The sequence below is a fragment of the Xiphophorus couchianus genome, chromosome 5, assembly GCF_001444195.1.
Source record: "Xiphophorus couchianus chromosome 5, X_couchianus-1.0, whole genome shotgun sequence".
Taxonomy (NCBI): Eukaryota; Metazoa; Chordata; class Actinopteri; order Cyprinodontiformes; family Poeciliidae; genus Xiphophorus; species Xiphophorus couchianus.
Genome location: NC_040232.1, coordinates 38,086,237 through 38,204,155, shown reverse-complemented (window position 1 = coordinate 38,204,155; position 117,919 = coordinate 38,086,237). Strand labels below are relative to the sequence as shown.

General features: G+C 40.4%; 1 protein-coding gene across 9 annotated transcripts; it reads right to left on the bottom strand.

Moving 5' to 3' along the window:
- Positions 1-1,332: 1,332 nt before the first annotated feature.
- fat1a (FAT atypical cadherin 1a) lies at positions 1,333-97,114 on the bottom strand. Of its 9 annotated transcripts, none has more exons than XR_003595571.1 (31): positions 94,895-95,059; positions 89,500-92,789; positions 70,989-71,303; positions 57,680-57,741; positions 51,297-51,626; positions 50,331-50,547; positions 48,778-48,846; positions 48,242-48,381; positions 39,290-39,565; positions 38,831-39,041; positions 33,482-37,555; positions 32,275-32,471; positions 32,016-32,169; positions 29,083-29,316; positions 22,411-22,797; positions 21,962-22,176; positions 19,090-19,227; positions 18,755-18,898; positions 16,990-17,187; positions 15,285-15,878; positions 14,651-14,873; positions 14,438-14,569; positions 13,417-13,574; positions 12,322-12,790; positions 11,892-12,045; positions 10,451-10,561; positions 9,718-10,361; positions 8,759-8,896; positions 8,462-8,524; positions 5,795-5,830; positions 4,033-4,109 (listed from the first exon to the last, which is right to left on the bottom strand). XR_003595571.1 is itself a non-coding variant. In XM_028018083.1 (30 exons), exons 2-30 carry the CDS (start codon positions 92,762-92,764, stop codon positions 3,448-3,450), a joined length of 13,947 nt encoding a protein of 4,648 aa, XP_027873884.1. In that variant the 5' UTR covers positions 92,765-92,789; positions 96,953-97,114; the 3' UTR covers positions 1,333-3,447. The 9 variants fall into 9 exon arrangements, 7 of the variants coding, with proteins under 7 accessions (XP_027873884.1, XP_027873883.1, XP_027873885.1 ...); XR_003595572.1 differs by lacking the exon at positions 4,033-4,109 and adding an exon at positions 6,963-7,022; XM_028018083.1 differs by lacking the exons at positions 8,462-8,524; positions 94,895-95,059 and adding an exon at positions 96,953-97,114 and having other exon boundaries at positions 1,333-4,109.
- Between the last annotated feature and the right edge of the window lie 20,805 nt (positions 97,115-117,919).

The window sequence follows — 117,919 nt, the reverse complement described above, 5'->3', positions numbered from 1 at the left end:
ACCAGGCCCATGTCTTATTGATACAAGCGGCTGCAGGCAGACAAATGGAAAGAGGACAGAGTTTATTTCTACCCAACATGTTCACTCAGTGACTGAAGAGCATTTTTCTCTCATCCACTTTGGTTCTGGAGGGATTTTCCGTTAATGTCGAAAAAAAAACAACACAATTTCGCATTAAGCCAGAAACACAATTAGAATCACGCATTAATGTGAAAGACCAAAACAAAATGGTTTCCTTTTGTGAAGTGGAAAGAAAATTATTTATGACTCAAAATATCTTTATCTTGAAACTTTTAACTTCAGATATCCGAACTGATCAACTGGACTACATTTTGTTTCTTTAAAACCCAAAGAGAAATCAACTTCTTTAATGTTCATTTCAAAATGGGAATTTTCTCCTAACTTTGAAATATTAAATTGCAGAATAAGTGTTAGTGTCACTTTGCTAAGTCATTTCAATCTGGAGAGACTCACACAGAGAAGAAAATAGCAGTTAAAAAGATTTAATGGTACAATTTCTTTGGCGCTCGGACCCGGCAGAAGACCGTGAGCCGAGGATCGCCGTGAGCAGGCGGTCTGCTCGGCGAGCTCGGGATAGTCTTCCCCCCGGGACCGAAACTGGTGGTGGAGCGGAGCTTGGAGAGCACAAGGGATCCTGGAGGACGACCCTCATGGTGAAGGTGGAGAAGGGGAGGAGGTGGGTCGAAGCACGGCTGACGAGCAGGAAGACCCCAGGGTAGCTCGGATTTTTGAAGGTGTCTTTGGACGACGATTGGCTGGAGCGGCGTGAAGCTCCGGTCCGGATTGGCTGCGGTCGGGTGTAGTGATTAGATGATGTGGTGAAGCTGGTCGAGTCTCCCAGTTTGAATTTTCGCCAAGGCTCCATTTTAAAAATTGGTGTGTAAATAATAATACATTTATTATTTTATGATGTGTATCTAATTCGACTGAAATAAATATACTGTATATTTCTGTTAAGAAGAATCCCTTTGCTTCTTTAAATTTAGAATAAAAATAGTTTCTTGGAGTTTTGGTGGAGGTATTTCACAGATTATTTATCTAAAATAATATCATTTAAAGTAAAAATTAAATCTGCTCCATGTGTCATCTACTGCAGATAGGATTTTAACTTCCTTTGACCTTCTGACAGAGCCTCAAATAAAAACTAAAATCTGAACTGTCACATTAAGATAATGTCATTAAAGTGTCTACAATAAATCTATTTTGAACAAAAACCCTGCAGCAGACTTATTACAGCGTTATTACTTCACAAACGCATCAAAAAGCCGGTTATGAAAACATCCCAACAATAAAAAGCACACCAGAGAATCATTTGCATTTTTAGGAATAATTTATTGCCAGTAGGAAAGCGTGAGCTTGTGGCAGTACTCAATAAAAACCTTAACAAGACCATAGCGTTGCTCAGACACACAGACACATGAAAAACGCCCCCGGTGCCCATGAATAACTCTGCACTATAAATATATCGGGTCCCATTATCTCGGTGGAAAAATAAACAAGTTTCAGAATCAAAATGTACAAACAGAAGAAGGAGAAAAAAAAGATTATGCAGTCGCTCACTGAAGACCCATTTCTGCAAAGAGCATTTAGACGATAAACTTTGTTACGAGTACACTGTGATCAGAAAAGCCTCGCTTCTCCTTTTTTTTTGTTTTGTGAATGAAAGCACAGAATGGCTGATTTCACACCATTTAATCACTTTTTTTTCATTGAAAATAAAAGCATAGAATATCTACAAAACCTAGTAAATCTTGAAATCAAAACTGTACACATAGATTTACACTGAAAATGAGGATTCGTATAAAAACATCTCGCTTGTCTTTTTTTTTGTCTTATTGAAACAAAAATATTGTTGCGATTTTTATTTTCTAGGATGATTTTCTGTCCTACACTGAAATGTTGATCCTTCAGAAAACTCACCTTATTAGCAAGATAAAGGTTAAACTTAAACGAGACATATTATGCTCCATTTCAGCCTTTTCTTTCTTTTCCACTTTGCTCCATTCTAATTTTTTTTACACAATTTACAAAAAAAATCCAGTCTTTTTTCCACCCATTAACATTGAGATTTGCTCTTAGTTTCATGTATTTCGGTTTTGTTTTAGTGATTTAATCAGTTAAATCTGTTTTGTAAATGAGCTCCAGCTAAAGCGACAACATCCCCGGAAATGTAAAAGAATAAAACTGCAACAACATGGACTGTAACAGTGACAGTGCAGCAAGATGAAACTTCCAATCGAAATCCTGCAGCTACTCTTCAGAAATGCCCAAGTTCGCAGGTGTTTGTGAGGAAACCGAAGAGCCACCAGCTCCCTGTAACACCAGAGGTTTTCCAGGCAGCAACGCTCCACGGTGTGCCTCTCAGTAGTTTTAGTGCATAGAAGGTCATAACATCACTCTGCTCAAATGTTTCTCCAGGCTGGTTAGATGTTGATGCACCGGAGCTGCTAACAGATTCAGACTGAACTGATTTTGCTCACATTAACTGTTTTCATTCTTTTCTTTTTTTTTTTTATTATTTAAACTTTGATTTACATGAAAGTCCAAGCTGGGGGATTCTATTTTTAGAACAGGAAAGAAAAGCATAATAGGTCTCCTTTAAAGTATTGGTGATGTCATCTTAAAGGGGCAGAGGGAGAAGCAACAAAACGGCTCCTTTTACCTCCTGATATTTTCTCTGGCCTCTCATTCCTCCTCCTGCTCATTCCTGCCTCTGTTTCGTACCAAACAGTTGTCATTTCGGCCCTTTCTGTCCGGCCAACATTCACAGGGCTCTAAATGAAGAGAAACGTGTGACATAGCGACCTGCTGTTAACTGTGTGTGTAGGTTTGATGTAGGACAACCTCAGGTAAATGAGGGGCCTTGATGAACCATAACATTTCCATGAATTTTCGGAAATAACTTTGAGAATCAGCTAGCAACTTCAATTCAATTCAATTCAAAAATACTTTATTGATCCCAAAGAGAAATTAAATAAGATAAGCTATATCGCTTTGGCCCATCGTCAGCTTCGTACCAATCAAAAGCAAACGGCTTCGTACCGACGCTCAAACTACCAGCTTTGTAAGAAAGATGACATCCTAGAATCATCGATCACAAGGAAATCATTTCAAACAATCTCTCTGTTATTTACTGAAATTAAATAATCATTTTATTGTTGCAGACTATCAGTAGCTTATGGAGATGAACTTTGAATCATTTGTTGTCAAAGTGGGCCCATAGCGTTCTAAGAAACAACCAAATCCAGAAAGATACAAAACGACGAAGCAGTGAATGAGCAGAACCTCCCAGAATCCCCCAGCCGCCCCTTCCAACTACGGTCAGCTCTCTGGTGTGTGTGGTGTTCTCTGGTGTCCACATACTGTGTGTTATTAGTGTGTAGTATGTGTAGCTGTGGGTTCAGGCACTTTTGTTTGGATCCAGTGTCAGACTTCAGTGTGCTGTTGGGGGTTCAGCATCGGGATGGTCAGCTGTTCAAAGTGGCCTTCCTCGCCGCTCTCGTAGTCGCTCATCATGGCCTCCGACTCCTCACAGCACGCCGACATGTCTGAGCAGGAGGCTGTGGAGGCGTACAGAGACATGGACATGTCGTCCAGAGCGGAAGAGTCAAAGTCCCGGCCGCAGCCTAAGGCGTACTCCCCTCTGTAGCCACCATTGCCCACAGTGGAGGCCGGGGTGACGGTGGCGGAAGCGGAGGATGCGCCCTGGCCCTCGGTGTCGCAGCCGCCGCTGCTTGGGTAGGAGTGATGCGGCAGGTACTGGTTAAGGCTGTAAAGCTGTGGCCGGGCCGGGCGCCGGCGTCCGGAGCTTCCCGAGCCGGGCTTCTCCAGCTCTCTGTTCAGGGAGCGCAGCGTGTCGCCGTACTCCGGCAGAGGCGGCGGCGGGAGGTCGTCGTTTACGGGGAAGTCCTCCGGCGGTGGAGGGAAGTCGCTCTCGATGTCAAAGCCGCCGGGGTAGTAGTCGGTGTCCATGGCGCTCGGATCGTTGTACTGAGGAGCGGGAGACTCCACCACCTCGTAATGCGGAAACTCCTGGATTCCAGGAAGCTGAACACTTGGCATCCAATCAGATGTGTCCCAGTGATATCCTGTCGGACAAAGAGAGGCCGCAGCACAAACACAGAGATTAGGCCTCTGCAGTGGAGACGTCAGACATGTTCATGTTAAAAATCAAAGTCATGCTGGAGCTGCCACTGTGTGAAGACAAAGAGGTTCTACATCCTGCAGACATTTGTCACATTCTGCCATGTTCAGGTTATAAAAAGCTGGTTTTAGTAGAACATGGAGCTTCTGGGTCACACCGGTTATTAACGTGTTACAGAGGCAAATAAATAGCATAGATGCACCAACCCAATATCAATATCCTATCTAACAAAAATTCTACATTGAGTATCAGTGGCAGATCTATTCAGTCTAATTCTAATCTTTGCGTTCTGAATGACATCATGCTTTATAATTTATTCGACATCGTATTTAGAATTCCTAATTGCACTTTCTGAACCATTTGAAATAAGTTTGCTGCAGTTTAATTTTGCATGTTTGACCAACGTACTCAACCTGTTGGGTTTTTTTTTCCGTTTTAGTTTCTCTATTATTTATTTCCCATTGGTTGTTTTACTCCTAATGGAACTGACTGAACAAATTAAAGTTATATTTACATGTTTGACCAAACTTGTGAAGCCGTTGGTGTATTTAAATGTGATGTAATGGTGCAGAGTTAGAAAATATCGTTTTAATTCTGTACATTTATGAACTGACAGGTTTTAAGTCAGTTCAGTGTCGTTTTTCTGTATCAGATCGGTATCAGCCGATATTAAACCTCAGATATCTGTATCGGTATCGGACGTTAAAAAGTTGCTTGGTGCATCCCTCATAAATAGCAATATTTTTAAAAATTTTACAACAAATGAGTTTAGATTATATTTATTTACAGCTATTTATCAGTTCATTCATGAGATTAGAGTCTCTGGATTTTTTTTTTGAGTGCAAATCAATGACATATTGTGATACAGTTAGAAGTTAGACAGACAAACAGTGGGTTTTATAAAACAGTGCTAATGTTCTCTCAAAGGTTCAATTGGAGCATTTGAAAACATTTCTATTATGACTACATTATACGAGGAAAATGTGATCATGTTAGGCATTTATTGATTGATGAATATCTGTGTTGAAGAAATTGGCCAGTTTTTTTTAATAAAGTAAATGTCCAAATCAGGATTCATAAAAGAAGCTGTTTTATGAATTACAATCCTGAGTGGGAGTCGATATGATTATGATTAAGACTTTTTTTGTTTTTGTCATGTTTGTCAACATGACTACAGCATTTCAAACTTTTACTATCTATTCCAAAATTGGAATCTTGAAACAAAAATATTACAATACGTGTGGCAATAAACCCACAGTAGATTAAAATCACACTTTGGAATGATATGATAAGCTAAGATTACTGCTTCTGCTAGATTATCTGTTTAATGCAAATCTGTTTGTTTTAACATAATAATCCCTTTAATACTAGTAGTAGAATATAAAAATTTAAGATTTTGGAAATATTAAAAAAAATGAAAACAGACACAAGTGGGAATACATCCGGTTAGGCGCTGAGTAATCAACACATCACGGCCTCAAACCATGCGAGGTGGCGCTTTAGAAGATGTCACCTTCACCTCACAGCGAACACCTTCTCACTTCAGATTTGAGAGTTAGTGGTAAAGCGTTTCAGGATGGGATCAGGAGCAACAGAGACCACCAGACAAACAAACGTGTAAAAAGTCACCTCTCGGGTTCTTGAGATCATGAGCCAAAAAAGACTCTTTATGCGAGGCAGGAGGGGGAGAGAGAGAAACAACAGGTCACGTTAAAACCTCAACAATATGCTGAGAATAACAACAAAACAGAGGAGGGGACGGAATGAGACGCAAATAAAAAAATGCATAGCAGCTTTGTCATTTTCTTACACATCAGGGGGTTTGTTATATTCCTTTTGTAATTTCTACACACACAGTTTTGGTCAGAAGATTTTATATTCAGCCATCACTGCCATAAATATCTGATTCATTTTGGGCTCAGAATGATTCACCTAAATGATTCGTCTAGTAGTTCATTTCTAATAACACAGCAAACAAGAAAAAAAAAACAAGAATTGGGAAAACAACTTTCAATTCTTTGTTGATTTTCTTTGATTCAGCTTATACGTTATGGGCTCAAATATATACATACAGCCTCCTAATATCATGATGAGTCACAGACACCACACAGGTTTAGAAACACCAGCTGAGTTTTTTCAGCACAAGATGCTAAACATTGAGTTTTTATCTAAGTTTGGGTTAAATGGTGGAAACCTGGAGACAACATGGAGTTTCAACAGGAGAATAATAACAAAAATAATGTGTAAGAATGTATTTTACTTTATGGTTAGAGATACAGTTTTTATCGCCCCATCGCCCCACCTACCCAGTCATCCAGTAATGATGCCCATAAAACGTTTTATGAAGGCTACAAAAGTTTTCGTTTGACAATTTAGACAAACTTTGACCATCCTGCTAAGAACCCTGGTCAGTTAACCAACAGCCTTGTGGATAGCTAAAAAAATGTGTGTGGTTGATGTACAAGTTGCTAAGCAACCATTAACCATTAAAAATATCATGTTTTGAATTTGAGTCTGTATGTATAGATTTGACTCCGTACGGATTAGAAAAAAAACCCTTTAAAAATTCACTTTTCTTCCAACGGCTGTTTTTGAAAAGCGACTGAAGAATTTAAGTGAATCACCAAATTCCACAAATTACCATCACATTCCTGCCCAAAACGATCTCAATCCAAACACCAGGAGGTCAGAGTTTGACGAGGGCCGTTTGTGTAAGACAATGACAGAGTCTCAACCTGCACTGGACACCAAAACACAGAGGGACAAAAGCACTGGTGGACACAGGCCAGAAGAGTACCTTCTCCTTCCACAGTGTCAACAACAGAATTGACAAGGTGGATTACTGTCACAATGGAGGCTTGTGAGAGGCAGAGTGGGGTTGGGGGGGAGAGTGGATCAAAGAGACCTGACATTAGTAAAAATGAAAGCCTTGTTCATTTATCAAAAAAGCAAAAAACCAAGCAAGCACAGATGGAATGTGGTCGGAGTGATGGCAGCACACACCGGGGTCCTGGTCGCTCTTCACACACGTTTAGTCTTTGGAGCATCAGCACTGAGTCTGAGGGGGTTATGGCTGGGGATGAGACCGTGTAAGAGGGGAACACTGTAGCGAGGGTGATGAGGGGGTTTCGGCGGGGGAGGTCAGGTTCTGTTTGTGCAACATAACACACAGCTACTATATACTGAGAACCAGAGGGAGCCACTCACAATACAGATGGAAGAATCAGGGAAATTCCCCAGAGATCTGAACATAAACTGTTTTTTCTGTCAGATTTGGATATGTTCTGATTTTTGAAGGTGTGGATGAACGATATGATGATGGACTGACCTTCATCATCTACAGGTGCATCTCAGCAAATAAAATACCATCAAAAAATTAATTTATTCAGTAATTTCATTGGAAAAACTGAAACTTGTGTTAAGTATAGCAAAGAAATATAGTTCAAGCCTTTTACTTTGTCCTGCTAGTTGTGATGATAACTGTGTTTCCATTACTAACCTGTTCAAAACTGTAAAAAAAAAAAAATAATAATTTCACAATCCTCTGAACACTACAGCTATTCCTGTGCTACATTTTATCCTTCCACTAAACTTTCCATTCATATGTTTGCCAACTTCTGTTGGGAAAGGCTTTTGGGGCTTTGTCACTGCTGAATCACTGTCAAGTCAGCCATTTTCCCATTGATTATGTAGGACAAAATATGGACTCAAAATATCAATTCTGTTTAAAAGTATGTATTTTTTAGATGTTTTCCGTAATATTGAAATTGTAGAGGAGAAAATTAATTTGTGGGTTTTACTCGTCAGCAAAGAAAATCAAAAGTACATGCTTAAAATATACCACTATGTGATAAATAGAGATAAGTTTGACAATTTGAATGGTATTATTTAAAAACAAATACTATTAGATGATATTCTGATTGACTGAGATGAACCTGTAGGTGAAAACGAGAAAAATTAAATGAAAAGATGGGAGAACATAAGAGAAATAAGAGTACCCTGGTAAAATACTCTTTGATGTTAAACATCCACTTGTCTCTAAATTCACCAAAAAAGAAGAACAGAAAGAAACAGAAAAAGACAAAATAAAGTATATGTAGGAAGAAATGTCAAATCAAAGGAAGCGATGAGCGACTTTGAAACAACCGTCTTCTTTCTGAGATAAAGTCACAAAGTGAGAACAAAGAGCCGGGTTCTAAATGGTTTCTATGTTTTCCAATCAGTAATCTCAGCAGAACTGATCAGACGGGGGACTTGTGATTCTTCCGTCTGTACGGACAGTGACTGAGGACTTACAGGCCGGACCCCCTGCTTAAAACCTGGTTCTGGATCTGTGGACCGATTTGATCCATATGGGAGCTGAAGCCCCGCAGCGAAAAGGAACAGAAAAAAAACAAAAGTCATGTGACCCCACAGCCACTACCGGGTCATTTATTCAGCACATGCAAAAAAAAGAAAATTAAAAATTCTCTAAGTGTTAGCTGTAAATTTACCAGGCATCACACAAAACAGGAATAAACTCGCTGCAGAACGCCTGAATGTTAAAAATGTAGAGCTGTCAGGTTAGCGAGTGCTGAACTGACGGCGGCGTACCGTTGTCGTCACATGACTCTGACTGGAAGGAGCTGAGTGAGTGGACCTCAGACATGCTGCCTCTGGTGTTGTACAGATGACAGGCGCTCTCCTCCACTGGCTTCTTGGTCAGGCAGGGATCCAAGTCCACCACTTTAGCTGCAGAGAAGCAAATCAACCAATCATTGGAATACACAAGGCATGTTTTTACTCAAATAGATAAATATAATAAATACTCAATTCAGGTTGGGCATCACCGCTTTCCTCTAAGGCTGTCAAACGATGAATACATTTAATCTGATGAACAACAGGGTTGCTGTGAATTAATTCCGATTAAATACTTGCTAACATGAATAAACTTAGTTTATTTATTTACAAATCATTTTATTAGGGCTGTCAGTTGTTTTCTCATGACTTTGATGCTTTGTTTGTACGATTGTTCATGTTTTTTATTTGTTCGTAACAGTTTAGTGTTGCTTAAGTTGTGAACAGCTGAATGTAAAAAGATATTTTGCTACACTGTTTTGTCTACAACAGTAAAATAATTTTGGGTTTCTTCCTGTATTCAGCGCTGTCAATGAAAATATCAAATGTGGCGCTGCTCATTCCCCCTCTTCCTATCCAGCAGCTAAAATGATCTGTTGTGAATGCTAGGCTAGTCAGAATTGCCGCTGATGACGGCGAATAAAACAGTTTTCCTGTAAAGGTCGTTTCTCATTAGCACAATTAGCAGTGCATGCACATGGTTGATTGGCTGTTTCCAACTGGGAGCTGTGCATTTCTCCATACAGTAAAGATAGCTGAAGGAGGAGATTGATCTTTTCACAAATAACATACTGTCAAAACATACTGACAGCTTTAACAAATATGTGAAAAATATATTTTTTTATTAAAGTTACAATGTGTTAATTTTGACAGCCCTACTTTCCACACAATGTAATAAGTTAGATTTAACAGCAGCCAGAGGGAAGTGGACTTACTGTCGTAGTCATAGTCCCAGTTGGGTTTCTGTATGGAGTCGCTGTCTGACACAGAGTTGGATGGAGGAGGCGGGGGCAGGTTGGGCGCCACGCTGCACACCGCCACGGTTTTCCGGTGTCCGTGAACAGAATCCGGGTTGAAAGTGGTGAACTCCGGGTGCTCTGGGATGGTGGAGCCTTCGAACGAGTTCCTGTCCAAGTTGTTCCGCGAGTCGCTGGGAATGCTGGGAGTGTAGGAGATGGGGCGCACGGGGACCTGAGGGGGGATGTCAGAGTAGATGTTCTTGTTGAGCTTGGAGTCGAAGTACGGCCTCTGGAGGAAGGAGTGAGGCACGCCGGAGCCGCCGGGGTGCTTGTCGGCGCCGCCCGTCTTCGACTTGCTGCGGCATGCTCTCTTGCGGATGATGATGAAGAGGAGGACCAGAATGAAGATGCTGAACACGAAGACCACGATGCCGATCACCTCCTCCAGGCCGATGTTCCAGGGGGTGGAGACGAACTGATTCTGAACCTCCTCCAGGAGATCACACTTCTGCCCGCGGAAACCCAGAGAGCAGTTGCACTTAAAGGAGCCGTACGTGTTCTGGCACTGGCCTCCGTTGGCACACGGATTCTTGATGCACTCATCGACGTCGCTCAGGCACCTTGGACAGAACGAAGAGGGACTCAGTGAGGTTCTGATGCAAAGCGTCGAGCTGATCCAGATGGAGAATTTGAGTCCAAACAGACATACCTGTCTCCCTGGAAACCAGCTACACATTCGCACACCGGACCATCCAGGCTGTCGATACACGTCCCGCTGTTTTTACAGGGGTTGTCTCTGCAGTACGGCCCCAACTGGCACCTGGAAAATGAGGATGGAGAGGAGCTTCACTTCTGAGATGTGTTGACAGAAATCATTTTGTGATCTACAACTCTGAAGAACGCATTAATGTGCTTTGTTGTTGACTTTCTAACATCACAACAAAAAACTTTTGTATTGTATTTTATTTGAATTAGATGTGATAGATCAACATAAGGAAGTAGGTTATTGTGAAATGGAGAAACAAATAACATGTCCTTTTAATTTTCAAATATGAAAAATGTGTATTTGTCAAACTTTTTTACTCTGACTCTCCTAAATAAAACCTAGTACAATCAGCTACCTTTAAATAATCACATCCAGTCTGACTGAGCTTGAACTATTTGGCAAAGCAGAAGGGATTAAAGATCTCTAGATGATCTTAACCCCATAAGACCCGGTGTCGTAATATTACATCTCTATTTAAAAAATAGACAAGTTGACTTTTCTTCTTGCTTTTTTATTCAAAATTAAGAGATTGAACCCTATTGTTGAGTCTTGGAATGCTATTGGATAGGAAATGCACATAAGGTCAAAAAAACATACCACAACTGGAGAAACCCTGACTGAGCAGGATCTCTGTGATTACTGAACCAGAATAACCAACAAGTAGAAATTTTGGGGTGATCATTATAATGTCTAAAATATGTATGTGTATATAATTTATGTGCAACACTTTCACAAAATGCTAAATATTTAATATTACATTTTTAATGTTATATTTTTGGAAAGCCTTACTCAAACAAAAACAAAACAAAAATCTCAAAGCCGAAAAGTTTCATCTCCAGGGGACTTGCACAAAACCATCTAAAAAGTGGAATTTTTTTTCAGGTTTTTCTATGTCCAGATTTTGCAACGATAAAAGAGTTTAAAATAATAAAAAACTACATTTTTCAGAAAATTATTTGCAAAGAATCTTGACCTATATGTGTTTATCCTCCTGTTTTATAATGAAATACTATTTCTATTAAACCGACACATCAAATCCCAGTACGTGTAAAGTAACAAATGTAACCAACATGCTTATGGAAGGGTATAGTGGATGGTTCCTAAGCAACCATTAATCATTAGTAGTGGACCTTCATGTTTTGAATTTGAGACTATATGTATAGACATGGCTGTTTTTGGATAAGAAAAATAAACAAATTCACTTTTGCATCTAGTGGCTGTTTTTCAAAAGTTACTGTAGTATTTCAATCAAATGAATCACTGAAATCCTCAAATTAACACAACATTCCTTCCCCCAAAACATTTATCTACACATGAGAGAAACAGTTTTTGTACATTAGAAATCACACATGGAAGCTGGGCTGATTTATTAGCAACACATTACCTCTGTCCGGAGTACTGGCCTCGGCACTGGCAGTAGAAGTCGTCAGCGCGGGGAACGCAGGTGCCGCCGTACAGGCAGGGGTTGGAGGTGCAAGGGCTTATTGCAAGCTCACACTGGGAGCCCATGAAGGAGGAAGGACACTTGCAGAAGTATCCTGTGGAGTTCAGGCAGAAGAAGGCTAATGAGGACGAGGCACTGAGCGTAACACTCTTGCAATCAGAATTCTGATGAGGAATGGGATTTTTGTCCTTTAATTATGCAGATGTTTCGTGTAAATCTGAACAAATTTAGCATATTTCTTAAAAAAAAGAAAAAAAACCTGCAGATGAGACTGCCTTGATATATCTCTTCTGTATATAATTTATGATTCTTCTGGTTTAGGGTCGATATGAATCGGTGCAAATGATCAAAGGAGCAGAGAAAGACTCACCTCCGTTGGCCAAAGAGACGCAGCTTCCTCCGTTGGTGCAGGGGTTGCTGGAGCAACTCTCCTCAGGTGCGAGGGCGCAGCCCGGGGCCACGTCCACCATGTCCTCCAGCACAGCCTGCACCCGCCGCGCCCTGCTGTTGAGCGGCAGCTCCAGGCCGTTCAGCGCCATGGCCTCCATGCAGCCGCGCAGCCCGTTAGTGACGGGCAGGCTGCGGCCCAGACGCTGCGAGGAGTGCTGACGGACATGTCCGCCGAAGTAAATATTGTTGTCGAGGTTGAGCGTGCGCAGGGTGCCTGGAGCCGTGCCCGAGGCGGCGTGCACCTGGTCCAGTACCAGCTTGGCGTAATTGCCGTCCACCTCCAGGGAGACAGAGTGCCACTCCCCGTCGTTAACCTGGGCGCTGAGGACCGACACCAGGCCGGGGCCGCTGCCGCAGTCAAATTTGTACTGCAGGCGTCCGTTTACGATCTGTTCCAAGAGACGAAACGCTGCTGAGTTCCAGAGTTGGAACAAAGTCTGAATGTGCAGGAAATGTTAGCAGGCCAATCATGTAACCTGGCCTCAGCTCGCAAAACTGTTGTTCGCAGTTTTGAGGAAAACACTCATTTTCATACAGCCGGAAAACTGTCTAATCCTAGCGTCTAAATGAATAAAGCTTCCTTTAGCGTAAAGGAATGAATGAATAAAGGAAGCTTTATTCATTGATAAACTTTGACTTTTGTACAAACATCTAAAATATGAAAACAATTGGTGTTAAAATCCTTAGATGGCAGCCTGAAACTTGAACGCCTCTTTGTCTGGTATGCAGAGCGCTCCTCCAGACAGACTGAAAAGGAATGTGTGTAATACTCCTGTCTGCTTCCCTTCAGTACTAAAATAGCTTGCGTTAGTTTTTTTTCCTACCAGCTAGCCACATTCCCATAGTCAGGCGTGTGAATGGAGCTTTTAAATGCCCTTTTGAACCCTTCAGCCGTTGTACACAGACAGAATGGGCTCAGAGAAAGGGTGAGGTCTGTTTCCTTATGCGGCTCTTTAAATGTGGAGGACAAAGGTTCAAATCCGAAGATGCAGCTACATAATGAGTTTGAACACACCTCAAGGATGCTGTAGTCTGTCCCTTTCGCGTACATGACAGTGGCGTGGCTGGAGAAGGTCCGGAGCCTCAGAGACAACTTCATCAGCTCCTTGTTGTCGTTCTCCATCAGACGGTACTTCACATAACCATTTCCACTGAAGGTCAGTGAGTGGCCATCTGAGACAAAAACAAAAAATAAAATAATTTACTGAGAACAGCAAGAGCAGCAAAGCACTACAAAACCAACACATGCAGCTCAGGAGACGAGATAAAACGGCACGGGGTTCAGGAGTGAAGACCTGACCAACAGCTATCAAAAAGAAACCTCTTTTTGAGTTTTGCACAGAAAAAAATTCAGAAAGCCAAATAGCCTTGTACTTTAGCATCAATAGTAACCATGGAGCCGATAGTTTACTTTAGCACTGTTAGCATCTAACATTTAGCTTGTCATGATATTTTTAGTGTTGACGACATGTTTATATTTTGTCTCTCAGCATCTACTGAGTACCTAAAATGTTCTCACACAAACAATTACAAACAAGTACAGACATTTTTTTTCTAGATGCAGAGAGAAATCAGCCGGCCAATGAAATGGGACAATTTTCAGCCTATAGGCGAGTGGCACCACCGGCTCATACTGTCTACTAAATCTAATTCCATTACAAATGTGTGCGCAATTTTGCAATTATGGTGTTTTCATAAGAAATGCAATTAAAATTGCACATGAAAAAAATTGTTCACACAATAAGTCATTAAAAACATGCCGTGCCATCATCCTCCTACCACTTCTTGTCGTCTTCCTCCTCTTTCCTCCTCTGCCTGACAGTAGTAACATCTGTTGTTGATCAAGTGAATTGTGTGATGCGAAAAAATTAAATAAAATTTCCATTGCATGATTGCAATTAGCTAATTTATTTTTGTAAACGCTATTTGCACAGTTATCAGGTCAGCTAATGCACTGCAACTTTATAATGGTTTTAACTCCAGAGACGGTGGTTCATGTAGAAAAGGTTTTAATATAAAAAAAGAAAAGTTCCTACCGGAACATTTGCCCTTTTTGGCCTCCGGACACACACAGCTGTAGACGGTATCTCTGGGGTCAGCCACGCAGTCCATCCCCTCTGGACAGGGGCCGTTCTCACACAGGTTGTTCAGGACAGGACACTTTCCGCCTAAATGCCACGACACATCAAGGTTATCAACAAGAGAGTTAATGGAAACACCCAATGTGTGTGTTTATGTGATCAAAGTACCGTCACACTGGCACGTGGCCGTCCTCACGTGCCGCGGCGTGACAAAGCTGAGGCGGGCGGTGCTGTATGTGGACATGGCGGTTTTATCCAGGGAGATGACCTCGTCGCAAAAGTGCAGTGGGCAATCCAGACCCACACACAGCTTCTGAACCACACGCACGATGCGGACCCCGATCATGTCCTCGATCATAGCCGCAGAGGAGTTAAGCTTGCGGAAGACAACCTGATGAAAATTCAGCAGGAAATGACTCCGTCAAAGGGATTAGTGTGACCGGAGTGTCCAAAGTCAGTCCTCAATGGCCGGTGTTCTGCATGTTTCAGTTCTCTCCCTGACTCACCACACATGACTCAAATGATGGTTCATTTGACAGACTTCTGCTAAAGGCTTTATATACTGAGGTTGTAGTTGGAGCATTTGAATCAGCCGTGTTGGAGGAGAGACACATTGAAAACTGTCAGGACACCGGCCCTCCAGGATATACAAAAAAGTCGATTTTACATAATAGTAAAAACATAGGTTGCCTAAAAATCATAATTTAGGCCGCTGATTTTAAAATGATGCAAAGTTAATAAAACCTCATGAGTGAAAAATAACAAACACCCTTTTGAAACTTCCTATTCCGGCTGGTCTTACCTCCTGGGACTGGTAGGGGCTCCCAGATCTCTCCAGAGTCAGCAAGACGTCCAGATCCCCTTGCTCCGGCTGAAGGCTCACCAACTGGACCTCGCTCCTGCGGACCCCGGCGATGTTCCTGAGGGCCCGCTGAAAATTCCTCCAGTAGTCCCCGATGAACTCCTCTGGGGCGATGCTTCCGAAGCGCACCGCGATGGAGTTGTCCAAGGCCTGACGAGTCGCTTGGCGAATTTGCACATTGACGTCCGCCGGCGTTGTGAAGCGTCCATCGGTCACCGTCACATTCAGAGGGTACTGGCCCACGTCGAGCGGCCGCAGGGCAATGATTTTGCCGTCCGAGGCCGACACCGAAAACAAGGCTCCGCTCTCGTCTGCTGGCGTGGAAGCGGGAGCAGCGAGGCTGTAGGTGAGGGTGTCGTAGATGTCCTGGTCAGTGGCGTGGATCTTTCCCAACACGCCCCCGGGGTACTCATCGCCAGCAACAGAGACAAAAATGTCCAGCGGGAGTACGGCAGGGGGATAAACGCTCTCTTCGATGATTCGCACGCTGATGAAGGCGGTGGAGGACAGCTGGGGCTTGCCACTGTCGGACACCTGCACAGGAGAGGAGGACAGTGAGGCGTTACCTGCCTTCCAACACCAGAGGGCAATCAAACTCTTCCACTGCTGCCTCAGTCCCTCGGCTAACAGCATCCACACATTGCAAATGCACCAGATACAGAGAGCCAACAAAACATTAACGAGATCAAACATCTTAACAACCACACTTTCACAGGATTTAGCTGTTGGTTCTGCAGGAAAACAACCAACAGCAATGACTCAAATCAGAGCTTGAGTCTTGTGTGCACAACGACATCACACTTTTCATGTCCCATCTGCCCACACATTTCTCCTCTGTTCCCTTCCACCGAGGTGACACGCGACAGAGCCAATCAAAGCTGCTCTCTGTCCTATTTAGTCATCTATAAGGTGCTCTGCAGCAGCTGTGGACTTTCATAGACTTTTAAAATACTTCTGTTAGTCTATAAATCACTCAACATTTTAGCACCACAATGCATTAAAGATCTGCTGTTGTTGTATCAACCTTCCAGACCTCTCAGGTCTTTTTTTTCTGGTGATGCAGCATTCAGCTTCTATGCACCAAAGATCTGGAACAAACTTCCAGAAAACTGCAAAACAGCCGAAATGCTGCGTTCCTTTAAATCAAGACTAAAAATCCACCTATTTAGTATTGTTTTGGAGTCATAATTAATAAAACATTGACCAACATATTAGCAGTGCAATGATAATTTTAACAATAACTCGTGACAAAATGCAATATTGGTTATTGGCTTTCACAACTGTTGATATGTTTTTGATGTTTTTATGTTTTAATGTAAGTGATGTAAAGCACTTTGAACTGCCTTGTTGCTGAAATATTCTATAAAAAGAAACTTGATTAATTGATTGATGTCTACTTCTATGCAAATCACATCACATCAAATTTGATTTTACTTCTATTCAGCTTCTCCGGTAAAGTTACTCTCGGTGCAGCAAGCTCTCAGTAAAATACTTCAGGGGGTTTTAGGTGAGTGAGCAGACTGCTTGGAGAAGCGATTGAAGGCAGGAGGGAAAAGAATGTGGATAAACCGAAATCTGCTGAAGCTCGAAAGTTTAAGTCGATGCAAACCGCCGACCCTCGTCTCACCACGGCTCTGCGACTCACCTGCGCTTGAAGTAAGTAGTGCTCTTTAGTTTTCCTGCTCAGCACCCCTGTGGTCACCAGCGCTCCCTGCTGGTTGATGTGGAAAACGCCGCCCTCGTTCCCCTTCACGATGGCGAAGGTGAAAGGTGGGCCGTTGTGTGAAGCGTCTCGATCGCTCACGGCTAGCTGAAGAATGCTTGTGCCTTTTGGTCGATTCTCCTGAGAGTCACAAGACGTGTGATGAGAAGACGTGCTTTGCTTGAAGTCACTGACTTCTGAAATGCATCAATGCTGCTTTGTGGACTGAAGGAGCGTCGCTGAGCTGGACAAAAGGCCATTTGAAACTGATCCCACCTCCACGGAATATAGGTGCATCTCAGTCAATCGGAATGATAATGGAAATCAAGACCAGATCAATGAAAACTCTGTGTTCTTTTAAAAATAGTTTGTGAGTAATGGAAATGACATGTGAATAACAGAACTTAGCTTGAAGCATCCGGCTTCTGAAAGGCTCTGCTTTAATGCTGACCTTTTTATAGTTTTTCCAACTGGACAAAAGAAGAGCTACCCCCATGATTATTTATGTTTCTAAAGTTTCTGTTGGCTCTGACTGATCAGACAGTAAAAGTTAAAAGAACAGCATGAGTTTGAAAAGAAAGTGTTCTCCTTTTTGTGCCTGAATAATGTTCACATCTGACATCTATTGAATCTTTGGCAACCCATTACATTCATTCTGCAGAGCTAAAAAAAAAAAAGCTATCGATCTTCCTGTGGGCGTGTACAGTATGTGTAGCTTCGGATTTTCCCCCTCACAGTTGATTTAAGAAAATTTACTGCAATGCTTTGATCAAACCCTAATGGGCCATAAAACGCAGGCAGCAAAGAGGTGAAGCAATGTTCAGATCTGATGCTCTGCAGCAAGCTGGCATGTGTTTTGTCCACTGATTACATAAATAAAAGAGTTACAAATTCAATCCAGTATAAAGTAAATATCATACAATTCTTTGGAAACCCTGACAGTCAAAAATCTTCTCATTTATATTAAATTAGCTGATAATTAATTTTTGTGTCATACCTGATGTTCCTCATTCCACCACCAGGGGTTCAAACACATTTTTGGAAGAAATTCTGGGCTAGACTTTTAGGGTGTTCTAGTCGTTTTCATGATGTGTGTTTGGCCAAAGGCTGCATGGATTTATGGATGTAGGATTGACATGTAGGAGCTTTGGATGTTCACTTTCATAATTATAGATATAGTTATCAGTTAATGGCATGCTCCACTAGTTTAGCGTTTTCATCCTTCTCACAAAGGTCTAAACTTGCTGAGTTCATTCATCAGTTAACTTTAGTGCATCAGTCGCTTTACTATCCTTCCTAAATGCTGAGGGAAGAAAGCATTCTCTCTTCTACTGAGCTTCCGCCAATCTATTGATGCAGCTCCCTTTAATCCCCCCCCTTCCTCTAATAAGCCATCCCCTCTCATCTTTCCACCTTGTAGATTTCCTTCTCCTTCACTCCCTCCATCCCTGATCTGTGTTCCTGTGCTTTAAGATTCAACCTCTGTCTTTCAATCCCCCTGCTTCTCCCTTCTTCCTACCTTTGTTCTTCCTCCATCCTCCTCCTCCTTGATATTCTGCTCGCAAAGCCTTCCGTTATTTCTTTCTCCTAATCTCTCTCCGTGTCCGCTGCGATCCCTCCTGCAGCCCCTCGTCTCTTTCTCCCTCTCCATCTATCTTTTTCACTCTAATCAGCAATCTGCACTGACCCCCCCCTCACCCCTTCTCACCTGGATGATGAGGCTGTAGTTGCCCTGGGAGAAAAGGGGTGGGTTATCATTGACGTCTGAGATGTCAATGTTGATTATGGCGCTGCTGGAGAGAGGGGGCACCCCGTTGTCCACGGCGACCACCTTCAGAGTGTACCCAGACATCTGGGAGAAACACAGAGCAGGAGTTGCTGTACATGAACAAAAACGCTCTTCTAAGCAATAATGCAAATCACTAAACAAGCCTCCCTATTAAGTCGGCATGAGTCTGATTGGATTTCGCATTCACTGCAATTAGTTCCTCAATGGATTACATTGCATGAGAACAGCCAGGACGTATCAGCTGCTCCACTTACTCTCTCTCTGTCCAGCTGGCGAGCGACTTTAAGCTCCCCCCGCAGCGGCTCCATGGTGAACGGGCTACCTTGGTTGCCATCCACAATGGAGTAGCGGATGTGATTGTGGGACGGTCCATCAGAATCCTCGGCCATCACCTTTCAGTCAAAGAGAATTCCACAAAGAATCAATTAACAACATATATACGTGTATATATATATATATATATATATATATATATATATATATATATATATATATATATATAAAACGCTGCAAAAAATAAAGAAATCTGCAACTGAAAATTCTCATTTCTTAGCAGACCGTTTTTCATTTACCATAGTACTTTAAAGCTGCAGTTTGTAACTTTAAGAGAAAATATGTTTTTTATATACTTTTTAATCTGTCACTATGTCCCGACAATATAATATAAGACAGATAATCTGTGAAACGATCAATCTCCTCCTCTTCCCTGATCTACTGTTGCCTTCTGAAGAAATGCACCACTTCCAGTCAAAAACAACCAGTCAGAGCAAGGAGGAGGGCCTTAGCGCTGTCAATAATCTCATGTACTCGCTGCATTCTCTAATGGCAGAGAAAAAACTCACAGCTACAGCAATACCATTAATCCACCGTGATCGGTCAGCATGCTAGCTAGCCTTAGCATTCATGATTGGCTGTGATATCATCAAGAAGCTGGAGCATAGCAGAGAGAAAAGGGGATGAACAGCGCCACCTATAGGGTGACTGACAGCGCTAAGACCCTCCTCCTGCCTCTGATCGGTTGCTTCTTGAGTTTTTTCACAGATTATCTCTCATATCACATTGTCAGCACATACTAAGAGTTTTGACAAAAGTGCAAATAAATATTTTTTTGTAAAAGCTCCATACTGCAGCTTTAATGAGGGGAAAATATTTGTTCTCTGATGTAAAAAATCTGCAACAGGCTGGCGACCTGTCCAGGGCGTACCCTGCTTCTCGCCCGAAACGTTTGCTGGAGATAGGCACCATCCCCCGTCTTGATCCCAGTTGGGACAAGGGTGTTAGAAAATGGATGGATGGATCATGTAAAACATGTAGTTTTAAAATAACAGGACCTTATTTGATTATTAAAGTACTTTGAGATATTTGTCTCAAACTGATGTTAGCATCAATAGTTAGTAGTAGTAGAATCAGTATTCACCTGTTGTTTCTAACACGGTTTATTTATGGCCGTAAAATACCAAAAATACGTTTGTTTTTTTTTGCTTTCACTTGAGTTGTGCAAGATAAATGGCTCATCATATCGTATGTGGAAAACGTTGCAAAATTATTCATCAAGCTGTCTCTCTATCAAGCTGCCATTATTTTTTCTTACATCAAAAATCATTGCATTTTAACAGGGGTATATTTTTGAGAGCCAATACAAAATTTATTTAGCTATGCAGCTTTACACCCCCACCCACACACACACACCCACACAACAAATCCTACAGCAGTGAAAACCTCAGTAAATGTCAAATACAAAAAAAAGGATCCCTGGGGAAATTAGCACACAGAGGATTTACAGGTATGAGACAATGGCTTGCATTAAAATCTAATTTTCTGACGTTTCATTTATATTCAGGTACCTTATATGTACAGATAAAGGGCTGGGAGTGGGGATCATTTTCAAACAGAGGGAAGACAGAAATCAATAGGGAGTTAAAATGAGACGGACTAAAGGTTACAAATACCTTGAGTTGAATAGCAGGCCTAATGAGTCACATGCGTTCACGTTCTCCGGCTTTAGTATGTGTGTGAGATATTGAATCAGAATGTGGCGTTGCAGTGAGCATGAAGAGCAGTGGTCCTAATTTAGCTGCTCCACCAGATGGTGGTTTGCCACAGGTGCAGATATGTGATAGTGCATTCAGCGAATAATGGACGGAGAGGAGACGGGCCGTGAGCGAGGAAATGAAGCACAGAGGGAGAAGGTGAATGAACTGACACATCTGGCTGGAGGGAAATCAGGAGTGATGAAAAATGTCAAACCCTTCACATGGTTTTGGAGTGATTATGGGTAACCACAGCAAAAAAAATAAAATAAAAAAAGTCATCTGCTCTGTACAAGCTAAGCATATCTCAGGAAGAACATGTATCCTTACTAGTGCTGTCAGTCGATTAAAGAATTTAATCAATTAATCACACTCTGCTGCTGTGATTAATCACAATTAATCACCATACCTAACTTTATTAGCATGAAATGTAAATATAGGAAACTTGCTCTACTACACATGCATTGAAGCATAGCAAACTTGTTCAGGGGACAATTGACAGACAAGATTATATATTAATTTCCAGTACTTGAGTTCACCACCCCTTTCTGATGCGGCCCTGAGCAAATGCCCATATCGAAAATTTTTTGCATGTTTTTTTTTTTAAAGTTTGCATGCTTGGTTTCATTGTCTCAAACCAAGCATGTCTGAAGATTCTCAGCTTTTCAGGTTTTTATATGAAGGAAGGTTAAAATGATGTCATGTTGTTTTAAACATGAATTTATTAAAGTCGCTTTTCTGTTCATTTTCTATGAAATTAAAACAATGAGGCGACAGATGATTATCATCTGGCATAATTCAAGCATGTGAAACTTCAAGCTCGTACATGTAGATGTGAACACGAGGGCTAGAGACGAAACATAAGAAAGTCAAAAAATGTTGAACTTTTGTAGCTGTCAGTTATCGCAGAAAACCTTCGCCTTTCGATCCACGTGTGTCGAATGCATAATGAACTGCTGTTAATTAGTCAACCCTCTTTCGGAGAGAAGCTTTTAGGTCTAAATAGGTAGTTTCACTAATCTACATTATGTAATATCAGCGAGTTAATATCTTCAGATTAATTGCATTCGTTAACGTTGACACCTCTAGTCCTTACTGTTAATACGGCCTTCCCGAGCTCGGCGTCCTCGCTGATGACTGTAGTGTAGACGTCCTGGCTGAAGATGGGTTTGTTGTCGTTGACATCGGTAAGGTTGATGTTTACAGTAGCAATGTCGCTGAGGGGAGGGGAGCCTCCATCTGTGGCCTCCACGGTGATATAGTATTCATGAGATGCCTCATAGTCCAAAGCTTCAATCACAAATACATCGCCTGCAAGGCAAGAGGAAGTGGAACTTAAATAACAGAATAAAAGTTTACAAATCAAGAATTTTTAAAAATCCATGGCTAGAAAGCACTACAATCAAAATAACATTTGGAAAGTCAACTAACTTTGGAAACTAAAAAAAAAACCCAGTAAATTTAATAAAATTTCACCTGATAAAACACAAAAATCAAGCAGAAAACTTCAGATTACATAAAAGTAAAACCAGCTTGGTCACGTACCAGCATGAGGGTCCACACTGAACCTGCCATGTTCGTTCCCGCTGATGATGCTGTAGGAAATCTCCCCGTTAGCGTCGGCGTCGCGGCTAGCCGCCTGCACTCGGACCACCTGGGTGCCCACCGCCACGTCCTCGGACAGGTTGGCCGTGTACTCCCGGTGCTCGAACACCGGCGGGTTGTCGTTGATGTCCAGCACCGAGACCACCACCTCGCACAGCGAGGAGTGACGTGGAGAGCCCCGGTCGCTGGCACGGGCCTTCAGCTCGTACACCGACTGCACTTCGCGGTCCAGGGGGCGCTCCAGGGTGATCACGCCGCTTTGCTCGTCAATGGAGAAGAAACCATCAGCAGAGTCGGCCAGGGAGTAGACGATATCACCGTTATGACCTAGAATGACCAAAAAAACCAGAATTGTTCATGACACTTCAACAATCACTCTTTTAATTCATCAAATGACAAAGTTCAGTTTACAGTTAGTTTGAGAGTCTGGTTGTTTAATTATACCCCCCACCCGGTGTAGCAATTGTCATTTAACTCAGGTAAGTGGCACATCAGTTTTTCTTCGTCACATTATAAATACAGATATAAATGTATATTATTGTGATTTTCATATATTTAAAAAAAATTTAAACTGCAAAGTGTGGCAAGTAGAACCACAATTTTATGCAATTGCAGCTGTAATTTCAAGTCTTTTGCCTCTACATGCCTGGTAAAAACCAGCCCCTTGTTCTACGCTTCGCCTTGTGCGGAGGGTTTGAACGCTCGGCTGCTGAGAAGAGATTCAACAAATGTGGACTCGGTTAAAAGTTTTATATGACTGGATCTGATTTCACCCAATTGCTTTCACTCGGACGTGACATATGTGATGCGCCAGCTCGGCAGTGAAGGAAGCTACGCTATGAGGCTTACTGGAAATTGATTGCGTTGTTGACAACCATCCCTCACCAAAAAGAGAGAAGGGCCCAGTCGAACGACATCTTGGCAAACAAATGAATGTCCTAAGAATTCATCTTGATCCGACTTTAACTGCTCAATGTTTAGAAGAGTGGCCGACACAAACCGAATGTCTTCATTCACTTCCTCCACTGTCATTATCAAACTACAAGTACAGGCAGAATACAATTCCAAAAGTTGTGTAATCGTTCACAACTCCTTCTGTTTGCTGATTGGCCCAGTTGAAAATCACCATAAGAAATCAAGGTCAGTGGGAAAAATCCCAGATGGAGCACTGAAGAGAGATTAGAATCGAATAGAATTGCGGAGGAAGGAAATGGCCAGGCTAGCTTCACACATTCATAGATAGAAATTTGTGCCAAATCTATAATGACAAAGTTTATCCTTAGTCAGATTAGATAAAGATTATCTGTGAGTTTTTTTTTTAGTTCTGGCATGTATTTTCTGTCGTAAATTTTTTTTTGGGGGGGGGTTGTTTCTTTACCTTCACAGAATGCAGGTCTGTCACATCAAATCCCATATAAAATACATTCCACCATGTGGTTGTAAAATGCCAAAATGTGCAACTTTCAAACAGCACAAATACTTTGGTGTAAATGATCCATGGTTCACTGTGAGCGCTGGTGCTAACCGCCTGATCTGCCACGTCCTCATAACTCATGTCCTCCCACAAGTGTGATGTACCCAGAAACAAGACAGAGACTGATCACGATAATAATCATAATGCTTTCCTGCAGGTGGTCCCCATTTGGAATCCGCTATTATAGTCCCATTTATCAGGTGAGTGCCCTCCATCCTGTCTAGATCTCATTATCACGCTGGAGAGATGACCGTAGGGAACCCCGCTTATATAGATCCTCATCACTTTCATCCGGTCGGAACGTTTAGAAGACAATTGCTTGATGATACTTAGGAGAATTGTTTAGAGTTATATCTGCCTATATTGTCTTATATGGTTACTTGTAATGACGCTCGTCTTGGTCCCTTGGCAGAAATGCTGAAAATGAATCTGAGCTGGAAACATTTGGTTAATTAAGCTGTTACTTTATACGCAGGAAATGAAAAGGCTGCTGTCTCTTCACTTTTAATGAATTAAGAATAAAATAGTTTATTATATGAAATCTTATTGATATCGAGCTGGGTTTGTTCTCTAAGGGTGTTTTAACACACGACAGTTCAGTAGACTCGGTTCGATTCAGTACCAAAATTGCAACATTTGTTCCATTTTCAGTCGGTGTGGTTCTCTTTCACACTGCACTGTCAAATGAACCAAACCCATTGAGCAAGCTGTTCCCACCTTCACCTGTGGAGGCACTGCACCAAGAACTACTGAGGGAAACGACACAAAAACCTCTGAAGAAGATATAAGGTCAGATTTGAGCAGTTTTAGGATTTTTGTTTTTCTGTCTTTGGTAAAAGACCATGAGCTATTTCTCCCACAGCACCAGACACACATGTTTATTTTGGTTGTATTTACCCAGAATGCCCGGCGCTATGGTTCTCTCACTGCTATTGGAGCAGTCTCCGGTCACTGCATAGCATAACATTCTGGGCGATGTAGGCAGAGGAAAAACTCTGCCTACTGAGCTGTTTAGCTCAGCTTGAAAGCTGAGCTAAACAAGGTGAGTGGGATTAACTAACTCACTCTTCGGTTACCTAGCAACAATTTAACTTGCCAAGCGGCAGTTTCAGGTTTGCTGCCGTGCCTCATAACTTCTTGAAAAAAAAACAGATTGGAGGGAAAACAGTGGATAAAAGAGGAGAGATATTTAAAACAAAGAAAACAAATCTATAATCAACGATAATTATTGACATGAAACGCTTATATCATGATACGTTTTTCAGCCATGTTATTCATTCATTTTAGGGAGGGCCAGCACTTTGAAGACATCTTAAAGTTTGACTGCAGTGAGCTTCTGAAGATCTCTGACAAAGTAACAAAGGGGGATGAAGCACAAAACGTTCAAATTCCTCCAAAACGGTGAAATTCTAGAAGCGGAATGAGCGAAATAAGATTGCAGAGCAGCGCCGGGGGCCAAGAGATACACTCAGACCCAGGTGGTGAGATAAAGGACAAAGCAGAATCAGAGGGGGAATTTAGAAGTTTATCACGGATCAAGGGCACCAGTCTGCTTCTGTGTCTCTGTCTGGTTCATAATCATTCTGCACTGATAAGTGCTGCCTCTCAGAGATTGTAACGGGAGGCTGAACTGGGGGAGCAAACTATGTGGGCGAGGAACCGACATCATAGAGAGATCACAGAGGCTGTGGCACACAGCGAGCAGCGCCAAGAATGAATCCACTCTAAAATATGCAGAAAGTATGGAGGATAATGCAATATTTTCCTCTGAGGAGGAGGGTTACATTAGATTTTAAATTTTGATGCTTGGCTGGAAAGACAACTGATTGAAGGCTGTGGTAACTGGGTCAAACCTACTGATTTTCTTTGGCTCTGAAAGTGGATCTGAGTCAAATATGCAATGCTTCATGCTCGCAGCTAAATATGAAACACTGCAGACAAAAACAAAAAAACAAAACCATTCCTTTAAATATACAAGCATCTACGAGCTGCTGAAACCCATCCACGCCTGCACCAAGTAACTAATAATTACTGCTACTGGCTAACTGTCGGGGTGCATGTCGCTCTCGCCGCCCTTTCGAAAACTGCTCTCGCCCTTTATACGTAAAATCCAAAACACATTTCTGCAAGCCAAGCCTGCGCAACAAGAAGTCTTAATGCCAGCTTTGTGTACACCATTTATCATTTGTCTCTAAGGGGCCCCATTTGAGGCGTGTTATTCACTCTGTCAGCAGCGCCGCTCCCCCCAAAAAACGGGGGGAAAGAAAATAGAACAAGGCAGACAGAGTTGATTCTCTGTCAGTCAACAATCTGAAACGGTCCTTGGAGCTCGGGTGTCCTGCTTCAGTAAACTCCGAAAGCAATCTGGAATGGCAGGTCCACCAGTCTCCGAGAAAGAAAATCTCAAAGTAATTCCAACGGCTGTTAAATTGGAAGGTTTTAAGCTCTCGGAGCCATCCATGTGTGAGCCTCTTAGTGATTGGCAATGTTTGCTGAAAGGAGGAGACGGTTGAGATAAATATGTGGCCCCCATGGTGATGCGCTAGGTAAATGGAAAATTGCAATCCTGCCTTTTGAGAATTTAGCCTGAAGAGAGAGAAATTTCATTAGAGTGTAATGGAGCTTTTAATTTCAGGGGTTGATCATTCATAAAATTCCACATTTGTTATCCTTTCCCCCCGTGCCATTTAACCTAACGCAGCTCTACAGAAAAAAAACAAAAAAAAAACATAATAGGAGCCCAGTGAGTCAGTAGAGAGCCCAAATGAACGCATAAACGCCTTAATGGTACAGAATGATTTTCAGAGTACATTCACCTCAGGTTAGTGTTTCTTTGTGAACTGTATTAATACACAGGCTGGCTGCTAATTTGCTGCATTTGTGACTTTATTTCCTGCCACTTAACTTTTATGGCCACAGCAGGAAACAAAGTCAGTGTACACTGGTTTCTCTGGCAATTTCAGGCTCCAACAATTAGCTTGGAGCCATACTGAACTGTGGACTTTATGACAGATGCACCAGGTTTTCTAAATACAACTTTAAGGCCAGTCATTGTGAAGCAGCAGGACTTGTTTGATTTGAACTTGGACTCGGTTTCTGTTTCCATTTTGTTCCTTTAAAATTCCGTTTCATTATTTTTTAAACTTGGTTTAGACCATTTTTTATCAGTGTATTTACCCTGCAGAACGTTATGGAACATAAAATGCTCAGACTTAATGTATATTAGTGCTATTTTTTGTTGCAGTTAATTCACTCTTATGAAATATGACAGATTATTACTGAATACAAAATTAGGGATGCGCTGATCCACTTTATTCCCTTTCGATACAATACAGATATTTGAGGTTTAGTATCGGCTGATGCTGATTCGATACAGAAAAACAGTGCTGAGTTGACTTCCTCTTTTTTCGACACAAATGTAAATGTAATGAAGCCTAGGCGCAAATTCAAACTGGAAGACTCTTTTATCCCCACCGGGACCCGTTAATTGAAGCGACCTGCCCACAATTGTCGACCTATCAACGCCGGACCAAGCCACGTCACGTCCAATCATCGACCAAGTCCCAGCTGATAAGGACCTTCATTCATGGTGTCCTTCGCTCTGCAGCCGAGCTCAACCCACCACCACCCCTTCTCCTCCATTCGCCCGGTCCTGAGGCCCGCACCCTTCTTCAACCTCCACCACCAGTGCCGGGCCTTGGGGGATGACGTTCCTAACAGCATCGGGAATGCTCATCTGAAGCCTATCGCTAACGCTGCGATAACCGTTATCCCCAGCCGGGGCCCAAGCGCCAAAGACTTTAAATTCTGTTTGTCAATAAACTCTTCTAATTGTCTTCTTATCTCCGTCTGAGTCTCTCGAGATTGAAATGATGTTTTGGTTCTAGGAGGAAGTGTTTTTGGTAGCATCGAAATTAGCAACATTTTCAAAACTGCAATGGAAACACTTTTTTGCATCACACGAGTCACATGACCAACAACCAAACGTTACTACTGGGGCAAACTACGAAGAAAACTACAGGAAGAAGATGGAGGAGGATGTTGCGATAAGTTTTTCAATGACTTCTCATGTGAACAATTTTATCCATGTGTGATTTTAACTGCATTTCTTATTTAATGGAAACAGCAAAAATTTATTTTTTTCGATATTAGAAGAATATTGACATAGTTTTGCTTTATTTGCCACTGAGTAGTGGTTGATGTAGTTTATTCATGCATAACATCTTTATTCTGATATTTGAGTTTCTAATTTCCAAGTTGGAAATAAATATTAACAGGAAATTCTGACAGAGTTTCAGGTAGGAAAACTGTATTTTGCCTTCAACGAAAACTTTGTTTCAACTTTGTTGCCAATCCCACTAATTTGGTTGGATGGATCTAAAACTCTAAAATAGTTTGAATCAAACATTTTTCCAGACTCGCCCACACCTGGAAAATACTCTACCTAAATTCTATAAATTTCCAGACTGTATGGGAACACTTAAGTCATCTAGTTATTAGCTTAAGGTATTGATTGTGAATCATTTCTCGACTTATGCCAGTCAGCCAGTTTTTTCCCTTTTCTTTCAGGCTTGGTTAAGGCTGAAGTCCTCTTAAATCTTTTAAAAATGTGAGCTGCAGGTGCTGATCCTGGTCTCCTTCACGGATCAATGGAGATAGAGGAAGAAAATAGGGTTCTCTTATCCGTGACAAGTTTTCATTCTTACTTAAGAACCTTTCCACATGGTTTTCTGTTTAAAACGAGTCAGCCGTGAAAATGGGGGAAAAAAACAGACAACTGACAATTTTCAACTGATTCATAAAACTAAAGCACGTCTTATCGTCTCATTTCTGCGTTCTAATCTGTTGACCAGTGGCATCAATCTGAGAAAATGAGAGGGCTTGTTTTGTCTTCTGGGAAACCATGGCCATAATCACCATGCGTTGCATCATAAATTTGACCTGTTGCGTGAGAATGTAAACCTCTATGCTATAGCAGGAAAGTAGATTCAAAAGTCAGGCCTAACTAGCCAAACTGTGCATTTGCAATCACATCTTAAAAAGGGAAGCAAAAGCAATGCAGAGGAGCTTAAACTCACTCCCAGCGGAACATGATGGATTCAGTTTCTATTTGAAGCACAAAGAGGAATAAAGCTGACCTGCATCGATGTCATTCGCCAAAAGTCTTCCAACCAGTGTGCCGGTCTCTGTGTTTTCGAACACCGTGATGGAGTAAGACTCGGATGAGAACTGTGGCGGGTTGTCGTTGACGTCCTCCACGGTGATGCGGATTTCGGCTTCACAGTATCGCCCTCCTCCGTCCACTGCTCTCATTCTGAACCTGTGCTCATCTTGCTCCTCTCTGTCAAGTGGCTGCAAGGTCTTCAACTCTCCTAGAGGTTAGAAATGCAGACATGCGGGTCAGATTTGAGCTTGAAACCAGGGGTGGGCATTTATCGTATCGTTTATGATTTATCGTGCTAAATTTCTTGTCATGATGAGAATTAATTTAATTTTAGTCAACAGGCTAGGGTTAACCCTCATCCTATTAGTAGTCTTTACATGCTAGTTACTGTGTATGCTAGTGACAACCCTGATGCTAACGGTAACCTTTAGCTAATTTTGGATCTATTAGCCACATTTAGCATACTAAATGGAGTAGGTCAATTTAAGTCCATGTATGCTACTGACAGCATTTAAGCTAATCTTAGAATTGTAGTTAATTTTAGTTTATACACTAATGTTTGCATATTGTGTACAGTATGTCACAAGAAGTCATCAAGCTAGTGATACCCTACATGCTACTGACTACATTTAAGCTAACCTTAGCATTTTAGCTAATTTTAGTTCTTACACTAATGTATACTGAGTCAAGTAAGTCACTGGTAGTCAACATGCTAGTAATTCCCCACATGCTACTGGCTACATTTAAGCTAACTTAGTATTTTAGCTAATTTGTGTGTATACACCAATGTGTACTGAGTCGAGTAAGTCACTGGTAGTCAACATGCTAGTAATTTCCCACATGCTACTGGTTACATTTAAGATAACTATGGCATTGCTGCTAATTTTCAGCATCAGATCACCTGATTAGGGTCAGACTAAAGCACACTTTGGCAGTTTCCTTCAGAAATATTTTTGCTACTATTTTCTCCACGGTTTGTTCTACTTTGAGTACATTTGAAAACATGATTAAAGGCGCTTACAGTGCGCAGTTTAGTGAGGCAAACATACTTTTTATGTGACTGGTGTCCTAAAGAAACGTAGTACAAATGAGAATGTTTTCCTAGAGCAGTAATTGTGTTTATGGGGCTGTGATTGCTGTGCCATGTAGTCACAGGCACATACTTACCTGAAAAGAGAGACATAATAACTAGTTCTTATTATAAGAATAGCATCACAAAATATTGTGATAAAACTACAAGTTAATATCGCCCACCCCTACTTGAAACTAATATACAAGTGAAATACTGAGCTTCACAGTAGAACTTTTTATCTGCTCCTCAGCAGGTGAAGACAAAGCTTTCAAAAACTAATGGCTTTCAAGAGATAAGAGAGCAAAGTGAATAAGTCACTGAAGTGCAGTAGGTGGTAGAGGAAGGCAGGGCAAGGAGGGTAGGGGGTAAACATCAGAGTTGGCAGCGGAGAGCAACCTGGAAGTGTCTTGGGAAGCAGAGCAGCCAGCTTCACCACAAGCAGGGTGGAAAACTCCAGAGCCTCTTAGCGATCATAATCAGCAATTCTCCTACTTGTCTGAGTTGTGAAAAAAAAGAAAAAGAAATCCTTCTCCACAGCAGCAGCATTGAGTCCTGCCAGAAGACAGCTGGATGGCGTTTTCCTCTCATTCTGTCTGCGCGACAGCAGATGTGAGGAAAAGCTGCTCAAATCTACTGGCTTACTTCGTTATGCTTCCCCTTGCCTTTACTCCACACAGAATCTAAAATCACAGGTTGCTTTTGATTAACTGCTATTCTTTTTGGGGCTTTCTTATTTCTTCAGTTTGCTTTTCCACCCTAACCAGCCAGATGGAACGTCTAATTTATCATGGTTCCCAGAGGAAATAATTTGCAAGTAAGGCAGACATTAATTCAACCTAAGTGTGCTTCGCCTGTGTTTTTGTGCCACCGAAAGCCTCAAAGAAGCACAGCAGGGAAATGTTCTGGGCCCTTTTTAAAAATGTATAAATAAAAAGTAAATAAAAACCGGGTAAAACTTCCCAACCTCTTCTGGGGCTGACACTATCAGAGACGTGCACTCACAAAAACAAAAGACTTTCCAAAAGAATGACAATTCTCACGTGGAGCATCAACCTGCTGAGCTGCTAAGGCTGAATAATGACAGACTTTAACACGAGTGTCTGAAAAACTGCTCCCCGACAACCCAAAAACCTCCAGGAGAGGGAGAAAGTCCCAAGAAAAACCCCAAATTTAATGTACATAAACATAATTGTAAACTAGAAGGATGTTTTTCTTTTTTGCAAATAAAAAATTAAAATGTGTGTTTGTGTTCAGCCATCTTTAGTCTAACACCTCTAAGCTGAATGCAGTACAACCAGTTATCTTTATCTAATCCCTAAGTGGAATCCACCTGAAAGTAATTTCACCTCAGAGGAAACTGTCTCAACAGTCTGATACAGGGATAGAGGTTCACACTAACTCACTGGATGTGTGTTTGTGATGATGATCGCAAACACACATCCAGAGCTACAGTGGAATGAAAAGTTTAATTAAATGCATAATGGTGTCTTAGAATTGGATTTAAGTCCAGACTTAAATTCAAAAGAGAATCTGTAGCAAGAATTCACAGATGCTCCGTCCGATCTGTCTGAGTCTCAGTTATTCTGCAAAGCTTTGTTCTTTACCGCATAAATAGATGGGCAGAGCTAGTAAAGGCAGCAAAAATTGGTAGTGTCTGAAAACTATGTACACTTTCACTTTACATTACAAAGATGTGCTCTGCTGTGTTGGTACCACTGCCTCATAAAATCAGTAACATTTCTTAGTTGTAATGTGACAAACTGTGAAGAAGAGATACAATACATTCATTCTTTTTCTTCTTCTTCTTTGGTATTTCTCACTGCATGGATACACACCTGTGTCTGAGTCAATGATGAAATATTCCGATCCAGCTCCCTGGAGCTCGTAAGAGATTTGGGCGTTTGAGCGGATGTCGGCGTCTGTGGCAGAGGCCTGCAGGATGAGCCTGCCAGCCGGGGAGTCCTCTGGGACGCTCTCGCTGTAGATGGACTGGAGGACACAAAGAGGAAAGAGACATGGAATGTTAAAGAGGGAAAGAAGCTCACGTCGACAGCAGGAAGTAACAAGCAACAACAAAGGGAAATCACTTTTTACCTTCTCACACACTGGGTTGTTATCATTGGCATCCAACACCTTGACTTCTATGACGGCTTTAGCGGTGAAGATGCCGTCGCTGGCGGTGATGTTTAGGAGATAATTGTCTGTCACTTCTCTGTCCAATGGCTTCCTGACAGAAACCTTCCACTCATTTTGCAGGTGCTCAATGGCAAATTGGCCAAGTGGGTCCCCTCCTGTTATATGATATGACACATATCTCAGTGAAGCATGACCAACAACGTAGAAGGACGTAGACTCACTTCTGAAGGAAATATTTCTAAACTAAACACAAGAAACCTAGAAACAATTTGTGTCTTTGGCTTTTACTAGGTATAGCCCCAGTAACAGAGTAAGAAAAACTGTAGTTTTAGCTTCTGCAGTAGTGCTAAGTCGGTTTCCATTGTATGGATGAGACATTAAGCTGATTTTTGTTGCGCGAATGATAGGCAATTATAAGTGTTTTTAGAGCAGGTCTTCTGTAATTAGCAGGTCAGTATCTTCTACCTGCTCTGTAGAACATTATTGTGCACATCTGTACTATAAAGGATTTAATATTTGCAAAGAGGCTTGTAGAATCTGGAGATAAGGCACCTTCTACCCATAATGGAACCTCATTACGAGAAGGGTAAGACCACTGGAAATAGATGTTGACTTAGTCACATCCAAGGTGCTTCTCTTTGCTGCATTTCCCAAACCAAGAGCTTTGCTTAACCTTCCTTACCATCCTGCTCAATGTGCATGATTGAAAGATGGGCTTAGGTTCTGATCCAGTGTTGTTTATGTTAGTTTCTGATTTTTCTAACTTTGTAATTAGTGTGCTGACCATCTTCTAACTTATGAAAATCAATCTACAGGGTTAGCACTCTTTAAAAGCCTTCCCATTTTAAAGAGTGCATAAGAGAAATCAGTTTCGGTATCACTTCATATCAGATTAATATACCTCTCTTTTGTTGCCTGTAAAATCAGGTATTACTTATCTTGGGACTTGTTTCCTTTGGCAAATAAATGAATTCAAATTGGAATTTGAATCAATTGCTTTAAGTGTGACAATATTACTATAAAAAATCTAATTTCTTTTTACACTTCTTTACCACGGGTGACAATAGTTGTGAATTGCAAACGACTTTTACACCATGTCATGTCATTATTTTAAATGTTTCATTCGAGAAACACCGTTACACTAAGAGGGAGGAAAAAAACCCACCTGTGATGAAGTAGTTCACTTGTTTGTTCATGTCTTCTGAATCCTCATCAGTGGTGCTGAGGATGGCGATCACCCCACTGGGTGGGGGGTCATCCTCGCTGACCGTGCCTTTATAGATTTCTGCGGTGAATCGAGGTGGATTGTCGTTCACGTCGGCCACAGTCACCTCCACACTGGTGCTGGTAACGTGCTGAACTGCGTCGCCTTGGTCAGTGGCGAGAACAGAGATGACGTATTTTTCTGTTTTTTCACGGTCGAGCTCCTTTAAGGTGGTCACCCATCCTGTCTCACTGCTAACAGCGAACAGCTCAAAGATCTCCTGTGAGGTCTGTGTGGGGTCCAGGCTGTAGACGACGTGGCCGTTGGTTCCGGAGTCGAGGTCGGTGGCTTTGACTTGAATAACTTGGGTCCCACTTGGAAGGTTTTCAACAGTGATAGCCTCATAAGGGTCAGCCTCAAAGATTGGTTTGTTGTCGTTGACATCTTTCACTTGGATATTTACATTTACTGAAGCAACTATTTCAGAAGTTTCATGCTTAGTTTGAGCGAGCAGAGTTAGTTGGTACCACTTGGCCGTCTCATGGTCCAATCTTTTCTCAAGCTTCAAGGCTCCAGTATCTCTGTCAACAACAAACACTTCATCCTCATTGCTCTCTGGAGTGCTGCCTCTCACGAGGCTGTAAACGACTGGCTGTTCGCTCTCTGCCTGAATTATATCTATTCCTGTTCCAATAGGAAGATCCTCAGCAACAGTATGCCGATAATACAGTTCTGCAAACTTGGGAAGTGGCAACTCTGGTGAGACAATCCTGATGTAAACCTGGACAACTGAATGTCTGGGTGGATTCCCAGTGTCCTTTGCCTTTACAAAGAATGCATAGAGCTCATCTTCAAGTCCAATCAGGCTTTCTTTGGTAACGATGACCCCAGAGGTTTTGTGGATTTCAAAGTTCTCCCCCACATTTCCAACATCTGCTTCAATGGAGTACTCTATGTCAGCATTACTTCCCTCGTCTGTGTCTGAAGCGGCAATTTTGAGCACAGTTGTTCCTCTTGGGGCATCTGATGCAATGGTGGCTTTGTACTCAGCTGCTCTGAACTGTGGAGAGTTGTCATTTGCATCTGTGACAATTACATTGACAACACAAAAGCCTACTTTCCCACCGCCGTCTTTCGCTATCAGAGATATGGAAATTACCTTCTCAACTGGGTTTTCACGATCAAGACTTTGAAGGGTGAAAATCTCTCCTTTTCCATTGATAGAAAACTTGTCTTTAGCTAATTTGTTGACAATGTGGTATGTGATCTGGCCGTAGATCCCTTCATCGTCATCTGTTGCCTCTGCCTCTGCTACTAGGGTGCCAACAGGTGAGTTCTCAATGACCTCTACCATGTACTCAGTCTGGGAAAAGGTGGGGTTGTGGAAGTTGGCCCCAATAACTGTCACCATAACAACAGCTGAGTTTCTAAATACACCATCTGACACTGCTACGGTAAGATTGTAAAAAGGCTGCATGTGTGGCTGGCGATGGTTTGAAATGACGATGGCACCGGTCTGCTTGTTGATAGCAAAGTTCTGCTCTTCATTTCCAGCTATAATCGAGAAAACCAGCTTTTTTACATCTGAGCTGTCAGCATCGGAAGCTTGGACCTGGCTGACGAAGTGCCCACGTGGGGCTAATTCACTGATGGTGGTTTGGTAAGTGTGTTGAGTAAAAACAGGAGCGTTGTCATTCAGGTCTGTAACGTCTACCGTCACAGTGATGTCACTTATCAGAGCTGGGACGCCGCCGTCTACAGCCCGGACTCTCAACTTGTGTTGCTGGACTTCTTCATGATCGAGAACTTGACTTGTGGAGATTATTCCAGACTCACGGTCAATAGTAAAATAGTCTGAGCTCTTCCCTCTCTCCTCAACCAGCTGATAAAATACTTCCTTGTTGTTGCCGGTGTCAGAATCTCTGGCAACCACCTGCAACACCGATGTGCCAATAACAGCAGCCTCGGAAATATTGGCATAGTAGGAATTTGACAGGAACACCGGGGCATTATCATTTACATCTTCCAGAATGATATCAACAAACAACTCAGAGTGAGCTCCGGTCAGAGAGTCTGTGGCCCTTATGTTTAGCTTATAAGCAGGATGTCTCTCAAAGTCTAAAGGCTGGATTATGTGAATGACCCCAGTGTTAAAATCAATCGAGAACTGTTTGAGAGGGTCTCCTTCAGTAATGGTGTACACGATGCGAGGCCCCTCTGAGTCATTAGCTTGCACATGGAGCACAGGGGAGTGCAGCTGAATATTTTCAGGGATTTCAATGCTGTAAAAAGGCCTCTCAAACACAGGCATTGCTTTGCTCACCACTGTTACAGGCACTTCAACTTCAGCTGAAAGAGGAGGTTTCCCATTATCCCTCGCCACAACAACCAGAACAAACTTTGTGTCGAGTGAGTCTTTCTCAAACTTCTTTTTGAGCAAAATTTCACCAGATGGGTGGATTTCAAAGTGATCCTCAGGCTCTTTTAGAGAGTAATGGATGCCTGCATTTGGGCCTATATCTTTGTCCACTGCTGTGACCTGTCTAATGATATGACCTTTCTCAGCGTCAAATTGCACCAGGGCATGATAGGGCAGGTTGACAAACATCGGCTTGTTGTCATTTACATCTTCCACAGTAACAGTAACTAAAATATGAGCAGTTTCTTCTGATTTCTTCTCTTCGGTGACCTCAACGATGATGTCATAGGAGTCCTGAGCTTCTCGATCAAAAGGAATCCCAGTGGTTGAGACGACTCCTGAGGTGCTGCTGACTTTAAACCTGTTGTCCGGGTTTAATATTCTATAAAACAAAGGCTCATTCACTTGGTTCCCAACAGCAGTGATAACTGCAAGCGTTTTCTTCTCAGAGGAGTTCTCTTGAATGTAGGCTTGGTATGACTCCTGAGTGAACTTCCTTTTGTTCTCCTTGTTTTCCTTTACAGTGACCTTCGCTGTAGCTGCGCTGGCAAATCTACCATCAGAAACTCTGACCTTTAACTCGTATCTGCTCCTGAGCTGTGTGACGTTCTGGATGGAGATGATGCCCGTGACCGGATCAATTTTAAACTTGTCGCCTATGTTTCCCTCGGAGATGGAGAACAGCAGTTTGGAGTTCGGCCCAGAGTCTGGGTCTGTGGCATTCACTTGAACTACCTCTACTCCTTTGTAGGTCGGCATGATGACGGCCGCCTCATACAGTTCTTGGCTGAAAAGGGGTGGACAGTCATTAACGTCAATTACTTCGATGGTCACATTGGCCGCCGTTTCTGCAAACAGGCGAGGCATTCCCAGATCATGAACCTGAACTGTGAAGCGGAAAACGCGTCTCTGTTCGTAATCCAAAGCCGCTGTGCTTCTGATGGCTCCGGTGCTTGAGTCAATGGCAAAATAGTTATGAGCAAAAGGCTCAACGATTTGATAAATTAGTCTGGCATTCTGGTCACAGTCTGCATCAGAGGCATGGATGACAAACGGGGTGTTTTCATGAGTCAGCACAACGCTGTTGATGGAGGCCAGCTCACTGATTACTCCCTTGAATTCCCTCTGACTGAAGACCGGCGCATTGTCGTTTTCATCCTTCAGATGGACCAGAAGGGTGGTGTTAGTGCCAAGTCCGGCCATGTTGGTACCCTGGATGATGAGCTTGTATTCAGACATGGTCTCGTAATCTAAAGGCTGCTGTGTTACGACCACTCCTGAGTTTGGGTTGATGTCAAACACGTTGTGGACGTTTCCTCCTTTAATCTGGTAGAAAACGGAAGACTGGCTGATGGCTGTGACCATGTTCACAAAGCTTCCGGGAGGGGCCAACTCGCTGACCTCGGCAGAAAACTCCTTTTCAGTGAATCTGGGGGCTGCATTGTCAGAGACTGTAACAGCGATGTTTACGGTGACAGTGGAGAATAATGGCGGCGCTCCATTATCAGAGGCTTTTACAACCAGTTCAAATGCTGATTTGCTGCTGCAATCAAGCTCTTTGGCCACTGTGATTGTTCCAAGAACAGGATCGATAGCAAAAGAGTTCCCAACGTTTCCTGCAAGAGAAAGAAGAAATGAAACACTCAGCATGTTGTACCAGAAATTTAGATAACTGTCGGACCTAATTGTTTCAGATCATCAAACAAATATTAATATCTACAAGGACGAAATTGAATAACGACAAAAAACACGTTTCAAACAGTGATTTCATCCATTCAGTAAAAAATAAGGTTCTAGAAACAACATGGTCTCATGAGAAATAGTAATGGCCTCCTTAAGTTTTTAACTGATTGTCCTTCAACAACAGACATCTGTGCGAGAATTTAGACATTGCTTTAGTAAGAATGTGTCTCTTATTTGCAGAATAATGTTAATTAAGTCACACTATAGGGTTTTCAGTCATAATCAGTTTATTTAAGGTCATACTTTGGATTCTCAGTTGGCCATGGAACTCATCTGGATGCTTTTTTTGCCCCGTTTCTTTCTTACTGTTGAATTATAAGTCTTAGGATGATGACCACTTCTGGGAATGCTGTCTGCTGTTTCCTGTGGATGATGACTCTCATTGTGGTGCACTGGAGTCCCAAAGCCTCAGAAATGGTTTTGTAAAGTTTTAAAAACTGATGGGTCTCAATGATTTTATTTCTCATCTGTTCTTGAATTTCTCCAGATCAGACCATGATGCATTGCTTTTTGAGATCTAAATAGGGTTCCATTTGAGTCATTTGTTGATTAAGGTCTGGGAGCAAATCCATCCCTGATGTGGTGAGTGAAATTTGACAAAACGTTTTGGATGATCACCATTAATTCAGCAACAAGAGACAATTACTTTTTACACAGGGCTAGCTTTGCTTGAATAGTAGTTTTTCTTTCATTCTAAAATCCTGATTTAAACAGTTTTTTGTCCTGTTTAAATCAGGATTCAAACAGAGAAATATTTAACTGTGACAAAAATGCAGCAGCATTGAATCTCTAAGGGGGCGAATAGTCTGTCACGACTAAAATCATCTCAGCTATCTCAAACATGCATGTCTGCAAACAGAAGACAAACAGCAGCATGCTTCTTGAAGCTTAATGTAGGAGAAACACACACTCTGGAGAGTCTTTGTCATTTACAAAATGACAAAGACTTTGTCAAAAACTTTCCTGCTCTGTGCACAGTGTTTCATTCATGATCACGGTCCAGAAGGCTCCAAGACTGATGACTCATGCATGTTTAATGAGCTGATTTCATTTGCTTTGTAAAACAAAGGAAGCTTTCTACTATCCAACATCAAATAAAATAAAAACTTGGAGAAAGTGTGGCTCATTAGGATGCCGTGGCAACATACCAGACTCGATGCTGTAGATGACTTCTGCGTTATAGCCCTTGTCTTTGTCGAGAGCAGTGACCTGCAGCACAGCTGAGCCGATGGCAGCTGATTCAAACACCTGACCAGAGTAAGGCGTCCCTATAAACCAAGGTGCATTGTCATTGGTGTCATCCACGTCAACAATGACACGGACAAGATTCCTTTTGACTGGAATGTCCTGATCCCGAACCTGAAAATAGATGTTGTTTTTTTTTAAATCATAATAAAAAGGAAAAAGAATGGAAGAAAAATAGAGTATGAGATTATCTGGGTGGAAACACTAGGCACAAACATACGTATCATAATTAAACTTTTTTTCATTTTTGGCATAAACTGAGTTATTTTCAGCCTCAAAATAACTCTGACCAACCAGATGTAACAAGATTATTTTCTTCTCAGCGAAGAAGTGCTCTTGTTAGTGTTCCAACTGACTCCTACCATCACAGTGAGGATGTGGCGATGCATGGTCTCGTGGTCCAGCCGCTCTGTGGTGAACAGGACGCCTGTTCCTGGGTCCAGCCGGAATTTGCGCAGGCTGAATGGATCGGTGCTGCTCAGGAGCGTGTAGGTCAGTTTGTTTTTCTCGTCTCTGTCCACTGCGCTGATCTGCAGGACCTCGGTGCCCGCTGGCTCGTCTTCAGGGACGTTCACAACGTACACCTGCTGGGTGAACTGTGGCCGGTGGTTGTTGGTGTCGATGACCCGGATGAGCACCTGAAGGAGTAAAGCAATTGCATTATAAATTAGATGGTCCATAAAAAAATCTGAGTTGACTGATAAATAGCTTGCACTTGTACTTGTATAGTGTTTTATCAAGTCCAGAGTACCCCAAAGAGCTTCACACTTCAGCCAGTCACTCAGCGTGTGATCATAATCACACGCTGAGTGATTATGATCTTATGTTCACACTTAAACATAAGAGTTAAAGTTAAAGTTTCTGCTACATTTATTAATGAAAGGCCATGGTATGATAGTGGTAACTGAAATGAAGAAAGCATTTGCACGAGGCTTGAAAGCGTTTTCATAGACCTTGATGTTTTTCACAAGGTCTTGAAGTTTAATGTAGGAGAAACACACAAAGTTACATAGTTTTCACAAACTGTCACAAATCAAAATTTAGGGTGTGGCACGCATTTGTATTCACCCCTCTTAATTCTTGAAAGCATATATGTGGTGGAAAACAAACATAGCAGAGATATGTTTGTTTGGTGGTCACATCAAGACATGGTGGTCACATCAAGACCACCATGAAACATCATGGTGATAACATCAAGCTGTGGAAAAATGTTATTATTGTAGCAAGAAAGGGAAGATAGACAGAGACCCTGAGATACTTGGACTCCTCCACTTGGGGCAGTATCTCTTCTCAGAACTGGAGAAGGAACTCTACCCTTTGCAATGCAAGACCAGGGCCTTGGATGAGGATCACCTCATCCTGGCTGCTTCACACTGGAGCAACCCGCTCCAGTGAAAGCTATAAATCATGACCTGATGAAGCCAGTAGGACCACATCACCTGCAAAAAGCAGAGACTTGACTCTGAGATCACTAAAGCAGATCCCTTCATAAAGGTTATGAACACATTGCAACTTTGACGGAGTCCAACCCTCAGTTCGACTTACACACCGTATTGTGGAGCAAGCTCTGGCACCGATGTGGGTCAAAGGGTCTGGTACCCTATCTCACACAGGACTCCCCAAGGGACTCAGTGAAATGCTTTCTCCAAGTCTGCAAAGCACATGTAGACTGGTTGGGAGAACTCCAGTGTTCCACGGCCAGGACAAAACCCACACTGTTCCTTCTGAACCGGAGGTTTGACTATCCATTAGACCCTCCTCCTCAAAACCCCGGACTAGACCTTACCAGTGTGTGGAGTGTGATTCCCCTGTAGTTGGACCACACCCTGCAGACGCCTTTTTTAAATAGGGAAGCCAAAACCCCAATATGCCAATCCAGGGGGCACTGCCCCTGATGTAAGCATAATGCTGCGAAGGCACACCGACCAACCAACACAACCCCACAATATCCAGAGTTATAAGAAACCCAGGTTGAATAACAATTTATGGAAGTTTATTTTTATAGTTGTTCTGTATCTTCATTTCTCAAGTTTCTGCACAGTCACTTTATTCTTTCTTTCCTCACATAAATACATTCTAACTTTTTTTTATTATAATGGCCCAGCTATCTGCATTAATACCTAAGACAGAAAAGCTTTTAGTGAACACCACTTGATGCTAAACAACAAAATCAATGCACCAATAAAATGTCTTGATGAGTTGCAAGCTTTGTGCAGAAGCGTTTATTTGAGAAAAGAATTTATGAATCAGACTAAAGAACTGAGGTTCAGTGAAAAGGAAACCAATAGTTGCACAAAAAGATTTATTTCATTATGTTGTGATGATTAAAGGAGTCAAAACATGCTTATATGTCTTTGTTAAGGAGAAATTGATGAAACAGCACATACACAGAATCTTGTGAAAACCTATGCCATACAGCAGCCTGCAAGTTTTCTAACACATTTGGGTATATCCAAACTTAATATCAATTATGAACAAAAAAATAGAGGCTTTAAACACAGGAAGCCCTCAAATGTCTCAAAACTTAATGTGAGGGGTGGGCCAGATATTTCACACACGGATGTCAACGACTGGTAGATTATGCCAACCAACAGATTTTAATCTCAGCAAGACATCTATGAAGTTCAAGGGTCAGTCTTATTATTTCAGAGTACGTGGTCCTAACTTTTTAACCCAACTTGGAAACAAATAATTATTGATAATTTGATTGTTAGTGAGTACAACAAGAGTGATTTTTATTTAAGTTAAATAAAACCGCATTCTATTCAGACAGAAATTGAGATTATGTGAACTTTTCTTCACAAAAAAAGAAGTTTTTTTCACATCTGTACTAACTAGCTTTTTTGTGTTGGAAAAATGCGTTACTGTTCGAGCAATTCATCTTTTCCTCATTGTAAACTAAAAATCTTCCGCCTAAAAACTGTAAAATTCCTCTGAGAGCATGTTTTATCAACACCAGCCACTCGTCTACTGAACTTCCGACAGAGGATTACAGAGAGCTGCCGGAATGCCATCTTTGCTTCCCAGAGCAGCGAGGGGCTTCCACCCTTGCCAAACATGGGGAACAAAGGGATCAGCCGAGATTAAACACCTGCATACCAGACACCAGGGGGTGATGCCATGTAGGAAAACCGTTGAAGCCGAGCTACAAGGTGCCGGCTCGGTGGAAGCAGGGGTGTCCAGGACACAAAAGCCTTGAACAGGTGGCCGCTCACTAGCTAACCAGGGTTTGTCAGATCTCTGGTCTAAACAATTGGCCGCTTGGTTTATGCCGCTAAGAGTGTTTGTTAGTCATTGTGAGCTGATACAAGAGACAAATATAGCCTCAACCTGACAGGACTGATAACATTTACAATCTGCTGTGTGCTGTGATGTTGGCATTGCTACTGAGGCCCACAGATGTCATCTTGCAGGGGGCGTGCCGGGATGCAAGAGCCGCGTTCTGGCTGCGCTCCACGGCTCCTCTGTTGTGAGCAACCCCATATCATGCTGCTAATCGGGACGTGAAAAGTTAAAACAAGTGCGTTTATTCTGAATCAATGTTCAACCATGAATCAACCGTGAGTATTACCTGCCATCCACCACCTGTGTTTCCTGTATGTGACATTAGCGTGACGTCACACACTTCAGGTCTAATGACAAGTTGTGACAAAAAGGAACTGCAGACTGACTCAGTTTTAGTAGCTTGACAGACAGTGTCTGTGGAATAACATTTTAACAGACAGGTACTACATGTTTTTAGTGAAGTACAACATGAACTAGTGTTGTACTTCACTAAAGAAAAGTGAGACTTACAAACTGAAGCCTGGTTTAGACAATATAATGTAGGTTATCACGATAGCATGGCTGGAAAGGTGGGAGTGCTGATCCTAACTGGTCCTGATATTGGAAAAAGTTCTAAATCAGTTCTTGGTGATAATGCGCCCTATACATATGTCATATCTATTCAGTCTAATTCTATGCTTTGTTCTCTGAGTGACGTTATGTTTTATTATTTATTTTATTTCACCTTTAAAACTCTGACTTTCACTTTATGAACTATTTGAAAAAAAAGGTTGTCGCAGTTTATCTTTACATGAATTTTTGTCAGTTTCAGTTTCTTCATTATTTTCCATTGCCTGTTTTACTACTAATTGCCCTGACTGAACAAATTAATGTTTTACATGTTTGACCAAGCTTGTGAAGCTATTGGTGTATTTAAGTGTACTGTTCTGATGCATAGTTAGCAAACACATTTATAATTCGGTACACTTATGTGTGTTTAAAAAAGAAACATCTCAAGTCAATTCAGCATGTTTTTCTGTATCAGATCAGCATCGACTGATATAAAACCTCAGATATCGGTATTGGAAGTGAAAAAAGTGAATCAGTGTAAATCGGTTGATCCCTACAAACTACTGCTGACAAAGAACAATTTTCCTGACTTCTTCCTCCAGATACGTCAACATATAAATCTTCACTTTATGAAGTCAAATTTAAGCTACCCTCATTTTGGTCGAGTGGACTTTGTGTTATGCGTTGATGCCATCATGCAACAGTAACATCATCAGTTTGCTGCAGGTTTCAGTTACATTCTTGGCTGCCTTGCATTCCCTGCAACAAGCCCAAGCATTACTGAAAAATAACAGAATATAAGAAAAATATGTCCTCTAAAATCAACACTAAGGCATTAGCTGTAGCTGGGAATGAACTGCAAATGAGCACTGAGGAACAATAATCACCTTTGATGCTCACGGCAGCAAAATATGTAATTATAGCAAACCTTCAAGTGAGATATATAGAAAGGCTTTGTAATGTGGGCTAAGATAACAAGAGAAACAGGAGATCAGGAACAGATTGTGAGCAGAACAGCTTGAGGTACTTCTCAACAGCCAAGGGAGGATGTTGTATAGCTTGAGAAGTGGGAGGGTAGTGGAGGGGAGGGGAGGCTGGGCCGCATGCCGAGGCTGCCTTGTTGGCGCGGCTCCTGGCTATGAGGTGCCCGAGCTGGAATGTGGCTCCCCTCGTCTTCATCAGCTGATTCTTTAGAGACGCCTTCATAGAAATACGATGGCCAAATGAGAAGTACACAGAATCGTGGCAAACTGCTTCCAGTAGACTTCCCACAGGCCAGAATTAATTCTACTGTTATTACCAATGGATCCCTGGAGCCTTAGATCTGAAATCTTCTACATTTTTTCAGAACAGTTTGCTACTATAATTTGAAATTATTCCCAAATACTACAAGGGAAGAAATTTAAAACGGAGCCTTATAAAGCAGGAAACTTCCTTTGTGCAATATCCAGAACAGGGCATGAGGGAACGTTCATTGTCCTTGTTGTGCAGAAAGCCAAGCCCCCTGCCAGGTGGTAGGTTCCGGGCAAAGCCAGGCCACTGGCACACAGCGATCAACAATGTTCCCAAAACAGGACTACCATCGCCCACAACCCACCAAGGTCTGGCACTCCTGTTTGCTCTTGAAGCTGATCATCGGTCTTTCACATCTGGCCTATAAATGCAGAGCAGCTCGAAGAGGCTCAGAGGGAGCGCAGCAGAAAGAAACACAAAGAGGACTAGAGAGCAAAAGAGAACAAAAAGACAGGAAACATTCCTAAGAGAGAGAAAATAGGCCAGCCTGTCTGACAGCACAGCCTCCTCATGACTTTGATTTGAGGAATAGATAAGTCTAACTTTCAGCTTCATGAGGTACAATGTGTATGACAGTCTAGATCCAATTTGCAGGGGGGGGGGGGGGGGGGGGGGAATCTGTGTTTCTGTCAAAACAAATCCCATGCTGCACCCAAACAGAGTAAGTCCAGAGTTAACAAACCAACTATTGTTTGATTTTTTTACTGTCCTTTTCAGTTGCACCATATTGTCCAAAAAAAGACAAACAACCTGATACAATCTTCATTGTAATGTGACAAGTCAATTAACCTGCCGTTTCATCTTGTTGTAGCAGGTAAGTAACTTACAGTTGTGGATTAACAACATGAAAGAATCTCTATTGTGTGTTATATGTGAACCTTTCTCTGTGTGACTTGCAAAAAAAACAACGTGAAACTAAATACATACATGTTCCTTCACCATTTGCTTTCCAGGAATTACTTCAAGAATCATTTTATCCATATCTTTAGGTCTGCGTTTAAAACATCCAATAGCAAGAAATAGCCTGATTATCGGAACCCCTCATTGGTGCCTGGGCTGTCCCAGTCTATAATTTTTTGGAAGTTGAAAGTATTTTCCAGATAGGTGGACATGTCCTATTTAACGTCCACCAGATCATGCTAACAAAACGCTTTCTTCAGAGTAGCAGTTGTTATTGAGTGACAAAGAGTATCAGTAGCTGCGTTTCCACTGACCATATAAAAATGCAATTTGAGATTTCAAAAATAAATACGCATTATGGAAACCACGGCGATATTGAGAAGCCTCTCCTTTTTTGATAGAAAGTTTTGCTGCTAGAATGAGGTGATTTTAGGCCATATCGAAATGAGATTATTTTGCAAAACTCCAATAAAAACATATTTTTGGCATCACACAAGTCACATGATCTACAACAGGAGGTAGTTGTAGGATGACGGCGTGGCATGTTTTTAATGACATGTGAATTTAATTGCGCTTCTTATTTAACGGAAACACCACAATAACAACTTTTTTTTTTGTTTCTGCTATCACCACAGCAACTAACCTTTTCCTGTTTTGACATAGGAACAACTGTTACTTTTCCAAGATTCTTGCAGAAAATAATATCATCTGGTTTGTGAACTGGCACGTTACTTACCTGGTCTGGTTTATATTTGTTGTGTCAATTGCAGCAACTTATTTTGCAATAAGTGGTGTGTGTAGAGCAGAAATTCAGTATGTCCTCTCCCAAACAGCTGACCCACAGTAATCTGGGTTTATATTGTCACACATGAGCATTCATCAGCAGAGGAGCGGATCAGTTGCCGCTCTGACAATACACATGTTTAAACCTGAGCTGTGAGGGAAAAGCTGCCTGCTGCTGTCAGTTACTTCATTTGTTCTGCAACATCTGGTTCGAAGGCACGATTTAGACCAAAGCAATTTATTTTATTTGCCAGTTTTGTGTCATAAAGAAGAAATTTGACTTTGGTCCTCCTTTGTTCTCCATAAAGCCATTTCAAATAAAAAATACGTACAAATATTTTCCTTATTTTCATTTAAAGGGAAATAAAAATAAGAGGTTTTTTTTTCAATCAAACTATTTAAATTCAAGTCAATTCAAAGCAATTCAGTAGTGTGCAGTTGAAATTAGCTGAGACCAGTTCAAACTGTCATTTCAGTTCAGTTCAACTCAGTCTCATTGAACTCAATTGGTTCAATTTATTTTCATTCATTTCAAATCCAAACTTAATATATGTTCTAACCCAATTCATTTAAGTTCAACACAGTTCAGTTAATTCCAATAAGTTTCAGATACATTCAGTTTGACTCAATTCAGTTCAGTTCAATTAAATTCAGCCCAATTCAGCTCACTCAATCTAACTGATTTGATTTTTTAATCCATTTGAATGCATTTATTTCAGCTCAGTTAAACTCAATCTGGTTTAAATAAGTTCAGTTCATTTAGTTGATTCTAAGTACAGTTCATTTCAATTTCAGTTTTCCTCTTCCATTTAATTCATTTCAGTAACATGTAAAATCATGTTATTTCAGTATTTTTATATAAAGTAAAAAGATCAATTTTAAAATAATGTACATGCATTCTAAATGAATTTGACTCAATCCACTCAAGTTTAGGTGTGTTACAACGTATTAAAAGAAATATAATTCAATTTAGAGAATGATTAATGATAAAATGCAATGTTTTTGAAGTTGGTCAACAAACGAGTCAGTCTGATAGATTTGAATCTCTACAACTCTTCAATCTCTTTCTTGTTAAAGGCATCATGCAGAGCGCAGCAGGACACCGTGGAGGAGAAGTGAGTTAAACACGATGAGACCACCAAACAGACTCAGGAGGCATTGCCATCTGCCCCGACCTTTAAACGTGAATAATCTCACTTAAAATGTCACAGCGTAAAGTGTTGCTAAGGGGCTTTTAAACAACTTTCTGTTGCCAGAGCTTCTGACAAAGTACGCAACAGAGAGAAAACATCTCATCTGAGCAAACAGGAACCGTGTCGCTGTTTTTAAGGGTTTGCTCTAAAGGACATGGCGCTTTGGCGGACGAGCTCCAAAATGCCAGCAAAGACGCACCTCGTCCTAGGCTCAGTGGAGCACAACAGCCAGATGATGAAAGGCTGTATTCATACGGACTGACAACAAATACATTATTTTCCAGCAATAGTCCTCGGAAGCCCCACTTTGAGGGACAAAGGACGAAAGATTTTGAATGTCACCGTCCCGCACGGCCCAAACTACCACGTAAAAAACACGGAAAATCTCATGGACAAGGCATGACCATTGGAACAAAAACCGAAGGCGGCTTGCACACTTAAAAGCTGTTATTGTGGCACTTGTGCCGTCAGCCCGGGTGCAAGGCAAGCTATTCCACATTTAATTATTTGTCTATTCAGAAAAGGCAGCTTCAGAGAAGATGAGGGTGATCTGACTGATTCAAGGAGAAGCACAGCAAATGATGAGGAGCTCAAAAATTTACACTGGAAACACAAAAAATAGGGATGCACAATATTGGATTTTTGGTCGATATCCAATATGCTAAAACTACAACTCATTTGATCGATAGCCGATACCAATACCGATATTTTTTTCAATACTTACTTACTGAAACCATATGGCTTTCTCTACTGTGAAATTAAAATACTCGATTATCGTTGTCAATTTAGCCTGCTACCAAAAGCAAATGCTTAAAGGAGGCTGAAAATGATGCAACACTTTCATCTTGCATTATGTTTACATACAAAAACAACACCTTTTATATCGGTGAGTTATTTTGATGGAATGGCTAATATAAATTTTACAGCTCGATACCGATACCATGGTGATAATATAGTGCATCCCTAAGAAAAAGTTTAGGTTACCCGGCCGCAGCGTTACAAGAACTCTGCACCAGAAATGACTAAGAGAGAGACCGATGCTGGAGCAAACTCCCAAATGAAGTATTCTTAAACAATGTCCTGTCATCCTTTCAGAATAAAAGAACAGATTTAAACCAAAAAACGTATTTTTTTCTTTTACCTGTTCACCAATTCAAAGCAGTGATAGCATCATAACATCATTATCAGCCAACAGGTCATTCGATCTACTAATAACCCGTCTCTCAACTCCCGCAATTCCTCACATGAGGAAAACAGAACCATGACAACTGCCTCATCAGCCTCCAACTGTTTCATTAGTGTTTCAATTACCTGAGTGCTGACAGTTCGTGTCCCATCTGTGGCTTCCACTGTCAGGTTGTAATTTGATTTCTGCTCTGCGTCCAGGGGCCGTGCAACAATCAAGGTTCCACTGGCCTTGCCCACGTCAAAGCGGCTGTCGTAATTACCACCTGCAATTTTTTTTTTTATGCAAACAATGAAAAAAAAAAGAAAACGAAAAGATTAGAGGCAATTCCTGATGTAGCTGCATCTCTATTTTCACAAGGTTAGAGAAACTAAGAGAGCAGAACATAAATATCAATGTTTAACACACACGCAAACTAATGCTGATGTTACTAATTAGCAATATTGATTTACTTTTGTTCATTTATTTAAGCTAAGTATCAATAGCGTGGTCAAACTAATATGTTTGTAGCAACACCATACAAATTACACGTTAGCAGATAGAACCTAAAACTGAAAACATTGACCGCATGCCAACCACAACCAACAGGTAGCACCAGAGACAGACAACGTCACATGATCTCTTAATACAGCACAGCCTATTAGGAGATCCCAGCAGATACCTTCTGCTGTACAGTTGTGGTCACAAGCCATCTGAAGGATGTAAAACATCTCAGAATCCTCACTGCCGTCTTGCAACAATCCAACCAAACAGAACATTCCAGAGAAAGAGGGAAAGCAATGAAAGAGCACAAAGAGGAGGAGAAGAGAAAAAGGAGACGTATCAGTCAGACATTGATTAGAAGGAAAACGGGCAGAGGCAGAGGCAGAGGGAGAGGAGCCAGCATTTCTTTTTGAAGGAAGGCATTTTGAAATCTTTTCATGTGTACAGTGGATGTTGAGAGTTAAAAAGGGACACTTAGGAGGAGAAGAATTATGTTTGGACACTCAAAAACACCGCTATGTGGTAAAGTGTGCTTAAGCAGAAAAAAGAAGAGGAAAGTAAATTAATTAAGATCGTTAAGGGAATGGCAAACTCAATTGAGTCACTATCAAGGACAAAAACAGTGACTGAGAGAAATTGTGCGGCTTCAGAGTGGTTATGTGGCAATATGTGTTCTTATTGTTGACAAAAGTGGCATAAAAATATCAATTTTGAAGGGAAAATGTTTTTTCACCTTTTAATTTGTTTGCTTTTGTGGACTAATAGCTCAGACCTGCTAAATGAAGGTGGTGTTGATCAAGACGATAACTGATACATATTCCCTAGTTGTGTCATAAATTTGAAGTTTAACCGGATTTCTTACTTTGTTCATCTATTATTGTGAAGCGAGGTTTAAGGTTGTTCTCCATCAGGAGGCCCTGTCTGACATTCTTAAAGGCTGCTGATCAAGAACTCAGTTTGTCCTCTGAAGTCAGAACTTTCTAGTTGCTTCTCTGGGATTGGGAGGTGGAGGTAAAAGGGGGCATTGAAAAATTCTGGTTTGGCTCTTAGGTCCTCTACCAGTTGAATGTCCCTGCTAAATCTCCCAATGAGTTATCCAGGACACAACCTGAATCACCTTAAACTGCTACTTTCAATGCGGATGTTTGGTTTCCAAAACTGAAAAATCCCAACTCAAGTCATAATTCTGAATTGGAGGCCCCCTATCCAAACTCGGACATGGCTGCTACATGCATAATGGTCAAAGTTGAACTTTTTACTCTATTTATGTTTGAGATGCTTATCTTAGTATTTAGCTACTATGACCCTGCAGCAGTTAGCAATTCAACAATAAGCAACAAGGTCATGTCAGGGAGTCAGTTTCATTTTACTCAGTGTACCTCACAAAAATCTACAAAATGCTTTTATGGAACTGTCCTCATCAAAGTAATTAAAATATATTATTGGGTAAAATAACATTGAAAAAATATTAAGGAGCAATGTTAGCTTTTGCTAATTTAGTTGTCAGTTCCATTCTACTCAATCTACCTTACCTAAATCTATGCGATCTTATCACAAAGTACCAAGCCTGTTACGGTCTGCACTGTTTTGAAGCTAAAAGCTAAACATTAAACACTCAAGCAGCAGAAGAAACCCATTCACTATATTAGTCCTACAGTGTTGTCTAACTACAAGCCAGCATTTATTCAGCATGCATAAACTAAGCAATAATGCATCAACAGAAGGCGCTACCTGTGATCTCGAACCACACCGGAACATCAGAGGACTCGGTGGCAACAACGCCCACCATGTGTGCCACTGGGTCGCTTTCCATGACTGAAAAGGTGAAGGGAAACTCCTCGAACCGCAGGGGAGCTGCATCAGCTGGAACCTCGGGTTTGGGTATCCACTCGATGTGCAGGCGACAAGTAGACGATTTCTGAGGCCGCCCGTTGTCAACCGCTTTAATCTGAGAAAAGGGGTAAGAAAAAAAAAGTCTGTGTTAGGATTTAACTTGGAAATGAGACTCTGAACACACCTTACCTTACCTTCAAGTTAAATTGAACAAATTTATCATCCAGCAAAATTTGTTATGGTGACGGGTCTACCATCAGATATTTCAGAACTCGAACACAATATCTGACATTTTGTGTATTAAATCTTCTGTGTAGTTTTCTCTTGAAAGTGAACTGAAGTTTATTAAGTAGCATTTTCTTGCAGCAGAATATGTTTTTAAGAAAGGGCACCGATAACTTTACAAAAAGACAATCATTACCAGCAACATGTGATGGAGGAACTTAGAATAAAAGATAAAACAGAGTTAATTTTCACACACATAACACATTTACTTCCAAGTGATCTTTTGAAACAAAGATCTTTGTATTGCGGTTTAATGGTGAAGAGACATTTGACAGTTGAAGTGTAATGTCGCATCAACACATGAGAAAAGAAGCTCATTGTGAGACAAACAAGGAATAAAATCTGCTTTCTGGTTCCTCCACACTTGTAGTCTGCATGTGGACTAATTAACACTGCATTTCCACCAGAATAAGGTGGGGTAAAGAAAAACAATAACGAAAGAAAAGCTTTGCAGCTGGAGAGAAAAACAGGATAATAAAACAGTAAAATAATAAACAAGCATCTGCTGTCATTTTTTACAGCTTAATGAGCGACTCTGTGTGGAATCGGGATCATAAACCTTTCTGGGTAAATGCTCACCGTGAGGATGTCGTATTCTCCGGCAGAGGAGAACTTCTTGGACGACACCAGGCCAGTCTTGGGCTCAATAAAAAACTTGCCATGTTCGTCTCCTTCCTCAATGCTGTAGGAAATTTCGGCGTTGGGCCCGACGTCCCGATCCGACGCGATCACCCGATACACGGGGTCTCTCTTTGTGGCTCGCTCTCTCTCGGGTCTCTCGCGCTCTGGCAGTCGGATCTTGTAGATCTTCTCCAGGAAGAGCGGCCTGTTGTCGTTGTCGTCCAGGACCTGGACAATGACGCGGACGGTGGTGGTTTTGGGAGGAACGCCGTGGTCGGTGATGGTTATCTGAGGAGACACGACAAAGATTTTTAAAACTAGGTAGTAGAAATATTATCTTATTCAGCCAACTTTATATCACACCCCGTCTCTGGCATTCTCAGCGTCTCTTTTCTGTCTTTTGTAGTCATAACCTGGGAGTGGACTTTGAAAATAATCAGAATTTTTTTATGGTCACAGTATATAGTCAATCAGAAACCTCTGAATGTTTTGTAAAACTTTATGAGAATCTGACAAGGAAACTAAAGATTAGGGTGATGACTAAGAGGCATTCCAACCTCAGTGACCTGGAGCTCATCACAAAGGATAAATCTTTATAATAGCAAGAAGAGGGGATGAAAACCAAGGTTTCCATTGATTATTGAATAAACATCTGAATAATTTCCCCTTGTTAGTTTTTAATAAAAGTAAAAAATAAATAAAAAAAAGCTAAAACTGATCATTCTTTTTGCTATCATTTAAGGTATAAACTTTTTGGATTACTGAAAATGATTTTACGCCTAAATCTATCAGAGGTATAAAACTTGTTCATATACATAATTGCAGCACCAGCTGCAGTCACTCTGCTGAGCCGATGCTGAACTGAAAGTAAACAAAGTGACATATTGCTGCTCATACTCTGAAGTGCTCCAGATAAAAGGCAATGTGAAAATAATTTTAAAAATCCTTTATAGAGCCTTGATTGAATTCGTATGTTGATAGTTGCTCTGTAAGGCTTTTTTTTTTTTTTTGAAACAATGATTCACCACGTCATCGTGACTTTTGTCAGATGAGCTTGTCACAATCCCTGAAGCTTACTGAAAAGAAAAGCAGCCAGAGGCTGACCTAAACAAACAAAACTAAATCCCACAGAAAAATGGGATCAGGGATTACTGGGTGCTGGAAGAAGTGCCACCATTTCCAGCTCTGAGCTGAGAAAAAAAAAAAAAAAAAAAACAATTTAAGTGAAGGAACAAATGTCATAGTCATTTAAAACCATCTGCTAAGTACTTTACCAAAACAGTCAGCAGTCTGCAGCCACACACACACCATTTGCTGCCATACTTTCAATTACTAAAGTAATGTGTTTCTGCTTTTCTCGCAGTGTCTGCAGCTGTCCATGCTGCTCACATGAGCAGAGTCAATTAAACCGGCTGACAAGAAACTTGAACGAGAATGTCTCTCCGAGGGATGATGCAGGGTGTTTGTGCTTTTCCTGCCCAGTGTCACGGAAAATGTCGCAATAAACAGACTATAAACAAATTTGTTTTCCAGCTCTCTGGATGCCTGATATCCTGCATGGCGTTAAAAAAAGAAAAAGAAAAAAGGTACCATTAGGAATGCTGTCGCTGCTTCGCTGTTGCAGTGATTTGCTAGTTATTTTTAACCATACGCGCATTAAACAAGCTAATATACATCAAATAAGCCAGAGTGCCTGTTTGGAAATTCTTTATGGTGATTTCGGGTTGCTAACCAACAAACAGGGTTTTACATGCGATGATGTCATCGGAGCACATTGCAAGCTTTGAGCTTTATGAGCCCGCAGCACCACACCTTCTCTGATGTCCATGCAGCACACATCTCAGACCCCACCGTGGTTTCTGAGGCTTTTCGGATTATGATGGACATTTTAATGTGGAAGAAGACTTTTCTGGAAACAACTATTTGTTAAGAAAAAAAACATCTAAAAGAAATTCTTTTGGAAAAACTATTGTGTGTAAAACGCCTAAATAGAGAAGTTTTCAAATGATTTAAGCAACCCTGCCTCTGTTTGAAAAATTTGAATATAAATGTAAAGTTAATTTATTTCAACTCACAAAGGCAAAATTATTATATGTTTAATTCCACACGGATATTTTAAAGCCTTTATTTTTATTCATAATGAGAATTTTTCAACTTATGGCTAATGAAAATATTGAAAACATTTAAAGATAGAATATTCAGGCTAGTTAGAATGACAGCGCTGCTCAATGTGCTAATGGAGGAGAAACGTTTAAGCGACAACCTGCCCGGGGTCTTTCTGCATGGAGTTTGCATGTTCTCCTTGTGCATGGTGGGTTCTCTCCGGGTACTCCGGCTTCCTCCCACAGTCCAAAAATATGAATGTCAGGTTAATTGGTCTCTCTAAATTCTCCCTAGATGTGAGTGTGTGTGTGCCTGACGGTGTGTCCTGTCTGTCTCTGTGCTGCCCTGCGACAGACTGGCGACCTGTCCAGGGTTACCCCTCCTCTCGTCCGGAACCTTAGCTGGAGATAGACACCAGCACCTCCCGACCCCACTAGGGACAAGAGTGTTAGAAAATGGATGCATGTATGTGTGTGTGTGTGTGTGTGTGTGTGTGTGTATATATATATATATATATATATATATATATATATACAGTACAGACCAAAAGTTTGGACACACCTTTTAAGTCAATGAGTTTCCTTTATTTTCATGACTATTGACATTGTAGATTCACACTGAAGGCATCAAAACTATGAATAACACATGTGGAAATATGCACTAAACAAAAAAGTGTAAAACAACTGAAAATACCCCTTATATTCTAGTTTCTTCAAAGTAGCAACCTTTAGCTGTGATTACTGCTTTGCACACACTCTGCATTTTCTTGATGAGCTTCAAGAGGTCGCCACCTGAAATGGTTTTCACTTCATAGGTCAACCTGCCCTGTCAGGTTAATAAGTGGGATTTCTTGCCTTATAAATAGTCATGAAAATAAAGAAAACCCATTGAATTAGAAGGTGTGTCCAAACTTTTGGTCTGTATATATATATATATACACACACACATATATATATATATATATATATATATATATATATATATATATATGTGTGTGTGTGTGTGTGTGTGTGTGTGCATGTTGGCAAAGGCTCCAGGCAACAGATGTGAACGGCCCATTTACCTCTGCTTTAACATCACAATAGTTCCCTGCAGTCCCAGGCCTGAGTAATCGGCGTGTCCTGGCATGTCCCACTTTTGCTGTTTAGCAAGCCCCCTCGACCCCCTCTCGTTCGCTCCCCCCAACCCCCCTCCTGTGGATGAAGGTCTCTGATCCTACCGCTTGAGCCCAGACCCGGAACAACAAGAGCAGCTTTGCCTCTTTCTGAAATTCCCCCACTGCTTTTAGCTCTCTCTCCCTCACACACACAGACAAACGACAGCTACCAACCCCCATATTCCTCATCATAAAAGCTGAAGGCCTGCTGTGTTCCCTCCACCTCGTCTTGGCATTTAGTGGAAACAATGCCGACACTGCCCCCACCCTAATTGCTGCGCATGTTCCACATGGCTCCACATGTTCAGTTTCTTCTCCTGCAACAAGTCGCTGTAGAAGTAGAACTCCTCAGCAACACTTTGCACTGACTTTCTTCTGCCAGAGACCAGGAAAAAAAAAAAAAAAAACTACGCTGGTTTCTTAAATAGCAACATAAAGAGCTTCTTGTTGAATTTTAAATAATGCAAGATGAACGGGAACAAATTGCCTTAGTTGCTATGGTTTCAATTAAATATCAAAGCTGACACCACTCCTTTTCTTGAAACTATCCCACTCACAGTGAGTAACAAAGCCACTTAAATGGAATGTGGTATAAAACTTTTAAAAATGCTTTTGTGCACAAAAACTAAATCTCTCATTAAAATTCTGTGATCCAGTAATTTATAATAATTTGTAAAGTACATTTAAGAATAACCTCAGTTCCATCAAAATGCCTCACAAGAAAAGTATAATTATAAGTAGCCAATAAAAGAAAACCAATAAGTAAGTAAAGCACAGTTCAAATACTAATTAAAAGCAAACCAGAACCAGCGAACACGAGAAAAAAACCTCCTGCGGGGAATAGCTCATAGTCCCAGACAGATCTAAAGGCCCTGTCTGCTTTGGTTTTTAGCATGAACACCCAAACATGCAACAGTATCCAAAGTTTATATTGGATCCTAAAATAACACAGATGTTATTAGGTCCACTTTGACTAGGAACACAGGATTTTTTTTTTCCAGAACTTGTTTTCCTGGGCCGTCTGCGCTGCGCAGAAGCTCCTCCTTGTGCAGGACTCTCTCAGAAACAAAATGTGAAAGTGTATCATAATCACATCAAATCAGGACAGGATGCAATCTGCATACATATTTCATAAATAAAAGTTGGGGAGTGTACCAAAGAGGCATAAGAACACAGATGCAGCAGCAGCAGCAGCAGCGTCTTGTTTCCTATTAATCTGCTGAGGACCCACAGTAGTTGTGGTTCTTTTATTTCTGCCACAGAAAATAAACGGCTTTAAAACCTAACATTAAATCTCTAGTTATCACTCTAAATAAGGGATTTATTTGTTCTTTCACCACATACAGCTGAAAACAGACAGTGATATCTTTTACAGCTGAACATATCAGAACGTATGAGCTTTAGGCCATTTTGAACTTTGAAATGCTTAACTTCCTCCTTACACAAACCTCCATTTAAAAGTTCAGAGTAAATTCTTAAGTAGGGCATGTTTCTGGGGTAAAATCCTAAGACTAGGAGAAGGTTCATTTGTGGAAACACACCTAATGTAGGGAAACTTGGATTATTTTGCCACAGTAAGATGACATGAGGCTGGAATTTGCAGGCTTTTCTAGCAACAAAGTGAAGACAGTTCCAGGACAATATTACAGTTACCAATAACTCAGCAAACATGGATGAGACCAAGTTATGAAACACATCCTCAAAGTCCTGTTGTGGCGAGTAGAAAGCAACTTTGACAGAAATAATTCTGTCTAAAGAACAAAAAGCAGATTATTGCAGTTTTGAATGGCAAAATAACACAGTGATAGTCAGCAACACTGTAAAACTAAATTTTTTTATGGGAAATTAATCTCCATTCAATGCGTCTTTAATACAGTTTTGTATAAACTGGGCAGACATAGCTTGAGCAGGGAAACACATTTTCTGTTTTCTGAATACTAATCAGAACATTGGTGGCGATGTTCCTGTTGTGTCAACTGCAAGAATAACAGTTTACTCTCAAATCACAGCTCTGGGGCATCCCTCATCTATAGCTGCATTTCCATTAACCAAAATTGAAATTATGAAAACAAACCAGCTTAATGTAAACACACCAATAAAATTTTTTTTTTAAAAAGTCAAATGACCAACAACCGGATGTTACTACTGACAGAAACGACAAAGAAGACAACAGGAAGTAGTTGGACGATGATGGTTTGTTTGTTTTTATTTTTTTAGGACAACATGCAGCTGGCTCCACCAGAGCTCTGACAGCATCACAGTTCATAAAATGTTGCGTGTCATTCCAACGTGTTGAATCCATAGGTCTTCTGTAAAATGGTTTTCTCTACCCTTCACTGTATACTTCCCTATATTTATTCTCAGTCCTGTAGTTCAGCTGGTGTAGTGAAAAAGGAGCAGAGCAAAATATGAGCTACAACTCTAACAGACGCAGCAGACACTAAATGTAACAAAGAAATCACGGCTTTGCATTGCTTTCAACAATAATTTAAAGGTGATCAATCTGGTCTCTGTCATCCATAAAAATACAATTAAAAGAGCGATTACAAAGACTGGCTCTGTGGTGTGAAAGAGGAAGGGAGGCATTGAGGGAGGGTAGAAATGTGCTCAATTAAATGCCACAAGTTTAGACATTGGCCTGGTAGGTTTACAGTAGTTTCCTGTGTCAGCCTGCTCCTTCCTCCATGAGACGGAACATTGGGAAAGAACAAAGGAACAGTCACCAGCCTCTCCCACACACCTCTGTCTCTATCTCTCTCTCGCTCTCTGCCCCGTCTGGAAATCGGAAGGAGAAATGACTCCTGAAAGACCGTTCTTGCATATCTATGAAGACTTCTCGGTTGGGAACATGTGGCATTCGGTCAAAGTTGGCCTGGAAAGGCCAAACCTCACAGACGGAAAATCCCCAGCTCCCCAGTTCAATTTTGTGTTTTTTTTCCCTTTCCCTTGTTCTAAGTAGCTGAATATGTTAACCTTTCCATTTCCCCTTATTATGATAATTGTACATTAATTAATTTCAAACTAAGTTATTCTCATCGTGATAAGATCGAGAGGGAAATATCAGTCAAAATAAAATGTTTACCTCAAGTATGTGCTCGTCTTGTTGCTCCCTGTCAAGTTTCCTCGACGTGGTGGAAACCAAACCTGTTGGAGACAATTAACAACAAAGGAAATACATTACAAGATATGAATATAAAACAAATTAGTGATGCAAATAATAAAAATAAATAACTAACTTTCTATTATTAAGTGAGGTGAGTATGCCTGTTTTGATAACAAATTGAGCTGTACAATAAATTGTCCCAGAACTTATAATAGTTATATAACAACATTATTGTTTTGAGATCATTTTCAAGTAATACAATAGTAATAACGGCATAAAAATGCAAGAACACATTCTCAAAGATCAATAAACTTTAAATTCAAATGAACATTTAAACACTGCAACTAGATGACATTTGGAATATCCAAAATAAATCAAGAAAACAACAGAAACAACAAATAAATGATGAAGCCTCCGTAAACAAAATTATCTTTTAAAAAAGGGATAATTGAGACCAAAACACCAGACTGAAGACTGCCATCATTCAGTTTTTGGTAAAAAGAGAGAGACAAATGATAAATCAAGCAAATGAAAATTATTGAGTTTCTTTTACTTTACCGTGCAATTAACTGATTTATTGTTTATTGTGACAGAGCATAAAGAAGCCCAGTGACAGACAACCAGAACCAGAGTTTGACTTGATTGAAGTGAAAATGTTCATTAGTTTTTCATAATGACATTTCTGACAATGTTGCTTAAATATCTGCATTTTTTGGTCTCTATAGTTTAAAGTCCACTGATGAAAACATGTTGCAACTGTTTGTTGCAGCCCTGTGAAAAACAACTGCATCACCACAAAGCATGTAAACATGGAAGTCGTTTTGATAGTGCTTCTCTTGTAAAATTCTTCGTGCTTGAAGTGCAGACAGCCATTCCTGGCAGAGTCATTTTTTGCAGTACGCTTTGTAAAACAATGCCACTAAGTAAGAAATCACTGTCATTTTCATTAATTGTTTCTTCCTAGTCTGGGGGGAATCACAGCTGGCAAACACTGGGACGGTAGAAAGTGATGGCAACAGCATCTGACTGAAAAAAAAGAGGTGGAAACAACTTTAACAATGCTACAGCTCACCGTAGGGTGAACTAATCCGAATCCTGCTGGTTACCTCATCAGTTTGAGCGACATGTCTGAGTCGGGGGGAGCACTTTGCCTGTGGTCTTCTCTGTTGCCAGACAGCCCCCACTCCCTATACTGAGACATGTGTGAAATATCACAAAGATCTGCAAATAGTACCCATACAACAGCGCAGGCCTGACACCCTACTTTTAGTTTCTCCACAAGCTGAATAAATAGATGGCTCAGTCAGACATCAGACACCACAGAAAGTTTAGAAAAGCTTCTGCTGTTAGTTTGGATGCTGTAATGGACTTCTTTCATTCGATTAAAAAAAAAAAAGCTGACCGATGTCATGTGACATCAATCCCAGAAAGAAGCTTAATAGTGAAAGTACAAACTGGAGTCTTGAGTTTCTTGTTAATGTAATTTTGCACCAAAGACACAAACAAGGCATGAGCAGAAAGAGCGAGGGGAGGGGAGGGTATTGCTCCATTCTCCATTATAGGCAGCGTTCAGCACTCCCACTGTAATTGCAACTTTGCAAAGACTGAGTGTAGAGTAGACATGCCAACTCCGACCGCACCAGAGTTTTATGCCTGCCACAGTGCATTTGATTAGCATAAAGCAAAGGATTTCGGAAACCCAAGCCCATCAGTGGCACACATGCCTGCAACAAGAATAGCCGGCCACAACTTATAGGTCCACAGAAATAACCATGCCTTGCACTGAGATTGAGGGATATGAGAGAGGCACCACTGCTCGCTCTTTTTTTTTCTTTATATAATCCTCTCGGTCTTAGGCTTTATTTAATCTTCAGAGTGAGCTGCTAAGATGTAAGTCCTCCCATATTTACTCAGAAAAATTTAATTCTTGAAGGTGCAACCTATTTTTTTTTTTGCTCTACTTTCCAATACCATTGGGCTCATTTACATTTTGCAAAAGCTCCAACTTAAATTACAAATTTAAATAAAAAAGATGTTCATAAGGAGAAATAGAAAACACTTCTCTCCCTCTCTCTTTCCAACCTCACAAACTCTATCAGCGCAGTGGGGGAAACAAGATGTTCCAGCGGTGACATCACAAATTATGTAGAATAAATGTGTGGCTCACGCTGAGATTATTCTTTGCCATGCTGCACGGTGTCTCGAGAATTATCATCAAAACAAATAGTTCTGGTGTGCCGCATCAAAACAGGCCACACTGACCAATTATTCATGTGCTCCAGCAAGACCGGAGATGATGGATGATCGTGTTTTCCGCCTCCCCAGTGCGCTGCGTTAGGCAACTCTTTGCTTTACATGAACTCTGCAGTGGAATACAGATGGCATTTTTCACACCAAATCTGATATATTATTTATCTGCAGAGCAGCTGCTTAATCAGCATTGACGTGGGCGCCATTAAAGCTACAAATCTTATAATAACAAACATAAACAATAATTAGCATGTCATTCCTTTACGTGAAACAAAATTTTAACGGAACTGGCGAAATACAAAATTGCTGAGCGTTTTTTTGCATAAACTCAAACTTGTGATTGGAGTGGCTTACACTTCAAATGTGTTGACAGGTTGTATATTCCTTCTGTTTAAAGCCGCTTGTATGGTTGAGAAGGTGTTTGAAATAAGATCTTGTTAGAGAGCAGAGAACAAAGAGCTGGATATGAAGAAGAATTTATGCCTTCTAAAACTGCAGCTATGTTTCCTTTAAATTACGCAAACTGAAATTACACAGACAAAAATTTGCTCCGTGGAAACACGCCAATATCAAAAGATCTCACGTTTTTCAATGAAAAGTTTTTGCACTAGAAATGAGGTGGTTTTAATCAAACTATATGTATTTCGCAAAAGTACAATGGAAAAAACTTTTGTCACATCACACAGGCTGTATGATCAACAGCCGGATGTTACTACTGGTGAAAAACACAAAGAAGACGACAGGAAGTAGTCGGAAGATGATGGTTTGTTTTTGTACGTTTTATTGGACAATGTGCAGCTGGTTCCACCAGAGCTCTCACAGCATCACACAGTTCATAAAAAGTTGTGTATCATTCCAACGTGTGGAATCCAAAACTTCTGCAAAATCTCCCACTACAATTTCCCCAAAACTCTGCATACAGATCCGCTCCCTAGTAACTTGTTGCTCCATTGTCTGAATAAAATGCGGACAGATTGATGAGCGCTGGCGCCACGGCTAAATTACGAATATGTATTATGTAATTGTTTACATCTGTCATTGCCATGGTTTTTGATTTTATTAATGTTAATTTCTTAATGAAGGCAAACACCACCATTGCGAAATTGTGTTTTATCGACATTAGCAGAATATAGACAAAGATTTGTGCGCCTTTGTTATGGAAACACAGCTAGTTGTTCATTGCTTATTGATGTTTAAAACACCTGGACCTCCTAGCATATCCAAAGTATTAAGCATCATTAGATCTCAAAGAAAAATATAAATTATTTTTATATTACCCAAAACAGCTTAAAATGACTGGGGTGAGTTCTTCACAGAGTGGAAGCTTTTCAGGATCTTAACCAAACCATCAGGCATTTTATTCCTTAGAGATAGAATTGTTGAAGTTTAATGAGGTACCCCACAGCAATCAGGACTGGTGTGATGTGCTCCAGTTTAACTCCAGTTGAGTTTATTCAACCAGGTGAAAGGCTTGACCTCACACGAAGGCAGAGCTTGAACCATGAGATTTTCTGTAATCGAAACGAATCAAGATGCTACCCAGTTTCTGTCAGACTGAGACTTTGGTCAAATTTAAGCTATTATTGTCAACTTAAAATGAGAGGCTATTTCACAGTTTATGCATAAATTACCTATGAAACCTTTACTTGATTTTTGAAGAAAAGAAAAGACTATTAGTTTTCCCTAAATTCTTATTTAAATTTGTTTGACCTTGGCATGGTGCGCTGGATGTATCATTAAGCTGCTAAACACAAGCACTTAGGCAGTTTTTGTAACATTTTGGAGCCAAATTTCTTCTTTGGGTAAATTCATCTGCTGGTAGTTACTGTGCCGTGCTGTTCTCCCAGTTAGGTGAGGGACACTTGCAGTATAATGAACAACTTTACAGAAAAAACAGCTGAAATGCTGAGCTGGAGAACTAGCCCACTCAATGAATGCTATACTTTGATTTTTGTCCTGTGAGATTGATTGTGAGGCCAACGCAAGCAACTTTACACTGAAGCCTAGTATGGCCATCACTGAATTTGCTGAATTTGAATACATATATATATATTTTTATTATTGTGAAGTTTGAACTCTGTTGAAGATGTACTGAGGTTCCTGACAAGCCAATCCTAAAAGCCACAACAAAGGAACATGAATCAGAAACCTTTTTTGAACAAAGTGAAGGCAAATAAATTGGACTGAAATACTGCATTTTACTGAAAATTAAAGAAATATAAAACAACACAATAAGTTGTTGAACTCCGTCAGAGACTACGGAAGAGAGCGTTTCCTGGACGTATGGGGATATTTTGTAAGAAAACAAGGAGCTGTGTGTCGACTCACAAACAAAACAAAACAAAAAAATTCAAACAGAAATGTTCTTGTACAGCAGTGGGTTATTTTCCAGCCTTTCATGTTCCCCACAATGGAAAATCAGTTACAGTCGAGTCAGAAATGAAATCCTGATTTTGTGGCTGCTGTAAACCAGCCCGTGTTTTGGCTTGATATACTCGTGTTGGCCGTTGGTTCATTTTTATTTGATATGTTCCCAGCTGACTCCTTTATGTACCACTGTAGGATCTGTAATATTCAACTACTGATGTTGCTTTCAGGAAATTATTCACAGCTAAACTCTCCAAGATGTTATTAATCCAGCAGGGCCAGACAGTCACCAGAGAAGGACTCAAGACTCTATTGGCAACTGTTGCTCTAGTCAATAAAGGTGCATACCTTTCTGTCACTACCTAAACGTTAAAGTACCGTGAAATAACTGGTTTTAGAGCCAGAGCTGACCAAAGAAGAACACACACATACACACACATAGAGACTTGGGCTGACAGTAATTACAGCCATGCTGGTTTGAGACAGGGAGTAAAACAACAGTGAAGGAACAGTGGCACTCTCCACCATGTCCTCCAGCACTACCGCGAGTGTTCAGCTGGAGACCTGAGGGGGATCTGGGCATCCGGAGGCCGTTGGTGTACTTTGTCTTGGCACACTATCACTGTGATTAGCAACGTTAAGAGTTGCACACATTTCCATGTGGTGCAAAAATCAGTCAGTGGTAGACTAATGCAAACCCAAACCTTTGTGGTAGAAATAGGAGCTTGCTTCTTTCTTTCTTTCTTTTTTATTAAATGCAGCCAACCAGGAAATGCTGAATGTTCACTTTTATTGTGCAATGCTTGGCTGCTAAACTAATCCCACCTTCAGAAACATTGATTACTACTAACAAGCAGGTCTGCATAGGCTACAGCAGACACCTTTATAAATACACTAAGGTAATAAGAAAATGAACAGTGTCAAAAGAGACTGACTGTTTACAGTGGGTCTGAACTTTACCTGCACTCATTTTTTTCTTGAAAGTCAGCAATTAAAGCAATAGTATGTAACTTCTATGAAAAATATGTTTCTTACGTATTTGTTAAAACTGCCACTGTTGCCTTGCAACAATAAGGTCCTGAGTTTGATTCCCAGAGCGGGGTCTTTCTGCATGGACTTTGTATGCTCTCCCTGTGCATGCGTGTGTTCTCTCCGGGTACTCCGGCTTGTGACTGTCAGGTTGATTGATGAGGTGTGAGGGCGTGTGCGTGCAAGGGTGTTTGTCCAGTCTGTCTCTGTATTGCCCTGTGATGGAATGGTGACCTCTCCAGGGTGTCCCTGCCTCTCGTCCGTTGACCACTGGAGATAGGCACCAGCACCCCACTAGGGATAAGTGAGTTAGATAATGGACGGATGTCACCATGTTATGACAGCGTAGTGTAAGACAGATAATCTGTGAAAAAAGTGGAACTCCTCTGCCTTCTCTAAGTACTAACGAGAAACAACCAATCAGAGCAAGCAGGATGGTCTTAGTGTTGCCAATAATGCCCATGTATGACCCACTCATGCACTCTAAGTCATATTTGATATATTCAGCATTTTTATAAAAAGTGAAAGAAACTTACCTGATTGTGCTATAAAATGGCACTATGTGGAAAACCTAAAATACTGGGAACATTAGTAAGAACTTGGGTACCATGTGGCTCAGTGGTAAAACGGTGCAGCACACAGAGGCTAAAGTCATGGCCTTTCCCTTTTTCCTGCTGAGCAACAGATGAATAAAGGCCACTAGCAGCAAACAAATGTCTCCAGAGAGCAGTGGATAGCGGTTGCTGTCAAATTACCGGAAACACCAGGAAGTTGTTGGAAGTATGCCTTTCCTATCTCCCTTCCCCTGACAGTGGCCACTGCTTTGTTAAACCACAGATAAGACCACACTGTTGGTGTTTTCTCCTGCACAAGCTTGTAGAAGGAATCCCAAAAGGGCTACCCCGAGTCAAGCAGTTTAAGGTCAATTGTACCACATAATAATGAAATGTACAGTATATGTAATAAAAATTGTCTTTAAAAAAATCTGTCCCATTAGTCCGGCACTTAGCAAATATATATAAAAAGGTGGTAATTGCAAATGGCCTAAAATGGGAATGCTTATTCTGATTTCACATCAGACTGTGTGAAAAAAATGCCTTTTATATAGTGTATGTAAACTTGTTTTGATTGGAGTTAAAGGAGCCATTTAAAGGTAAGAAGGACCTCGTATGGATGCTCAGATATCTGATCAGATACAAGTTCTTATCAGCTGAGCCTGACGGTCTGACGACAGCGATAAGCCTTCAGTCTAAGGTGAAGTTTTCATCGGCACCAACCAGAAATCTCACATGTCTGCATGTCATAAATTAATGGTAATCTATTAGAAAAAGTCAATTAGTCAATACTGGGGCTATTAGAATAGATACAGGTAGTCTAAATGCTTTATGTATAGGTTGTATAGCAATAACAGGAAGTAGCAGAATGAGCATTTAGTGGGGTAGGAGACATATAAAAAATCTTTACTGCAGCTTTAACTCCTCCAATCAGGTATAGTAAGCTTCCTGCTAGGGGTGTGAGTGCGTGTGTGCGTGTGTGTGTGTGTATGTTGATTCTGACTGCTTGTTCTGCACGGGCACTCCACCTTAACACAGATGTCTGCACTGGCATAAAACCTTGGGTCAAAGTCTGTTGCAGAGCACAGGCATTTCAGAGGAGGCAGCAAATGATTCAGCGGGTAATGAACGCTGCTCACTCTCCCACAGAAGGAAGGTGGAAAACCTGCCTGAACAACCCCGAAAGCTCGGAATGCTGACATGTCGGCCTAAAGAGAAAATAAAAGTCGACGGAAGGCGGGCCGGCCATCTGAAAGTTTTTCTGTTTTTTTCTCCTTTCACCTCCGAAGTGTTAAATCTTCCTTTGAATCTCCATCCATACAACCACTAGCACTGAGAAATAGATTATTTATTTTTCTCACATCCCACTGATACAAATAAACTGCAGCTTTAACTCCTTTCAGTTCTCCTTAGCAGGGTTAGAACAGTTTTGGGTTTTTCATTGTAGTTTGAGTTTTATTTTGTAATTACAGTAGTAGTTTTCATTTTTTTAATGAAGGATATTACATCTATAATCCCAGGATGTTTTAGGTGGTTCTATAAATGCACAATGTAGTTCCAGTTAGTCATAGTTTTTCCCCATTAATCACTGTTTTTATTTATTGGATTTCACAGAAATGTTTTCTTAAATGTGTGAGTTTTAGTGAATTGTAATAACATTGGTCCTGAGGCGTCCAATCAAAGTTGAAGAGCTTAAAACAACTGTTGGAGGGGATAAGATGTGAGCAGATGAATCAGCACTGATTCATCTTTTAAAAAGATTGGCACAATATTCAGATTCAACTATCTGGAACTGATACAGGAAAGCTAATTCATGCAGCTGACAGGGATCATTTTCTCTCCGTGCAGCTCAGGTTTTCTTCCCCTTTAGGGTTCTTTTAGGAGCGAGGTTACATCAAGATGTTTTGTTCTGCATTTTCCAACGATGGCGGCGGCAAAAAAGTGAAACAAAATACATTAAAAAATGGCCGACAAGCTGGGCTTGCACTTAGACGACAAAATAGATTTAGGGAGCTTGGCAAAAATACAGACTTTTATCCAAGGCTTTAGTGAATCTGTAGGGGAAAATAAAATAAAAAAAGGTTGACCAGCACCACCCAAGGCGTGAAGGGCTTGTGCTGTATATATGTGAGGGCAGAGCCGGCAGCAGCAGACCATAGCCCATGATAGATCTATTTAGCTTGGAACACAGGTCTATGAAGTTTCAGAAGCCGCACAAAAACACAGCCCTGCATGTCTTTTCCTTTTTCACTCCCCTTTGTAGATGTGCCAGGACACTGCCTGTGCCTTCAATGCAAATTTAGAAGGTGTAATTACAGAGATGCATGTAGTAAATTTAAATCTTTTCCAAAAGAAAAAAAAAAAAACGCGTAATATGCGGCGAGATTGCTGCATGGACTTTATGATGTGGGGAGGTGTTGGGACTATTTTTACGTTGCTTAATACCGCAGATTTAAATTCATTTTTTTAAATGATTGTAATCATTCCCTGTTTTGTGGGAGAAGTAAACCCACACCGTGCCTTGCAAAAGTATTCATATCCCCATTTGTTGGGGGGGGGGATTGTCTGTAAAAACAAATAATTGTGAAGTGGAAGGACAAGATGTGTGGTTTGCAACATGCTTTTTACAAGTAGCTGAAATTTGTCATGTGCATCTGAATTCTGATGCACATGACAGCTTGCTTGAGTCATTACCTTGGAGAGTCACCTGTCAACAAAACTGCAGCTGTCACTACCAGCTTTAGACGCTACCATATTTACCAGATTTAAGTTCAGTCACAGTGGCTGATGAGTGTCCTGCCACAGGAGTCAGAACGGAACGGAACAGAACAGAACAAACAGAACGGAACAGAACAAACAGAATGGAACAGAACAAACAGAACGGAACAGAACCGCAGACTCCTTCATTTGTCCCTCAGTGGAGAAACTCAGTGAATCAGCAGCAACACAACAGATAAAAGTCAAAGCCTGCACTTTTACTAGACCTTCTAACTCATTTTGATAAAACCATTGAACAATAGCTCTGATCACCTTTCCCGTCCCAGCAGACATTACAGCTTACCCACAGCATGATGCTGCCTCCACCATGTTGCATGATGTTCAGATGATGGTCGGGCTGCTCTGTCCATTTTTAGATGATGCTAGGAGACATTCAAACCTTGTGATGTAGTTTTAGAAGCTAACACTAGCGTAATCCCTGCCCTGTCCGCTTGGCTCCATGGTCGTCATGGTGAAGTTTGTTCTCTGATGTTAACTAACAGGGCTTCACAGAACAGCTTTATTTCTACTGAGATTAAATTGCACACAGGCCAACAGCCATTACTAATAAGACGACAACATTTTATTTAGCCCTAAGAGAGACGGTGTGAATGTAAATACTTTTGGGAGAAAAAACAATTATTCTTTTTTCCCCCAAAATAATTTATGTTATAGTCAATGGCAGAAAATCTCTAAAAGTGAATTGATTCTTGTAACATGACTAAATGTGAAAAAGCTCTGTCTCTAAGTTCCTATTGTAAAGTAAATCTTGCACTTCTTCTTTAGTTTTCCAACACTTTGCTCCATGTAGCAGACTTGCAAAAAAAAAAAAAAAAGAACTAAATCTCAGAGAGAGAGCAGTGATTCGGTGAGGCTTCCTCTCTGTGAACCAGTGTTAGTCAAACTCGCTGTGAGCGTCGCTGGTATCCCGCTGATAAAAGTTTAAACATGCTTTGACATGCATGAATAGGCGTTATCCTTCTGCTTCTATGTTATGTTTTCATTTTTCCTTTGTTCAGTGAGCTCCTCTGACAGTCATAAAAGATTTAGCAGATTTAAAATTTTCACTGTAAAAAGATTTTGCCTATGGTGGAAGTGAGCAGGGACTTCATTACATAATCTGAAATCTATATGTGGGGTAGGAACCTTCATCTGAGTGCTGAATAAGTGATGGTTTATGAAAATCTGTTAGCACTAACAAAGAAAGCCTTTTTCAGGAGAAATCCAAACACAATGTCATGTCTGTGGATAGATATGAGTCAATAATTGTTCATGCCATAATCTCATTTTATCCTGGGTTGATTCTCAATATAAACAGAAAAACCTAAATACATTTCTCAGAAGCTTTGAAACTGTTTTTTTTAGCAGATATATACATTTACTACTTTTATCAGCACGCCTAAGCTGAGCTTTTATATGCATGCAGACAGAACACGAACCACATGTGCAAACTGGAAAGTCCTCACGTCTCTTTATTCTTTATCTTTTTTTTTCTCCCTGCCTGTCATGAAGAGTGCAGAATCTCTGCAAGTCTGTTTTGGGAGGTAACTTAAATAATGAATCCTTATTTGGTCTGAAAATTCCCATCGCCACTTCCAACAAAAATAACTCCAGTTTGTTGATGTGACTACCTTGAGAAACAAGACCACACACATCAGCGAGGACAAACTGGAGCAACTGCTGCTCTGCAACCCCCCGCTCCTCCACACACACCCCTCCTGCTTTCAGCTTCCTGATCAGCTCTATTCAACCAAGTCGGCTGCAGCACACAGCTCGTAATTTTGTTAACCTTTCTCTGCGCAGCCTCTTTGTCCTCCTGTCCACTTTAGATTTAACCCCAGTGGAAGCTTTGGATTAGCCTTTAGAGCGTCTCTCTTAAAAGAGAATCTGAAAAGAATCCGTGTTTTTCTGGCCTTCCAAACTGCCAAGCCATTTTTGCTTATATAACAAACACCACTACAGTTATGAAGGTTGCTGTTCATACTCTGCAGCCACATACAGTTGGATCTCTGAGTGGATGTGAAAGAAGCACAGATTTTGTGGTCAAACTTTCTTTTTTTAAAATGCATCACCACTTCTGTTTTGCTGAAGAGTTCCTCGTGACGTCTCCTACCTAAGAAGTTCTTGCTACTGAGGAAATGTGTGTTTTGGTCTTCCAAATTTGTTAAGTTTCTAAGTTTTCTAATTTTGAGTAAAGTTCTGTTTGTTTTTAACAACTTTAACCTCCAGATCTTCAAGTTTGGAAGGCCTCCTGTCCATCACCTTAATCTTTAGCACCCAGCACCAACTGTCAGATTCGGGTCAGGAGTCTGGCTGGGCCATGCCAAAAACCATAATCTTACTTCCAGTCAGCAGAAATATGCTGGTGAAATTAAAAGACCAATAAACCTGCAAAGGGTCTCAATAAATTTGGCCTTACTTGTAACTTTTAGGGTTTTGAGAAACTACAAACTCTATGTTCCAAAGGTCAGCTTTGATTGATAGAACTTTATTGTTTTGTAGTTGATAAGTAGTCTGTAGATTTAGTTTATTTATTCACTTTTGTTTTATTGAATCATTAGCACCAGCTGGTTTATGCAATGTAAAAAAAAACATTTCTAATTCACGGTAAAATACTATTTTTTACAGCGTTGTAAACTTGATTTTTGTCTGTTGGTTCTTTAACTTTTAAATTTCATTGTTAATAATTCTGATTAATCTGTTTTCTTTTCATAAATAATCTGACAAAACATAGAAGTCTTCTTCTTTCCAGCCCAACTTTTAAATCAATACAAAGGTAATTCATTCTTCAGGTGGGTTTTTGAGACATTATGACACTTAATGTGTCATATCAATAGTACGGTAGGTTAGGCAGGAAAGCCAGTAGTCTTAATAAATTGCATATCTTCTCCGTAGTTTTAAAACACGTGGATTTATCAGAGAAGTCTGTCTTTATATTAAGCTTCACTTTCCATCTATCAAGAGCTCCTTTTCCTGCTCTACCACAAAACACAAGCAGCCTGATCTGCTTTAAAAGAACTCACTGAAATATTAATCGTGACATCACTTCCACAGAACCATGTGAGAACACACTTTAGAGTGTCAGAGTGAGAAAAAAACCCCCGAAAGGCTCAGCCCACTCTTGTTGTGGGTAAAAATACGCTGCTCAGACGGCGCAAAGTTTTAAAAGCAAACAACCAGCAGCTTGACTGACGCCTGTCGCCTGGAGTTGTGATCCATGTCACACACAGTAAAGAGCTCATTATGTCCGCTGCATTTGAGGCCTTTAAAGATGCTGAAGAGCTATTTCAGGTTCATTTTATCTGTGGACATCTCAAGTGATGATACGACTGCTGACACAGAAATTAGGAGATCTGACATTCGTAGTTTAGGATAGTGTAGTTAGTAATAAATTAAACCACATGTCCATGGATTCTTAGAAATGTCTGCTTTTCACATCTTTACCCAAGATTCCATAAAACCATGGCTATGAGTCTGCAAGCTGACATAGAGACCATGGTGCTGTCTCACCGCCTATATGCAGACTTATTGTGCACCTAGCGTTCAATAGGCTGGCTACCAGCAGGCGTACACCGGTCACCCACGACTCTAGGTTTATCATGAAAAATGGTTGTCATACAATATCTGTAAACACATTGTATAACACGGAGCTGAAGTTGGCTCCCAATTGTGGCTTCGGTTTTGGCAGATAGCCAACGATCGATGCTAGTCACCAGCCTCTCCAAAGCTAATGCAACTAAGCACTCTCCTTCTCATTTGCTAACCCGGGCCACTTAGTAAGTGGTGCCGGCCTGTTATTAATCAGATCAGTAGCTGGCTTTGGCATGGATATAGTCTGCTGTGACAAGGAGGTAGCCAATGCTAACACCAGCTTAACCAATGTTAGCACTATCTTATCCGGGCTACCAGAGGAAGAAGGCAGTGACTAGCCTTGGTAGGCTAGTCACTAGACCACAGGTGTCAAACTCCAGTCCTCAAGGACCGCTGTCCTGCAGTTTCTAGATGTGCCACAGGTACAAAATACTGGAATGAAATGGCTTAATTACCTCCTCCTTGTGTAGATCAGTTCTCCAGAGCCTCAATGACCTAATTATTCTATTCAGGTGAGGTGCAGCAGAGGCACATCTAAAAGTTGCAGGACACCTTGAGGACTGTTTGAGACCCCTGCACTAGACTCTCTAAAACTAACGCAAGTGAATAGTCTCATTTTCCTGCGCCACCCGCTAACTTTTAAACAGATCAGTAGCTGGCTGAAGAATGGAGGCAGCGTCCTGCGGCAAGGGACAGCGACCACTGGTGAACAATAGTCTTAATTTTGCCAAAGATCTTACCAGTTTTGGTGTTGATGGCAAAGAAGCCCTGTGGATTCCCACTAGTGATCCTGTAGCTGAGCCTGTCACTGGCCTTCGAATCAGGATCAGCTGCGTTAATCTGGATGATCGACACGTCTTTCGGGGAGTTCTCCATGACAGAAGGGTAGTAGACAGGTTCAGAGGTCTGCGGTGCGTTGTCGTTGACGTCCTGCACTTCAATGTAAACCTCAACAAAAGCTGAGAGAGGCACTACACCACGATCCATCGCGTAGACCGTTAGCCAGTAGTGCGGGGTCGTCTCATGATCCAGCAATTCTTGTGTTCGAATGACACCTGGGGCATAAAGACAAACAAAGAATGAATAATCTTTGGAGTTTGCATCATATCGGTATCATGTATCTCTATTGCTTATTCTCAGCAATACACAAAACTGAAAAAAGGTGGTTCTTCAAATGAAAAGGAATTTATTCATCAATGCACCCTTTCCTGCAACATGTCAAGGTGGCACATTAACAACTACCAGTCCTTGCTCTCCTGTTTACATTTCCCTGCCATGAAGGGTCTCCAACCTTGAGCTGAGCAAACAAAAGAGCTTTCAAACACACATATGAGTGGTGTGGGATGACAATGGCTGAATGCACTGCTGAATGAGCAGCTCCTCCAACATGAAAGAAACGTATGTGACAGAACTGGACAGCTATGTGCTTGACAGATGCCACACATTACTGATCTGATAGCTGCCATTGACTCTCAATCAACGGAGAGAGATGTTTGAATGTGACCAGCACCGTTAAAGTGCATTGTTGATCTTTCTTTTGGAAAAGCTAAAAGCAAAGTTCACGTCATTGAATTTGCTTTTACTTTTGTGCTTTTTATCTCTGTCCAACTCAACTTGGGGAAGCACTCATTGGGTGCTCACGGATAAGTGTGAGTAGGTGTAGAAAAGACAGAGAACAATTCTCAGAATTTGCTTCTACCATTGACAATATGAAACTGGAGTGATTCTATATATATATATATATATATATATATATATATATATATAAAATAATGTGAGTCGGGTCTGAGTGACCATAAACCTCTGCAGAGGTTAAACTGATAAACAGTTATTTTCCCTTCTTGGGACATGCAGCGCCGCATGCAAAGCTCTTAAATTACTGAAAAACTATCCCTCTTATTACAACAGTTTATTACCCAGATAACATTGCACTTGAAGGTCTCCATTTTTTTCAACAAACACAAAGTACAGTCATGAAGGCATAATAAAATTTCTATTATATCTGCAAGACAATGGAAGCCCTGTCAGTGTTCCTTTAAAGGCCTTTGTTAGTCAAAGCACTTGAATAACCTCCATAAATCGCAAAAGAAATTTATGGTTGTGTTTGAGTGAGCTGTTATCTGAGGCTAATAAAATGAATCCTACTATGGGAGAGTATTATTAGCAGATATGTGTTTTTCAATTTCAGTTGCTGGCTTGTGGCCATTAGGACCTTTCCAGTCACTGGTAACTTAGATAAGGAGCCTCCAGAAGACCATAAAAACACATTTCCGATAGCTTACAAAGAGAATCTCAATTGTGCTTCAGCCTTTGTTTGCTCACTCCAACTTACGGAAATGAAATGTGGTGCACACAAACTTTAAGCCATGGGTAATGGATATTTTTAAAGAGATATACTCCACACGACATCTCACAAAATGCTGACATTTATCTCATGAGGGGAATAAGGCTCATTTATTCTACACCACTGCTTCACTTTATCTTTCTTGCGCTTAGTCCTGGGATCTTATCTCATCATCAGTCATCATTACAGTTCCCTCAACAAAGCGATGCAAGACAAAAATGTGGCCAGGCAAAAAGTCAGCTAAAAAAAAAAACAAGAACTGCCATAATGTTAAGAGCACCTTGGCAACGATAGGAAGCACCAGCACAACCAACATGCAAATGAGAGGACTCTGTATACAAAGTTTTCTTAAAGCTCTGGTGTCGCTCATGCATTCCTTCAACACTTTTCATGAGCTTTTAAACTCAATCTAATTCTAATTTAAAGAAAACATCACTTTTATAATTAAATAAACATCAATCCACTTTAAAACAAAAAAAGATCTGAAAAGCAGGAAGACTACTATAGTCTAAAAGATTATAGTGTAGTATAGTTTAGTAATTGTATGGCATGTGACTCATATCTTAACACTGCAACCTCATATTTGGATCTACACCCTTTATAAGAAAAGCAAAGACTTGTGAGAGATAAGCTGCTGACACTTTGGTTCTTACATTATCATTTTCTATTTACAAATATATATATATATATATATATATATATATATATATATATATATTTATTTATTTTTTTGTTTGTTTTTAACCCATACTTACTGACATTTAGCTAAAGGGTTGATGGTCTAAACAGTTCATGAGTGACTGAATTATGACTAACACAGTCATCATGTTTTCCCTAGAAAAAGTTGACCTGAGCTTCACAGAAAAAGTGATTCCTTTGTAGCTTCTGACATTTTTGTTTTCTCCATCCTCCTCTTAGTGACAATGAAAATAGCTGGCATTGAGTCTTTTTTGACATTGGAAAGTATTATTGTCAGCTGGTAAACTGTCAAGATCAAGCTGAAGATCAGTTGGCAGCAAATTCTCCTGTGCTGTTCATCAGCACAGACAGAGCAACTGCATGAATGTAGGCTAGAACTAGCTGTCACAGAATTGTTTTTGATGTGTCCAAAACATCTTAGCCACTCAAGGATGATAATAGTGTGACTGTGGTTAAACAGTATTTGAAGTAAGACAGAACATTAAATGGAGTCCAACATAAAAGTGAAAATGTCATTTTACATGTTAATAAAAAAGGCATAAATAGAAAAAATATGAAAAAAAATTTTATCAGGTGAAGACGTGAATTTGGATTAGTGAGTACAATTAGCTTGTGAGCTCAGTGATCTGAGTGACAGACATTGCTGTTGTGAAATACTTCTACTTTTACAACAGATCAGTTTTTGCTTACAAAATGTCAAAATACAAATGATCGCTTAATCCTGAACTTCCAACAATTACAAGGTGACTTTTGTCATTTGACTGCAATTTTTTTTTTAGGAAACCTAAGATTTTTTTCTTGTTCACACGTATTTAATGGAGTAAAAAATAATGAAGGAAAAAACACATATGGAAATATATCCGCAACTCCTTCTGGGGGGAGCAGTCCTTAACAAAGAGGATGAAAGATGAATCTGAAGAATTTAGTTGTCACACCCTTCCCATATACTAACCTACCCAGTAAGGCATGAACAAAACCTGCCCTAAGGCCACAAGGAAAAAGAAACAGGCCACGCAAAAGACTCAAGACTGCCTTCCGCTTTTTTTCCCTTCTCTTTTCTTTTCCCTCTGGCTTTGTTCTTCAAAGCTACTTGAGCGCAGCGGCGGTGCCGTTGAGACCTCAGACAGCCAGCAGATTTTTCAACTATCAGGACCAGCAGGTATTTTACGACTGTGTGTACACAGTCTGCAGTTTATTCAATAAAAACTCAACAGTCTATTATTTCAATGCACTGCTATTTGTTTTGAATAAGGCGCTTTCCTTTCGATGCTCATTGAATGTCAGGAGCTGCACAGTAAAGAAAAATTCAAAATTTAGTACATGCTCAGTGCAATACTAAAACGGAGTGAGTTCCTGACCTGCAAGACATAAGTGGACATGTAGCTCGCCGCTCGCTGAGGAGCTTAAGACGGTAAACGAGCTTTCTTTGAGCCACGTCGGTTCATTTTGCTCACCTCTACCCCACATTCCTGTGCCCTCTCAGGCCTCCAGCTCACATGCTTGCATAAACTTTCTCAGTATCGCGCCATCCCCCGGCCCCCTTCCAAAGCCTTGGCAAAATGTTTCAAATTCCTCTACCTCGTTGTTGAGCCTAGTGTAATAGAAGGACTCCTAAACTTAGCTTCTTATTACCCTGCAGCTTGGTTTTCACATCACCCCCAAGTTCCCAGATATCTGCGGACCATATCTGAGTTTTAAGGATTTGAAACCAGCAAATACCTAACATGGGTGAAAAATGGAAGGATCTGAAGAATGTTCCAAGATTCTTCTGTGATGTTAAATATGAAAAATGTCATCTAAAGCAATGACTTTACACTTAAGGGAAATCTTTTTTAATGTGATTATTTTAGTACTTGTTCACATAGAACTGAGCTTCTCTGAAGTTCATCACAATACATTTTGCTTAAATGTAAGAAATTATTGTGATAAATAATGATATTGTCATTTTGAGGTCATTTTCAACTAATAATAACAATAATGGCATATTAAAGCAAGTACACACTGTCAAAGATTTCTAAATGACATTTAACACTGGAATAGGAAAACATTTTAAATATCCAAATTAAAACAAATATAAAACAACTGAAACATCAATAATTAAAATGTATTTTGAAGTCTCGGATACCAAAATTGCATTTTAAATAATAATAATCATTCAGCTTAGACAGAGAAAACAGACAAAAGTGTCAGGTAGAGAAAACTAACTGCTTCGTAATGGGTGTCAAATGTTTGCAGCATTTCTCAAATCCCTGCTTTTTTTTAAATTTAATTAAAGTGGAGCATCTCTTTAATGACTGTTTTCCAAATGGAAATGATCATACTCATTTTAATTTATCATGCAATTCATCGATTTATTGCTCATTGTGACAGGCGTACTCCAAATCACAACATAATTTCAATTAAAGCCGCACAATATATTTAATCACAACCGTCAGTGCAATATCTATGTGTGAATAATCACAAAGAGTTGCTTGAAAGAGATATTAGGTCAGCTATTATATTTCAGCTCCTATCCAATAAAATCCTGCCTGCCAATAAAATATTTGGTCACTTGGATGGATTCACTTTTTAACCACGTCTGATTTAAACGTTAGCATCTCATTGTTCCAGGATATTGTCATCATGCAACATTCAATAGTAGGTTTAATAAATTGTGCGTTCCTAATAGCATTGCACCCTAATTATTTTCTTTTATTTTTTTACAAAAGTCTTTACAAAAACAGTAAAACTGTGATGGACTTGGGGTCAAAGGTCAGGTTGTCCAAGGTGGAAAGGATGACATCAAAGGTTTGTTCTGAATAGATTATCACCAAAATGGTAACTTAGTGAAAATTGTACGATCTAGAATAATTTTTAAAACATGATCTTCCTTTCTGTATCAACTAAATGTTGACGCAAAAGAACTTTTGCATATTAACATGATGGTTTCCATGTGTACATCACCTTTGTTGTACTGAGGCCAAAAATCCCCCCTGACTGGGATTTTCTCTAAATCCTGTTTCATAATGTAGATTTTAAGTTTCTCCAGGCCCAAGTTACAGTGGATTTGCTATCAATTTCCCTCTATATCCTCCTACACATGTCTTCTTTTCTTGCTTTTTTGTCACACTTAAATGTTTCGGTTCATCATGCATATTTGAACACGACACAACCAACATCTGAAAAACTATAAAGGGGGATACAAGCCTCATCTGACACCATGTTAAAGTAAATGTGCCTCTTTGTTAAATCACAAATGACCTGTGTTTAAGTGGTTTACTTTCACTTAACCACATAATCAGGTCCAATTCTACGACTGCAGAATCAAATAATCATGTAACCAGATCCTGTCTGATAATATCAAGGAGGCTACGAGATCTTAAAAAACAATCATGTCCTGATTTAAAGTGATTCAATGACAAAGGAGAAAATGTCATTGACATCCAGACATCTGGAAAGAGTTACGGAAACTCCAGCAGCTGTGTTTCCATTACAAATGCATGGAAAATTATGTCAATATCTCGTTAATGTAAAAAAAAAACAAAAAAACTGTTTCGCAATTGTGTTTTCATTAGATAAGAAATGCAATTAAAATTACGCGAGTTTGTTCACACGATAAGTCGTTAAAAGACATGCGAGCCATCATTCTCCAATAGTTTCCTGTTGTCTTCTTCATGGTTTGTGCCAGTGGCAACGTCTCGTTGTCGATCATGTGACTCGTGTGATACAAAAAATTCAAATTGGCCGACATGGCCAAAAAACCCACCGCATTTTGACACCAAAACTTTTATTCGTAAACTAATTTTCTTGATATTGCTGTTTCCATTACGCAAATTTATTTTTGAAATGTCAAATTGGACCAATATATGGTCAATGAAAACACAGACGTGGCATAGTGTATGCCAGGTATTAGTGAGGGAGCAAATACTTCAAGTAACTTGCAAAAGATACAAATAAACAACAACGACTTTCTGTGCTTGTTAAGTAAGGCCAACTTTAACAAATTTAGCACGTATGACTCCATCAAATTACGTCTTTTTACAGCAGATATGACTGCAGAACATTTTTAGTGAAGATGAAATTCTATTCTAAGGGGTTTTTTTTAGACTTGCTTGTAAGCCTTTTTGCCTCCAGATTTCCCTCCCATTTCATCCTCGTTCCAGAACAAACCCTCTAAGTCATCCCTCCTCTCTTCCTGAAGGTGCTGAGCTGATGAAACTTTCATGCCAAGTGGCCGGTGAGCCATGGGATTCTCTCTAAATTAAGCCTGCTTATTCCCTCCCACTTCTGTTCAGTGGCAGATTCAGTCAACAGGTTAACAGTCATTAATTAGATTTTTGACTTTATACTGAAGCTACGCTAAGCAGATCAAATGCTCCACTACCAAAGCTGAACTGCTGGACATTACTCCACCATAAGCAGCGTTTATGTGACTAACATGACTGGCATGAGTTGGTCTGGGCCGTTTGCAGGGCACAGAAAGGTCAGAATATTGGGATTGGTCAAAGACATAATCTGACAGATGATGAAGAGACGTATAAAGCCGTGTCTCTCAAATCTCTCTCTACATACCAGACAAAGTACTACAGCCTTTAGAATCAGTGAGCTATTTCTACTTCATGCATGACCAGGCGCTGTTCAATGTGACAAAAACTGGCTGTCAGCAGCTAGCTTATAGCAATGTTGTTGTTGTTTTTTTTTAGAAACGTATTCAGGGTGGTGTATTAGGGGGTTCATAGACCAGTTGGGGCCAGTACAGGTTCCTTATATGAACAGTCATGGAAATTCTGAAATATATAATCCCATGAGAGCATGATAATCATTAGTTTGTAGACTTAAGTAAGCCAAGATTTAAAAAAAGAAAGGAATTGATAGACATCCGCAATAAAATGACTGAATGGATTTTCCATATTAAAGAATGTCTTTAATTCCACTTGAGATAGCGTTTGAGATTTAGTTGAAAACACAAAGCTTCCATTGTTAATGGAGCCCCGGTAAATGTGCTTTGGAAAGAAAAAAGCCTGAGTAACAGAAAATCACTGCCGTATTTCATAGCAGCTTTGACTGTACGCCTCGGAGCCCTGAAAACTGCCTGCCTGCATGCGAAAATCACAAAGTCTTACGTTTTTATGTCTGCCTTCTGATGCAAATATCTTAGCACATTTGAAATAATTCAAAACTAACTTATGAGTAACTATTAGGAGCTTGTTTTTAGTGAATAATTGCTTAATATTCCTATTAAAAAAGTACTAAATCCCCTGGCAGATTATTTCACTTATAGAAAAAATGTCTTGTTATAGTGAAATAATCTGCCAGTGGAGCTTTTTCTTTTTTATGAATATTAAGAAATGATTTGCTCTTATACTTTGCTTAAAAGCTACTTGTTAGTTTTGTCTAATTTCAAGTGCACTAAGATATTTGCACTGGAAACTAAACCAAAAATACATCATAAGATTTTGTCTTTTTGCAATGTGTTCCTCTGGTAACAAGAACATCTCAGTTATGTTATTTTCTGAGGATTTTTTTCACTCCCAGCACTGATGTCTGCACAGAGCCGTCTTTATTGATTTGTTTCTCTATAAATACCCGACTCTATTATCATTGCATTACATGAAATGTAACCTTTTCACCAACACCCTACAATTATGTACTTTCTCGGAAGAATAATTCATTATGTCCAAACCATCAACAAAATCTGCGCACAAAACACAGAAAATAAGCAAAGCACCAAAAACACCAGTGTAATGAAACTTTTTATAACTGAGACATGTTTGATGTCTGCAGGTTGCCACCAACGCCACAGCAATGACAGGACTCAATCATTTCAACACAGCCCCAAAACTGTAATTATAGAGATACAAGTTTTCTCTGTGTATTTAACAAATGTAGAGCCTGTTATTTAGTTAATTTTAGAGACGGTGTTTCGATTATTGCTTCCGTCTTATGGAAGAAAGCTAAATATGTTAATCAAACATGTCAAATTTGCAAATGAACCTATTGTCTATAGATTGGACAATCCAACCATTTTTTTACTAATTATTCTCACACTGTAATATTTATTTATTTATTTATATCTAACTTAAACAAGCCTTACATCACTGATTTCAATAAACGACTACTCTAAAATGACAAAGCAGGGTGGAGCAAAAGTTGAGTCCACCTTCAAAAGCTGAGATCAACCACCCACTATTATTATTACTGCTAGTAAAAATGACTAAAAAGCTTTGGAATAATTGAAAATCTTTGGTTGCAGAACAAAAAGATAAAATGCAAACGCAAAATGTGAATGCATTTGTTCTCATTGATTGGCATTTTCTGGCTGATTACCGATCTTTAAAAAGCCTGAAATGCCAACTCCGATTTTGGGCGATGCCAACATTTTTTTGTCTGAAAGGTCAATCAACATAACAGCAAAGTTGCTAAGAACATGTCATTCAGCTCACACAGATATGGGTTTATCTATTCTCAGCTGCTTGTCCAAACTTGCCCGTCTTGAGAAATTAAAAAGAAACTACAGCAGTGAAGAAGAAGGCTGTGCAGGCTTGTAATAATCTTTATGTTTAAGAAGATGTTCTTTTAAGTCTATAATTATTTAGCGTATTCATGCAGTTCAGTGGTGAATGTCAGCATGGCAGTAAATTAACACATAATGAGGTACATCTAGTGCTGCGCCATGTTTCTTTAAAAAGATTTAATGGACTGAAAGTCCAACATACTTCTAACAGGAGAAAGTGTGTTATTCATTTAGCAACCCAGAATCAACTTTGTCCCACCGCACATTCCTGGTCCCATCTCCACGGTAACAGCAGTCGAGCAATGACTCTTTGAAATCATGTGCCACTTTGTAGCCCAACGTTTATCTCGGATAAATGGAAGATGAGGGACAGAGAGCAACAGTTCAGAGTTTTAAACGCTGAGCTGATGCACGAGAAGCGGCTCGTGTTTTCTGAGGAAGGAAGTCCGTACAACACGGAGCGCTTGAAAATAAAACAGAAAGAGGTCATTTTATGTTGAAATGGAAGAGAAATTCCTCGTTACCCGTCAAACTGCTTTCATTTACTCTCACAAAGAAAGCTTTCGCGGCGCAGGCTGCGAACAGCTTCAAGTGAAAGGCCAATGCATATTTTATCCAGGAAGAAAGGGCAGTGCATGCATTATACAGCTAGCATCTGCTTCTCATGTACAATGAGCGCTCTCTGCTCTGGTCACTCTGTGCACTCAACGATTTCACTTCGAGCCAGGACACAACAGCTTTGATTACATTTTCAGAGTAAGCTCTCATCACCACAGCATTTGTTTGCCCTTTTTCTGCGTGAGAATGGCGCAGCGAAGGAAAAGTAACAGCTACAAAGCAGAACAGAGGGCGTCACTGAACATTTTAAACAGCATCTCAAACCAAAACATCACTAGTGAAATCTGTGAGCAGAGCTTAAGGTGAAGGATTAAGAGTTGACAAGTTAATCCTGATTTTCTTGAAATGTGTTTATGTTGTTTGCAGACTTTGCAGCTGCATCTTCTGCTTCACAATTACTCAATATGCAACTTGGCCCTTTATTTATTTGGGACTTACTCGTAGCTATGTGACCTTTTAATTAATTGGAGCTCAGCTCCTCAAACAGCAAAAACTCTTTCATGTTCCACAGATGGAAAAAAGAAGAGGTCTTCTCCTCATGTTAGACCTCTTTAGCCTCTTCCCTGCACTCTGTCCTTTATGTGGGTTTCATTCTTGATGCTTACATCAGCTTGTCTTACTGCACTCAGAGCTAAATGTTCTAAATCTCTAACACAAAAATGATTTACTAAATGACTAGAGGTAAACGTACAAATGAACAGACGATTACTCACTGGAATTAAAATTTATCAGTGGATTGTTGACTGATTTAAGGTGTGTCAAGATGAATCAGGCATGCTTTGAGGTGTGGGGGCTTGTCCGGGTTCATCAAGATAAGCATTCTTTTATTGCTAGCTGTATGGAGCCGTTCTGCTTTCAATGAGACGCCACATTAGAGCAGAATGTAATCCAACTCTATGTAGTACAAAGGTACACAACAGTGACCCGCCCCCACCTGTTGCTGTGCTCTGCCTCCCAGACATCTGAAAGTAAGCTACGGGAAAAAAATTTGATTTTGCACACATTTCTGTACATGAACCATCAACTGTTGTTGATGTCCTGAAGTCTAGGGTACACCATACAGCTGCAGCAAGTCATTACTACAAAACAAACACAAAAAAAAAACAACTTTTTTTTTTACATATCTGTTAACTGTCACCACATCCAGTATGAGAAAAAAAAGAAAGAAAATTAGTTCCTCTGCTTCCTCCTACTGCCATCTGCAGAAATACTCCAGTCTGTCAGAAACAACCAATCAGAGTCAGGAGGAGGGTCATAGCTCTATCAATCACCTCTATGTATGTGCTGCTCACACACTCTCCCCCTTGCTCTCTGATATGCTACAGATATTTCATTACATTTGAGTCTGCCGTGAATGCTCCGGCTACTTAGCATGGCCACTGATGGCAGCAGATAAACATTTTTTTTGTAAGGTTTGGTTGTTTCGCTATTAGCACAATGAGCAGCACATACACAAATATGATTGACATCACCTCTTCCTGCCTCTGACTGTTTTTTTCTGACCATTTTTTCTGCTCTACAGATGGCAGCAACAAAGCAGGGGGAAGGCAGAGAATTTCCTTTTTTCCACAGATTATCTGTTTCATGTTGTACTGCCAGGACACAGTGACAGTTTTAGCAAATATATTAAAAAAAACATTTTTTACATAAGTTACATGCTGCAGCTTTAAATGATTTGTTGGGTCACAGAGCAATGACACGATGACGAACGAGACTCTAGTGCTTTCTCGCCTCAGTTATCTCCCTCAACCACTGCAGCAGCTGACACTTTAGTTAGTCAATCACTGTTAGTCAGTTGTTAAAAGTAGTTACTTTTAACAAAAGTGTATGTTAAGTTTAAGAAACTAACTGGGCTGTTTATGAAGTCAATCTAATATTATTCTCTTTGCTTCCCGCTTTTGGGACTTTTATTAGCACTTCAAATGTTTGCAACTTATTTTCAACAGACACATGTTTTCGAGGCCGTTACATGCAAAGACAGCTTTTCCAAGATTACACCTGACCTACATATAGCATGTAGTGCTCCAGTGGCTTACTCTACAGCCAGATACTTAGCTTAGCATCGCATGGTGAGGGCAAAGCAATAAAAATCAGTATTAGGAGGACTGGGTTTAATATGTAAAATCCTGACTTTTTGTCAAATAAAGGTATGTTGTTTCTCTCTTTTTGATCAATTCAAGTCAACCTGCAAAATCCTGAAATAAAAAACTGTAAATGTATAAAGTAGAGGTAAGAGGGAGTAAAGGTTTCAGGATCTCTCCTTATTCTGTTCAGTTTGCTGCATCCTGCCTTTGTGATCTCTGCAAACACAAAGGTTGACTGCGGCAACATCCTTAAATTTAGCTCTGCTGCGACCGCACTCATCTGTAAACCACAAGATTAGTAGCTCATTTGCCGCCGTCGGCCCTTCAGACAGCAAATTGGTTGTTTTCACGTGAAGTCTGACAAAATGGCTTTAAGAGACATAAAAGGAGGAGGAAAAATAAGAGCTCATTTGGAAGCATTTTCTTCATGACTCCAATGCAGTAGATCGACTCCGAAACTTAAAATTCGGAGTTGTGGAATTGTGATTTATAAATCTAAATCTAAAAGAACTTTACTTATTCTTTGGGGGTTTGGGGGGTGCTTGTGTTACAGCTGTAAATCTATAAACAAGAGAGACATAAAAAGTTTGAAACAAAATTATATTTAAATGTTGTACTTCTATATATACATATAGCAGTTGTTGCACAAAAACAGTACTTCCTGCATTATTAGGCTGCACTAATTGTTTATTACAAGTCAATTTTCAATAAAGTTCCATCAGGATAAAAATCTTGTGTTTTTAATATCTAATCTTTTAGTGCATCAAAACTCTGAATACCAACAATTTTCCGTCTCTAAATTAATCAACCAATAGAAAGTGGTGAACATTAAGAAAAAATGTAAATGTAGTCAAATGGTCAGATGCAAAAATATTGATCATCTACAAATTCTTCCATTCCTACACATTGCTATTTAGCATTTTTACAAAATACCTTACCTTACAAAATATGGTAAGTACATCATCAGAGAATGTAATTGAACCATTTTCTCTTGATTCGCTTTGATCAACAACTAGAAGGTCAAATACTTTTTACTTGTAAAATAACACTCTCCTATTTGATCGATAAGGGTATCAGAAAACAGTATGTGCTTTTATGAATATCGAATGGAGGTTGGTAACAAGTACTCTGCCATATAAACATGAATAATCTTGTAATTCTTTCATTTTTGGCTGAATTCAAACTCTTCCATCTGTCAAATAACATGCGGCAAATTGTTATACCTCAAATAAGTTTTCAAATGTTCGCAGTTAGAATTAGCCGGTTAAACCTAAAAGAAAACTAAATATCAGTATCAACCAAGCAGAGCACGCTCTCAATGCAGACCTGAACTTTACTGTCCAGTTCAATTTAAGAATTAAACCAACTGATACTGTTTGTTGATGAAACTTTTGCATTTTCTTTAAACACCTAGAAAGCGTGCAACAGATTGAAAATCGCTTGAAGCAAACATATCAATAGAAGCCTTGAAAGGTAAATGTGGTGTACAGCAGGGGAGGGAGCCATGATGAGACTGTTTAAATTAAAATGGCAATAATCCAGTGACCACAGAGCTTTTAATAACGGAGAGAATGTCTCGGAAAACAGTTGCTATCGGCTCCCCGGGCGGACTGATGGCAAGAAACCGGCAGAAGATAACGACAACATGGAGGGTTTGCTTTAGGTGTGTCAATGTGGATAAAATGTCAGATAGATGGATGGATGGATGCTTTATTCATCCCTTTGGGATTTACCCTCAGGGAAATTGTAGTACAGTCTCCCACACAGCACCAATACATCAAATACTTAAACTTTTTTTTTACATGTTTTTATTTAAACATTTATTTTATTCAACATTTACAATGTTGAATCATAATTGCTGTACCTTAAATAAATCGATAATGTCCTTGAATAGTTAGATTGATTCAATTTATCAGGTTGAAAGCATTTTCATTCAGACCAGCTAGAAACGGCAAAAGACAGAGATTATTTTATTTATGAGGCAGCATTATGCAAGTCTTGTGATGGACAGGTGACCTGTCCACGGTGACCCCGCCTCTCACCCATTGACCTCTGGAGATAGGCACGAACGCCCATCGCAACCTCACTAAGGTTTAGTGTGTTAGATAATGGATGGATGGATGGATGGATGGATGGATGGATGGATGGATGGATGGATTACTGGTTTGGTTTCTTCATCCATGGAAATGGTGATAAATTAAATTGCGTCACAACTAAACTTAGTAATGGTCTTTACAAACACATATGCATGCGGTTTTTGACCCAGTGTGTTGTAAGCCTGGTGGGTCACCAGGCTTTACTTGCTCCCCCACCAGGCTAAGCATTATTTGTTTATTTATTGTAAGTTTTTGTTATACACCACAACAGTGACAGGTTAAAGACTCTCTTTAGTGAAATGTTGGAAGCACAATGGCAACATAGTAAAGTCAGTATGTGAACACAGCAAGATTGAGGTCAGGTGTCTTTTTTCTTTTTTAAATTCACTAGAGCTCCGTAACCACTTCCTGTCTTTACCAGTCTACATGCTAATAACTTCAGCAAACAAAGCGACAAGTCAAAAAAATTATATTTTATTGCCTTCTTTAAGACTTTATAGTTATTTATTTTTAGGTATTATTAATAATGTCTTCCAATAACACATAACTATGTGGTCATATTTTTTAATTTCCTGTCAAATTTAAACATTTTTAACTCAAAAATATGACAGGTTGTTGGATGACTGCCCTACCACCCCTACCACCCTCCCTAGCAAGTTTTCTGGAGGGAAACCCTGTGGATGTGTTTATGATTACACACATCTAAGTAAAAAAAAAGATGGTGATGTGTGTCTTTCACCGCTGCATGCTGGGAAACACATTTCATAGGTGGATGGTGTTTGGTTTTGGGCAGACTCCCTCAAAAAATTTTTATTACTCTAGTTTCTTTTTTTTTTGCTTTTAAACCATTCTGGTTAAAATTCACAACATCTAGTATATTCCAAACACATATGGCTCCTTTAACAAACCTCACCCTTCATCTAGTTAAGTCTTGGGAGGGGCATCGCCACCTCGGCTGCACTTAGTTGTCTGCTGACCTCAGAAATACGCCATAATAACAGGACCCAGCCCAAGACAAGCCTATTATTGCACCTCTTGATAATCACTTAATAAAGGCCTCTGAAATTAAGTAGATGATAACAGCTAAGGGCTTAGAATTTGTGTCTCGCTGCAGATTTGATGTTAGATGTGGCCTTTCAGTCTTGTGAAAGTGCCTGATCTGACTTCAAGGATAACAAAGTTAATTATGTAACATTTATAATTTCATCGATCCAAAACTCCTGACTTTATTCTGAGAAGCTCATTGTGTGTCACATAAAATCAGACAAATATGCTGATTTTGGCCACAGTTCAAGGAAATCTTCCACAATTCTGCCAGCGTTGCTTCTCTTTCTTTGTAAGCAGTCCGATTTTCAGTCATGTGCAACAGACAACAGAATGCAGCTGTAGAAAATTGCTATTGTCCTTCATCTCCTTTGATGTCTTCACTTCCTGTTGTCTCGCTTGTCAAATAACATTTCTAAAGAGACATAAAACAGAGGCTAACCAAACGGGCTGTATGTTTGCAATCTGTGATGTCACACCATATGTGCAACAGGTTTCAAATGCTGATTGGATGGTGATGGTTTCATCAAACCCAACAGTAGTTAAAATTTTATGTTGCTTCCAAAGCAGAATAATGGTGAAATTTGCTGTTTTTGTGTAGCATGTTCTGAACATTTAAAGGACCAATTTCCTTGCAGTTTTAATTTGGCTGTAATTAAAATGATAAATGGAAATTGTTTTTATTGTAGTATGCAAACAGAGCAAAATTAACTAAAAGTGGAAATTACAGGTAACTGGTTTTGCTATGTTTGGTATTCACTGGTTCATATAAATTTAGTTGTGCTCCATATTTAACAACGGACAAACTGAATAATATTTTGTTGGCCAATAAGCTAAATCAGTATGACCATTAGAATTACTACCCCTACATCTATTAAAAAGACAATTGTACACTTCACCAATCAGAGATTTTGTGCTTATTTTACAAGTTCTGGTTAAATTGAAAGTGGACAGAAGTTGGCTAACTTCAAACAAATTTGCAGAACCTTAAAAGTAAAATTCTGTGAAGACAAACATTTCCAAATCCATTTAAAACAACTGATACAACAATATATCAGTTTCTTATTTGTTCAGTGACAACTTACGCACTGAAGAGTGTTGTATATTCACTAGCATTGTCTTCATTGAATTTTTGTGAGAATTTTGAGCAAACATTTAAAATGTTGCAAATCTGAAAAAATGAGTGAGTTAAGCATGGCTCCATCTAAAACAATACAGCGAATACATCTATAGCAGCATTGGCTCAGGAGGTAGAGGTTCATCCTGTAGCTGTTGGGTTGCCAGTTTCAGGTACTCTGTCATTGATCCAACTTACCTGTAAGACTACCACCTCCATTAAATATGGTGAACCATTTTCATTATTTTTGCTTGATATTTGTTCCAATTTACCAGCTAAAATGAGCAAAGTTTACACAGATGCCATACAGAATCACTGCATACAATGATAAACAGAAATTGTTTATTACTCTGAATTTCTTCCTAAGAAATTCAGAATCAGCTAAAATATGGTCAGACCTCAAAGACAATTAGAGATTAGTACTAGGTTGAAAAAAGTCTAAATCTCTGATTTTGATATAATGTTGAATAATAATAATACTACTGAATAACCACAAAGTGGATTTTAATGATTATCAGGGCACAAAAAAAGTTACATAAGGTTTTGGTTAATTTACCTGTGTTTTGTAGAGAAGCACCATGATATGGGCTGATGACCAGAACCAAAAAAAACAATATGCTTTGTTCCCAGCTTGAGTACCGACCATAGCTAACCTCTACCATGTCATGGTAATTTCCAAAGTTAAGTATTTTCAGCATTAAGAAGATATGTACTCAACTACTTAAATTGTAAACATTTTTATTGTTTTCTACCATATTTGAAGACCTTTCTAGAATTTGTTCAAACTGTCTTGAGACAGATTTTGGTAGATAACAGACGGGGTAAAACTGAGTACTACATTTCTTAGTTTAATGCTTCTTAGCATTCATCCTAGCCTAGCCTAGGATGTGCTGGAATTCAAGCTAACCACCTTGTTTTTAGGGAATCATCAGAAACTATCACTAATCGCTAACCTTCATTATTATTAAATGGTTCACAACACCAATTTAAGTTGATTTAGTCATGATAGTAAAACTCAGCTTAAAAACGACGACCTCCGGTGTAGAGTTTGCTGATGACTCATCTTCATTTAAAAATTAACAACTATAGAGACAAGAAAGGCCAGAAGAAATTAACCTCAATTTTGTTGTTTTGTCTTGTTACAGAAAAAATTTACTCTGCTGAGATCAGTATTGGCAGGTCAAAAATCAGACTTTGGCAATGAATCTTTACATAGTGCCTCTGCTTTCTTTAGGACTTTACATTTATCAGACATGAAACAAGTCAATAGAATTTATATTTATATGACATGCCAAGTCAGTAGTACATTATGGCAATATTGAAAAAGCACAGCACAAAAATTCATTTTTTGATAATTGTCCCTCCAAATGTTCTCACACTCTAAGCTGTTCAGACGTTGGAAACGACACTCAGCGATAAAAAAGTGAGACCATACAGAAATCTTTTCTGCATCTCATTACCACATATGCCACAGTTTCTAATTTTGAACAGAAAGATTTTGTGATGAGTGCACAGAAATCCATTTCTATGCACACAAGTATCCAATATCAAGTCCAAGGTTTATGTACCCCAGCATCCATCTTCATAAAACAAGATTGCGTTGCATTTTAGATATCTCAGAACAATCACAGAAACGATCACAAACAACCTGCAGTACTCAACCCATGCTGAATTTACCAGCTAGGTTTTTCCCCACAGAGTTTCCCTGAAGAGACTTCCTGTCAACTTGTTGAATTATTCACATGCATCTCAATTGACCCGTAGGTATAAACCGTCTCTTAAACAGGTAAAGCAGCCAACTGATAAATTGCTTTTTCCTGGCTTCCTTGTTGAGATGAACCAGCATGCACTTGCAAGTGCCAAGCCAATATATTATACATAAAGTTTCACTGCCTCATTCAGATATTAAATATGTATAGCAGAAAGAGAGCTTTAATTAAAAATAGAGAAAAAGTCACTTTAAGATAGCTAAGAGTGAAATAAAAAAAAATAAAAAAAAACAAGGGCAGCTAAAGAGGTCCTCCATCTCTACCTCAGGTGATCAGGGGTCTTATTAGCATTCCAGGCTGAATATTTGGACATAATTTGAGTCAGCTGTTGAAATCATTAAAGGCAGCTGCACATGTATTAACGTTAATTTAGCTATATCCATATAATAATTCTTGCAGTCAACACTGTGAGAAGGAATAGAGTGTAGTTTGAGCTGATGTTCGTAGTCACAACAAACTGGAAAATTTTTAAATCAAAATTGCTTTGAGAAGCATCTGTATCATAAAAGATTGGTGGTGGTGGTGGGGGGGGGGGGGGGGCAAGCGAAATCACTCCAAATCTTTTTACAACCAAGGTAACTACACGGGAATGCACACAAAGGTCTGAGAAACAGCTGCTTCATCTGTTCCTGCCATCAGTTCTTTCACAAAAAGGAAAAAATGACTGGAATAAGAAACTAGCCTGTAAAAGGAAACTCTCTTAGACCAAAGTTTCACACAGGAAAACATGTCAAAGTCAACTATCCAAACTTTCTTGAATGATGTACCAATCATTTGGCAACAGATGCCAGGTTTCCTCTAATTGGTTAATTGGCGGTTGATAGGTGAAATACAGACAAATCTGATGTTTTGTGCTATTCATGAAATTCAACAAAACCAAAAGTACCACTATTTTCTGCCAATAAATGAATCAACCAACACTATTTGACTTATTGACTTTTCCTAGATTAATAAATAGATGTAGATGTATACAACACAAACACTCACCAGTTTCTTCATCAATGGAAAAAAATCCTAAGCCAGATCCATCTCTTATGGAGTACCGAATCTCTCCGTCTCGTCCTGAGTCTTCGTCTTCAGCTGAAACCGTCATCACAGAAGTCCCAATGAGGGAGTCCTCTTTTATAAATCCCTTTTCCACAAATGACCGGAAGAAAGGCCTGTAGAGGTTCTCATTCACGTCCACCACCTCCACCTCAATGAAACAGGTCGAGGACAGAGATATTGGCTTTCCTTTGTCTTTAGCCTTGGCTGTCAGGTTATACATCTGTTTGGTCTCGTAGTCCAAATTTTGGACAATCCGGAGAGCTCCACTGAGCTTGTCCACTTCAAAGTGTCCATCTCCATTATCAGTCAGGCTATACCGTACTTGACTGGAAGCGCCAACGTCAGGGTCGTGCGCTTCCAGCCACATAATTACAGTACCGATAGGAAGGTCTTCCCTCACTTTAACACGGTAATTAGGAGGAACAAATTTGGGAGGGTTATCGTTCACATCTTCCAGGGTAATTTTAAGAGGAACTGTGGACACCAACTGAGGCTCACTCACTGCCTGGTCTCGTGCTGCAATCTTCAAAACATAAAACGGATAGCGCTCCCGATCCAGCGGCTTCGTCACACTCACCACTCCAGTTATCTCATTGATGGCAAAATGATCTGTGCCCCCTAAAATGGAGTACTTGACAATTCCATTGTCCGCCTGATCCCTATCTGTTGAGTCCACCTGGATAATTTCAGTCCCAACCGGTGTGCTCTCGCTTATTTCAATAGAGTAGGAATCTTTCAAAAATTGAGGGCTGTTATCGTTGGCGTCCAGGATCTTCATGTCCAATAGGCGTGAAGAAGATTTTTGCGGTATCCCGAGATCGTAAACGGTAATGTTGAGGGTGTAGTGGTCTGTCATTTCACGGTCAAGTGGAGAGTAAACCAACAGCCAACCGGTTTCCATGTCAACAATAAAACGACTTTCTGTGTCTCCCCCTGAAATGACATACACTAATTTTCCATTGAAGCCACTGTCTGGGTCTGTTGCACTTAAATGAATGACCCGAGCTCCAACAGGAAGGTCCTCTCTAACTTCAACAAAACTTGGAAAAGACTCATCAAACAGAGGGGAGTACCGGTTGACTGAATAAATGTCCATATAGTTATCCTCTGGCTCAGTCTGGCCGTGGATTTTGCTTCCCTGGAGCAGCTTCTCGGCCAGCATGGTGGCGACACCCGTTTCGACACATCTCACCTGGACAGGCTTGCGTGCTGTGATGACAGTTATGTTCATGGTCATTGGCTGAGTCTCGTGCTCGCCATCGGTCGCAGCAATCTGTAAACTATGAAATGACACTTTAGCCGCCTCCCCCTCACCAAGCGTGCGCTTCAGCGACAGCAGGCCTGAGTTTGGGTTCATTTCAAATAGATCAAGATCATTCCCGGATTTAATGAAGTACCGCACAAGCTGCAGTTCATCTGCATCTATGGCAGAAGCTGTTGTAATCTGCTCTCCCACCCCATGATCCCTTGGCACAGTGACCTCGCAGTCAATGTTTTCAAACAAAGGCTTATTGTCATTCAGGTTATTTAAAGTTATGGTAACCGATGCCTCCACTTCTCTTCTGAAAGGGGATCCCCAGTCAGATGCCCTGACTTTCAGATTGTAAATCCTGGGCATGAGCTCATAATCCAGGACCTCTGAAGTGCTGATGACTCCGGAAAAGTAGTCAATGACAAATGGCTGGGGACTCAGGTTGGTAATGCTGTAGGTCACATAGCCATTCTCCTCTTTGTCTAGATCAGTGGCTTTCACTGCTACCACACTGGTCCCAATAGGTACGTTCTCATCAACACTGGCCTTGTAGGATGTTTGCTGGAACTCCGGTGCATTGTTATTCACATCAATCACATCAACAATCACTTTCGTGGCTGCTTTCTTGTCACTTGTGATCACCTCTATCTCATACTGTGCCGAAATATCAGCATTGATTGGTCCTGCTGTGCTGATTAAGCCAGTATCGGCATTGATGCTGAATCTGTTCTTGTCAGAACTGTGTTTAAAGGCATAATTCTGATGGGGATATCGCGGCACAGCTGTCACCATCATCACAGGTGTGTGAAGAGGGGCAAATTCGCTCAGATTGACTCTGTAGACAGCCTTTTCAAAAACCGGAGGACCCTTTTGGAACTCCGCAGAGGTGATGTGTACCAGTTTAGCAGACGAAAACTGAGGTGGGGTGCCTTTGTCCTTTGCCTGTAAGGTGAGGTTGTATCCGAATGGCTGGCTGTCCCAGTCCACTTCCTTCACAGCTTTTATCTTATACTCTTTGCTCCCAGGGCTGCTTCTTACAGCCTTAAACTGCTGCAGCGGGTCGCCGGCCACGACGCTCAGCGACGAGATTTCTCCGTTTGGTCCCAGGTCTTTGTCCTCCACCGTCACAACAGCATACGTCGGGTCGTGATCTGAATCGGAGGGCGACAAGGTTACCGCGGTGATCACAGGCGCGTGCTCGTTGGCCTGCTTCACCCGCACGGTAAGCTTGGCCATGCTGCTGAAGCCGCTGCTGCCGTACAGCTTCATACCCCTGTCCACGGCCAGGATTTCCAGCTCGTACAGCTTTGTCTCGGAGTAATCCAGTTTGCCAGTGAGCGTCACCACTCCGCTCGTCGGATGAACGGCAAACATGTCCGTCCACTCTCGGAAGCTGTAGTAGTACTCTCCATTCGTACCGATGTCTGCATCAGTCGCCATGACTTTGGCCACGCTTGAGCGTATGGCCATGTTCTCTGGTAGAGAGATGCTGTAGGATGTCGGTGAGAAGAGAGGCCTCAGGTCATTGGTGTCCAGTACCTGCACTTTCACTCTCGTGCGACACTCCACGTTGGTGTTCCTCTCTGTAGCTTTGACAGTGAGCATATAGTGGTCTTTAACCTCCCGATTGAGAATGGCAGTGCTGCCTCCTTTGGTCCTTATTCGTAAAAAACTGAAATCTCCCAACAAGTAGTCCTCCGCTTTGAACAAGTTCTCATTGTCCCCAGAGATTATTTTGTACCGTATCTCCCACGTTGGGTCCGTGACAAAGATCCCCATCTTGGTGTGACTTTCCAGGTAGGTCTTAGCAGCAGAGTTCTCATATATGGTGGCGTTGTAAACAGAGTGGGTGAACTGCATGGAGGCAGCCCTCGTAAACCTTTGGCTTCCTGCGCAGCCAGAGAAGAGCTGCAGGAGCAGAACGAGCAGTGCCACTGAGAACTTCCCCATCATCGTACCGGGATCTTCACAGAGCCACCTGGAACAGAGCAACATAAAAAAAAAACAAAAAAAAAACGTTAATGTCAACAGACAAAAGACATCAGCTGGGATTACAATTAAAGACAACAATTGCAAGAAACCAGACTGCCTTTAATGACTTAACAAATGTGGGCCAGGCTGGAGAGTGGCTTGATGTGTTCCATGTGGAAATAGGATGAAGCAGAGCAGCCAATCGGATGACAGATCTGAGCTGGCAGTGCGCCTATTATGAGCACATTGCCAAGATAACAACCATACAACCTTCTCAATGTTAAATTGAACTCAAATGTGTAAATCAAAATAAATAAAAAAGGGTAAAATGTTTTTCACAGATTTTACATTCTGGAATTAAAATAAGGCAGAAAACACCATTTATAGTCACTCCTGACTTTTAAAGATACAGGTTGTGTGCATTTTCTTTTACTCTGATAAAATGTAGACTACTAAAATAAAATGTAAGCTGGGTAGTGAAATGTAGATTTCCACTGCAGGATTTTAAAAATGTTCCGTTTTTACGAAGCACCATGAAAATACTTGTATAGTGTTGTGCATATATGGGTTGATGACATCACAAGAGGTATCAACTTTAAGCTTGATCAGCTGGCATTCATAAACATCATGGAGGATGAGCAGTTTCTTTAAACATTTTAATGCAGATTGTGGAGCACTAAAGTTGCATTTGAGTTACAAGCGGTTTCTCCATGATGGATGCAGGCGGTGAAGCAAAGCACAACATTAGATGAAAAATTCATAAAGGATTATGAACAGATTTCTACTAATCAGTTTTTGTATGCATTTGCCATTTGTATGATTACAGATAACGTAATCTGGCATATCCATTCTGCCCCGCTCCACTTTCATGCGTTTGACTGTTGCATAATTTGGTGAAAATCCATGCAAAGTTGCCACATAGCTCAAAGGTGTTACTGTGCATAAACAATCAAATGCAACATAAAGATGCATTTGATTGAAAACATGCAAGTTCAAAAAAAAAAAAAGCAAAACCACTCCAATAAGGTCCCTAATGCCTTCTGTGATGTCACTGGAATTATTTCTTCTTGACTTTCAAGAAGAAATATTTTACAATATATATCTTTCATTTGCAACAAAACAGCAAAGCGAATATAGAAAATGTTCATGTTCTGCAGGTGATAATCTAAATCTCAAGTGACTTTGAGTTTACAGAAAGCCATCCAAGTAGCTGTAAAACTACAATATAATAAATGCAGGCAAAAATTATTGAAGGAAAATAAACAGAGGCGCTCTGTACAGCATGAAGGGGTTAAAGAAAAATCAGCGCCGAGGCGGCTGGGAAACAGTTGGGAGCCGCTCTCCAGCCTCCCTCCTGGCTGTGTGGGAGTCCATACAAAGACAAATAAAAAGCAAGACGTTGCCATGTCTGCGCAGGAATTCTTCTCATAAAAACCCTACATTATTGACTTTTGGCGTGTCACAAATCAGCCTCGTACGGTTTAGTTATTAAGGCTTTCAGCGGGGTTAATACGTGACGCGGTATGAGAGCAAACGCACCTTAAATCTGAAAATACTCCCTGCAGGTATGAAAAGAACCATCTTGAGGAAGCGCATTGTGAAATGTTCAAATCAAGCACAGAACTTCGTTTCTATTTCCAGTCCCCCCCCAAAAAAGTATGTAATTCGAAGCATTTGCTTGAATGCATCTGGCAACGAACTTAAGCTGCTTTTGTTAAGAAATAAAAGTTAACAGTTGAAGATAATAAGTTAGGTGCCTGGAAAGTCTTTCATTTCTAACCCCATCCCCCAACTCTCCCCATTCACTCCTCGGAACGATGGCAGCCGAGCGCTGGGCAGAGATTTGCTTTTTTTTTTAAAAAAAAAAAAGCCACAGCACAGGAGCAAACAGCGCATTAACCTTCCTCAGAGTGACCAATATCTGCGTTTGTAATCTCGAAGTTGGAATTAAATAGTTTGTTTTGTTCAAAGCAAACTTGTGTGGAGAAGGCACGCAGCAGCAGCGGTTGGTTTTCTCAGCCCGAAGCTCACAATAGCTCAACTTTTCTCCACCTTAGAAAAATGCGAAAGCGGCCAATTAAGGGAAGCCCGTTAAGATAGGAAACAACGTACCTCTCTTATTATTAATAATCTCGAAGATTCGGAGGTTTGGCATGAAGTTTCTGTAGCCCAAATCTCCGCATGGTAATACGTGGACTTCTCTTCTCTCCTCTCCTCTCCGTTACTCCTTCTGCCACCAGTCGGCAGGCTCTGTTTTTTCCACGCTCACTAACTCGCTCCCCACCGCGCTCCTTTCTCTCTTCCACTTGAAAAAATATCTCTCCGCGCTGCGCACGTCCGGATCTACTTACCGGGCTGGCATCGGAGGCAGCAGCAAGGCGCTCCGCCGGCCCCGGGCCCCGGGCCCCGGGCTCTCCCTGCTCGGTTTAACCGGGAATATGTTTGTCAATTGCTAAGCCTGTCTGATTGGATGCCGTCTAATAATACAAACGTGTAACAACTGATACAAAATATGTATCAATTACTGCATATTTGTAGTGCATTTAAATGTGTTATTTATTATGAGCTATTTTGAATGATTCTTGGATTCTTGTTTTCCAACTTAAAAAAATGCCAATTTGTGATAATTGAATTAGTTAAGCTAACCAACTGACAACCAACCCTTTCTATGTCATCATTGACTTCATCATTCAGCTATAAAGGCACCAACCATCAGTCAAAGATTGGAATTGGCCTTGTTTTCCTTTTTTGGCTCCGAAAAAGTAGATTTTTTTCTTTCATATTCACTAAATGCCTTAAAAATGTAATCTCTCACCATTATCTATTAATGGCCAATATCATGCGCTTTTTGAAGTTAATGAAAGTCAAATTAATGTTTGATGTATAAATAGGGATAATCTTGAATATCATTGAATTTCCAATGGAAATTAACATCCCTAATAAAGAACCCAGTTTTACTCTGTATTGTTTGTGTGACCTTGCTATGCTGCTACAACAAGAGATAATTCCTCCGTAACCTCAATTCAGCCTACTTTGTGCATGTCGTCCAGGCAATAGGAACATGATCTATTTTAATTACATTTCTGTTTAGCTTAATTTGATAAAAAGCCAAAGTTTCTAAAGAAAGCACAGCCAGTCTTCCCAAATGAGGATTACCAGGTGGGTCATATGTTGTACATTTTTGAGATTAAAGGTTTCCATATTGATTAAACTCAGCTTTTTTGTATATTGCCAAATGAAAACAAATATTATGTATAATCTACTTTATTCCAAAGTATTTTCAATCCATTCCCCTCAGAAAAGGTAAAGGTAATCATATTTTACATATTGTGTGTGTTTTTTAATAATGATTAACTTTGCCTGTTAGCTGAAGATACCAGCACCTCCCGACCCCTCGAAGGGACAAGAGTACAGAAAATGGATGGATGGATATTTGCCTGTTGTTGCTGCTTTGGCAAAAAAAAAAAAATCAATCAATCAATCAATCTATCTATCTATCTATCTATCTATCTATCTATCTATCTATCTATCTATCTATCTATCTATCTATCTATCTATCTATCTATCTATCTATCTATCTATCTTACATGCACTGCAATTTTACCCTATTAATAAAATGATACAGTTAAATTCAGTTGCCCCATGATTCCAATTGCTAAAAAGTTGTCTATCTGTATGATGTGTTGGACTTTTTGAGTTTTTTTTTTCGTTTTTCCAAATATCCAGTGGTCAGGCTGGAAACGCGTCCTGCAGTGATGCCGTGCCATTATCGCAGCATGGAGACGCACTCAGCCCCCCTCTCCGGTCAGTCACCCGGACTTTTCCGGATCTCCCTCTTCTGGCCGGAGCTGCTGTGCGGCGGATGGCGCTGTGTCACTGATCTGGTCCGTGGACCAGATCCAGCTGACACCCCCCCCCCCTTGAAGGAAAAAGCCTGTGCTGCTCGCGGCTTGCTTGACAACCTGTCAACATTCGCTGGTGATAGCTGAATGTTCTGTGTGCGCGCGTGCCATGCGTCTACAAGTGTACGTGTCCGCGTGCGCGTTTCTGGGCGAGTGGACTAAAGCACTGTTAAAGATGCTGCTGAGTCGAAAGTTTGAAAAAAGTATATATATAAAAAAATAAAAGAAATCATTGAGAAAGCTCAAACCAGGATACATTTTTACCCACCTCTAAAGTTTACCTCCTATAAATCCCGGCTGTCTCACATGACGGACTCCTCCTGTTCAGCAGGAAGCTCCGTTCCTCCTCACTCCTTCAGATTCGACCCGCTCACAGCACTATGCACTATGATCCTGCATAGTGCTGCTGTACAGCAGGAGATGTGGCTCACTCCGCGTCTCTCCAGCAGAATGGCACAGGTGGGGTGGCATGCTGTTGCTACCTTCAGGTGATTTCGGAAATATCGCGATCCGTCCAGGCGCTCAGAGGCGGACGAGAGCAGTAAAGATTGCGGTGTGGCTGCTCTCCCTTCAGCAGGATGCAGGACTGGGAGAAGATAACAGCATCGGTGATATCAGGGTGGATGTTTTTGCGCTGGTTTCTGCTTATCTGATCATTTCCTGCTGATAGTTTATAACCTAGTGGGAGTCATTCAAATTCGTGGCTATGCGCAGATTCTGCTGAAGCTTGTGAAAGCCTTCATGCATGTGGACTTTCTTGAAAAACTCATTTATGCCAGATAACGACAGCATTTTTTGTTGTTGTTTTGTTTGGTTTATATGGAATTTTATGTGAAAGACCAACACAAAGTAGAGCACATGCCACACTTTTCAGAATTTCAGACACCACAACAAAAATCTAAATTTTATGAAAAAAAAAATAAAAATTATATATATACATACATATACATACACACATATATATATATATATATATATATATATATATATATATATATATATATATATATATATATATATATATATATATACAGAGATATGTTATTTTGGCAATGACGTAAATATGGCAGTACACTATAAAATCGAATTACTTGGTCTCATGCAAACTTGTTACCTGATATTTTTTCTTTTAGCAAAGTAGTCATAAGATTAGTGAGTGACAAAAGGCTATTTATTTTAAGTATTCAGCACAAAATCAATACAAAGACGTATTTTCCTTTAAATCTTATCGCAGACCGCTTGATTCAATTTTAACTCCACTTAAAATGACTAAATGCCTAAAACTTCTCAACTTCACTTAAACAAACCAATTTCCTTAAATGGGTTCTTGTCCTCTCTCATTCTTTCTCTCTCTATCTCTCTTTTTTCTCTTCCATTTCTTGTCTGTTTTAGCTGTTACATAAAGAAAATGCTTTAAAAGAACACTCAGTTGATTCAGACTTCACGTGGTTGTTAAAAGTTTCATTTATGTTCTGTGGACTTTATGTTCCTAAATTTTAGTTTAGTGCTAATCTCTAAGCATGCATTTATTCCACCAAAAACAAAAAGACTTCTGCTCATCCTGCACTAAAATAGAGGAGATTCTGATCTGACCCTTCCTCTCCTTAACAGATGAATTTGAACAAATGAATAAAATTGTCATGAGGATAGAACCTTGCGGAACCATGACCATGCATGGTCATGGTTCATCTAGATATAGATTTCTCACATTGACCAAAATCATCAAGACAAAACTATAAGTATTCTCAAAGCTAACGCTACAAAAAAAGAAAATTCAGTCAATTTCTTTTATCTGCTCAAGAATAAACTCAGAATGCAATATTTTAATAAAGCAAAGTAGAAAAGTAATGTGTAGAGCAATGTTGAGCCACATTAGAAGGAAAATATATTAAATTTGCAAATTCCTTGAGGCTCATTTGGAAAACAGTACACACAAAATGTGTCCATTTTCAGCTCAAGAACAGGATTTGGGTCACTGTGTTTGGTCAAGTTTAATAAATGAATCAAATGCAGATGTGGGTGCATTAAAGTTTGTTTAGAGAAAAAGTCCTTGGATGGATGAAAATAATTTCAGGGGCTGCAAACGGTCCATGGAGCACACTTTGGGAACCCCTGATCTAGCTCTGATCCCAGTCTATGAAGAAACATTGAATAGAATGCAATAATTGTATCTTCAGTGGAGGAGTTTTAGTACGAAAGAAGCACAGGCACTAAAAATAAGCATAACAATAAAAATGGAAGTAAAAACTGAATGAATCTGGCACAGCACCAAAGACAATCACATCATGTTTTTTTTTTTTTTCGATCTGCATGTTGAAATTAGCTGCCTCAAACACTGCACTGGGATCTGGCGATAAAGGAAATGGATGAACCATAATTGTTTTATCATTGCAAGTTCCTCTTTTAACAGACGTGCTCTTGTGACCCCCATCTAGAGTTTAGTGGTGAACTTTGCTGAAGCGAACGTCTTCCCGAACATGTGGCCAACAGCTAAACCTGGCACCGTGCTGGGAGGGGGGCTTCCAAAAAAAAATGCCAGAGCAAAGAGAGGGGCAGTTGAGCCAGAGCAAGTGTGTGAGAATTCTTACCTAACGTCCGTTCAGCATTGGCTCATTAAAGTCCCATATGCCCACAGGCTGAGTAAACGAAGGAGACCTATGGGCTTGCTGGGCAGATTTGTGGAACAGAGGGAAGGAGGGAAGATGAAAACAAGCCTTTTGTGTCCGAGAGTGAGTGTGTAATATTTCAGCTGTCTTCTTTAAATGATGCTCTGTTTGTTCTCTCTCGGAGTTTTGTCCTGTGCGCTATCTGAGGCTGCAATTTTCTTTCATAGGCTGCTCTCTGATCTGCCTGTAAAGCTTTAATTGAATTCAGGTCAGGTGATGCCCTGGGCGACTTCCACTGCTTTGATCTGGCAAAGTGTTTGCAGTCCTGGCTAGCGTGGGTCAGGTCCTTCTGCCTTATGGACCTTATGTAGTGGTATAGTGGGGGAACTCTAGCCCCTGAAGAACAGATTAAATCCACCACTCAGTGGGAATTTAATATAATCTGAAATCTCTAAGCATAGGAGAGGGAATTGTACTTTTCCAAGGATGCAGTCTAACCTGTTTGCAGACCTATGCAGGGAGGGTATTAAAGCCAAATGACTGCAGATGTGCAGAGTACACAAACACCTTCCTTATTCTAGCTTCAAGCAAGTTGTTCACATGACTCAAGTTTACAAAAAAAATGCAAAAAACAAATTCAGTATATAATTTTTTTAACTAGAAGAAGACCATTTTTAAGTAAGAAGTTTCATACTGAGAATCTGTTAATTCATAAATATATAGTGAAAACAAAGTGATTCTATTTGTCTTGTCTGGGGTTTATTAATGACCGCAGTTAGTATGTTAGGAGATTAAACAGGAATACAGCGCCTGTCGCAATCTTTGACATCCAAGGAGCAGGAAGATAATAAATCTCCAGACTCCAAGATAGCAATGCCTCCTCACTGGCTTGGGACCAGTCACTATGGCAACAAGGTCCTGAAGGGGTTGGCAGTCCTTACGCTCTGCTGTTGCGGTTTTAGCTCAAATGTATGCCACAGTTTCAGAATACTGGGTTTGCAGTTGAGTCGACACTTCGTCATCTTGACAGAAAAATGTTAGTTCCCTACAAAGAACCAAAACAAGCGGAAGTATCTCTGTCGTGTTTTCCCAGGATGCCCCCATGATGCACTGCAGGTGGTGGGAGACAGAAGGACTCTGGCTAAAATAACATCACTGTTGGGCATCGTCTCTTCATGCATGAAGCTGTTGCTGAACTGCAGAACCCCTTCAGTGACAGACTGCTGCATCCTGAGTGAACAAAGCAGCGTTACCTCAGATCCTTCCTCTCAGACTTTAGAGCCATCACTGCTCCCAACAAACTCAATAAGTGTTTACATTCCTGTTGGCACTTTCACAATCATTTTTAAGTAATTGCTGTTACTGTACATTTGCTTTTACTGCACTGCACTGATATGCTACTGTACTGTAATATTTGTTATTTGGTTTCACAACTGGTGACTGTATTCAAATTCAAAAATACTTTATTGATCCCAAAGCGAAATTAAGTGTTGTTGTATCTCATATCAATTGAGTATCATATCAATAGTGATGCCTCTCTTGTAGCAGTCTGTATTACAGCCAATCTGAAGAAGCCTCTGACTGAAGACACTCGGTTTTCCCAAGACAGTCTCGTGAAGAGGATGGTTAGTGTCCTCCATCATTTTCTTGGTTTAATGAAGAATCCTTCTTTGCATCATCAAAGTATGATGGTTTTTTAAAAATGTTTTTATGACATAAAGTAGTTTGAACTGCCTTGTTGAAGAAACTTAATTGATTGAACTATAAATACTCTGTCTTTTTAATGTTCGATACACATGCACATTGTATACATAAAAAATGTAATTCTACCCAGTTGCATCCCAGTGTGGGATAATAAAGGACATTTATATAATCTTCTATATCAATCCTGTTATTTAAGGGATGAACATCAGCGCCAGGCAGGTTGCATTCTGGGTACATTCACTGTCCGCTGGCTGAATCCTCTGCAGCTTCGCCTCCATAAGAAGTCACTCCCATCCTCTTAACATCTCTAAGAATTGTTCTTATCTCTAATAAAAACTTTGCATCCTACAACTTGGAACCAGAATAAGTAAAATAGCAGCACCAAACCCGAATCCATTCATTAAAGTTTGATTTAACAATTTAGAGGAGAGATTTATCTGGACAATTCTTCCCTGGATTTTTCAAATGACTAGTAAATGAAATTGTCATCTGTTACTTTATTAACTAGGAATTTGAAATCTCAACACCAGCCTATTGGTTGCAAATAAGACTTTTTTTTGTGTTTAATGCTTCTATTTGTAAAGCACATTTTGTTCTCCGCATTAAACTGGATTTTGTTCATTGTACTTGACTGTTAAAATCAGATGCTCTAAATGTACAACATTCCCTTCTGCTTTTGTTTCAAAGTTACTCTGACAAGAAATTCATCCCTAAGATTGATGGGTGGGGGGCAAAGCCAATTTATGAAATTCTATTAAACCAAAAATAATTTTTAAAATCTCCTTTAGAAGCAACTTGATTGTGATAGCCAAGGACATAGGACATGGAATGTTAGGTCAAGTGGACTTGAATACCAATGAATAATATATATATATATTTTCTTCTAGGCATAAAAGTCTGGATGAAAGGAGCACATTCGAATGCGAGTCGGATCATACTAACCAGTATCCTGGGCAAGTTAGTTTGGACAGAGAGGTGTGGTCAATAACAGTGTGAATTGAGATGAACAGTCTAAGTGGGAATAATGAGTCAGTCTCAAGACCTACTGCAGAGAGAATGAGCTTGAGTTTTTGATGTTTAGATATGGAGTGGAGATGGAACAAGCTGATTGTAAACTGTTTTAATTTGTTCACCTGACTTGATACCAGGGTGACTTAGTTTGGCAATGCAGCCTGATGTGAAGGAATAAGTTACTAAGCTGATCTGAAATCCTTCTGATTGAATTCGGGAGACAAAAGAGGACAGAATCGTTTTCATCCTCGTTCTGCTGATGTGAACGATACGGTAACTCACTTTAACGGCCTTTTCTTCAGGTTCCCTTCAGTGTTCTGCTCCATGGCTCTATGCAAATGAGACATGTTATGAGGTGGCAATACACAGTTTCCAATGTACACATCAAATTCTGCACAACATTTGTGTCATTTCAGGCTCCTCCGTATTGAAAAAATAAAAAATACAAAAGTTGCTCTAAAGACACAGTGGTCTCTTAAACCTTAAATAATTATTAACAGAGGAGTTTTAAACAAGACAAATGCAGAAATGGGTTGAGATGAAAAAAACGGCATTCTGTGCTGTGAGGTGATTTTGTAAAATGTCATCATTTACAGGAGTGAGGACTGCAGAACGATCTCAGCATTACTGAGCAGGAAATCCAATTTCAGGTGGCCTTTTTATTTGAATATACCCTCCCGACACTGGAATAAAAACCCTGCTAATGTATCAGTTAGACGATCCTCTCTTTGGTCACGAAGGAGCACGTTAAGTTTGTGCGAAGGATTTTAAAACGTTACAATAGTTTTGTAGAATCCTCATGGGGAAGTAGAGCTAGAGTCAAACTCTTTCCTAACATCATGTCAGGGATTAGTCCTAAAGTAACTCCTTCCTTCCTTTGTGTTGTCTTCATAAGACTTGGGTTTTTTTTTTGCATTTGTGGGAAATCACCTTCCTAATTCCAATTTTCTTCACAATGACTTTAAGTGAGCTGCTCTCACATTGTACAGCTGACCATTTTACTGGGAGCCCCGGTGTAGGAAGCACTATTGTACTGCAGTTCATCTGTATTACAACTCTCTCGATGAGCCTTGAACTAAAAATGCCCTTTATAAAGCAGATTAATTATCGGGGAAACACCTCCGTCCTCTTTGTCCCGGTTGTTTCACAGGACGAAGATTTGAACTCAGCAGTGGATAATTTGGTGTAATCAATCCGTTTTGTAACTATATCTAGTCTAAACAAGCAATATTCTAAATATGAACAGGAATGCATCAAATATATAGGGTTGTCTTGTAAATATGTGCGCAGTGTGCAGGGTTAAAAGTAAACCAGTAGCTGCGTTTCCATTACAAATGTGAGCAGATTATTGTCTATATTCTGCTAATATCGCAGAAACCCATATTTCACAGCTGTGGTGTTTACATTAAAATAAGAAATTAAATTAACATCACATGTGAACAAGCTAGTTCATGTGATAAGTCATTAAAAATCACAGTAGAGACAGACATAAACAGTTACAAGAAATATAATCATAATTCATCCGTGGTACTAATGCTCATTATGTATCATTCATCAGAGACGTCAGCATTTTATTCAGGCTTTGTAGTTTGTGATTTTACAGTAGAGCTACGGTAGCAACACGTTGGGATGGCACACATCTCTTTATGAACTGTGATGCTGTGAGAACTCTGGTGGAGCCAGCTGCACATTGTCTGGAAAAAACCAAACAAGCCATCATCCTCCTACTACTTCTTGTTTTTGATCACGTGTCTCATCTGATGCGCAAAAAGTGTCTCCATTGAAGTTTTGTGATTTACCTCTCATTCAAGACAAACACTAACTCATCCTAGTGCAAAAACATGTCAAAAAAATGAGATTTTTTTTTAAAATTGTCGTGTTTCCGTTGAACAGATTTCTTTTTGTTATTTCAATTTGCACAATTTTATGGTTTATGGAAATGCTGCTAATGTCTCTTTGACCCCACAATGCCGTTCTTTGCTGTGGTTCTCCAACAAAGAGCTGCCGATTTTTTTTTTTTTAACTTCTGTTAGCGTCCTGTGGTAGCAGCACAGTACAATTTAGTTGCATTGAAATGTCCAGATCAGACAAACACTGTCCTCTCCTTAGCCTGTGACTAATGTCTTAAGCTCTGTGTTTCCTGCAACTTAAAAGTGGAGGGAGCTTAGGGAGAGATAAAAGTGATTAGTATTGTGCCTTCAGCACCAGAGCACCTAGGTATCTGTTTCCCCACCATCATATCAGCGCAGATTGAATCTGAATCCTGAGGCAGAGCTTAACTGTAAGCGAGATGGGAATAACTGAGCCTCCATCCCTTTGTGACGCGTCCGCATGTACATAAACTGACCCTGCAACAGGAGGCGGCTGCTGCTGCGGCTCTCTGGGGAACCAGACCTTTGCAATATTGCACATTTCTCAAAAGCCAGAGCTCTTTATATTCAGCTTTAGCCTTTTACATAATGGAGCCGCTGCTAGTTGAATTGAAGAAATTTAAATGAAATCATAAAAAAAAAAAAAAAACTATTGACATTCTCTTTCCCGCCCTGAAGCGAAAGACAAACTGCTGTGCTCTGAAAATAGTTTTTCATCCCCGGAGATGCCTCAAGCAAAGCAAGAGATTAGCTTACTGAAGCCCCTTCCTGTAATTACCTAAAAGATGACACAAAAATACACTGAGCTATATCTGGAGCAACCTGTTTGGAGAGTTAACACTCCTGCATTATTTACTGGAGCTGCTGTCTTGAGAGAGCGCGCGAGTGCAAGGTAGAATCATGAAGAGTTGTTCTGAGTCCTCGGGGAAATTAATAAGCTCTTTTTCCTCCTTTAAACTCTACATTTGACTTGGATTGCTTTGCAATTAGCTACAATAGCTCGTAGTCCAAATAAGGTTGCACTCCCATGAGACGGACTCAGATGGCTCACGGTTGTAATTCACAGCTTTGTTTGCTTTATGGTTCTAAAAAAAAGGAATTCAAAGTCCATGTTGCTCTCAGGGCACTGGTGATAATTTATGTTTTTAAAAAGGAGTGTGTCAGTTTTTTTTTCTCTTTCTTATCCCTCTCATGTCAGTATGACAGAGAATGAGGCAGAGATGGATGGGGGCGTTATCTTAAACTTGTGCAGGGGGTTCCAGCTGTAAGGCAGTATTCCCTTCGAGGCAGCATGTTTGCTTCAGACACCTCTAAACAGACAGCTCTCTGTATCCAGCAAAATAATAAGCTGGACTCATATATTCACTTATATATTAACCACAGAGTCTATGTCATATCTCTGGGAAACAAAATCTGTCTTTGTTGTGAAGTGGAAGGAATTTTATTTTATTTTTTTTTTTACTGATTATGATCCAAAGAGTGTTGGGTGCTTTAGTATTCACCCCCTTTAAAATAGAATATGGCATAACTGCAAAACCAAAAAGATACACTGAAAAAAGAGAGAGAAAAAGACTGGAGCTCCAACTTAAAAATATTTTAGTTAATTTGTTACATGTAATCAAGTTTGTCAAACTTACTTTATTTACGTTTGTTCAACATGAAAAATTCATAAACTTAATACATTTACTTAAAGTTAATTTGATTACTTGTAGCACATTTTTAGTTGGATCATCTGTTTTCTTTCTTCAGTGCATGGGAAGGGACGGCATTATGCAGAGAGAGCCAATGGAGGAGCTGCAGAGATGCACAACTAAATGTGGCCTTCATTGAAAAGAAATAAAAATGTAAAAAAGGAAGGCAAAACTTCACTGAAACAATGACTTAGATAGCAATTACTTTTGAAAGACTGCAATCAAACGCACCACTAAATATTCCCTTCTGACACAGTTTCTGTCAATTCTCATCACCCGTCAGTGCTCCGTCTGGAATTTCTCCCATTGAGTGGGATTTCTAGGGATAAATTTTAATCAGGCCAGTCAGCGAACAGAAGGAGGAGTTGTGAACACTGATGCTGGCTTTCTGTGATGTTTTAGAATTGTAATCTGCCTTTAACAGGGTTGTAGTTTGGTATCGGAGGAAAAGAACGAAGCCATTGAGTCGTGTCGCTTCTAAATATTAAGGTACTAAAGCCGGAGCTGAAAGAACGTTTAAGCCATTTTATTGTTGGCAAAGATGTTGTGACCCTACAACTTAAAATCAGATCCAGTCGTTTAAAACCTAAACAGAGTTCACGCTGTTACTGCCCGGCTCGGAGTCATGGACCTGGTTGGCCCCCACAGGTCTCAGCTCCAAGCTCCCACAATGTGTCAAGTGATCTGCCGGCGCCGTCTCTGGGTCCGGGTCTCGGCTGGGCCTGGATCTCCGGGTCGTCTGCGCCTGGTTGTTGCGTCGGCCATGATCTCATGAGTGGAACGGCGCTCCTTATGTACAACCCAGCACCTCCCACAATCGAGGACCTTAACTGACAAACAATTTACCGGTCGCATAGCACACACACACAGGACCGCACAGCAGGGGCCGTCACAACGCCTCCAGCAAGTCACCGTTTCCTCAACGCTGAGGGTCCAGATCGTCTGGACTAAGCAACACGTAAAACCAGGGGACAGGTCGCTGGTCCAACACAGATTCTGTATTCAGCAAACTGTTAGGAGACAGTTTGCTGGAAACATAATCACATAAAATAAAGAATTAAAATGCTTTCATTTAAATTCTCGTTTGTTTTATGTTTTTCTTCTTAAACTGTCCTGATTAAAACCTATTAAAACTGTTTTTTTTGTTGTTTTTTTTAAGATTCTGCTTTATCAATCAATCAATCAATCAATCAAATTTTATTTGTATAGCACATTTCAGCAGCAAGGCATTTCATAGTGCTTTACATCATTACAAACACAGAAACACAATGCAATATAGAATCAATCATTAAGTCAAGTTCCATCAATGAATTTGTAATTGATTACATTTCAAATACAATCCTAAACAGGTGGGTTTTTAGTTGAGATTTAAAAGAAGTCAGTGTTTCAGCTGTTTTACAGTTTTCTGGAAGTTTGTTCCAAATTTGTGGTGCATAGATGCTGAAAGCTGCTTCTCCTCGTTTGGTACTGGTTCTGGGGATGCAGAGCAGAACCAGAACCGGAACCTGAGAGGTCTGGAAGGTTGATACAACAACAGCAGATCTTTAATGTATTGTGGTGCTAAGCCGTTCAGGGATTTATAAACTAACAACAGTATTTTAAAGTCTATTCTCTGAGCTACAGGGAGCCAGTGGAGGGACTTTAAAACTGGTGTTATGTGCCCTAGGATTGAACCTTTGGGTACCCCACATGTGACCTTTGACCTCTTTGATGAAAAGTTTTCAATTGAAACAAAGAAATCCCTGTTCTTTATGTAAGATTCAAACCAGTTAAGCACTGGACCGGAGAGTCCGACCCAACTCTCCAGTCGATTCAGTAATATATCATGGTCAACAGTGTCAAAAGCTGCACTGAGGTCCAACAGAACCAGCACTGTGGTTCTGCCACAGTCTGTATTTATGTGGATGTCATTGAACACTTTTACGAGGGCGGTCTCTGTGCTGTGGTGAGCACGAAAGCCAGACTGGAAGGAGTCAAAGAGGTTGGTTATAGTTAGGGAGCTAGTTAATTGTTTACACACAGCTTTTTCAATAACTTTGCTGATGAATGGGAGGTCAGAGGTCAAAAGTCGGCCTGTAATTCTGCATTAGTGATTTGTCCAGATTGTTCTTTTTTATAAGTGGTTGATTACTGCTGTTTTCAAAGCCTGGGGGAAAACGTCTGATGAGAGCGATGAGTTTACTATTTGGATCAGATCAGCAGCAATAACAGGCAGGACTTTCTTAAAGAAATGTGTGGATAAAACATCCAGACAGCAGGAACTGGAGCTTAGTTGACTTATAATGTCCTGTAGGGTTTTATAATTAAGTAGTTGGAATTGGGTCATTTTTCCTGTATTTGTTTTGTTGGGCACAGCATTGGTACTGACTTTAGGTTGACACTCATTTTGCTTTGGTTTCCGCATTTGATTCTGGGCATATTACTTTCTGTATGACCATCAACATGAAACCAGGCAAGTATAGTTGTCAATAATACATGCACCCAGCCATTCAGTAAAAAAAAAGAAAGAAAAAAAAAGCCAACTGTTATTTGGTTTGTTCATTGAGCTGGGATGAGGTGCAGCAGCTTTTTTAGCCCCCCAGGAAACCTTCCCTCTGTTCCTCAGTCTGAACTGCGTGTGCTCATTCACTGACTGGAGCAGATGGCCTGGGAAGATAATGGCCCGTCTTTGAGGAGTACTAAACCTACCATGACTGCTTACATATGCAGAGCAGCCTGTCTGAGCAGCGTGGAGCAGAGAACTAGACTGATGTAGAATAAATTGTCAGGTTTGTTCTGTTGTCTCCCGGGCAAATATTATTTTTTGCGCGCATGCAGGGGAGCACGTCAACATACAGTTTTCTGATTAAATAATCTCCGATGCAGTTCCCCCTCCATCCACCCGCTCCAAGAGGACAGCTCTTTGATGTGACGCAGCAAAAAAAAAGACAGAAAAGAGAAGAGAAGAAAAGGCACATTGCAGGATAAATCAACAATTGAACACAACATTTCCTGATATTTTAGATGTGCTATATCCCACCAGTCATTTTTTTTCCTTGCTAAATCCTAATCCCACAGAAACTGTGTCAGGATTATACACAAAAGGCACATTTTGGACATGGATTTTCATGGCCGGATTAGTAAAGTCTTGTAATAAGAGGCCGTCGTTTTGCAGGGCAACCTCCGACAGCGGATGATTTCTCATTACTGTTGATGCCGGGAATTTGTATGTATCGGCAAGAAACAGACGTCTGCGTCAGGGACACGCTGCTTCACACAGGACAGTTTCACATGTCAACAAGCTGTTTCCAAACAACCCGGAGCAAAACGCTGTGTTCGCTGTGTGTCCGCTGGGCAGCGTGGCGCTTTCAGGCGGTGCTACCGAGGCCTGGGACTGCTTCAGACCCTGAGGATGCTGCTTGGTTTTATTGTCACACTGCCCAGATTTCACTTCAAACTAACTGGTGCCCACGAAAATAAACCGCAGCTACAAATAAAACCATTAAGCGTCGACTGTTTTCAAATGCACTGCAAAAACACAAAGTCTTCTTGCCAACTAATGTCGGTTCAGTTACTTGACCGAATGAGCAAATATATTTGTACACTTGGAAAAAAAACAAAGCTAACTTTAAAGTAACTTTTCAGCAAATAAAAACGGTTAGTAATTCGCTGGCAAAAAAAAAAGACTTACCACCTCTTTCTTTCCAAAAGATGTTTTAGGCAAATAAATAAATACATTTTAAAAAATCACTTTTGGCAAAAAATGTCTTGGTCATAATTGATTTAAGTGCTTGTTTAAAGTTAATTCCTTAATATTGATGAAAACGTATTTGCTCCACTGGCAGATTGTTTCACTTATCAGAAGACATTTTTCCCAGTGAGAGAGCCAACATTTAGTTTTATAAAGCACTCACTGATCTTACCAAACATGGAGAACCAATATCGAGTTTAATCAGAACGAGAATCCAGAGAAACCCCTACTAGTTTATTCTTATTAAACATGGGGAACCAATATTTAGTTTTATACTTTTACCTTTTTGTCTTTCTTTTGGTTTTACTGTTTTGTTTGTATTTCCTCCTAATTCACGTAAAGCACTTTGAACTGCATTGTTGCTGAAGATGTGTTATATAAACAAAATTACCCTACCTTACCAATGGAACTAGTATCTTTTCATCAACATTAAGAAATTATTGACTTGGAACAAGCTCCTACCTTGCCAAAAAGTTACTTGTAAGCTAATTTTGTCTTACAAACATATTTGCACTAGAAACTAGATCTAAAATACTTTGTTAGATTTAGTGTTTTTGTGGGTTGGCTTTATGTTACTTTGTGTTTATTTTACACTTATCTAGCAGAAGCAGCGGTAGCATTCCTGAGATTATTATGTAACTTTTATATGTAACACACATCCATCCATCCATCCATCCATCCATCCATCCATCCATCCATCCATCTTCTTCCGCTGATCCGAGGTCGGGTCGCGGGGGTAGCAGCTTCAGAAGGGAGGCCCATACTTCCCTCTCCCCGGCCACTTCTTCCAGCTCTTCCGGGGGAATCCCAAGGCGTTCCCAGGCCAGCCGAGAGACATAGTCCCTTCAGCGTGTCCTGGGTCTTCCGCGGGGGCCTCCTCCCTGTGGTACATGCCCGGAACACATCACCAGGGAGGCGTCCAGGAGGCATCCTAACCAGATGCCCGAGCCACCTCAACTGGCTCCTCTCGATGTGAAGGAGCAGCGGCTCTACTCTGAGTCCCTCCCGGATGACTGAGCTTCTCACCCTATCTCTAAGGGAGAGCCCAGCCACCCTACGGAGAAAACCCATTTCGGCCGCTTGTATCCGCGATCTCGTTCTTTCGGTCATGACCCAAAGCTCATGACCACAGATGAGGGTGGGAACGTAGATCGACCAGTAAATCGAGAGCTTCACTTTTTGGCTCAGCTCTCTCTTCACCACAACGGACCGGTACAGCGCCCGCTTGACGGCAGACGCTGCGCCAATCTGCCTGTCGATCTCCTGCTCCCTTCTTCCCTCATTTGTGAGCAAGATCCCAAGATACTTGAACTCCTCCACTTGGGGCAGGACACCCCCCCCCCCCCCCCCCCCCCCCCCCCCGACCCGGAGAAGGCACTCTACCCTTTTCAGGCTCAAGACCATGGCCTCGGACTTGGAGGCACTGATCCTCATCCCGGCCGCTTCACACTCGGCTGCAAACCGCTCCAGCGAGAGCTGCAGAATACGACCTGATGAAGCCAAAAGGATCACATCGTCCGCAAAAAGCAGAAACGAGATCCTAAGGCCACCAAAACGGATCCCCTCAACACCTTGGCTGCGCCTAGAAATTCTGTCCATAAAAGTAATGAACAGAATCGGTGACAAAGGGCGGCCCTGGCGGAGTCCAACTCTCACCGGAAACAAGCCCGACTTACTGCCGGCAATGCGGACCAGACTCTGACACCGGTCATACAGGGACCTGACAGCCCGTATCAAAGGGCCCGGTACCCCATTGCAACGAAATGATTTTCAAACATTTGTCATACTTGCCGGTCCATTTAATGCAACTATTACTGATAATAACTTGAGAGAAATCCAAATTAACTCCTTAGACATGGTTGGAAAACACTCCAGTAGTTGAATTAAAACAACTTTGTAAGACAGAATGTGAGTTACCACAAATGCTTGTTGGTCATTGCTGCTGCCCAGGATGGCGTACGGTCTTATTAGATTTTTGAGAGTAATCAATTTTTGGCAATGAGATTTTTTTTCATATATGAAATCATCACTTGAAAGCTGCTTTTGGGATTTAGTCAGATTATCTTTGTTTATATTACAATTTATTTTATGACCTGGGAACAGGAAGGAATGTGTACATTTTCACAGTCCATGATCATATTCAGCCTTGGTCATTTACTTCAAACTTGGCAGCGTGTGTAATTCACTTTCAGTTTTTTGTTGTTTTTTTTTTTCAGGACGTCGAAAGATTTCCTTCAAATCCACTCGACTGTAAAAATACAGCATATAATCACGGTTAAAGCTTTCCCCTTTTGGAAGCAATCTCCCTCCTGCGTGCCGAGGAACTGTGACTGATAACCGGAGCACATTGTGGAAGAGAGGCAGTCTGTAACCACCTGACTGTAGGGACATTATAATGATAAGCTTATTGAAGAGGTAAAGTCACGACTTTTCTATCCCTGCTTTAATAACGCTGGTTTATAAGCTCCCTCCTTTGCCCGGGCACTTTTGATCAGAGCTGAAGTAATACATTCTTTTTTTTGTTTTCTACATTAGCATTCTTCTAGAAGTACAGTTTCATGGTTGCCATAAAAGTTGTGTTATTATGGTGTATTACGTGCATAAAACTGACAGGACATCAGTTCTGTTTCCCCTCACTGACTTGCAGGTGGAACATTTTGCTTTGTTGGCAAATAATCTGCCCTCAGGCCATGTAGAGACAGGCAGGCCCGAGCAGCATTATTATATCCCAGCATGTTCTTTTTTGGTGGAATGCTGGTCTGCTTCACAATGGAAACATTTCATATGTGGCAAGTTAACTTGTTATTAGACAAAGAGTTTAATTGGTATGCACTTTGCACGCCTACAGTTTCTCCGCTAAGCTCCGAACGGGGAAGCAGTGCCATGAGAGAGATGCAAATCAGCGGAGCAGCAGGCGGAGAGTGACATTCATCAATGTTTCATGACCTCCATCTATTTCAGAGGCAAACTGGCAAATTCAGAGCGGAGAAACATTAGCAAGAACCACAGGCATGCATAAAGCCAGGCCAAAGCACCGAGGGTCGTAATAATTGCCTGAATCTGTATTTTTTTCTTTAACATTTAGAAGGATAAAAACAGTCTGATTAAATAAATCATTCAGGAGGTTTTTGTCCATGCGGAAGCCTGAATGCTCAACTCTCCTTGCTCCATTAGACACCATGAGGTGAAGTCTGTTTGTGTACAGGGCTCAGGGGTTGTTGTACTTTTACACCATGTTCCAAATTATTATGCAAGTGATATTTTCTCAGATTTTCCTAAATGGTCAATGCAAATGATGTTCAGTATCATTTTCAAGTCATGAACTATTACAGTATAAATCAAATTTTACTGAACAAAGCTCCCCATGAGAAAAGTATTTTCTTCAAAAATAAAAAACTCAAAATGCAAAATGTTCCAAATTATTATGCACAGCAGATTTTCTAAACATTTTATGGATTATAAAGAACTGCAAACGGTCATTCTTTGAATGTGCAGCATTAAGTGTTCACATGTACTAAAATCAAAAACTATTTCAATCAAAAACATCTTAACAGACCAAGTTACATGTTAACATAGAACCTTCTTTGATATCACAGCACAATTCTTGATCCATTGAACTTGTGAGTTTGTGGAAAGTTTCTGTTGAATCTTTGCAGGATGTCAGAAAATCTTCCCAGAGCTGCTGGTTTGATATGAACTGCATTCAGATCTTCTGCTTGAGGAAACTCCAAAGGTTCTCAATAGGGTTGAGGTCAGAGGTCAGAGGAGGATGGTGACCACACCATGAGTTTCTCCCCTTTTATGCCCATAACAGCCAATGACACAGTGGTATTCCTTGCAGCATGAGATGGTGCATTGTTATGATGAAGATGATTTTGCTACTGAAGGTTCGGCTCTTCTTTTTGAACCATGAAAGAAAGTGTCAGGATTCAGGTTGGAGTGAGGGTTCTTTTCTGAGATGAGCTACGCGGAGGCGTTTGACAGCCTGACGCACCTGCAGCGGATTCCGGTAACCGGCGACAGGCTTCTTAAGAAGCGGTGGAACCACCAGTCACTGCTCGATGGTTACCACTTGTTGGTCAGACTCAGCCTTAAGATCTCTCATAGTCAATGTCAAGTATTGTCAAGTCATTTTGTCCTTTTCTCTCTGTTACCTCACAGACCTTGATCACGTTTCCCGGAGCCAAGCCTGGAACTTCGCAGGTCGGGCGCATCTCGCTGGTTGGTCCTACCAAGCCGTTCCGATCCGCTGATGTCCCAGACCCCCGAACCTACCTGGACCCTCGTTCCCCTTCTGACATCCTCTCCTCTCAATTCCTAAACAATCGTTAAACTGATTAAAGACAAACCCTCTTAACAGTAAAGTCTGTTCTTCCGTGTGCACCTGCATGTGGGCAAGGAAACTAAAATCCAACATGAAAGAAAGTGATCAGTCAGAAAGTCCATCTACTTTGCCGAGGTCATTTTCACACCTTCAGGACTCTGAAGGGGCCGACCAATGATTCTCTCCTCATGATTTCAGCCCAAAGCATGACTCCACCACCTCCTTGCTGACGTCACAGCTGTTGGGATGTGGTGGCCATCCACCACCAATCCACTACTGCGTCCATCTGAACCTTCCAGGGTTGCACAGCAGTCATCAGTGAACAAGTCTGTTTGAAAATTAATCTTCATGTACAGCTGGGCCCACTGAGACCGTTTCTGCTTGTGAGCTCTGGTTAGGGGCCCAATAGTAGGTTCATGCACCTCAAGCCTCTGGAGGATCCTCCACCTTGAGGCTCCAGAGGCTCCAGCAGCTTCAAATAACTGTTTGCTGCTTTGTAAGGACATTTTAACAGCTGCTCTCTTAATCTGATGAATGTGTCTAACAGAAACCTTCCTCATTTTGCCTTTATCTGTACAAAAACATCTTTGTTCTGAATCAGCCACAAATCTCTTCACAGTACGATAATAACGCTTCCGTTTTCGTTAAATATCTAATGTTTTCATATCTTGTCATACGGCACTACACTATCTGATCATTTTCGTCAGCAGACAGATTCTTTCTCTTTTCCATATTGCTTGAAACCTGTGGCTTGTTTAATAATGTGGAACATCCTTCTTAAGTAGATTTCCTTTAATTGAGTTCACCAGACAAACTAATCAACCAGCTCTCTGAAATTAATTATAGTGATTCAAAGAGCCCTGACACACAATAACATCTATACATTTAATAACACAACAACAAATTTAATCTTTATGACACTTAAATCCAATTTGCATAATAATTTGGAACACGGTGTATTAGTTTTCACCCTTAAAGTCTGACATTGCATCCACCATCTGCTGGGGCGTGGATAGCAGACAGTCTTGATTCTGTTATTCAAACAGGAAATAGATACATTTCTTCTTGTGTTTAAACTGGTTTGTCAAGATGGTAGAATGGTCGTTAGTGGCTGAATCAAGCAAGAAACCTGAGGCAAAGAAAAGGTGCAGAGCCACTGAGTGTTTCTTCACCAACATTGCTGCCCACATAAAACACAACCACAGACTTCTGACCAATCACACAACACTTTGCACAAGCTCTGGGCTTGTTGGGTTCGACTCCAACCAGAGGAGGACGCCTTCCTGTGAACAAAATGACTACATTTTCGACACACAACCACATTAATGAGAACTGACTTTAATCTTGATGCGTTGGAAGAAATATGGGAGAAGAAATATGTTATGAGTCTTGATGAAATTTGAACGTTTTGCTGTTTACTGAACGGATTCTCCTCAGAAGTCTAACCTACAGTGGCTCTGTGTTAAAAAAAAAGCCTTAGGTAATTTTAGAAGAAATCAAACTGAACTTACTTCTAACATTTCAGTTTCTCACTGCCATGCTGGCGTCATTACAAGAGACATCTGGGTCTTCAAAGTAAAATAACTTCTGGTCTATTAAGGAGTTTGACAATAACAGGTGTAACCGATGTCTCACTCGCTTACTTTCTTTGAACAAAAATGCATATGTGTATTTAAAACATGACTAACATTACATTTTATTAATTTTCAATTAAATAAATGGCAATCATTAACTGTTTCTTCCACGTTGAATTGAATGTTCCAAAAAATTTTTTTTTAAATTAAATTATATTTAAAGATGCTGATTTGATTTCACAATGTACTGCAATTCTCTCTTTTAGGCAGGCTTGACAACATGCATCTGGTGTTTATGTGTCAATTTAGGTGATGAAAGACTTGACACTTGACTTGGAAGTTCTGTGGTGCTACCAGAACTACATCGTCTGCAAAAAAAGGAAGGTAAAGTCCAAACCAAATAAACTGGTGATTAAATCTAAATTAATACTGGGTTACAAGAAATATTCTTTGGAAGTTTTCTATGTTTTTTCAGCTGAATTCGGACTATTTTCCACAGCTGAATACAAAAATGACATTTATTTTTCTCAATCTGGTCTTTATTCTTCATTCAATCTGGTTTTTATTTTAATGTCATTTAGAGAAGTCTCATCTCATGACTGAATTGATGACATTTTTGTGACATTATCAGTTCATTTCTGTTAATATTTCTCATCCAAAATAGGTCTTCGAAGAAAAAATTTGTTTTCTAGCAGAGTATCTTAATTAAATATTTCAAACTTGGATTTCTGTAAATTGAACATTCCGTCTTCATTGTGTAAAATTCTCCGTCTCTTTTCTGTCCTGATGGAATCTCTCCTCCTGCTCATCACTCATTGATCCAGATTCTCAGGAAACCGATCCAGATGTGAGAACAAGTCATGCATTTTGATGCTCATGTTGCTCCATAGTTCAGAAAGTTGACCCGATTGAGCAAAGCCAGTGTGATTTTTGGATTCAGCACATCAACATGACCCTAAAACAGTTGGTAAACTGTCTGAATAAATATTTCTGCAGAGTTGAAGGGCAAAGTTTGTGGAAATATTTGTGCAGTCCCTTGTTCAGTGAACCAAGATGAAACCGTATTTCTTTACATATTTTTTTTTTGTTAAACTTTACTTCATTTTTAAGTAACTAACCTCCCCACAATAATGACTAAATCTTCAGTAAAATGAACATTGCTACAGTATTTTCCTTTCTGTAATGCTCAAGTCACATTCATCTCTTTCTAACTTGCCTTTTTCTCAGAGCTGTGATAAGCTATTTAGCAGAAATTAGACTGGCTCTAATTTACTAATGCCCACACTCACCCACATACACACCCCTTCACACAGAACTCAACTGCTGACTCAGCACACACACGCCAAGCCAATGTGAAGCTATACTGTACTGTACTCATACATCACACAGCACAGTGCATAAAATTTGAATAAACCTCCAGTGCAAGAAGAGTAACAAGTCAGTATAGTCAAATGTCATCGTCTACTGACTCACAAAACTCAAAAGTTCACTGGCATTTTATTATTTTATTTTTTTTCCTTTTTGCTTATCTAACAACAATCACCTCTCAAGTGTATGACCTTTCTGAGAACAGGGATCAATACAGCGTGCCATAAAGCTGCAAGCTACCCACTGTTTACCTTAGCGTATCTTTCACCCATTTAAAAAGGTCAGCAGACTCGGTTATTCTGATAGGCAGAGAACCCTGCCCTATCCTTTTCGGATTGATCTGAAGCTTACTGCAAAATAGAGTCGGCCCTCAACGACTATACATCTTCTCTCTGTACTGCTTTGAATGTGTGACAGTGCTGGTGAGTATCTATGTATATAAAGGAGTTTATAAGAGCACTCCTTCCTTTGGTACAGTTCATGTGTTGTAGCTCTCTTCAAAGCTTTGAGTCAAAACAGTGTTTTATCGCCAGGCAGGTTCAGCGTCGCTTTGAAGGTCTAACGAATGCTTCACTCAGACCGGCCCTGGTTTGTTTTGTGTGCAAAACATTGCAGAGACTGTGGTTGTGGGGGATGTGAGGGGGGGAGTGCCAACAGCGGCAGCGATTGAAGTTTGGGAAGCATGAAGGCTGGGGATTAGCATGTTCAAACATAGCTGTCCTGTGTAGGCCTTGATATGGCTGCACCTGGGAACAGGCTGTGTGGCGAGGGATTCCCAGAGTCCAGGAGAGGTATCCTCAACTAAACAACCCATCCATTAATGAACTCATGACACTCTCTGGCTGCATTTCTATTACAAATGCACGCAAATCGTTGTCTATATTCTGCTAATGTCAAAAAAACTCAATTTCACAACTGCAGAGTTAAGAATAAGAAATTCAATTAGAATCACATGTGAATAAGTTTGTTCATGAGATAAGTCATTAAAAATCATTGCTGCAATGGTTGTAGACAGTTACATAAGATTTATTCATAACTCAGCCACGGTGCTAGCGCTCATCATCTCTCATCCAACAGAGGAGACGTCAGCGTCTTATTCAGGCGTTGGAGCGACAAGCCCCGCCTACTTGGGAATGAGGACGTTTAATTCTCTCTCTTTCCTCCACGGAGAATTAAAGCAGCTTAACCAAAAGAAAAGTTCAAGAGAGATTTAGAATAAAATCATTTTTTTGAACCCTCAGTTTTGCCTACGTGTCCTCAAATATGCTGTGCCCTTGTTGGATGTAACACTACCTTTGCAGCATTTTGGGGAATTTGCAGCCAGCAATTTCAAAGAAGAGCTATAAATTCAACATG

What these genes read in the sequence shown, in the direction of transcription:
- fat1a (XM_028018083.1), bottom strand. Translation starts at nt 92,764, where the DNA reads ATGATGGGGAAGTTCTCAGTGGCACTGCTCGTTCTGCTCCTGCAGCTC. An exon ending in TTCCATTGATGAAGAAACTG is followed by an intron (nt 71,304 to 89,499) that starts GTGAGTGTTTGT and finishes TTTATGCCCCAG; the next exon opens with GTGTCATTCGAACACAAGAA. An exon ending in TGCCATCAACACCAAAACTG is followed by an intron (nt 57,742 to 70,988) that starts GTAAGATCTTTG and finishes TGTCTCCAACAG; the next exon opens with GTTTGGTTTCCACCACGTCG.